Source organism: Platalea leucorodia (genome assembly GCF_965183815.1).
Source record: "Platalea leucorodia genome assembly, chromosome: 4".
Classification (NCBI taxonomy): domain Eukaryota; kingdom Metazoa; phylum Chordata; class Aves; order Pelecaniformes; family Threskiornithidae; genus Platalea; species Platalea leucorodia.
The window spans coordinates 64,713,760-64,835,655 of NC_138826.1; the positions used below are offsets into that span (position 1 = coordinate 64,713,760).

Genomic DNA, 121,896 nt, shown 5'->3' on the forward strand with positions numbered 1-121,896 from the left:
AACCGTAGAAAAATGGTTAATATTTTCCAGGATGATCAGCATATGCTGCCACAGAGTGAATATGAAATCATTACATTTTAATATGGTAAACTGATGAAGTCTAGAGCATAAATAATACAAGTTATGCAAGCATATCTCTGCATGCATATAAGAGACTGTTTTTTTTTCAGTGTATGGAAGGTGCTGTACATCCTGAAGAATACTTACTTTGCTGGAATCACTGCTTTGCATAGACTTCAGTAAAAGTGACCTTTCATTTCAGACACTATGTCCAGCTCTCTTTAGAAAGAGCTAAGGAATTGCAACCAAGGAACACGCACATCTCTGATAAAGACAGACCCACTGCCACAACTTTGACAAGCTCAAAGTTTAACACAGAACAAAGGGTCATTGCTCTCTGGTCTGGAAAGCGTTAGCAAATGGGCAATATTGCACATAAGCACAGGCAGGCTTAATAACAGCCAGTTTCAAGGTGCTTCCCAATCACTGCTAGAACGAGATGCATGAAATATGACTCTGTTCTTTTTAAGAGTATAATAAAGTTATTGACACAGAGAATACACTATTGAAGGATTAACCACCAAGGAGAAACAGTCCCTCTTCGGCATAAAGCTTATGCTAGTAAAGGGAGTGCCTTATGGCAATTTAGTCTGATGGCCAATTGCAATCAGGAATGTTTTAATTTAGTCCTTAAATTAACATTGTGCCTTCTGCCCATGGCTTCTAGGGGGCTTTTGGCAGCTGGGGATTTCTGCACAGAAGCTGTCCCTGAGACATCCCTAGGACGGGAGCTGTGAAAGGTGATGGCAAAGGATTTGGCACTGCGCTGGCTGTAACACCTCTGGGGATGTGCTGGAGAGAAGTCCTTGGCCAGGGAGAAGTGGTGAGTTACTGCTGCCCCTTTCCTCTATTTGAGTGAAGGGAGGCAAGCTTGGGACCAGGGCTGGAGGCTAACAAATGCTGAGCCTGCAGGAAATTACAGCATTAAGACTAAGGCTCTGCTATTAAGGAATATGTTTATGCTTAAATGAGATCTCCAAGTATAGGACGCCTGTCATAAGTACACGTACTTGGCAAAATTTAGTGGTGTGTTTTCCAACCATAACTCCAGCAGTTGTCACAGGCTTATTTGCAGACACTGTCAGACATGACTTTGGAGTCTTTGTTTTTGTGGCCATATTTTTCTCTCCATTAAATGATTACAGGTGCAATTCCTGATAAAGCCAGTGGAAATCATACCCAAATGTTTGGCAACAGAAGCTTAGCCTGTTGTTCACTTGAAGCCAATGTAGCATTTTTCAAAGTCTTTTAATTGAAATCTAACCAGAAAGTTGCTGCTTATGTTTTTAATAAGTTGACGGTAAACAGTGTTATTTTTAAGAAAATACTGTTTTTTTCCCTCAGTAAGGTACAAAACTTCTAATAATGACTGAAGCAATGCGTAAGTGAGGTAAATCATGGTGAGGTTTTGTTTGAAGAGCTTTGCCACTGTCCTTCCTATCCTAACCGCTACCTTATTTAAGTGTTCAACCTCCCCTGCATTAGACAAACTATTGCAGTGATTTTTTCATACAAGCATGCGCTGTAGGCTAATTTAGATCATCAGAATAATTTCTTATTTTTCCTACATTTAAAGATATTTTGTATCTTACTTTCTGTCCTGTTGCTAATTATTTTAAAAGGGGCTTTGTAATAGAAAAGGAGATCTGTCACCAAACCAGTCATTTTTCTGGCATGCTGCACTGCGAGTAATGCAATTGCTTAAATAAAATGGTGCAGCTTTAACATCATAATCTAATCACTCATTTCTTTGCCTTTCATTCTAATAATGTAAGACATAATGAACTCTTGGTAGATATAGTAATACCCTATAAGTATTTCTATAGGATTTATGTTGTCATTTAATATTGCTTCAAAGAAAGCAGGACAAAATATAATTCTTGCCATTTTTCTCAGTTACTCATTTTGTGATTTTTATGTTCTCCCACTATCACTGAAAAGAAATGATCAAATTAACCATTTTAACAAGCATTTGCTAGTTGTGCATAAGTACCATTCATTTAAATGACTTGTGAAATCAGAGACTCTCAAATAATGGGGCCTAGTCTCCTTTCCCTGAATAATGACTTCAAGGAAGATCCACCTCCCTCTCAGGGAAAGAATGGATAGCTGGGAATGCTCAGGGGAATAAAAGGGTTTAAAGCACGGCACATAAAAGGCTGAGTAGAGGAGTCTTTGAAAATAAATGCAGGCTTCAACAAAAGATGAGAAAGAAAAGGGTACAGAGGGAGTGGACTTCCCATAGATACGGGCAGCGCATACAGAAGAGGTTGCTGAAGCAATGCATAATACCCCAATCGAAGGGTGAATGAGTTGTAGGTGTGGGGCTCTAGGCAGAAAAAATGCATTTTGATGAGGGGCATGGGATGTGCAGAGCCTGGCTGTGGCTAATGGGGGAATGAAGAGATCTGAAAAGGAAGCCAGTCTAGAAAATGACACCACTTATCTCAAAATGAAGTGTTTATATTTCTAGTAGTGTACGATGAGCTATTCTTCATAATCACAAAATGATGACGGTGAGAAAAAGAGAGCTGAGTCCCACATAAATATTCTTAAAATGACAGAAATTACAACAACTCTCTTCCCTTTTCCCATATCTCAGATTTAGATCTAACTGAAAATAAAAGGCACCTGATTTCTCATCAATCTGGAGTGAAACAAAAATCGCAATATTGCCTCACAGTTAAACGTCTTCTGTCTGGGTTGTTTGCATTTGTAGCAAAGTCACACTGGAAGGCTGTCTTAGAGCAGGACTGGAGTAGGCTGCAGCATTTCCAGTGAGTGTTTACCTCCGCTTCTTCAGACAACAAGCAAACATAGACGTGATCAAAGAAGATGGTAGGTAAGCTGCTGGCTGCTATCTTCTTAAGCTAGCATCCTCTGAGTTCAAAAGAAAAAAAAAAAATTTAGCCATTTTCTGTTTTTCTTACCAGTAAGCTGTTGATAGGTTAAACATATAATTAAAAAGGAAAACAGCAGGACTTCAGTGTAGTAGTAGACTGGAGCTGTTGTAGCGGAAAGAATGATTTGATGTAACACTGTTAACATTTTTAATTGTGTCAGAGCTAACAACTTTATGGAGATATGCTAAAAGATCATCACCCCCTGACAAATTTCCAATAATGTATATTCAGCCACCTCCAATTGTCCAAGTAGCAGCTGAGTCACAAGACTTACTGATGGATATTTGGTATTACTCTTATCTGAGATTACCTATTGGACTAGATCAGTCAGGGGGCTGGTCCAGTATTGTAATGGTAATGTTTTAAGCTCTTTTCCTAGGAGAGTTTGCAATGCACTGAGAAGATCTTGTTTGAGCAGTTGGATATCCTTGGTCTGGTAGAGTATAAAAATGCTGCTGTCCTTCCATAATGCATTGTTGAGGCTCAAATATTGCAGTGTTTTCTGAATATAGGATAGGAATATTAAACTAAAATTAGTGAATGGGACTATGTTGACTGTGGCAGGTAGATAGGATAACCAGTGGCAGGTCCAAGACTTCTGGATGCTGAAGGGCATCATCAGGGCCCTCTTCTGTGAGTTGGTGGCATATTTTCACCATCCTCATATGAGATTTCAGAGCCCATAGCCATGCCCGAGTGAGTGGCTGCCATGCTGTAGTGTCTCACAGCCTCTGACCCTTACTCCTTGGTCACTAATCCTTTTGCGGTGGGGCAGGCAGGTCCATTACGGGCAAACAGGTGATGGAGATTTCATCCTCCAAATCTTCTTTATTCCAGAAGTGCTGTGGGTGACATCTGTGAAACTCTCCAAGCCTTTGGTCTCCATGACTTCCTAAATTGAGGGAGGGCCTTTGACAAGATTCATATTCTCCTCCCGTTCTCAGCCTACTGCAGCTACAACTACATGCATTGTAAGGCTTTGATCAACCTCTAAAGGAGTTTTAGGGACTTCTCAGCAGATTTCAGTGCAGGGACTCATGATGTGGTATTTTCTACAACTCCAGCCTCAGACTCAGTGGGGATATGGCTACGTCCTTTCCAAAAGGGAAAGGTTCATGGTGTTTAGGTTTTGTGGGAAATACCATATACCCTATGTTGTTTGATCATAAGGCCATACCCTGCCAGCAGGAGTGCATCTTCAAGGTTTAACTGTTCCTTTTCTGCACACAGGCTGGAAGCAGGGCAAGCTTCTGGTCATCTCACTACCAGATGATGAACTTTGTGCAGCAAACAGACTTGGTGCCAGCACTCCCAACAACCTCCACTCATGTTTTTTTTCTGAGCCCTGCACAAACTCCATGGGGATGCAGGTGAGCCCTTCCATCTGGGTTGACCAGTGGAGACCAGTTCCCATGGTGGCTGCATGCATGGCCCCCTCCTCCTCTCTGTAGGCACAGGGGGACCAGGAAAGCACTCTCTGCACTGTACATAGGGGAACACAGAGCAGAACAAACAGGGGGGTGATTAAGCAGCAGCAGTTTACCTGCTAACAGATCTGCAAGAAGCAGTGGGGAGAAAAAGCGGCAGGGGTGGGGAAGCTCAATAAAGGCTGTGAAGGCAGCAGCTATGCTTGATAAGGAAACAGGGAGCTGGGCTGATCAGGTCCTGGAGGAAGGGAAAGGAGTCCTTAAGCAAGGTAACCTTCCTTCCCACCCTCTGCCTAGTGGGGGGCAAGAGCTTTTCCCCTGCTTCCCCCTGTAATGGGCCATCGGTGCCCGTGGGCCCTGCTCTTGCCATGCCCCTGCTCAAGCGGGACGTGCAAAGCAGACACTAGGCAAGGCTTGAAGGAAAGGCCCAGGATAGGTATGAGAAGAAGAGATGCAGCTAACAGAAACAGGCTGGCAAAAGCATTCAAATGACAAAACGTGTGACTGTCACAAGCCTACAGCTGGCTCTGCTTGGTGAGGAGGAGGAGCCAGGCAGGGGTTCACTGTCTGGCCTCAGATAACTGCATTATCATGACACGCCCCCATATGCAGCTCACCCAGGCCCTGGCAATGAGCCAGGCACTTGTACGGGACAGGGCTGGGTCATGAGGTTTCTGATGCATGCAGTTCCTCTGCAGGAGACTTTTCCTACAGCTTATGGCTCCAGTGCATTTCAAAACACAATAGTCCCCATGGGCAGCCTGGCAAAATCCATCCCTTCTCCACAGCTTTGAGACCAGTGCTGTAATCCCACAGGAAATCTTACAGCTCCCCCTTCCCCATCCTTCCACTTCAGAGACGTTGTAGAAACAGGGTACACACCTGCTGGGGTCAGAACTGGGGCTGACAACAGAGGAGGTGGCTGGCATCCGCTCTGTAGGGGAGGGAGTTGAAGAGGTGTCCCTGGATGCGCCCTCCCAGGAGTCTGCTGTGGGACTTGGATCCAGGGTGCCAAGACTGATGTCCAAGGGTTCACATTCCTCCAGACTCTCCTACATGGGGACACTGAGATTCACGGTGTGGAAATCCAAGCAGATGCTGGCTCAGTGGCATGCTTCCTCCCAAAGACTTTCTCTGCCCCTGTACTGGGCACAGGCCTGACTGCTGATTATAGTCACTGGTCTGCAAGAAGATTGCCTTCATCTTTGACTTTTTAAGGCAGCCTTGTTCACCATTTGCAGGTGACAGCTGGTGGGAGTTTCTCAACCCTCTGAGATTGCCACTGGCTTATCTTGCCCCTTGAGAAACTCCTCTTTGTCTCACAGCACAGGTTCATGGGAAATGTCGTATCTTTGGGGCTACAGGCTGCAGTTATCTGAAGTTTTCGGCAAGTGGAAGAGGGAGCTTCCAGTGTGGTAGAAGAGAGTAGAAGTGTGGAGAAGAGATAAGACAAAAAGGAGGATAATGAAAGATGAGTTCAGCAAGGGGGTTTCAACAACAGAAGGCAGGAAAAATGAGAAGTAAAACGTTTCAGATCTGAAGTCTGGATGAATAAGGATAACGCAGCAGATGATAGGCAGACAACACTAAAGCAGTTGAGAACTGGCAGTTGACAGCAAATAGGAAGATATATGCAGTGCTTCGCCCTGCAACCTCTTTCAGGCTTTGAGGCTACTCTTCAGCGTCTGAGAGCCCTCTGGGAATGCATGTACTTTAGCTACATCCTGGAGGTCCCTGTACTGGAAAGTCCACACGAGAATTTAGGACCCACTACTCCCTTGAGTATTGGAGTGCTGTGGAGCAGAGCTCCTGGTTTGGTTTCATCCAACAGGAATCTCTTTTGTGCACACCAGCACCACTTTGAGAAACCAACTAACGTGTGACAACTAGGGACAGCCTGGGGATTTGCTTCAAAGCTACCCTGTTGCTATGAACCAAATTACTAAGGTAGACAGAATAGTTGTAACTTAAAAATACATGAATATGTCTGTTCATGGCCATGATCAAGTATTTTTATCAGATGCTATATTATTATCATTTTTAACTTAAGGGTTCTATTTAAAGGTGTGTGTTTAAAAAGAAATAATATGATTACTGCTTATTGTTTCTGGCTTTCTGCAAAATGGAGAAAACTAAAAAGAATATTTTCTGAACAGGACAACTTTGTGATAACACAAAGAACTCCAGTCATACTTTGCTTTTCTGCCATGTTGTAAATATTTCAAACCCAAATAAGTTTGTGTAGTAGCTGACAGATATATTGATTTTGCAAGTATAAATCTTTGAACAATGTCACCTGTATGTTTTTTAAAAAGACCAAACAAATTGAAAGATCTGCAGCCCTAAGGGAGGAAATAGCAACTGTCTGTGAAACATGATTTCTGTATTTGCACCACAGTAGTGAATTATTTGCATGTCTATTGCCTGAAGGTTAATTTCTGTTGGTTTCCTAAATCCCAAAGAATAGAGTCTGAGCCTTCAACTTTGCAGATGTCTGAAGCTCTGCAGAACTGACATTGATAAGCTCTACCATCTTGAAAATAAGCCCTTTTTTAGCCTTCATAAAAGTGATTTTCTTTCATGTTCTGGTTTTGCTAAGTTTAGCTTGTGGTGGAGTATCTCAAACCATGGCCACATGGGCAGCTCTGGCTAGAACCAAACTTCTCCGCCCTTGCTCTGCACCTGCGTCCTGTGCACCAGCTGTGCTCTGGAAGTCGTGTGACTGTTTTGGATGAGGGTCAGGGGTTATCAGCAGTGGTGGAGAGCCACTCTTGTGCCTCTCTAGCTCCCAGGCTGGCCTGAATCCCAGCATCCCTGAGCACACACAGTTGAGTTTGTTTCCGTTGGGCCCCTATCCATGTAGTTGTGCCTTTGTGAATGAAACTCCATCTTCATGAAGGCTTCAGACATCTTCTACAGTAGAAGATGTCCTTTTACTTATCAGGCATCTTCACTCTTAGTCATGACGGAGAAATAAGCAGGGCAGACTTGGTTTAGTTCAATCTGTGATGCAGTATTCAGGAAATCTCAGAATCCTCTGTTGACAATAATCAGGAAGTCAGTCTTTAAATTCAGCATTTGGATTGCCTATTGATGATTGCACCTATTTGCTAGCTCATTCATGGAAATGAGACATGAGAAGGAGCAAAAGACATTAATACATCTCTCGGTGCATAAACGTTCTCTCTATTTGAATCTTAGCCTAGCCTAGTTTTCAGTGCTTTTCAAGATGTTCATAAGAAAATAGCACCAATCTCGAGGTTTCACTGTTAACAAATATTCTTTGTTGCAGTATTTCACTACAACCATATCCTGGGCTGCATCAAAAGCAGCGTGGCCAGCAGGTTGAGGGAGGTGATTCTGCCCCTCTACTTTGCTTTGGTGAGACCCCACCTGGAGCCCTGCATCCAGCTTTGGGGTCCTCAGCACAGGAAAGACATGGACCTGTTGGAGCGGGTCCAGAGGAGGGCCACAAAGATGATCAGAGGGATGGAACACCTCTGCTATGAGGAAAGGCTGAAAGAGCTGGGGCTGTTCAGCCTGGAGAAGAGAAGGCTGCGGGGAGACCTTATTGTGGCCTTTCAATACTTAAAGGGGGCCTACAAGAAAGATGGGGATAGTCTTTTTAGCAAGGCCTGCTGTGACAGGACAAGGGGTAATGGTTTTAAACTAAAGCAGGTTAGATTTAGACTGAACACAAGGAAAAAAAAATTCACAATGAGGGTGGTGAAATACTGGAACGGGTTGCCCAGAGAGGTGGTAGATGCCCCATCCTTGGAAACGTTCAGGGACAGGCTGAATGGGGCTCTGAGCAAGCTGATCTAGTTGTAGACGTCCCTGCCCATTGCAGGGGGGTTGGTCTAGATGACCTTTAAAGGTCCCTTCCATCCCAAAATATTCTATGATTCTATGATTTTTATGAGCGAATCTATAGCTTGTAAAATCATTGGGCTAATAATCAGGCTGACTAAGACTGAGGACAGGGAAAAAAGTGAATATGCAAGCCTGTACGCTTCAGTTTTAACTCTGTTGCCCTATACTGTTCCACAGCTGAGCCCTTTTGAAAGGCTTCTGAGGCTTCTCAATTATAGTGTAGTGTTTGTGATGTAGAATCTTATCCAGCAGGGAAAGAGATAAGACCACCACATTTATTTCACTTATTACTTTGTAATGGGTCAACAGACTACAAGAAGGTAGATCTTTCAAGCTAGACAGGATCCCAGAAGTCCATTCCTCTGCTGATTGTGACAGCTGGAAAAAGAGAGAGAAATATGCCCTGGAAAAATGACTGTAATGTAGATGAAAAAAGAAAAACAATCTATGCTGTTGTGGGTTTGGATCTCTGTATATGAAACACGGAATATAGAGTGATAGAAAACACTGGCATCTGTAAAATGTCCAAGGCACAGTCACCAAAGTCTAGACCAGTGTTGAATAAAAGCTATTAAGTAACTTATTTGCAAAGGAAATTATAGCCATGTAACATGCTTTTGTGTGGTTACTTTAAGCTATAAGATCTACAGTCTGCTAGGTCTTCTCAAAGAGTTCAGTGTGAACTAATATCTGGTCACATTTTTTTTTCCTAGTGAAGATAGGTTATAAGGTCATATCTGGCAAAAGTGGTTTTCCTATAGCTTCTTCCTTTTGTGGTATGATGGTTCTCTGCACCTTTTTCTGAGAACTCAGAGCTGCACAAGACTAACCAGTAAACATAACTGTAGCAGAGACCTGGACTGCAGAGCAATGCCCTTATTATAAGAATCAATAGGAGCAGAAGTTTTGTTAGGAAGCTCCCTATTACAATAAGATGAGGTGTGTTTTGGGGAACCTTTGAACCTTAGCTATGTTTCTCCTACAGCTGTCACCAACATGGCCGTGCTGTGAAAAAGTGTTATCCGCAGTTGATAGAGCTGTGCTGCTAGAAATCTTCAGTGTAATAGCACTGCATCAGCAAAACTTCAAGAAGGATGTATATAGATATTGACTGGCAGAAAGAAGCTCCTTATTGGTACAGTTTGATGCCTCTCTTCCTCCGTGAGTCAACGCCTTTCTCTGTTCATGCTTCAGTGATTCTCTCCCCCACTAGGCTTAAATTCTGCATCTCAGCAGCCAAGAGGTACGGGTAATAAATCCTGAATTCAGACAAGGGGTGCTTAAGATCAGGAATCTCAGCCTGCAGGATGAACCGAGAAGCCGAAGATGGAGACGATGGCTGAAGTCTGCCAAGATTCAGAGGAGCGCAGCAGCGTGCCAGATCCTCGCTGGTTTTGAGCATATCAGCCTGGTAAGTGTCCAGTAAGGGGGCCCAGCTGGATCTGCAGTGCTGGCTTTGTGGTACAGTATCAGTGGCACTACTAAAGTGGTTTTACTACAGAACTCGTCTCAAAAACAGACCAGTTTTCCAAGCTAATGAAGGGCAAGGCCTTGAAGACAAATAACAATGTATTTATATAGTGCATTTCTTTTTACCAGCAAACATGAAAAAAAGCACATTGATTCCAGATTACGATGTTAGAGATACATGAAGAACATCCGTCACTATGACAGAATCATAAATCATCGTGCTGAAATCCTGACATGCCTTTTTTTCATTGGCATAGTAGTTCTTTAAAATGGGATATAATTAAGTTGCTTAGAGCCACATATTATCAATTTTAAACCTGTAACTTTTCTCATGTGAAAAATGTCAGATGGAACATAAGAGTTTTGTTTCGTGAAGATAGTTAAAAAAAATGACCACTACATACCACAGCAATTCAGGGTGCTGCTAGAAATTGTCCCATGTGAAGAAATTATAAGGAAAATAAACCTGTGAGAAAATGAAGCAGTGCTGTAGGTGCACCAGCAAACCATCCTGATATGGAAGACAGATAAGTAGTAAGAGACCAGTATAGCTGCATCAGGAATTCTCCAGTGACCTGAATATCAAAAAGGAAATCCTACAAAGAGTGAAAGCAAGGGCATATAAGTGAGATGAGTAATAAAGCAGTAGCATAAACATCTAGGGATAAAACTAGGAAGACTAAGTCATAAAATGAGTTACAACTTTCTTGGAGCATAAAATGGAAGAAAAAGAGGTTCTATAAATACCAAGAAGTTAGAGGAAGAGAAGGGCAGAGGCACAAGTAACAGATACCCAGAGTAGAGTGAAATGTTTTATTATTTATTTTGCTACATTCTTCACGTGCATGTAAACATTAATGATAGGTACTTAACAACACTATTTTTTAACAAGGGGAAGGACATATGCCAGAATAGGGGAAAAAACGAGTAAAAGAATGTTTGAATAAATTAGACATATGCAAGTCTCTAGAGCTTGCCGAAATTCACTTCATACATACCAGGCTCTCAATTTATCTGTTAGAGTTCCTGGAAGCGTGGATAAGTCACTGGGGCCTGCAGCAACTCTGTAGCCTAAGATGGAAATACAGTCAGGATCACACTTCTGATTTTTGGTAATGATCAGAGATCTGACATTACAATATACATTTTGCAAATTATTTTAAACAAACCACCCACTCCGTTAAAGACATGCTCTTCCTTAATTCTTGCCATCATGGCACATGGTTGAAAAGAAAAGAGAAAAATATAATAAGGTTTCTTAACTGTGGCATTCACAGCAGGCTCAGATTTGGGCACTATCAAGAAGTTGTTGGCTGCAGCCCTGGTTTGCAGCATTATAACCATTTCTGCTTTTAAAAATGGGAAATGAAGAACCTAGGGAATTACAGAGTGCTCTGCCTAACTTCAATACTAAGAAAGATAGTGGGACAAATTATTGAGAAGTAAATGCATACACACCATAAGAATAATAAGGTGATAAGAAACAGCCAACGTGAATTTGTCAAACTAATCTAATTTCCTTCTTGCACAAGACAACTGGTCCAATAGATAAGGAAAAGCAGTAGAAATGACTGTATGTTGACCCAAGTAAAGCTTTTGACACTTTCCTGTATGCTCATAAATGAACTGGGGAAATCCATCCCGTTTGAAATCACTCCAAAGTCAATCCAGTGTTAAATGTAAACCTAACACGATTGTTGGTGGTTGCACTAAGAGGATGTTGAAGAGGTGTCTTGCATAGCTCCTAACGGATAGGCTTCTGTTCACCGTTTCAATAAAGACTTAGTGACAATTAGAAATAATTATATACTTATAAGCTTGGTAGATGACACCATGTAAAGATTTGCAAAATGTGCTCAAGGACAGAATTAGAATTCAAGAGTATCTCTATAGGTTCTGAAAGATTCTGAAATCCAACATGAAAAATTTGAGCAAAGACAATTGCAGAGGACTACATTTGGGAGGACGAAATCAAAAGCACAACCACGTAATGCCACTGCAGATAAAGATCTAGTGATTAACGAGGGCCATGAATGAGTCAACAGTGTGATGCTGTTGAGGTAGAGAGATAAATGCAATTCTAGATTCTCTTGAATTGTCTGCTTGTGACAGTATATGTAAGATGAGATAATTAGTGTGCTCTTCTTGGCACTGGTGAGGCCTCAGCTAAAATACTGTATTTTACTATGAAGCACCATAATTTAAGAAAGTTGTAGATAAGCTGGAAACAATCCAGAGAAGATCAACAAGGACAAGAAGTTTGGAAAATTGGATCCATAAAGCAAGGTTGCAAGTTCCGCTTTTGTTTTAATCTAGAAAATATAAGGCTATATGGGGTTCAAAAGTCTTCAAGTACGTAAAAGTTTATTATAAAGAGGGTAGTGATATGGTTTTTTGTGCCCACTAAAGATATGGGCAGAATGTGAAGGAAACTTTTTTAGCTATACTATAATAGTATTACAGCAACACATTGTAACTAGAAGATTATCACTGGAATATATTACCCAAGAACATTGTATAATCCCTGTCATTAATGTTTTTAGGTACAAATCAGAGGGACTGTCATCTACAATTATCAAGACAATAGTGGTCTTTCTTCAAAGTTAGGAGTTGGACCAGATGAATGTTTTCTAGTAGGTGGCTGAGATCCATGGAACCATGACAGAGAACACAAGTTATTACAAGGTAATCCATAACAAGTTTTCGCTAAGAAAGCACCTGAAAATTCCATATGTGGTCCTGGGCATATTCATTAGCCATTACGGAAGATTGCACAGGTTGTTCTCTGGACTTTTTAAAAAAAACCCCTTGTTTTCCTTTGATTTTGTGTTGGGGGCGGGGGGGGGGTTGTTTGTTTTTATTTCACCTCAGGAAGGTTAGGTACAGCTTGGATTAAAAATATTGAGGAATAACAGACTACATAACCCCTTGAGATCCCATCCAAGTCTACATTTCTATGATTCATGTGCAATCGACAGTATTTTTTCTGAGACGTTACAGAGCTCTGCAAGCACAAGTTAATTATTAAACTAGTTCTTTTCCCAGGGCAGTAATGACCTAATCATTTATGATAGCGCTCAAATGAGGAATTAAACAAACATATCCAAAATAAACACAGATCAAATCATCTTTGCCAATGGAAAAGGACAAAATCTTGTTTTCATGCCAGTAGGTCTGCAAAACAACAGCACAGATACAGACCTCAGTAAAACTATCAAGTAAGGACTTCTCAATCTGTGAGAAATTCTGAATTTTAGTAATTGTTTTTATTCAAAATTCTACGATTTTTTTCTAATTTGGAAAATTGAAAAATGGGAATGGGAGATGGGAATGAGAAAAAATGTGTTTTGGAAAGGTTGGAAAGTTTTGGGGGTTTGAATTACAACTGAACATTTCAACATTCAAAAACCAAAATGTTGCAGTCATGGTGTACCACATATATATCTTAGGTAAGGGAGCACAGTGAACATTATAGCAGCCACAGTCCTTCAGGGACCCTGGTATACACAAGAAAATGCCAACCAGAATTACAGTACAAATAAAGTAGCATTCTGCAAGATGACATTTTTTGTGTTAGCTCAGAATAAATCTTTTAAAAATCATACACCCAAAGGAAAACTGAGCAAAACTAAGTTTTTCAGAAAATATGCTCTTTGTTAGAAATTCAAACCGGTGTAAAACTCTGACAAACTCCAGCCACTACTTAATATAAAAAAACCTGTCTCAAAAACGTTTTCTAGAGAAATCTGTGCTCATCACAGTGCCCTGTGGTGTTGAGCCAAATATATAATTGTGAATACTGGAAGTGTTTGCAGTCACCATTGTTATTTAATCTAGTAGAAGATGGTCATAAGCCTCAAAGATAAGATCAGGGTCTGGACCAAATATGACTTTCCAGAAATTCAGAAATATTTTGGTTTGGTGTTTATTGATTAGGCCATACTTCAGAGAACGTCTGTTGGTCCTTTTGTTCTTTTAAAAATATACATGACTTTTAGACACTAAAATAATGATTTCATATTGCACCAGAACATTCTTTCTTATAAACCAACACCGGAGCTTGTGAATTTTACTGTGCAAATGGATGAAAACTGACCTAATGAATCTGGCTAGCTTCAGGTCTACCATTAGACATCCTACCCTTGTTGAACAACAGTAAAAAACTACAGAAGTTCAAAGATCCCAGGACAAACCTGGCAGGTGTTAAGGACAGCCTTAATCCCAAAGGACAACTAGACCCAAGTGAACAAATCTCAGCTCAGCTGAGCTTGCTTAGGGCAGCCCTGGTGAGGCGTTTTCGTTGCTGGCACCCGTATACCCGAAGGTGGACTGTTTGGTTTGTAGGCCAGGATGTTGTGTACAGCCCCATGGCGCACGCCAACAGCCTAAAGTGTCTTAAGCAGCTTAAATAGCTTTAAGCAGCTTTAAATACTTAGACACTTTAAGCTTATAAAGCAGTTTAAGCTGCTTAAACTGCTCTAGGACTTTAACAAGGGCCCCACGATGCTGCTCCTCGCCAGGCGAGTGAAAAGAAGCTGGCTGCGTGCTGTGGCTTCCTTGCCACCGGCTGGAAGGAAGGAGCTACAGGGTTGCGACAGATCCAGCCAGGAGCCCACACAAATGCAAACAACCGATATTGACATATTTTGGTAACGATGATGTACAAAATAATGAAAAGTATACTCTCTCCCCTTGATTAACTCATGTTTCTTCCTCTTTTGTAGCTACTTCCCTTCCCCAGCCTCCTCCTTCTCTTTTTCTATTTTCACCCATTTTGCTCAGGCTCTTTCAGTATCTATTTCCTCTCTAATTAATTCTTCATAGAGATGCTCTTACTGCAGTAATATACTCTCATGAAGAAAACGTGTCTCGATTCAGCCCATTCAGTCCACAAAACTGTGCTGAGAGCAACCGTTCCTTTGTAGCATTATGGTTTAACCTAAATCTAGAACTTTTTTTTCTCAAGAGAAGGGCGTGAGGAGACAGAAAAACCCAACTGCGTAATCCCAGAAAGTACCAGTGGCAGCCATTAGAGTATCACCTACAAAAGCAGGGTAACCAGATGGGCTAGCAATGTTCAGAAGGAACACAGTGCACTGAATCTGCATCGCATTTCCTGGCATTTTGGAGGTTTGAGAAAGGACGTAGGAGGAGGAAGTTTGGGGACAGTTGTCCAGGAAAAGGGGTAAATGTGTCTTCCTACATTGGTAATCTCTTAGGGCTGAGAGGACTTTGTTTTCAGTTTTCGCTCCACCTCTCTGAATTTGGGGCGTGCTGTGCAAACCACAAATCGTTCTGTTCTTACCAAAGGATGTAACACCTCCTCTACCTTACATACAAGTCAGCAGCATGAACTGCGTGGCTGCTCAATTTAGTGGCAATTGCCACCATTTAGTGACAAGTCACTTTGAACTGCCATGTTAATAACTAGTGCTGTGGTGATGTTGTACTAGAGCGCCTGTGCTGGATGCAATGTCCTTGCTGCTGAGGATCTGCTCAGGCCTGCATCGTCTTGTTTTTTTCATGTTGGAATTCCTTTCCCAGCTCCTTTAGTAGGAACATTCTGCTCTTCTCTTTCATATTGTTCACTCACTTCCTGGGTTCATATCCTAACTTCTCAGGTGTTCTCTCTCCACAGTCCTCAATTTAACTGCCCCCATATTTTTCACAGGCTTATGAAGTCCCATCACATGCGACTTTGTATATATCACACACTCTAATCACAATTTGGCTGCAAAATGTAACTGTAAAACTTATCACACTCAAACAATGTGTTCTAAAGACTTGCGGGTGTAAGCAGGAAGAGGGATCATGGTCAGCCTTACTCACTGCTCCGTTTTTTTCTGATTATCTATGTTATGCATTCCGAAATGATGTTGCATATCACCATGGCGTGTATTGCATGCACAGCATGTCCGATGTGCCATATTTATACAAGCATCACTTAACACTTTCATTGAGGCTTGATTTATACCAAATGTTATTTTTTTTTCCAGCAGCCTGAAAGTATGTTTGTCTCCATTTTTACTGAAGAAAACATTTTCTAGCATGATCTATTTTTTTCAAGTAATCAATGCATTTTAATCCCTTTTCCCATTTATCCAGCTATCAATTATTGCTTCCTTCAAAATGTGTTCTAAAACTCTATATATGATGCCAGTAGGATTCACTAGCTTGTAAGTGATGGAATTATTTCTGCTTCTTTAATATAGATTTGATATACTCCCATCAGGTGACACCACTGGCAGTTAATAGATTCATTCTTAGTGGAGTATTGGAACCATTGGAGTATGGTTTCCTTGGGTTCATGCCCTGTGTCTACGATATCCTCCTGGTAGCCCTAGCTCCTTCTCAAGCTCCAGCCAGTTTGGCAGGAGAAAGGGCAGGTTGTCTGGGCTGCCAGTGGGACGGTGTTAGCTGCTTGGTGTCCAGGCAGCTCTCAGACTGGAGAAGAAGATGAGCTGCACCCACCATTCCCGCAGCTCCGACAGTGATTTGGGTCTCACTCTCCTCTAGGCAGCTGCTCATTTGCATGAATGATTAATGATGGGAATTAATCAGGTTAATTAAGGTTAGTGATGAGCATGGAAAAGTCATCTTTTTTGAATTCTGAAAAGATATATGTAGTCACCTGTTCATAACTCATGCATTTTCTTTCAAATATTTTTCTTTACATCTGAGAAGAAGCATGTCCCATTCATGTTAAGAGAGAGTTTGGGTAGTTTCAGATTTGAAGGAATTTTTTAACATTTGTAAACCAGAAAACATATAACACCAGGCATCAGGTCATGTATACAGGCCGCAATTTGGCAGACATTTACATGTATGCCTAATTTTCAATTGCAACTCGATTTCCTTTGGCTTCCAGGAAACTTTAGTGTATGTTAAAATTAACTCCGCTGATTTGAGGTGATAGTGTCACTGCATGTTTGCATGCCTTGATAAATAACTGTGCATGTGCCAAAAAAATGTTGTTCTCTGCTTTGAGCCTAGTGAGGCCACACATCTGTACTGATCCATCAATGGAAAAAGAAATTTTTCAGAGCTGCTGTTGGACTACATCGCCAAGTGCTGGCAAGCTGCCGAGGTCCTGTTGCTGGGCAGATCACCAGGTGTTGGTCCGTCATTGAGGGTTATTGCTCCAACTACCAGCTGCTCACACAGCAAAAATGTCCCGGACAGCAGACTCACCCTTCCTTCCTTCCCCAAACTCAAGACAACTGTCTCCTTGATGAGTCTGTAGGATTACAGCTGACCTTGCCACAGGAGAGTATGAGGCTTCATAAGCCAAACTGCCACTTTTTCTTATCTCTCCATCTTCTTCAGCATCTTCTCCCAAACCTTGACATTCCCACCAATGTTTAATATTTTTTTTAATAATCTTTTTTATCTGAAATAAACTGATAGTTTATTTCAACTCCAAAAAATAACTTTACTTTACATTTGTTCCTAGTTTTTGGGGTTGGTTTTTTTTTTTTTTTTTCCATTTTTTTCGGCTTCTGTGGCTAGCTTCTTTGGCTAATGGATGATAGAGTGAATTGCCTGAATTTATTACCTGTCTGTGAATACTATTTCCCTAGATTGCAACACCAGCCCAATTCTTTGGCTCTGCTGGAAGCTATCCTAAGTGGTGGGTAGTTTTTAAGATTTTAGGAAGAAAGCCAGCTTTTGCACTCTACCAATATTAATTTCACGCATTCCATCTTGCATTCTTGATTCTGTAATTGGGCTGCGCTTCCATCTCCACCCATATCCTGCCTTGACACACATCCATGCGGGGATGACGGGGGGAGTGATGGGTGAGCCAGCCAGCCTGCAGGCTGAGTCACCCCAGGAAGGCAGACCGTCATCTGGCAATTAGGATGGAGAAGAAGGAAGTGTGCCAGCAAAACAGGTGATCTGAGCAATGCATTGCACTCCACATGCCAAAATGGATATTGCACAATGCTGTGTTATGACAGAGAAATGAGGAGAAGAGCACAATATGCATTTCCAAAATGGCCTTCAAAGTAGGAATTAAAGAAATATCAAAACTCAGCCTATTTCTTTTCATGGAACACTTTAATACCAAAGGTGAATATAACAATTGAGAAATGGATAGAGCAGTGGTATAGTATAATGCTCTCAGCATTTTTGGTCACTTCTATTGGGGTGTCTTTTCCTGTGCATGGAGGCTCGAAAGCAGGATCACAAACACAATTTATGAGTATGCAACAATTATGCTATTTGTTGGATTGTACACACAATAAATGGCTGGGACTAACATGCTATTATCCTAAGCACGAATGTCCTCATCACCTCTGATGCAGGTACCCACTGGGTTTCTGCTGGTCAGGCAGATGGTAATCACATGGGGAAGTGCCAGCCTGCATTGCTCCTTGCAATAGGCTGATCCTCAGTTTTGCTGAGTTGCTATCTTCTATTTTGATTTTTTTTCTCAGGGTTTTAGAGCTTTTTCAGTTAATATTTTTTCCTTCAGTCCTTCCGTGACTACTACTGACTCAACAATTTCACTTCTGTCCTCGTTTCTGCCTTTTTTATATATCTTCCTTGGCTTAAGTTTATATGCTGTCACTCATAGCTTAGCAAACTTTTTTTTTTTTTAGTAAAGCAGAGCTGGGGTCACACGGCCGACCTAGGCCTTGTGTTAAAATAGTAAGAGTGTGTGAAAGGTCTACCAAAATGGTGAGAGAGAGAGAGACTGATCTGCGCTTGTTGTCTGACATATTTCTAAGCGCCTTGCTGGCTTAAAAATGTGGACCTTGCCAGACGGCAAAAAGGCTCCAAGAAATAGATACTGACACGAATGCCACTTGGGGTCAGATGTGCCATATAACTGGTGGTATCAGTGATGGTCTTTGTAATGCCAAGCAGAAAAGTCTGGGAAGGATGGTCTTCAAAGGGAAAATGACTGAGAAATCAGTGACATGAAGCTGAAAACGAAACAGTGCTGCATGATATTCTGACTTTGACCATACATGGATTTATAAGGAAAAAAAAAATTCACTGTGAGGATAATTAATCACTGGCACAAGTTGCCTGGAGAAGTTTGGCAGTCTCCATCCTTGGAGGTTTTCCAGTTGTGACTGGATAAACCACTGAGCAGCCTGGTTTGAGCTCAGCATTGACCCTGCTTTGAGTGGGGTGGATGGACTATGGACCTCCTGAGTCCCCTTCCAGCTTGGATCATTTGGTGATTCTGTGATTTAAGTTGCTGTTGGAGCCAAGGGTAGGTGAGGTGGAGGAATAGTGTTACAAAGGGAGAATGCTTAGTGTGCCATTTCCCAGTATGTGCTGGTTTTGGTTGGGATAGAGTTAATTTTCCTCATAGTAGCTAGTATGGGGCTATGTGTTGGATTTGTGCTGAAAACAGTGTGGATAACACAGAGATGTTTTAGCTGTTGCTGAGCAGGACTTACACAGAGTCAAGGCCTTTTCTGCTCCTCCCACCACCCCACCAGCGAGTGGGCTGGGGGTGCATGAGAAGCTGGGAGGGGACACAGCTGGGACAGCTGACCCCAACTCACCAGAGGGCTATTCCATACCGTATGATGTCATGCTCAGCATATAAAGCTGGGGGAAGAAGAAGGAAAGGGGGGACGTTCGGAGTGATGGCGTTTTGTCTTCCCAAGTAACTGTTACGCGTGATGGAGCCCTGCTTTCCTGGAGATGGCTGAACACCTGCCTGCCGATGGGAAGTAGTGAATGAATTTGTTGTTTTGCTTTGCTTTCATGTGCGGCTTTTGCTTTACCTATTAAGCTGTCTTTATCTCAACCTACGAGTTTTCTCACTTTTACTCTTCGAATTCTCTCCCCCATCCCACCGGGGGGGAGTGAGCGAGCAGCTGTGTGGTGCTTAGTTGCCAGCTGGGGTTAAACCACGACACAGTGTGACTGAGACTCTGCGAGACTTAGCTGCTGCCATCTGTGTAAGGTGATCCCGTCTCTCTCCAGGTCCTGTCCTGGTACTCCTAGTCTCTCTCTTGAGCTAGTGCTGGCCCTTGTTCAACATCTCTGTGAGCTGTTTCAGCTCACCGACCTGGCAGAAGATGATTATTTTTTTTTAAACTGGTTGGCTTTCTGCTGATTTAGTTAGCTCAACTATTTCACTAAGAGACAGATGAGCACCACAGCACGAGGAGGAGGTGGGAACATGTGGTTAAGATTGGAAGGAGTTAAGGTTGGGCAGGGCCCTCTCAGTGGGAGTGAGCCATTAAATCTGCCTTGCTGCCTCATGAAACAGTGTGATATATCTGCAGCAGCTTCAATATGGGCATAACAACGAATTGGGTAAGGCCAAAAAGGATGCATCATAAAGAAAATAAAAACTCAGAAATAAAAATTCTTTAATGCTAAGACTGATGAAAAGTGTGGAATTACAAAAAGGAACATGAAAGCAGACAAATCAGTGAAAAATAATGTTCAAGGAAAGTTGAACAGAAATATGTTAAAGACCTAACACTTGAAACTGAAGCTCCTGCCATGGTAGGAAACCACAGATCTTGTTTACTGAGTTACAAAAATCCTGTGTGGCTAGTTTAAACAGGAAATGGGTTGATGAGAAGCAAAGATAGGGAAACGCATACAACAGTGATAAAAGAGATGGGCAAAGCATTTTAAAGAAGTCAGCAGCAAAAACTCAGCCCTACCTTGACAGGAGATTCTGTGACATGAGATGATGTGACTTTAAACAACAGGGCATTGCCACTGACTCAGTAGTGATATCAGAAAAGCAAGCTGTAGTCCAGTAGGTAGCAGCAACAACGCAAAGAAAGATGATTTGATTGTAACAGAAATGCTAAGACACCGTAATGTCACTGCAGAAGTAAAATTTAAAAAGTTGTTGAATAAAATCTGTGAAAAAAACCCAACTTTTCATGAGGGAGAACATGGAGTTGTTAAAATATTTAAAAATGAGACTGGGAAAGTGTCTCTCTGCCTTACGCTATAAGGGAGGTCATTTTCAGTGGAATGCCACACAAGATGACACAGATGATGGATGCAGAATTGGAGGAGAACAGCCTCTGGACTCAGGCCCAGAAAACTGGATATTCACACAAAAGAGCATCCTGAAAGAACACATGCAATGACAGGCTTTGCTCATCACCAGTTTCACCGATTTTTTTTAAGGTTACTTGACAGTGGCCTCAGGAACGCCTTGTGGAACTACAGCATTCAGCTTGTCCTCCATCATCACAGCTTTGCAGACAAGGATGGATGGCTGCATCTGAGAGTGCATCTAAGTAATAGACTGGTTCACTTTGAACACTGGTGTAAAACAAGGGTATGCTTGCTTTCTGTTGCTGTTTTGCATCATCATACATAGCTACTGTGTAGGCAGCACAAGTAGCAGGATACCATGGGGTGGATTACACATATCTTGGAAGTGTAAATTGTGCTAGTAGCATTGTGTTACTGAGCCAGAGACCTGAAAAAAGCTGTGAAGATACGTAACCTAGCAAAAAAAGTAAGCCAAACAGGATTCAAAATCAGCTATCAAAGCAAACATCCCTGAAAGCTTAATCCAAGCATCAAAGTCATGTTAGAAAACACAAATTCTGGGAAAGTAGAACAGCTTGCCTGTCCTGTCCATGTCCCACTCTTGAGTAATTAGGAAGGAACTGACAGCAAGGATAGGAGAGTCTTCCACCATTCACACTCATTTCAACATATGGAAATCGAAGATATTCAGTCCCAGAATGAAAACATGATTTTTAAAAATTATTATTTACATGTAATTACAATGCTAAAATAGACTCTGGAAAGTAGAGACATCAAAGGTGCTAGAAAACTAGATGGCTTAAAAGAAAAAGTGCCTATGAAAAAGTCTGAACATTGGGCTCTATCCTCAGCATAGAGTTGAATGGCCCACCAGCTCAACTTTGACCAGAGTCAGCAGCGAGCACAGGATGTATTTGGTGTGCATTCTCTAAATGGCAGAGCCCAAGAATCCTCCACAAAATGGAGACTCTCAAGTGGAGACCAGCGTGTCTGAAGAAGAGGACGCTCACCAGCAATCTTAGGAAGACCCACCTCACAGAAATGACAGTGATCAATCTCAACTGCGTCCACTAGAAACACCAACAAATAACAGAGAGGAATGGAAGACACTAGCTTCCACTGCACATCCCAGTCTTGCTATAGGAAGAAGACAGTAAACATAACCTAAGGGCTACTAGAAAATCAAATATATTCCCTATAATTGCTTTGTTTTCTCTGTGAAGCAAAACTTGCGTTAGCTAGCTTGTTTTATTAGCTGCCACTGGAGGTAATAGTTGCAAACCTTACGGAAAGGGAGAAAAATAATGCTCTTGCTCCAGAGATGCACAGAACAGCTGATGTCCAGACTAAAGCACTCTGCCAAATGCTTCAAGGAGCCGGAGGCCTGTTGCCAAGGCACTGCCGCGTGATGGCTGCAGTCATGATAGACTGGGCAGATAGTCCATGCCAAGAACAGTTGGCTCGTATGGGACTCAGGTAGTCATGCCTCAGTGGAAATTACATGATCCCTGATTAAAGGGCTTTTGCCTTTCTGATCTGAATCTGAATTCTCTCAGCGCCAGGAGGCACACAAGGCGCGAACATCGTTCTTCCACTTCGATCGGTCTGCGGCTGCGTGCTCTGGAGTCACCCAAGGGCCACAGCACAGTCTTCTGTTGTTTTTTTCCTCAGGACATGACTGATCCAGTTCCATCTCCTCCTCCTCACTTCATTACTGATTTTCTCCATCTCCGCCATTTCGGTTTTTTTTGAAAGTTGATGCTCGTCATTTCTGCAACTTTTTTTTTTTTTTTTCCGGGAGGAGGTAGTTGGCCTCCTGCCCAACCCCCATGACTTGGAGGGCCAGTGGTTTTTCTGTCAGGGTGGCCTTCCCTTAGGCTGCGTTGGTTCGCGGCACCTTCTTCAATTTTATCCGGTGCACCCTCCAGAGAGGGATCCCCTATCCACCACCCAGGGGACGCGCCTTCTAGCCGTGCAGCCCCAGCCGAAGGTTTTGCCTTTCATGTGTCTTCAAAAGTATTTGGAGCCTACTGGCATCATAAGCAATGATGGTTTATTTTTTATTACCTAGACTGAATGAGAGATCTTTAATCAAACTGTGTTGCATTAGAGACAGTTCTGATGTTTAAACGTAAATATTTGGGTGTGCAATCTGGTGTTGATCTGCAAGGTTACTAGTATCTATAAAATAAGTAGTCCTTTTTTATTTGAGTGATCTACCAAGTTGTTTCGGCTTCAGCTTAAGTGCGAGCTTAGATCTGAGCGTGCTTCTTGAGGTGATGGTGTTAATGTAAGAGGGCACACAGACTCCTGTTGCCCTGAATACAGAGACATTCAGGATATATTGTCTCTGCTACAATACCCAGCCATTTTCTAGCCAAATTTTAACACAAAACCACTATTTCTATGCTTGCTTTTTTTTTTTTTTTTTTTTAAAGCTAAACTCTGCAGTCTGTTCTCAGCTTTCTTCTACTTTTCTCATAAAATCAGACCCACACATAGCCTAGATTCCTCAATGGTATCTGTTGAAAATTTTCCACCTTCTTGTGCTATATATATTCCTATATCCTGAGCAGCAGCATGTGTCTGTGTTTTCGGTACAGACTGCTGTTATTTTAGACATCTGCCTCCATAAAGGAGCATCAGTGTTTCTTACATGTATTCATAATGAGAATGTATTCACTATTTTCACAGAGGTTTAACCTCATTTCCAAAATGAGGTTGTTCTTGTTCTCCAAGTTAAACAACTAAATATATATATTTTTTTTTTTAATTTGGGAGTCTGACCCCCCAAGCCTATATGTATTTATATGTATATGGCAGTTGAAGTAAAGAGCCTTATTCAAGAGAGGGTCTTAAATGTGTGCCTTCTTTTCAAGCACCTACTGAAGGTAAGTTTAGTGTGCGTTCACTCTTTTCTGAATGGGGGTGCACTGAACAGGCTTGTTTTCTGGAATCAAGACCTTCACTGAAACGTCACTGCCTGGATCAATTGCTGCTTGCAAGGCTGACAGCAGAGAGGAGATATAAACCCTAGCTCACGCTTGCCTCACCAGTAACAGAAGTGCACATTCTACACATTGCATTTCACCATACAACAGTTCCTCAGATGAGATCATGCTGTAAAGTATCCTGTCTTTATGCAGTGGAAGAATCAAGATGAAGGCCACGGGTCCCAGAACACGGCTGTGACGAAGGAATATCTACTTTATGACATTCAATTTTGCTATATAATTAGAGCATTCAATTATAGACTGGAAGACATACTTATACAGTATTAGAATATTCTCTGCTGTAAATGAGGTTGGGTTAATTCCCTAACAGGCCGGGCAGCGATAAGAGGTGGAGATAAGCTCCCAGCACTGACTGTGGACAAAATTAAACAAGTGGCGTGCTTGCCTGCCCTGCCCTGCCAGCTCCTGCACCCTGGTCCCATGGCCACAACAGCCGGCTCCACACCAAGAGCCCCCGCGGCAGAGAACAACAGGGCAACTTGTGCTTTTAGTTATTATCTGCTAAAAAAGGATTTCTCCTTCGGATTCCCGCCGCAGCTCTGCTCTTGGGCAGGCTGCCGGTTGGGTGGAGCAGCCAGAAGCCTTAGGAACAGCTAAGACTCTTCAACAATTTCAGTAATTTTCTTGGATTAATATTGGATTAATTTCATCTGTGTGAAAACAATGACTTTTGATACGAGACGTTGTCTCTCTAGGCTGATCTGGCACATTCAGCCATAGCTCACATAAGCTGGAACATTAAGGCTTGTTTCAAAGAGAGAGTGTGAGCCAAGACACAAACATGGCCCCCTATTTTCCTTTGAAAAATATGATTAGCTTTTCATTTTCCTCTTAGGCAGCATTGGGCTACTCCCCTGCGTGAGCAAAAGCTCCTTTATATTTTGTAGATATTTGGGGAAATTACCTTGGTATTATTGTTCCACAAGTCACTTTCAAAATGTTCTAGATACCACACAGAGATGGAAAGACAGTCTGTGACCAGAGCGCACAGCCTAGAAACAACCGAGATTAAATGCGAGGGCAGCAAGCACAATGTACAAAACAGATAAATCAAGGACGACTGCATAGTTGCATTCTTGTTTTTCCACTGTACTAACTCACAGAGAGCATGAAACAAGCCTGTGTAGCGCAGATATATGAAAAAAGACATACTGGAAGAAGTATTTATGTTGCATTAACATATTCTCTGCTGTAAATGAGTTTGGGCTAATTACTTATCAGGCCACACAGGGATAAGAGGGGGAGATAAGCTCCTAATATCGCATTAGAAAAAATTAATTAAACAGAATAAACGTAATTTATTTGATTCTGCTATTTCCTATTTCAATTGCTTGACTTAGCAAGCTCAGTAATGTTCTTTAACAAATTCTTTATTTATTTTCTTAAACAGAAAAGAGAGAGAAAAATGAAAACAAGCTGGAAAGAGATGAATTCCATCACAATACTTCATTTTCCTCAGTAGAATGAGAACTGCAGAATTAGGACAGATTTCTGCTACTTGAGCTAATGGAGTGCCACTACCAGTCACGGGTTGTCATCCTCTGCGTAAAGGACTCCCAGAAGATCACTGATAGGTACTGGTGAGAAACATGAACTGAGGATTTGCTTCTCGGCTGGGGTGACAAGTAATGTATAGATGTATATTCCAGATGTAAGCTAACCCACTGCATCTCCTCCGGTCTCCCACCATCCTTGTCCTTTGCCTTCCCCGCTTCATCGTCGACCCCATCTCCTCATACAGCAAGTCACAGTGGATCCCAGCTCCTGATCTCCCAGTCTGATTAGCTCTTTGCTTTCTCCCAGTTTGACATTCTTTGCTCCCAGTCTACTTGGCTGGACCACCCTAACTCCCCAATCCCTCCTCTGGACCCCGTTCCTCATCTAGCACAGCTCTGGGATCCAGTATATCCGTCTGAGATTTTCTCTGTGGTACATTTGAACAACTCGGTCCTCTGTACTCTTGATTTGAACAACAGAGCTTCTGGGACCAGCGGAAGGCAGACCCCCATTTTCCATTTGGGTGCCTGGACTTCTTATGGCTCACGGTAGCAGATGCCTATCCATAGCAAATGGGACGTTTAGGAAAGTTTGCTGTTAAAATCAGAGTCATCTTTGTTAAACATGCACCATGACTTTTTGTACACTTATTTCATGAAGGTAAAACCAGGACATCCCTGACACAAATCTTCTATCAGATTTTAAGTCCTTGCACCAAACTTGCGAGATGTAAGCCTTGTCACAGAAGACACTGGAATTTTTAAGCGCAGCACATTTTCCCCTACAGCCTGTCAGACATGTCAGACATGTCTGAATTGTTTTACACTAGCTCCCCTTGAGAATGTATGTCAAGTAAAAAGTCTTGAATTATACAATTTCATATTGTTTAGATAGGACAACGGACTTGATACATTTAATCTTATAAAAAGCATTCTAATATCTTTAATGACCACTATAGGGACCTTCCTTCCTTAGAGAAGATAAGAAATGTCCTTGCAAACAAGAAAAATTAGATCCTGCTGTGCCAAGGCCTACGCTCTAAATAGTTCAAGGTGACCAGTGTACAGCTCAGTCTGTTACATAAAATAATTTGCAAAGGTCAGTAAAAATTAAAGACAAAATGACAGTCTTTTCAAGAAAAAAAGACCCAGTGATAAGCCCCAAGGACTATGCTGAAAAAGCCACTAAAGAAGAAAAGTGTGAGACTAGATTTAGTGGGACAAAATTGATGTACTGTAGAGTAAGAATAGCTGATGAGCAAAATCATGAGTGGATGGGCTGTTCTGCCTCTCTGGTGCCCCTAACCTGGTGAGTCAGCTGCAAGGATGCTTAATTTGACCCAAACTGCAGGAAAACAGATAAACAGTGGGAGAACAGCCCAGCATAGTTGCAGTCATTTGTCCCATCCCCTGCAGCCAGTCCACCACAGCTCCTTTGCACTGGGCATTTATTATCAAGGTGAAAGGTGTACAGACAGGATTGGGCCAGAAAGAGGAATCCAGGTGGCTTCAGACCTCCACTTGCATTGGCTAAATCCTGAACAACACCTGGAATGAGACTATCATAGCCCCCTGGTTTGTGCTTTTCCTTCCCTCCCTTGTTCTTTCCTTTTTCACGTGTGTTTCCCTTTGTTTTCTGTTTAAGAAGAGTCTGCTTGAGATGTTAAAGCTTTGTCTTTTGGAGAGCTGCCGCGATGCTGTTAACAGCCAACTTCCAAAAAGCTGTGTTAGAGACAGCAGGGCACTGCTGCAATTTCCATGTTTCCGTGTGACCAACAGACAATATGCTGTGCTGGAGTTTTTCTAGCAATGAACTTGCTATTCAGAGCCAACACCAGAGTGAGAGGCTGAGTTCCCTTTCCCTGCAGCTCTTGCGCCTTCTTTGTCCCTTATTCGTATTGCCTGCCTCTCCAGGGAAGCACTGGGCTCTGACAACAGCTCCTGTAGCAGTTCCAGCCCATCTCAGTGAACTGAATAACTCTTTTTTTCTAAAATAAAAACAACAATAAATTGTCTTTCTTACTATCTCTTTAAGCCTGTTAAACAATGGTGTTTTCCTCATACAGATTCTTAACAGTGAATGGAAATTGGGGATTTTTTAAATGAATGCCTTACTTTTCTGCATTCCAAATATTTTTATTCTTTTTTCCCCTTATTTTTTCTATCTTTAATAAAGGGTTTAAAACATTTGGTGTGGTTCATGTTGCCACGGGAATAAACAAGCTAAGATTTATGCATTTGAAACCTCAAACCCTACCCCAAAACATGTTTAGCAATATAGTTTTGTTACAGTGACACAGTACCTTTAATATATTTGACCCTCTGGGTCTATTTATTTTACTGAAATTTGACTCAGCAAAGTTAAATCCCCTTATATCATTCTGCAAGACAACTCATTTTATGTCTGGATACAAACCAATTCACCTCCTAAGCTGCATAATCAACTCCCACCCTAACATGCAAGTTAGCACTAGTGCAGCTGAATGGAAAAATAAATTGTGATGGCTTTATAGAAATGCACTTAATTTCTATGGGATGCTCAGTGAGTATCAGAACAATAGACAGCACATTAACTACTATGTCTATCGACATTCTTTTTCCTTGGCTTAGGTAATATTATATAATATATTTGAGAAACTGTTCTGTAATGACAAACTCTGGAACAAAATCTAAAAGACAGGGTATTTTCTGTGTCCGAAAGGTTTCTCCACATGATTGCAAATAAGGAAAATTATGGAAGCATCTTATTCTCCAATTATTCCATATTCTCCAATCAACCTGGTTTACTCTTCCCTCTTGCTATATACTTTTGTGTGCAGATTTTGGTTGTCTTTGTTTTATTTTTTACATTTATGTATATTTCTTAACAAGCAAAACAGAGAAATCAGCTGTTTAAGGATGTGCTGGAATGAACAACTATAGGAAAATGATATTTATCTCCATGTTCAGGCTATGGAAGGCTAGCTGAGGGATACCTCTTTCCACCTAAACACTGTAAGTCCATTGGAAAAGAATTAACGGTTGGTCAAATAAGGCTTTTCATTTTTTTTTCCTTTCTTCGCTATTTTGTGTTAAACATTAGAATCTGGGCAAGACAGCCCATTACCTTAAGCCATAAACCAGTTCTTCCCCTGTTTCAGCGAAATCTGCTTGATATGTATCCAGCCCTTTTGATCTCCAGGCTCCTGGTCTGGCCAAGCATACTGAGATGTTTCTGCCTGGCCCATTATTTTCTTTTCCTCTTCTCCCATTGATCTAAACCATGCTCCCAGTGCAACCTGAGAGGAAGGTCTTGTAACCCGACATACAGCAATGTCCTTGGCGGAGCAGGTTGCAGAGAGCCCAAAAGCTCTCAGCGTTCTCAGGTTCCAGCACACCAGCTCTTATGGCACCAGCTCTTATGGCACCCAAAGCACCTGCCTCGTTTCCCTCACACTGCCTGACTACAGCATTTCCAGGCTCCACCAAGCTGGTGATGGCCACAGGACTGCAGCCTGAATTGGAGAGGGAAAGATTGAAATACTGCTTTCATCAAGACCGATGTATGAGAGGTAATTGTTGGTTGCTTGTAAGTCTGAATCACTCAATTTTTAGTGGCTTGCAATATCACTAACAGAGTTTCTTCTTTCCTCTACCTTGTTGAAGTGGAAGACGCCCTTCCCTTTTATTTGAAACACTGTTTTTCTTCAGCTCCCTATATTTGCTCTGACAGTCCTTAGGCATTTTTCTTAATATAATCCTGTGCCTTGGCTACAGCACGTTATAGGTAATCGTGTAAGAAGAGTGCAATATATCTGATATGACTGCTGCATGACTCTCACCTGACACGATCTCGTGGTAACGCTGTTGGGATGTGCGTGCTATATTGCAGTCAGCACGGAGCTGGCACAGCGCTGGCGGGAAAGCGCAAAGGCTGCAACAGACGTGCAGCAAAATCGGGAAGAAGGCAGTCAAGTGTGGCAAAATGTGAGCAAAGGAATGGAAAGACTGAAATGGAAGGAAATATTAACTGTACATACAATCAGGAAAACATATTGGACGGTGAAGGCTCCTACTGTCTGCAGATACTGGAAATGCAGATATTCACAATGAGAAGAGAATTATTTTTTCTTTTTTTTTTTTTTTTTTTGATGATAGAGAAGAATGTGCATAGGAAAATGCAGTAGGAAAATGAAAGAAAAACATCAACAAATGCATCCAAAACGGTGAAAGATGTTGGACTGTGACATCACATTCCAGTGGCAAGAGTGGGAATCGTTAACTTGAGCTATTTAGCATTCATATCTGGGCAAATCTGTAGAAAATTGCAGAATGGAAAAATTCTGCACTGGCCTATTGGATAACCATAAATAATTTAAAGCAACTTCTATCTTGTCTTCTACAATTCAGTGGACAACTGACAATGCTGTTATGTAGTTTTATCATAGCTATCTCCTTTTAGCAGAAAATGGTGTTTCTTCTAAGCTAATGTAATTTTTTTTTAACCACTCCTCTTTTGGTTGTTTAATTTTCTCAAGGGAAAAAGAGTTGTAATGTTCATCGCTTGATACTGATACTCTTCAGGTCCATTTTTACATTAAACCTTCTCAGTTTGTCACTCACCTGTGATTAATCAGGTAGAAGCTAAGAAATAAAATCATCTGTTTTGTAAAGGTGAACTAACATTTCAGTCACTGCAAAACTGTGAGTAGGGACACCAGGATAGATTGCCAGGAAGTCCATCTTGGTCTAGTTCTAGCTACTCTGTAGTGGAGTTATGCTGAACCGTATTTGCTGATAATCTGAATCTTGGGCATTCTTGTTATGTTCTTTTTAATACAGTATAATCTCAGTAAGAGTAATAACCTGGAATAACTTTGGTTTTTTCCATATCGGAAATGAAAATTATGTCATTAGCTGTCAGTTGTGTCCCAAGATGGAGCAAAATGCACCCAGTCATTACTTGAGACCAAGAAAAAATTTGCAATACTCTTATTTTAATCTTTTAGTGAATGGCAATAATGGCAAATTAGAAATTACTTCTGAGTTCCAACTTCATTTTAACATTTAGGATATCTGCCTGCCGCACATTTTATATGACTTCCAATTACAGCAATATGTAAGACATCTCAGTCTTTGAGGTCCCTCACAACATGCCTGTGGGACAGGAAAATGCTATTTTTGTGCAAATGCAAACAGAGCTATAGACTCACTAATTTGCCCAGGGAAGTATGTGATATATATAAAAAAAGTCAATCCAGTTGTCTTTAATCCCAGAGTATGTCTCTAGTGGATGAACCATCACCCTTGATCCTGGCTGAGAAGTCAAATGATACCTTCAAAAAATACATTAAAATTCACGATTCTGTAGATTACTAAAATATTCCTTTGGGGTGTGGCTTGATTGAAAAGAAGTAAAAGAAATAAATTAAGCATTTAGTCAGTTACATATTGCCCACAGTTCTACAGAGCTGTGAAGAAAACAAATCTGGAGTGTTGCATTGCACAACTACATAATGCTGCGGTTAGATTTTCCCTTGTATTTACAGACTGGTTTATTTTAAAATCTATTCAAGCATTGGAAATTCATAAATATGCAGCTCCACAGATCTGGAGGTCAGACTTCTGTGACTGTAATACATAGCTTCTGCTTACGAAGCTCTCCAATTTAGGGTCAAACTCTGCTTGCTTTACTCACATTTGATTTAGGATGGAAAACCACATGTGAGTGAAGGAGCGGGATTTGTCACAGTATTATATGGCTGCACAGTGCAGACACTGCTCCAAATATAAACAAAAATATGTACTAAGGTACTAATCTAAGAGGGGCAGATTACGACAGAGTTTGGTAGGAACATTTCTAAGAGATGTAACAGCGCTTGCACGGTTTCATAGGAAATATAACTGAATCCTGATATACAGATGTTTTTCTCTCCTTACCAGTACTTCTGAAGGTTCATACCAATGCAGTTGAAGCCTCATCTTGACTCCTTTATTAATATTACAAATTTTAAATAAAGCAAGTCAACAGATACAAGAGCTAGTATCAGTCTCAAGCTCTTCAATTTTGTCTGTACGCGAGCACGCAGTATTTCGGATTATGCAGACCACAAGTCCTACTCTTCGCTACACCGGTGTAAAGGAGCAGAAAATAAAAATTTTAGCATGTAAACCTTCCTTTCAAATCTGCCAGAGGGACATAGAGAACAGCCTGCCCCAAAGTCACATAACACCCTAAATCAATAGTCATCCATTGGTCCATGGGAACCACAGGCCTCTCATCTTGTGGTGAATCTTTCTTTAGCCTGTTGGCACTGAAGGTGTTGGCCGGGGTGCCGCAGGGTCCCCCCAGCAATGGCCACCCTGCTGGGGTATTTAATGAGAGAGAGACTGGATGGAACCAACAACCACAGGTGTGCATCTCAGCTCGTAATAATTAGAGGAATACTTCTGTCACCTTACGTATTCTTTTTTCGTTTGTAAAATAGTTTCTGACCATAAATGTAATTAAGAATCACCCCTTTATTTTAAAGCAAGAGGTGAGTATGTCTGGGAAGCTGAAACATAGGCATCAGGGTATCATCAACACTCTATAACTCTGCTGTGATGGGACAGTAGAGTTGCCACTGGCATAGCCATTGACTTTTAAAGATTTTCTTTCCAGCAGTCAACAGAAGGATGATAACGCCCTGCCCCACCAAAAAACTGGAACATAAAAATGTCTTATTTGTCATTTAGCAATGCTATGTTCTTGTAGGCTTGAACATTTGAGCAGCTAAGGTGGCACCACTTTATCGCTGGCACTATTGCCAAAAGAGTGGTACGTCAAATTGTAACCCCAAGAAGGAATTTCTCTATAGCTGGAAATCGCATGTGGAAAAGCAAAGGCAAAATGAACTTTGCCTATCGTCTCCCACTCTTCTCCCCCAGATGCTAACTAAACACAAAGACTTTGAGAAGGATATGCTCTTAGATGTTCAGTATTTGCCTAGATCCTTAAATGTTTTGTGCTAACTGAGAGTAAAATGTGTGGACTTTAGATATCGTCTATCTAAAGTTCCTATATATATAATCTATTGCCTTTAATTTCATTATCATATAATCCCCTAAGAATTAATACCATAAATAGTGATGACAGAATGAAAAAATTGGAGAGAGGCTTGGGATATCTCAGCCCTTAAGTCTTGGGACTTAAACAAGTCAGAGTGCTGTGTCTCCGATCACAAAGGTGGCTTTCAGAGCCAAGAGGCCAGGTGAGAGCCTTGAACTTTGTGTGCAAGTCTTGACATCTGTCCAGACACAGACGGCCAGAGGGCTCGGAAGGTGTTATTCCAGGTAACGCAGTCCTGTGTCTACCCACTGTGGCTTTTAGCCAGGACTGTGACTTGTTTACCCTCTATTTCTTTGTCCCACCCTCTATTCAGGGCTGTTCAGAGAAGCCGCATGATAAAACAGAGGAGTTGGTTTGGCTCCATCTGGTCCTGATGCCTGTTGTCCACTGTGGGTTCGGTTTAGTTGTGTGGATGAGACTTGGGACACAATGAGAGGGAAACTCTAAATAGCTCAGAGGATTTTTTAAGAGGTGAACATTTTACTTACTAGCTAATTGCTACTGCAAATAAAATTTTCAGTACCCAAGACAAGGTTAGTTATATATTTCTGCTAGGAAATATGTAGCATGCTCCTTTAGCTTAAATTGATGGATTCTGAATTTTCTAATAAGCTTTGCTTCATTGAAAACCAACTCTTCTTATTTTCCCTGTGTGTGTATTCAGAATCCTATCTCCAAACAACCTTAGAGAAAGTTTTCGTTGCTATTTTTTTTCTTGTTAGTTCAGCATAGCCAACAGTAAAGGCCTTGTTTACATTAAGCAAATGTGCAATGATGCAGCAAAATCAATTTAGTCACACTGATGCAAATCCCTCATACAGATGTAACGCGTCTGTGCAAAGTAGGGCATTTCTGAATCTACACAATATTTACAATGAAGTGAAAGAGAGAGCTTCTATTCTTCCCAGCTGATTCCTTAATGTGATTCATATAGATGATCCTGAAAGCCTAAGTTGAAAGAAAGAGACTTTCTGGTCAAAAATAAGGGTTCATTAGGAGTACCATTGACCGTGAAGGAATATCATGACCTTTAGAGTGCAAGCTGCAGTAGCTTAACAGATAGATTAATACTTTAAAAAACACCCTTTTCATTTAAACTGAGCAACATTTGACCTTAAAATCATTGGGAAAATAAATATGTGATTGCGTAACTCCATTTTATGGTTACTTTTCAGAAAACAAGTGAAAATGAATGTATTTTTGGTCCTGGGCTGTTCTTAGTAATTTAATGTGATCTGTTGTCAACAAGAGGGAAAACAACCTCTGACACTCAATAAGAATAAGAAGAGAACAAAATGTACTTTACTGTGGATATTCAGCCAAAGATCTATGGGCAAAAAATGGCACAGCCTGTGAAGGAGTTACTGAAACCAGGTGGGGTCAGCAAGCGAGGTGACAGTAGGAATACCTGTAATGAGATAATGACCATTTTCCTTTGCAGTCTGCAGAGGTTTGGGGATTTTTTTAATTATTATTCAGTTTTTAGTTGTTTTTTTTTAATAAAAATGCTTCAGAAAATTGTGAAGTGGGAGTAAAAGTTCTGGTAATTTGGTAAATGTCTTTTAGATGGTTTTTTGGGAAAAAAAAGATTCCAAACACTTTATGTTGCAGTGTATCGTTTATTTAATATAGTAATAAATGAAAGAGCAAAATCCAAACAAAATATTTTTATTGAAAACATAGTTTTTAATCAAGTCCAGACTACGTCTCAAGAGCTTTTCTTTACAAAGCATTTTAAAATTGGGGAAACTTTTTCCTAATCTGAATGGAAGCACATTCTGAAACGTACGTATCTTTTGTTAGATGAAATTTTGATTCTCCTTACAGCTAAAGACTCACACTAGGGAAATGAAAAAAGAAGTCATACAGGTCTTCCTTTCCATGTGCATTCACTTACTACCATCACTACTGATGCTGAAAGTGGCTGTTAAAGCAACATTTTTTTTGCTCCCCCACCCTCTCTAAAAAAGAAAAAGAAGTTTAGGAAGTCCCTTTTCAGGAATGAAGTCAGGGCAGAATCTCATCCTGGTGGGTTACAGTCTCCCAGTGGAGCCAGATGACTTGACACACACTGTTCTGTTGGTCCAAATTCTCTTTGGACCTTCCCAGAAACGTACATTAACAGGAGTTTGCAATGCTTCATTTTTTCTAACAACAGCGCTAATGCTAACAAGAACCCAAGTAGGAAACCCTCATCAAAGAAGGAGACAGGGGCAAGGGAAGTGCTTAGGCAGGTAGGGAGCTAAGCACTCAATTATTACCAAATTTCAAATCCACAGGCGCTACAGCTATACCCCCTACCTTGTAATTCCTGAGATTACTGAGATTTATCAACAGAAGCTGTGGCCTCCACTGGATAATTCCCGAGTTTCTTGAAATGAGTCTAATACCCAACAGGGTTACTTGTGCTGCTGCAGAAAGCTATTTCTGGCCTTTTACGTGTCAGAAAAGAAACTGGATGTGATGGATTTGGAGCTGCCCTGTGATAATTTAGGAATACGGTCTGTTGGCCTGATTATTTGGATGAATGTCTGAGTTTAACTCACCAGGGCTTGGCTTGCCACTGCACTCTCAAATTATCGCTGGGCCGGTCTGTACTTGCAACCCTGGGATGCCCCACTTCCATTGAGCTGCACAGCCAGGGAGCACGGGGACTTGGAAGGGGGAAGAGATTCCGTTTTGAACCACAGCATCTTTGCACAGGCAGTCCTAGCATCCTGCTCATCCCTAGGAGAGACGTAGGTCTCCAAGGGCCCATTGGGGATTAGAGATGGGACCTATAACTGTTTGATAAAACAACTGGATAGAGCATTATTAGGGGACATTACCTGGGCTGCGTTCATGCTTAGCCTTGCTAATTCCATGTGTTCGTGGAATTTTCTATGGAAGTGAAGGTTAACCCTAAAAAATACATCTTTGAAGTAAAAGGGTTTGTGAATACCACGCTCATTTTCAGCAGTTTTTATCTAATACCAGGCGTTCAGAATCAGCATGTTGCCTTTCCTCTTAGGCAAGCTCCTTTTCCATGAAAGGGGACTTAACAGGTTGACCCCAGGGTTAATTTACAAAAGCACAGTGACTTCTCTGAACATGAAACTAATGGGAAGTTGTGCAGTGGTGGTGTTATTCCATAGTTTACCGTGAAGGCGTTGGGTGTTGGGTGGAGCACTGGAAATATTACAGGGTGGCTGGCCTACTCCAGGGTGTTGGACCCAGCCTTATCTGTGGTGAGCTTCCAGCTGAGACCAAGCTGGTCAAGTGAATCTCTTCTTGATTGTGAAAGAAAAGTGCCAGTGGTCATTTGCCAGGTGCTGAAGAAATATTTGACTTGGGTAAATAGCATATCTAATAGGACACAAAGAAGGTTTCCAAGAAACCATCCCTCAGTTTGGAAGAAAGGATTTTTGTGTGTGTGTATAAGTTGGGGGAATGAAGTATAGAAAACAGAAAGCTGAAAATCCTAAGAAAATTACCCAAACCAGGTTTCTCTCACTCTCTCCTGGCAGAGAGGACAAGTAGGTGGTTTACTATAGCTTTACGGGTTCTTGGTTGTGGAGTTCAAAAACACAGTCTACAGGCCTAAGCCATATTCTAGATTAATTCCTAATTCAGCCATCATAGCTAGGGAGGCACTATTTTCATTCACTGCTTATTCCAGCTGTTGCGGTATGTAAAGTTCTCCTTCTTCACTGTTGCTGGAAAGGTTAATATATTACATCTTCTTAACTGTGAATTTCTAATGCATTCATCTTGCCCCCAGTGAAAACCGTTTCTATTTTATGGATTTCACTCAACAGCAAAACCAACCATATATTAAGACATCCATTTTCTCAAGAGAAGCCAGACTAGAAAATGCTGTATATTCTGGGGCAGATCCTCCCAGTGACTGCTTCATGTTGCTGGTAGTGGAGTACAGCCAAAGAGCTGCTATATCCACCTCCTGGATGACCACAGTGGCAAAAGCATTTTTTAATGATACAGGCGAGTGCTGAGTCTCCTCGGCCACTTCCTTCACTGTTGCCACATAAAGGATAAAACTAAGCTGTTTGGATCACACTGCAAGCCCCATGGCTTTATTTTGGTCTACGAAAAAACTTGGGAAAGAGACTAGTGTCACATGGCTGTTTTAGGAGGAGGAAACACACATGCCGATGTTTAGGGGTAATCTGGGAAGGGTTGCATTTTGTAAGGCCAAGTGACTGACTACTGGAAAATCTAGAAAAATAAGGAGGAGACAAACTGAACCAGAGACAAAAGGAAGAAATCAGAGCCAGCAAGTGAATTCTGAGTGCAAGGAACTCCTCGCTACGAGCCCTCCAGCGAGAAGTTCTGCTGGGCAGTTGGCAGCCATTTCCTTCTGCAGCTTCTGAATGACAAGTTTCTGAATGACAATCTCTGGAATTTGCTTTTATTGGGATGTCCAGAAGAAGCAGAGGATTTAATAAAACTCACATATTGTGAACAGAAGTAACAAGTAGCACAGCAAGCTCTTAAGCTCTTCTGTGAGCATGGAAGAGGGAAGGAGAGAGGAAGTAATCTCAGCTTCTCGTTGTTTCCTGCAGCTAGTCAACCCGATTTCCATGCTTTCTAAGCTGACTCTTCATCAGCTTTCCACCACCTTCATTCTTTCTCCATTGGTTTGTCTCATCCCAGCGAAACACTGGAGAACCCAACAAGTCGTCTTCTGACAGAAACTGGACAAAACCAGCAGCTGTTTTCTGACTGAAAAGAGTACAGCAGGTATTGCCCCATGGTGGGTTTGTCTACATCGCCTTTCACAAGCAGTCCCAAGCCAGCTCTGCCTGGGGTCCCTGTTGGTAAGATGCAGTGTAGCGGTGGCCCAAAAGCAGTGCACCCAAGTGAGTATAACGGGGTGCGGCATCTTTCATTGGTTGTTTCCACATTTTGTCTGAGCAATGCAGTTACACTTAAAATCATTTTCCTTTACTCTCTTGTCTTCATGTACTGAATGGCTGGTTATCTCAGGATGGTTATTTCTGTTTCTCCCTAATGCTTTTTGCTCCTGTCCTGAGTGCTCGTAATATGATGCCACCACTAACAGGGAGGAGAGCAGGGCTCTACATTCAAATTCAAATTATGCAATGTCAAACATTTATTTTAAATCAGATGATGTTCAGATGCCATGCGACTACAGATTTTACGGCACAGTTTGAGTGAGCCTTGCAAACACCCCAAGCAAACAAACTTTGCAGGAAACATAATCGTATCATTTTACTAATCTCTGGGATACTGGCTTATGGGGATCATCATTTCCATCAAAGTGTCTGCTCAGATTCTTTGCAGGGTGATCTTCATACTGTTAGATAATATCTCTATTTTCCTGTTTTGACACCTATTGGAGAAACAGCTTATACTAGTTACAGGAACCATCTAGTTTGATGATCTTATGACTTGCTATCATCCCTCACAAATATATTATTCACTGACTTCCTGATCATGTTTGCTGTTAAAACTAATCACAGATACTTCAATTATCGCCTGTTCCCTGACAGACCCATTCTAAGGGCATTTTTTATACTTTGTCACCTTACAGAACCTGTACCATCCTCCTTAGCTTTAATTCCTGAACCCGTTTCATCACTAACACTTACGTGCTCTCAGCATGTTAGCTCCCGACAAGGAATTGTTAGAACATCATCGTAGGGTGTTGGACAGCCAAGCCAGTGTGTGTGTGTGTGTGATCAGAGAAAGAGGACGACGGGGCTCTACCCGACCACTTGGTGAGTCTCAGCAAAGGAGAGAGGCAGCTGGACTGGAAGGCAGAAGCTGTGCTTCAGGAAACTGCTTCTGGTGATATTTTTTCCCTACGCATTGGCAGGTCAAGAGTTGAGAAGGTATGGCTTGTCCCCTCTGTTGATATTCTTAAGCGGGGAATGACATTTATCTCTTAACAGTTCCTCATTGTAAAGCCAAATCTACTTCCCGCCCACGCCATGAAACAACCTGTAGTATTGTTCTCCTGTTATCATGGTAAATTATGGATGTGAGACATGCTGCATCATGACAACGCAGTTGTCCTACGCGCTGAAGAAACTCATCTTTTGTCATGTATGACATTCTTATGCTCCTATTTATTATGTGTCCAATGTTAGGGTCTTGAATCCCATGCAAGGAAGCGGGAAGCGCATTGGTCGGTCTGGGATTTTAAGCGCAGACATCTGGAATATTCTGAGGAGCTTGGGTCGGCTTACAATTGACCTGTGACCAACGCGTCTTCATTGTGCTTCACATCTGCACGCGTACTTAAAGCATGTGATTCAATAAAATGTTGAGTCCAAACCAGAATTGTACTCTTCCACTGTACTTTTTTAATTTTACCGATTGCCAGTTAGCTTCGGTCAGGTACCGCCCCTGCGCACAGCAGCTAGACGTGATCCGCCAACCGAACGCGGGCCAAAATTTACAGAGACACCTGCACATGAAGCGGGGGAGAAGGACGACCTCCTGAACGGCCCGTCAAAGGGATGACGGGCTCTCACCCCGCCAGTGCCGGGCTGCCCACAGGCTGCCGGCCGCGGGCCGGGCCTTCTGCCCAGACGAGAGGGCGGCCATTTGGGCAGGGGCTGAGAGCACCATGGGCTCCGGCGGGAGGCCTGTACCGCAGTGGGGGGGGCTGGTGGGGCGCAGGGCCGCGGGAGGTGGCGGGTGTACGCCGGTGGCGGCCCGGCGCCACGGGCAGCGGCGACCCGGCCGCCCCGCAGCAGCCCCGGGGCCGCCGAGGGCCAGGGCCCCGCCAACCGCCCGGGGAGAGGGCGGGGCAGGGGCGGGGCGTCCGGGGGGCGGGGCGTCCGGGGGGCGGGGCCGGCCGGCCTGGTTCCTGTGGGGACGGGGCGGGAGACGCGCTCGCCGCACGTAGGCGCCGGGGGGGCGTGGCCCCGAAGGGGGAGGGGCGCGGCGAGGAGGGGCGGGGCACCGGGGCCGGGACGGCGGGCGGGGCGGGGCGGGCGGCGCGGCGGGGGGAGGGGCGTGGCGCAGCGTGGCGAGGGGCGGGGCGCGGGCGGCCGTTGGCCGTGTCGCGCGGCGGGGCAGGCTCCTCCCGGGGCAGGCACACAAACACCGCGGGCCGCGCGGGCGGGGGTCGGCGCGGCGGCGGCGCGGGCGGGAAGCGGCGGGGGCACCGGGGCCGCCCCGCCTCCCTTCGGCGCTCCGGCGGCGGCCGGCGCAGGACAATGGAAGAGGCGGCAGCGGCGGCGGTGGCAGCGGCGGCGGCGGCGGGGGGGCCCTGCCCGGCGGATCGAACGGGGGCGGCGGCGCTGAGCGGGGAGAACGAGGCCGAGAGCCGGCAGGGCCCGGCGGAGCGCGGCGGGGAGGTGGCCCCGCTCAACCTGTTGGACACTTGCGGCGTGTGCGGGCAGCCCATCCAGAGCCGGCGGCCCAAGCTGCTGCCCTGCCTGCACTCGGTCTGCCTCCGCTGCCTGCCGCAGCCCGACCGCTACCTCATGCTGCCCCCCGCCATCCCCCCCTCGGGCGCCGGCACCCCCAAGGAGTCGCAGCCGCCGGCGCCCCCCTCCTCGCCCGTCTCTTCGCCGGCCTCACCCCGGCACTGCACGCCCGGTAAGTGGCCCTTCGGAGGCCCACCCCTTCCCTTCGCCTGGCCCGCGGCCCCCGGGGCTGGGGGTGCTGCCGCCTCCACCCCGTGCCCCCCGCCCTTTCCCCGGAGGCCTGTGTATCGCGACAGACGTGGGGGAGGCGGGGAGCTGTCGCGACGGGGAACTTGGGAAGCGGCGGGTGCCGTGGGCGGGGTGCAGGTGCCCGGCCGCGGGGCTGCCGGGGGCGCCGACCTGTCAGGGCGGGCTGGGGGCGGCTGCGCTCGCTGCTCGCCAGCGCCAAGGCTGGCGGGGGGATCGTGGCGGGTTTTTTTTCCTAATTTTTATTATTATTTTTTTAAATTTCCCACCTCGGAAGGGAAGGCAGCAGTTTACTTTCGCAGGACCTCTCGGTGTGGATAGAGAGGAGCGGCGGGAGCCCCCCTCCTCCTCCTCCTCCTCCTCCCCGCGCCGGGCCGTGGGTGCGGGGCCGGGCCCGGCCTGGGCAGCTCCCCGCGGCGGGCGGCGGGGCGGCGGGAGGGCTTTGCGCCCAGAAGGGCTTGCTTTTGCCTCTCGCCGGCGGAAAACCTGCGTACGGGGTGATAGGAAGGCAGGAAAACGCAGCGAGGAAAGAGACTTATTCTGAGTGGTGTTTGTAGGCTGGCGGTTTGGAGCTCACCTGGAGGGAAGCCCTGCAGGTGTCGTCCCGCTGCCACGGCCGTCAGCCGGGGAGGGTCCCAGCGCCCGGCCGGTAACCGGCGCGGACAAGCAATAACGCTTGTCCCCGTGATAGGCAGCCGGGATGGATCTGGTAATGCAGTAATGTAAAACTCACTCGTTTAATAGTCGTGCTGAGGGGAGGATGCCGCCAGGAAGTGTCAGTAAGCTCGTGTGCTGACATGGTAGCTTATGTCAATGCTGTAGAAGATGTGCAATAAACTCCTACCATCTGAAAGTACTTTCCTAATGTTTTTCTTTTTTCCTAGCCCTCGTAGGTCTCTTGGGTCACTTAATTTTGTTAAAGGCAACTTCATCTTAGAAAAAGGTGCAAACAAGCATCCTCTAGTGGAAACAGGTGAAGATCCTGCAGAATCTTGAATAGAAAAGAGGAAGTGTGATTGAAATTGAGCTGCTTTGTAGGTATTAGTGGAGGTTGTGCTTATTGGTATGTGTAATGGGAGCTCAAGTGAAAAATTCTACATGAAGAAAAAAGTAGTAACTCCAGATAATGGCCATTCTTCAGCAAATATTGGCCATTGTCCTTTAAATGCATTTAGGAAACCTTTACTGTCCTGCCAGCAGTTCTGACCAGAAAGATGACAACTTGAATATGCAAAATCTTTGCAGCAATTCATAAAAGAACACCCTCTTGAGAGAAAGGAATATTTGGGACAAGTGGAGAGACAGCCTTGCTTCAGAATATCTGAGACAGTCCTGAGTGTGTTATTAACAGGATATGCTGAGCCTCTTCATCTTCATGGATGTCTGTATTAGTGTATTCATTCAGTCTTTAATTTTAGCATGTAATTTATGTAGTAGTCAGACTGCCTAGTCAGAAGTTCCGGAATGGGAAAATCTGTGAGACCCAAAGCCAGTATATTTAAGATTGATTGATCCAGGAGGTGTTATTGCTCATAGGTCTACGAGTAGAACTGTGAAGTTCTGCATGGGAGGAACAGAAAAAGCACAAACCTTGGTGCATGATGAGATGTTTCAAGATGAGATACTTGGGAATGAGAAAGGGGGCAGAGATGCAGCAGCTAGCTCAGGGTTTGCGACATAGGCTGAGAGACAGTATAATCATTATCTTGTGAGTTTTGAGGTCGTGAACAGTATAGCTCAATTCTCAGATGTTCTATTAGCAGAAAATAGAGAAGAAAGAAGTAAAGGTCTGTAGTTGAGTAAGAAATGAGATGCATCATAAGAATGAAAAGGTTAGTGCTAGTCAAACATCTGCTTGAGAGGACAAACGATAGATGAAATAATGAATCATAGCAACAGTAAACCTGTAGCTCTGTTCCCTCCTTTTGATTATGTGAGTTGGTTCTGTATGAATGAATTACACAGCATGTATTCCTCCTCGTTCTACAAATTTACAGACATAATATTTTTTGGTGACATTACTTTTACCCTGTTGACTTGTCTTTCAGGTTATTTTCATACTTCCACACTACCGTTCATTGTCCAGTAGGAAGAAGAAACTTGTATAGATCTCTCGCTCCCCTTGACGCATTCTTTGTGTCTTTTCTTGTCGTGGTTTTGGCCCAGTTAAAATGACAATGGCCATATACCAGCTTGCTAAGGCCCAACTTGATGACGTGCATTGGCTGCTCTCTGTTTTCTAACTGATAAAAAAAAAAAGTTGTAAACTTAAGTTAGGATTGCAAAAAAAAAAAGTGTCAGTGTCTAAAGCTGATTATATTGAGGAAAAATGTTATGGTTGGAGGAGTTCTTAAATTCTCAGAAGATGGAAGGAAGGACAAAACAGTGTAAATCTGTCGCCTCTTCTGGTAGTATGTTGTGCAAAATTTTTATGAGGAGTGACCTGAAGAACTAAACTGAAGAGTATAAGCTTAGAAAATTGGATGGTAAATGCCTCTCATGATGTAAATTATTAAATTACTGTGACTAAACTGAAGAAATAAACAGCAAGGAAGCTATTTGTGCTGGAAGGAATGTGCTAGGTAAGGAACACAATAGAATTACAAACTATGAAAAGCTTCTGAAAGATAAGCAGACAGACTGCTTATGCACATGTGCTGAGCAGTAACATGTTGCACAAAAACAAGCCTGAAGAAAGATTGGTAGAAGGGAGTCTGTTTTGAACAAAGGAGAGGATGTGATTTGAAAAGGGCTTCACTGAGCCAGCCTTGAGATGGAGTGTTATGCTAATATCCAAATTAGTTGAGAAACAGGTAGCTAAAGAGGAACTGAGTTTCAGGCATAATCTGGATATGCTTTTTGTCTTCAGTAAACTGTTTCCAAGCAGAAACAGTCCTTCGCTTTACTAGAATAACATGTGCCTTCAACTTCCAACATATAGACAAGTTTATTTGGGAGAATGTTGGCTCTCTTTCTGTAAAAGATACAAACAACTAGTAAAGGAGTGCTGTGAAAAAATTTTTCAAACTGAAGGATCTAGAGTGAATTAAGAATTCTAGTGTTGCTCACTTGAATACAAGGTTCAGCATGGGTAATGGCAAAGACAAGCGTCAAGACACGCAAAGGGGTTTCCTGTGGTGGACGTTAATCAGTATTCCTCCTGCAAAGGTAGGCTGGTGGCGAGGCCATTGGGTGTGGATATACTCTGTAATCCCACATGCATTCAGTTTTCAAATAAAATAATTTCTACAGAAAAGAAAACTTGGGCTTTCTGATCTCTGTACCGTTCCTGAAATTTAAGGTGTTGCAGAATCAGCTGTGTGTCAGACTTCAATGATCTTTGCACTGGAGAACTCACTGCTTGTTTTCTGAATGTCCAATGGCAACTTATTTGATGTAGGTGATATTTTTATTGTTGCATTGCCAAAAAATGGGTTGCTAGGCACAGAACGTTACAAACTGTGGGGAATGCTGCAAGAGTGGGTCTGTAAATGTGATACTAGCTTTTGAGCAAGTGTCTACAGGCATTGCCACTAAATATCTTGGGTAACTTCATGTGTGTGTGTTTTTTGTTTCTCAAGTGGCCATTCTTTACTATTTGATTGTGCGAGTTATAACTGGTGCATACAAGAAGGCTGTTACTAGAAATCCGCCATTTGCCCAAATTTTGTGCTGGGTGGTGCGTCAACGACTAGTTGAATAGTAGTCTTATGCTTAATGAAAGGGCAGCGTTCGTAATGTGGGGAGTATCTGGACATCACGGTACTCTTGTTGAATTTTTAAATGTGACAGAGGCACCTGAAAACTGCAAAGTTATAGATTGAGATTCTGTTCTTCTTCAAAACTATTTGAGTTGCAAACATCCGTGTTTGTTCTTTATCATCTATCTGTACATGAAGTAGATTGGGAACTGGTGTGGGGAAAAACTTGTGAATGGAAATGCGTAGCAAAGTTCTATGCAGGTGTCATGATTAAATCTTACTAGTGTCAATACCAAAAATAGTAGAGGGAATTTTTTTTGTTTTATCTGTAGACAAACCTACTAGCAAACAAATCTGCATGAAGCTGTTAAAAGCGTGTAATGTTTGGACACTCCTAGTATATGAATTCTTGGGGAGTGTCCAGACCAACAACTTAAATGTGTTCGATACTTGCTGTTAATTAAGGAATAAATACTTCAGAGTTACTAAACAAGGATTTCAGTGGTGTTCATGTTTCATACTTCAGCTTATTAATGCCCAGAAATATTTGCTTACCAATACAATTTGGAGGTCTATAAGGCATGGAATGAGGACCTAACCCTTGATACCCCCGCATATATGTGGATGGCAGCTGTTGTTCTATTATGTCCCACAGTCAGTCCTTCTCCAGATAGCTTTAAACTCTTTCAGACTCTCATCAGATCTTGATATCTGGATTTTGTGATGTCATCACTTCATTTGACCTTGAAAATACAGCTTTTGAAATTAACTTTTCTTATTTCTCTGTATGTAACATGTTCTTTCCCTCTTTCAGTTTGATAATGATTAGGATCCTTATTAGTTAGTTTGAAGGATATAATAGCTTAATTTGAGCTTTCTTATGGTGAAGATCAGTTTTTCTTCCAGGTCTTGGTAGTCTAAGAAGACTTAAGATTTTTTTTTTTTTTTTTTAATCTGCCTGCTACATATGATTATTTCCATTTCATCTTTCATATTGCCACTTGCTTAAAGTGAATTCTCTCCATCTTCGCCATTTACAAAGAGTCCATATTTTGTTTGTGTGGGTATACACTCACACTTGCAAATATGATTGCATCTATGCATCCTTTCACACGTACTATTTTTGCTGTGGTACCATCAAGAACTGAACCTGTAACAAACTTAAGGAGATTTGAGAGTGCTGATATTTGAAAAGAATATATCTTATAGGAATATGTATAGGAAAGATATACTTAGTTTTCATGCTGTTTGAGTTGTGCTTAATTTGAATTGAAAACTCGCAGAGCCCCAGAGATTGCATATATGAAAAGCATTTAGCATTGTTATAGGTGACATATATTACTGTTTTGATAGCCTGTAATGGACAAACCTCTTGGCTAAAAAGTCATGAAACTAGTAAAAACTTAAAATATTAATCAGTAACCTATCTAGAGAAAGTTCTTATTTTTCTAATTATAATGCCCTTCTTTTAGGAAAAGGTAGGCTCTCAAGATATATATGATGGGATATGATACTAATCACTGACTTGTACTAATTGTACAAGTGTAATTTGAAGTGGAGGATATATTTTTAAAAAATTCCTGCATTTTCTTCTACCAGGAATTCCACAAAAGCAGTAGATATACCTATGCAGTCTTTATTAAGGTGGACAACTACATGATGCTGAAAGAAGCTTTAATCATGTTTGCTCCAATATATGATTAATATAAGCATATATTATATTACTTATTATCTTATGTATGTCTACAGAATAGTATTTTGAGGGTAGGTTAGATGCATTTACATTTTTGCTTCTTTCACCAATAGAAAGTGGGAGATTGAAAAGCTGAAGCCATCAGAAACATCAGATGAGTGTTAAAACAACTGCAGTGATGTTCACTTGAATTAGAAGCCTTTTAGAAGTTAGGCTGTAGAAGTTATCAAGATAGCTGAACTGTTGTGTGAAACTTTTTTTTTTTTAAGCGAAGATTTAAATCCTCAGAGGCCAGCCTAGCTCTGTTCCAATACAAAATCAGCTTATAATGTCTCCGGTAAGCAATTAGTACTTTTAAAAATGGAAAGGAATCCTAGATCATAAGGTAACAGGAAAGGAAATATATACTAATGTATTAAAAATTCTCAGATGTGTATCTAGTTGAAAGTATATTGGGTTGTTTTATTGCATATGATAGAGATATCTCTTAAGAAAATGACTTGTCTGAAGAGCAAGGGAAAAATAATGGTGCATGTGTTCATTAAGAGGCAAATGGAGGAAGGAGTGTGCTCTTTGTGGGCTAGCTCGTTCGTTGGAGAAATGTACTGAAGAGCTAGTAGGCCATGCAGCAGGCTTTTCAGTTGGCCTGCTGACTTACGTGAGTACTACAAAGTGTCCGTGTTCACTCAACTTTTCTTAAATTTAACAAACTCTGTGAGGAGGTTTGTTGAAACTCTTGATTCTGAATGTAGTGTTGTTAAAGAAGCTTGTCTTTTGTAGAGGAAAAGCTTTATGCCAGGGTTGTGCAAGTTTGTGTTAAGATGCCGTAGGTGGAATTTCCATGTTATTTAGTGGAATTTCCCAGTAACAGTAAACTTGTGAAGCTGGTATTTTGCCCATTATATCTAATCTAAAAACAAGATAGGGGAAAACCAAAAAGAATTTAAAGTGAATTTTAATGTGACTGTATTTCAGTATGAATAACTGACTGATTATGAAAAATGTTATTTCTGAAATTGGAAATTTAGACTTTTAAAAGATTTTTACAATAAGATTAAATACTTTAATACAGTAGTTTTCACTGACTTCCTAAAAATAATATGCTGGTCAGGCAGGGTTTTTCAGGTGAATATGGCCCTGTAGATTGCATTGTGGACCTATGCAGATTGTCTAGCTGAATTCTGAATAGTAGCAAAATCTCCTACTGGACTTACTATCTCTTATTTAACTTTTCGCTGCTGTAACAGTTTAATGATGCATTCTTTTTTTCTTTGGCTAATTTAAAGGTCACAGAAAAATTGTTTTCATAGAAAAATTCCAGTGATGTTAAAATTTACCTCTGCAATTAGGTAGCTATGGAGTCATTTACTGTTTAAACTATGTACTTGCAGCTCAAACGTGCTTTGAAGACATCACTGACATAGTTGAACTGACTAAATATCTACTTTTTTTTTTCCTAGTGGCCAAAGAGAATATATAAAACCATAAATATTTACTATCAAAGAAAGTATGAAAGTTGTGTGAAGTAACTAAGGAAATTACACCATTCTTAACAAGAAACAGTCTTGTAAAGTCAGGTATGAAACCGAAGGCTGAGATAAAGAAGGTTTCTAATTACTTGATACCGTCTCTCCAGTGCTTCAAGTAAATGCTTATTTGAAGCTTTTATATGGGAGAAAATTGTGTATTACCTTGCATACATTACTAACTTATGACTGAGGACTGGTATTCAACAAGCTTTCTAGTTATTTTTTTAAGTTTAGCAGTGGGCTATGGAAAAAAGGAAGAGAGTACACAAGGCTCAGCTGTTTAAACTGCACTCATGGGTTTTGAGGGCCCTTGTTTCTAAAGTGGATTTGGGTCACGGGCACATCCTCATTTCAAAAAAGAAATCTGCAGCTCCAGTGCTGAACCCTCCATAGGTGGGAGGACATGGACAAGAGAACTGAACCATTTGCTTTTTGACTGTAGAAAGATGCCTGCTTCTGATTAATAAGTAAGTTGCCACAGGCAACTTTTTTAAAGTGGCGAGTTCCTCTTTCTGCTATAGTCCCTCAAGTGGGTATAGTGCAATTTGAATAAAACAAGACTGTAGCTGAAATACCCTTTGAACTAAAATGATTACCTAATTTTAAAAGTGACTGTATATTTTCCCAGTGAGCTGACAGATCAATCTGTGTTGTACACAGTAAAAAAGAAACAGGACTGTTTTTACATAAATGTTGACTTGGAAAAACCCCATGTATTTTCTAGGAGGTCTACTTGAGTTCAGAAACCATGTAATAAACTTAAAAGTCCACTTAATCGGCTTCATTCATTTCTAGGCATCAGCTATAGAGTCACAACATGGTTAAGGATGTGCAGAGTTGAAGTTTGTTGAACTAACACTACAAGCCAGCCCAACAGAAGTTCATGTTACACTTAGGCTGCTGCTGAACTTACTATGTCAGGATACTTGTAACACTGATGATGCTGGTTGGGGAAGGGAACGCTGGCAGTTGTGCAGGGAATGAGTAGGTGGGAAGCATGGTGGAGAGCTGCAGCACTCTGCTGGGGCTGGAGAATAAGACATTTTAAAGTGTCTGAGAATAAGAATAATTTAAATTTTAAATGCAAGGTACAGTACCTTGGTAAAACAGCCCAGCACGAACAGGCCTGTTACTAGAAATGAGTAGTATGCAAGATTGGCCTGAACAGCAAAAGTGTGAGTTGAAATATACTTTTTTTCCAACCTGAACTCTGCTTTAAAATGAGTAAACTACTTGCTAAAGTAATGTAGGAGTGTAAATCACCTGCCTTCCTAGTCAGTTGGTTTAAAAAGAAGTGGAAGTGGTTTTGAATTATCTTTGCCTTTTGGAAAAGTTCTGTGACTTGTAACCATTGTTTCAATAGTTTTCAAGTAAAAGTTAAGATTCACAGCATTCCCTAGCCCAAAGTGATAAATTAGGGTAGTGGGCAACTGATCAGTCAGAAGCTGAGATCAAGACAGTCTATTTAGCAGACAAGCTTTGTTGAATGAATATAGAGCTGTGTAATGACATGTAGTGTCCGATAGCAGGACCTCGGTAATGGCTAAATGCCCTGGGAATGTTGAAATCTTGAAGGTAGCATACTTCAGTGTTAGATTTAGCTCTTTTGAGTGTTTACAGCTTCCCGGTTCCAGTAGTACCTTTGCTTGCTTGAGCAGTTGGTTCTCAGCCCTCAGTAGTTCTGTTCCTTACTTGCTTTAATCTTGTTTGGGGAGTCTTTCACCACGCATTAGCAGCTATTATTGTCAGTTATTTTAGCCTATGAGTTGTTGAGCTTACCAACTACAGACTACTTGGCCTTCAATAGTTCTGTTTTCTCTTACCATTGCTGGTAGGGAGCAGGGACTATAACCTGCTGGCTAGCAAATCTTTCTTTGAAACCTCCAACATAATTTAATTTGATTGTTTGGTTTAATCAAATGTTTAAGGAACTTTATCTCCTTTGAGAAGCTCTACTTAACTTTTCCTCAGTCCCTTCTCTATGCAAGAAACTCAAATGTGGATTCAGAGCTCATGCTTTAAATCTTGCCTGTAAGTATTATCTCAAAATATAGATACACAGAATTCTTTCCTAGGATAAACATAGGTGTATGTTGCCTCCTATAATCTACCTGAATGTGAGTCCAGAGATGCTAGCAGCCGTTTCTTCAAATATTACACTCCAAGCTGTAAAATAGAGTGGTTATTCCCTGCTTCATAGCAAAGGCAGAGTCCAGTATTGTGAAAGAGCATTCAGAAGAGCCTGGGATGGAATGTATGGGAGGGCCTGTGGTCTTCCCACATCTTCTGGCAGTGAAAGTTAAACAAAAGAACTCTAGCAATAGGGTCTTATTTTACATCTGTCTTAACTCTTATCTGTATCATAAGAATGGCCTGCAAGAATTGCTACCACTCAATAAATATGTATTTGTTGTATAAACTGTTGGGACTGGCACCATCAGTAAAATTCTGTGTATCTTGATGGACTGAGCAGGTTCAACTGCAGATGGGAGACAGTCCTCTGTTGCCTTTTTCTTCTTAGGAATGGCCTTATAACTGGGACCAGATACCACTTAGAAGGAAAGCCACAGTTTATGGTAGCTCTTATGTCTTCCAGATTATCACTGGTGTTTAAACTCAACGGGGCCAAAGATCTTTTCTCAAAATAATTATTCTAGAAGCTATTTTGGCAAAATGAAGGAGACTTTGTATATGGGCATTCCAAATGGATTGAACTGACAGTCCTCTTCCCTCTGTTCCATCCTTTGTGCAAGAGCTGAATGTAGTCTGAGTTCTTTAAGAAGCTGAATGCTAATCTTGCATCCTTTTAAAGTCCATTTAGCAACAGTATTATTGTATTGTGTTCCAATCGAATTGTATTTATTGTGTGGGGTTTTTTTCTTTTTCCCAGTTCCATGGCGATGAGATCAGATTTAATAAGGTTTTCTTTGGCTGCCTTTTGACTGATTTAAATTACTGAGAATATAGTATAGGTGCTATGAGCTACAGGATGTCTGACTTCAAACTTTTGCCAGAATAGCTGTTGTTCTGCCTTAAAGTTGGTGGTTGGTTGTTTTTTCTTTTTCATTTTTCATTATGCCAGCCAAGTAGGTAAAGAACCACAATGCCATGGTTGAACCCTTGTGAATATTCCTTAAAAATAAAGTAGGAATAGAAGTGTAATCCTAGTTATTCCCAGACTGGTATTGGAGGCAAAGTGTAACGTTTCCAGAAGTCTGTTACCTGCACTAATATATGATCGATCCTTTCAGGCAGTATGGCACAAGAAGGTGGAAATACATCAAGTACATCTAAAGGACAGGTAAATGGCATTTATGAAGACCGGTTTTGGAAGACAATTCATTTTCCTAAGCTTTATTCTTAGTACAGAGAGTGTCATGCTGGGAAAGCACCTTTGAAGGACCTCTTCTCTGGTTTTGGGAAAATGGAGGAAACCATAGGAAGACTAGATTTATTCAGTGGATGTGGATGTTCACATCAGCGAACAGGGTCTAGCTCATGGTTCAGTTATCTGCTGCAGATTACAGCAAGAGAGAACATCAGATGTGCAATGGGAACACAAGTAGTATCACTGCTGCCTTTGTAACCTGCTGTTTTCTGAGAGATGTAGGGCAGCTGTTTGAAATCACTGTCAGTCTTACTTGATCAATTAGTGCATCTCTTCAACCCAGAAGGAATACATTTTATTAGTTACATTCAGTAATTTTCATAGTAATGCATTGTCAGGAACAATGCTGCTTCTTAATGCTGGTTCTTGGAGGCTGTATAGTCGTGTGTGGATCTCACAAAGCATATATTCCTCCAGCTTTGTAGTTGTAAAGTTATGTGGGAACTGGAAAAAGCTGGTCGCCTTGCTTTTTGAACCCTTACAGCAGTGCTGTGGGATACTGGACACATAGAGGAATATAAAGTGAGTTGGCTTTTTATTCCTGTTTATCTACACCCAAAAGTGCAACGCTTGTAAGTTGCCGATAACTTGGAGGATATTCTCCTCTTGAATTACTGGGTTTAGAATGTTGGAGGGATTCTTGCAATTGAACTGGGTGTCCAATAGTGGGTAAGAGTATTAGTCTGTCCAAGTGTAGACATCTGCTTTAAGAATGAGACGACTCATGACCTAACTATATTACCTAGGCCTGCATTAACTATGAAGGGAACTTCATGTGACTCAATGCTTAGATGAATCCCACCCAAGGTATTAAAATTTGGCAATGCTGCAAAGAAACTTTATCCGTCTCTCAAGTGCAAAGTTTAACTTTATGGAGTCATTTTGGCATAGTAAATCAGTATTATTTCTGTGCTGCCATTAAGAATTACTTTTTCAGAGATGCACACATTCTGCATGTGACAAGCTTTGGTATTAAACACCTTTTGAATATAATAGGTAGTCAGAATATACTGGATTTGGGACTCTTGGGGTTGTTTTGCTCAAATAAATTAAATAGCTTGAGTCTTTAGGTTTTTATTCCAATAATAATGTCTTGCAGAACACTCAGGCCTATCTGATGGAAACTGCAGGAAATAAGAAGTATCTTTATTTTTTTTGTCTTATTGACTATATTTACCAGAGGGGGAATTTTCAACAAATATTGTTTGTGCCTTTCATTGTCTCTGTTCCTTCTAACAGCAAGTTTCAAAAAAAAAAAAAAAAAATCTAGAAATCCTTAAAATATCAGCAGGTTAATAATGAAAGTGTTTGTTATATAACAGATTTAATTTCAGCACAGCTTAAAGTGTACCTTTATAAATATTCAGAATTTATTGATAAATACATATTAAATTTCTCTTTCTCACTGTTGGGGATCTAAGTCCTGGGCATTGTACTTGTGTGTTGAATATGCTGTTATCATATAGTCATTGAAAAATATATTGAAGAGATACTAAGAAGAGCAACGTCCAGCAACGAAGCTGGTGAAGGGTCTAGAGAACAAGTCTTACGAGGAGCGGCTGAGGGAGCTGGGGTTGTTTAGCCTGGAGAAAAGGAGGCTGAGGGGAGACCTTATCGCTCTCTACAGCTACCTGAAAGGATGAAAGGAGGTTGTGGTGAGGTGGGGGTCAGTCTCTTTTCCCAAATAACAAACAATAGTACAAGAGGAAACGGCCTCAAGTTGTGCCAGGGGAGGTTTAGATTGGATATTAGGAGAAATTTCTTCACCGAAAGGGTAGTCAGGCACTGGCACGGGCTGCCCAGGGAAGTGGTTGAGTCCCCATCCCTGGAGGTATTGAAAAGATGGGTAGACGTGGTGCTTAGGAACATGGTTTAGTGGTGCACTTGGCAGTGCTCGGCTAAGAGTTGGACTTGATGATCTTAAGGGTCTTTTCCAACCTAAACGATTCTATGATTCTAACTAGCAAAAAGTCTACTTTTTTTTTTTAGTGGCAGCTTGCCCTTTCTTTTTCTTATCGCCACCCCCTCACCAAACAAACTAAGGTAAACAAAGGCAGAATCTATTATTCTAAATTAGCATATTATTTCTATGTACTTTTGAACATCCATTCCCTGCATATAGAATTTATGGATAAAGTTGATGACGTCTTCCATATTTGTTACATCACTGTAATTTATATTTTGAGATTGTTTGAAACATAACAGAGATATTGGTGACTTCTGAACCGTAAGTCTGTCCTCGAGGAAAACTTCAAAATAGATATCTATATAGCAGAATACAGACGGATGCAGCAAACACTGCAGTTAACAAGTTGATGGCTCTGAATATTGACACTTGCTTTTAACCAAGATTTCCTTTGTAGCTACGGACTACATTTTGTTTGGGTACCATGTAAGAGATCTTCTGTGTGCCTCTCAACTGTATTTTCCACCAGGAATTTGAAATCACCATAGCAAAGATATGTGGAATAGAGTAGACAGGTAAATTAAGATTCACTATCCAAAATGGAATATCTTCTCCCACTTCTGAATTTGTGGGATGCCTGTGATATTCAAAAAAGGTCTGGCAGATGTACTACGCAATCCACAGGAGACCTATTTCCTTCTGGAATAGTAGCTGGAAGCCAGGCAGGATATCCTCCTCAAATTATGTACGTCTGTTTAGGCACCTGAATTGCTCCCCTGAGGCTAGTGGCTTGAAAAATGAGGGCCAAGAGGCTGGTTTCCCAAGTCCTGATAGGTAGTTTCCAGTTATTGAGCAGATATAATTATGAGAATGGAAGGAGACTTGTGAAAGAACAGGTGGGTGCATCTGAGCACTCGAAGAAGAGAGGGAGTAACGTGAGCTAGCCAAAGGCCTTGAATTGCATTAGTGTTCCTGTTTTTGATGACATTTTTCCTGAAATACTGTGACTAAAGCCTGTTACCTACTGTTGTTCCCACTACTGCTTCCAACTTCGTGCCCTCAATATGGTCCAGATTCTTGGAAGTTGTTTTTTGAGGCTTTTTTTTACCTTCACATCTGCTCAGTGTTGATGGGGACATGATGGTATCTGGGGCTCAATGAAGGAAGTGGGTGAAGCGGTGAAGAGTGTCATATGTTGGAGTATAGTTTTCATCTTTTCAACAAAGGGTTAAAAAGAACCAACTCCTTCAGTGTCTTCCAGAAAGGCTTGGTTCTTTGGCTTGTGACTGGCTCCAACTGCCCAAATGATAATCTGCTTACCTACTTTTTTATAACTATCATTTCTGGTAACAGATGCCTTGTACTGCAACTACTGAACTGTCAGCCTGTAGTAGATGAGAACTCTCAAAAATGAAGACCAGACTATGGAATTTCTTGCTACAAAGAAATGACTACTAGCTGTGTCGTTCTCACAACTCTAAGGCGGGGTCCATCTCCATACCAGAGTTTCTGGCAAAAGAAATTTTTTACCCCAGTGATCTTTTTTTAAATAGTAATAACAACATGCTGACGTGCTGCTATTCAGGGAGAAAGGTATTAATTTCCTTGTTCTAGAAGCACATGGATACAATGGACTTGAGCACTGTTGACAGGAACCTAGAGTGTCTGCAAAATGGTATTTCAGTAGAATGTATGAATCTAGACAGCATTAAACACACTTTCAAAATGTTAGCAACTTGAAAAATTAAATACTAGGCTGCTCAGAGAAAACGATGCAAGAATGTCACCGAATCTTAAAAATCCTTGCATCTTGTATGCTTGAATTCATTACATGTAAGTTGGAAACACTTGACAATTTCAGGACTTGAAAGAATGTATTTTAATTTTGATGAAAGAAATGCTCATCACAGTCAGCAGTGACAATTGGCATAATTGTTGGCAGCTTCTGCATCATCGTTTAAGTACGTTCATTGCAAGGCAGTGAGTTTTTTTTATTCATCATCTTGTACTTAAATATCGTCTATCCCACAACAGCAGTATTTCCTTTTGTTACCATTATGACACTTCTTATAATTGTGTTGTTGAAGGAAATGCACTGGACAGCCTTGGATGTGAACATAAACTCTCTCTTCAGAATTTCTTAAGGTATTCAGAAGTGGCTGAAGAGTCAGCCCTTGCAAAATTTACAATTTATGAAGCCTAATATTTCAAATGTTTGAAGATTGGGCATGTATAGCAGAAACAATGAACCATTTCACAGAGCAGCTGAAATATTTTAATTCAGCTCTGCAGTGCTTTCCAAGAAAGTCAATGCACTGCAGCATAAAACCTGGCCTGTAACACTCTTCCAGAGGGGGGGATTACAGCTAGTAGTCTTTGTCTGGTTTTCATCTATTTACATTTTAAAGGGTGGTAAAGAAAGCATTCTGATTTTAATAAACTTATCTGCTAGATTCGTGGTTGCTTTGAATGTTTGTATTTTGGCAGTAGGTGCCAGTTTCCCCTTGAGATGTGCTTGCTTGTTGGTTTAACCTGTCTCCCCTCCACTAGCAGCAGCAGGCTGTCAGAACTAGATAGGAGCAGCTTTTTCTGGAACAAACCGGTTTGAAGAAGTTGCCAAATTTGCAGCACCAGTATTGGCTTAATGAGAAACAAGAGGAAAGCAGTAATTATTTTAAAAATTGATTCAGATGTTATTGCACATAATATCGTCTCTCAAATTAAGTTTTCTAAGTGTTTGTTTTTAACAGAAAAACATGACCTGTGTAAATATAACCAGTTTACCCTCAACCCCATGCATTTTAATGAAAAACCTTGCAAATATTAATGGTGTCTATTTACACAGCGAGAGGAGAAAAGATTCTGTAGGTCATGATTGAAATGCCCTGATGTTCTGTGTAGTTATGCTAAAAATCTTACAGCTGGCACTGTCTTCAGTCTCTAACATACCTTCTATTAATGATAACTAGTCTACCCATTTTTTAAAAATTTTAACTGTATGTGCGACTTGCTGTTAGTATTTTCTGTTCTGAAATCTGTATAGTTAAAATTTCAAACAAGGTTCCTGTAAAACTGGGAAAAATTGCCTTATGCAAGCCTAATTAATTTATTCTGTAATGACTATGTCGTTTTAGGGAAAATTAGTTACCAGTTGCTTCCAAGCACTGTAACAGAGAGCTCCCTTTTACAACGCTAGTATTTTTTTGACTGATCTGTACTGAAGAAAGGGAACCCTTAAGCGCTCCTTTTTTAGTAAAACACTTTGCATCTGCAAACAAAAATACCCTTTTGGATCTACAAATGATCATCCAGTGGCTTTATTAAATTGGCTCTGAATTGTGGCTGTTCGCTACAGCAAAGACGCAAATGAGCCGAAACTGGGACAGACCAGAGCAGTCTCCTCCTATTGTCTCAGGATGCTTCAGTAGTCTGGAATGTACTCCCAGGAAATTGAGAACTGAGCTGGAAATAATACAGCTCAATAATATGCCGTAAATCCGTTCTTCTGAACGGCTTGAGATGGCATTGCCGTGGATGCAGTGTGTAACTTGTGAAGAAGAGTGAGAATGTGGTGTGGTTTCCCCTGCATGTCTAAAATGCAGGATAGCATTCCTTGAAGAGGCATATGCATTGTGAGCCTGTAACCAGTGAGAACTGTTATGGCGGAAACCAACTCTTGTCTCCTGGCACAACCCCATTTAATCTGTGTCGTATTCCCTAATCTGGCTCATTGTGCGGCAGCATAAATCTTTGTGTTGGCATGGGATAGAAATGAATGGGCCCAAGAGCTGGCTTTGTTACTTTTGTTACCAATGTGATGTCTGGGCCTGGTTCAAGTGAAGTCTGAACGTAAGGTTCCACAGCTGCTTGATTTTTATATGAATGGATGCTGCTGCTAAAAAGGGTGGAGGTCTTCCCCTCTACTCCTCCTACTCAAGAGCCACATGCTCTTGATCCAGCTCACTATACAGCTGCACGAACAACTATCCTGGCACAAAGGAGTAGATGAAAATGTGGGATCTTATCACTTGCCATCCTCAGGATAATCATGATGGTGATTATGGAACTCCTCCCCAGTTAAGTAATATGTTTTTATCTGCCCACTGGAGTACTCTGGAAATGCTTGTTCCATTTAAAAAAAAAAACCCAAACAAAAAACAAAACAAAACAAACAAACAAACAAAAAAACCCAAAAAAACCCCCACAACACACAACACAAAAAAACCCCCAACCAAAACAAAACAAAAAAAACCCAAACACAAAACCAAAAACAAAACAAACATCCCCTCCCCCCCCCAACAAACAATTTATAGGATTATTTTGACAAAAATAAACCCTGACACTTAAGAACTTCATTCTTCTGAGCAAGAACAAACAGGTGAGCATGCTTTTAAAATCTTACTTCCTGTAGTGGTTTCATGTTAGAAACTAACAGTTACAAGTCAACCCATTGGAAATACTTACCTATTCTCAAAGCTCAGTGGACTGCCTACCTAGACTTAGGTTCTCCCTCAGCTTGCATCAGTGCGCAGACAGGAGGACAAACGGTTTCAAGCCTCTCTTCCTTCTTGATAGACAATGGATTTCTTTGTTTTATACCTTTGAATGAAGGTACTGATGTAATAATTGGTTATTAAAGGAGAGCAAGCTATACAGTTCTTGTTAGGATTGTTAAATTTGAAAACTTAAACCTATGTAAAATGGGACTGTTTTCAGTGAAAGGCATTCTAATGTGTGTTATCTTATCCCTTGCAGTGTTGCCCTTTTGAAGATTCAGTAGGTGCTAAGACTACAGAGGAACCTTACCTATTTCTAACAATACATGGGGGTTTTTTTGTGCTCTCTACTTCTCAGATGTTTTTTCTTTTTTGGTTCGTATCCACTAAACCTTGCAGTGCTTCAGGCCCAAACACACTGAAATTTTCAATTATTTTACAGATGAATCCTGTGGGGTTTTCATGGTTCTCTTCCCCCCGGCATTTGCCCCATTGTAATGGGCACTACAGGACTGGAAGCAGTAGATTGCGTTTGATGTGAATAATATGGATGATGGTTAGAGCCAGAAAAAAGGTTTCTTGTTACCGCTAGAGAAAACGAGGTTCTGTAGGAGTGAATATTCTAAATTGGAAGGAAGGATAGCAAGTCAGCTGGCAACTGACTGAAGCTTGACAAAAGGTTGAGACAGAAACGTAGGGTTTGAAACAAACTGGCAATCGGGGAAGGGTAAGTCCAATCAAAAATGGAACAACTGGCCGAAAGTCCCTGGTTAACTACTCCTGTAGCTGTTCTGGTGTGCTGGAGTCACTGCTGGATCATCTTTGGTGTTTGTTTCTTTTAAACTGCAGGATGTAGATGATAATAGGTGATGCTGCTTCAGGCAATTTTAGGAAAATGTAAGGTCACCCTTGCCCAATTCCCCATCCCCCCACACTCTAAGGAGGAATAGGAAAGGCAGCTTGATCTGAACTTGTTTCCTCTTTTAAGTAATACTAGATCTGGTTTTCTCAGATATTCCCTGTGTCTCTAGAGTGTAGTGCAACATCAGACATTCTGAAAGGAAATGACATTAAAAATACCAAGTGTCAACTCTTTTATTTCTGGCAATTTGCTATCATAGCAAGTCTTCTTTTAGAGAATCTTCAGGAAGGAAAATTACTTTGTTCACTAAAAAAATAACATAGTCTCAGAAGCCTCCTAACTATATTGTTCAATTCACACACAAATATCTCAAAGCTCGTTAGAGTTGATGAGGTCAAGAATTAGTTGAGCATCAGAACATTAATGTGGAGTTAGAGGTTCCCCTTACCCCCAATTTGATCAGGATAAACAGTAGAGCCTCATCGTCCAGGAATGTGCCTTACCTGAACAGTGTTAGCCAAAATGCTAACCTGAATCTGATGCTGTTTCTGATGCTGCCGCATTATAATTGCTCTGACAATGTTTATTTAAAGCTACTGTTTTTTTGTCTTTTGTGAAAATACTAGATTTAGGCTGGCTTAGTAATATACTTGAATATATACTTGGTGTAGCAAATATCAATTGCAGAAATGATTTTTGGGTTAGTGAAATTTCATTATATTATCCCACAGTGTGTGGGTTAATAATGGTCTGTACTGCAGCTTTCTGGATTTTTCTTCTCTTTTGCCTTCATTCCTTTTATCAAAACTGTGGCTGTTTGGGAGGAGGGAAGGAATGAAGAGCAAAATAGTCTGGAGATTTTTTCCTTTAAAGCAATAATGTAGTTCTTGTTTTGATGACATAGTATACTTTTCCTATAGTTTCATTAGAGTAGGAATTACTTTCCTTACCAATTTATGTAAGGAAATCAACTAAATGGTTTTTAATACCTTGCTACTCAGAATTTGAACCTTCTTGAGCAGACCATGGTGTAATAGCTGGGGTTCCCAGCCTTGAAAGCACTGAAGTAAATTGCGGTACAATTCAGGCAGCAGGTGTCTTGAAACAAGAGGAAGGAAGTGTTGGCCATAAGATTAAGCACGGTTAGGAAGCTATTGCACTATTGCTTCCAAACCTTAATACTACAAAAAAAAAAAAAAAGCTTGATTCATTGTAGCACTAAGAAAGTGTCTTGCAGAGCGACTTGGTGGAAGAAATGTTAATTCAGAGGTTAATTGCATTCTATGCATGCTTAACGAACAGTTTAAAATGTAATTAAATGTTTATGAGGAAAAAAGGTGTAACACGAACATTAAAAACAAATACATACGTGGAATGTAGTAAGAAAATGCTGGAGCTACGTTAACTTGCCTTTGTATTGCATTCTTTCTTCCTGTATATTATTGTAACTCTTTGAAATACAGAAAAGCAGAAATGTCTTTGGAAAATATCATTGTCCTTTTGGTTGTTCAGAAAAGTTAGAGTTAATTGCTTGCTACAGCACCTGTTGGCTTGTTAGCAAAAAGCTTCTATGTGTGCTCCTGTGTTTGCTTCAGCCATCTGTCTTGATACTATTTGCCACTTTTGACTTTAAACCAACCTGACTCTATGCACCAAAAGAAGTCAAAGTCCTCTATCAGGTCTATTAGTAGGCTGGGGAGAGAAGTAATCCTTAGTGTGCAGTGTTGTGTTTTGTTACTACTGCAGGACCTAGGAAGGGATACTTCTCTGTGGTCCGAGTTAAGCCTTTGTGCTAGAAAACTGGATGAGGAAAAAAAGGTTTCAAACCATGTCTGTGATTCCTTTATCAAATCATCACTGTACATACAAAATATATCTATAATATGATTTGGGATAGTAGAAATAATCTATTCAAATTGTCATGTCATTAATATGCTGATATTTATTGTACACTGTTTCCATTTTTATTGTTGATACCAAAAGACTCTAATCCTCTTATCTTTTAAATAAAATTTCTCTTAAGCTACTGTAGTATATGGTGACATCTAGTAGACTAGTTTGAGGACAATGACACTGTCTCAGTACTCTTCTGAGTCCTTCTTACTTGGGAAAAGGAAGAAGCAGAAGATCTCTATGGTTAGCAATATTCTAAATGGGATGAGACCTCCAAAGTGGTACGGATATTGTAATTGGCATGAGGTTATGTATTCTCCTCATCTCTCTAAGGTTGCATCATAGAATCCTAGAATATCTCAAGTTGGAAGGGACCCATAGGGATCATCAAGTCCAACTCCCTGCTGTTCGTGGGACTACCTAACACCAAAACATATGACTAAGAGTGCTGTCCAGACACTCGAACTGACAGGCGTGACAGAGCACTGTCTTCTCCATATAAAACCTCCAAAGTTACATACAAACCAGCATCTCTTTCAGATCCACCTCAGTTCTCTTATTAACTGAGGTAGAATTCTAGTTTAAAACATTTAGCTTTAAAAAAACAAACAAAACAAAACCTCAAAACCAAACAAAGAACCCAAACCAAACAAAACCCCTGAGAACCATTAAGGTCTGTCTCTAAAACTTATGTGTGGTGGGTTAACCTTGGCTGGCTGCCAGACAGCCACCAAGTGGCTCTTTCTCTCTCCTCCCCCTCAACAAGACAGATAAAGACTGTTTTATCAATTACCATCATGGGCAAAACAGATTCAAGCTGAGGAAGATTAATTTATTGCCAATTAAATAATTTGGATGGTGAGAAACACAGACAAAAAAAAAACCCCAAACCAACCACCTTCCCTCTCATACCCCTCTTCAACTTCACTCATTCATTCCTGACTTTACCTCCTCCCCTCCTGGAGCAGTGGAGGAAGGATGGGGAATGGGGGTTGTGGCCAGTTCATAACCATTCCTCTCTGCTGCTCCATCCTCCACCCACTTTTTCCCTGCTCCAGTGTGGGGTCCCTCCCATGGGCTTCAGTCCTTCAAGACCTGCTCCAGTGTGGGTCCCCCACAGGCTGCAGTTCCTGCCAGAAAACCTGCTCCTGCATGGGCATCTCTCCATGGAATGCAGCTTCTGCCAGGAACCTGATCTGGCATGGGCTTTCCACAGACTGCAGCTTCCTTCAGGGCACATCCACCTGCTGCAGCGGTGTGGATATCTGCTCTAATGTGGTCTTCCACAGGCTGCAGGGGGACAATATTTCACCATGGCCTTCTCCATGGGCTGCAGGGGAATCTCTGCTCCAGCGCCTGGAGCATCTCCACCCCTTCCGTCTTCACTGACCTGGGTGTCTGCGGGGCTGTTTCACATTTTTCTTACTCTCTCTCAGCTGCTGTTGCACAGCATTTTTTACCCTTTCTTAAACACATACAGAAGAGGCACCACCAGTATTGCTGATTGGTTCACCTTTGGCCAGCAGTGGGTCCGTCTTGGAGCTGGCTGGAATTGGCTCTGTCTGACATGGGGGCAGCCCCTGGTGTCTTCTCACAGAGGACACACCTCTGCAGCTCCCCCTTGCCCCCCCTATACCAAAACCTGGGCATGTAAACCCAATGCATCACATTACTAGACCAAATCTTATTCTAAAAGAGGACTCTGCACATGAAAAAATTTAAATGTTATGTGTCATCTTCAGAAACAGATACTGAACAAATCCAGTAACTTTCCTGCTCCTGTTCCCAATATTTCTTGTTTATAACTCTCCAGCCTGGCCTTTACAGGTGTGTGTTCTTAGGCTTATGCTGATGTGTTTTGGGCTGTAAGCAACATAAATAACATGAACTGACTTAAATCCCGTCAGATCTGTGATAGCTGACAACTGTACAATTTGTGTGGGACGAATGGCTGAAAACTTTGCTTGGCCTATGTGTAGTTTTATCATTTTATACAAAAAGCTGCATTCTGTAACTACTATTGCAAAGTAAGACTTCACTTGAAAATTACTATTTCCAGATAAAACTTTAGTACTTAATTATGATAGGTAACCCTGATAACGTCAGTAGAAATGCTGATGTTGAAACAGAGATATGTTTGTCCATGAGCTTTGCTAAATTAGAGTGTGTGTCTTTACTTGAATATAGTCAGTGTTCGTTTTTTAACTGTGAATACATTGGTTTTGTATTTACCCGTGTTTTCCATTTAATTCTAAAATAGTCATTGTCTTTCCTCTTCTGCCTCTGTTTTCCTATAGGAAGCTCTGAATTCTGGGTTCATTGTAAACCATGTTTTTCCTTCCCAGTAACTTAGTGTCTCTCTTAGTTATGTGGGTTCTGGTGGACTGCCAGCTCCTCAGTCTGTTCTGCAGGACTGTATGGTGATTATACGATGCACTCCACTGTAATATTTGTTTACTGATAAGAAGCGCGGGTAGAAATTCCAGTGCTGATGTGCAGCATATCTGTGTGAGAGTGTCTCTTTGAGGTGGCTAGATTCAAGTTCTGAAATGAACCTGCATGAATTCGTTAGGTACTGTTATTTGCCATGACTGGTCTCCTTCTATGACAAGGTGACCCACTTAGTGGATGAGGGGAAGGCTGTGGATGTTGTCTACGTGGACTTTAGTAAGGCCTTTGACACTGTCTCCCACAGCATTCTCCTGGAGAAGCTGGCTGCTCACAGCTTCGATAAGTGCACTCTGCGCTGGGTTGAAAACTGGCTGGACGGCCGAGCCCAGGGAGTGGTGGTGAATGGAGTCAAATCCAGTTGGCGGCCGGTCACGAGTGGTGTTCCCCAGGGCTCAGTGCTGGGGCCGGTCCTGTTCAATATCTTCATTGATGATCTGGATGAGGGGATTGAGTGCAGCCTCAGTAAGTTTGCAGATGACACCAAGTTGGGTGGAAGTGTCGATCTGCTGGAGGGCAGGAAGGCCCTACAGAGGGACCTGGACAGGCTGGATCGTTGGGCCAGGGCCAACTGCATGAGATTCAACAAGGCTCACTGCCGGGTCCTGCACTTGGGTCACAACAACCCCATGCAACGCTACAGGCTTGGGGAGGAGTGGCTGGAGAGCTGCCTGGTGGAAAAGGACCTGGGGGTGTTGGTTGACAGCCAGCTGAACATGAGCCAGCAGTGTGCTCAGGTGGCCAAGAGGGCCAATGGCATCCTGGCTTGTATCAGGAATAGTGTGGCCAGCAGGACCAGGGAGGTGGTAGTGCCCCTGTACTCGGCACTGGTGAGGCCGCACCTCGAGTACTGTGTTCAGTTTTGGGCCCCTCACTAGAAGAAGGACATTGAGGTGCTGGAGCGTGTCCAGAGGAGGGCAACGAAGCTGGTGAAGGGTCTGGAGCACAAGTCTTATGAGGAGCGGCTGAGGGAGCTGGGGTTGTTTAGTCTGGAGAAAAGGAGGCTGAGGGGAGACCTTCTTGCTCTCTACAACTACCTGGAAGGAGGTTGTAGTGGGGTGGGGGTCGGTCTCTTCTCCCTAGTAACAAGTGATAGGACGAGAGGAAATGGCCTCAAGCTGTGCCAGGGGAGGTTTAGGTTGGATATTAGGAAAAATTTCTTCACCGAAAGGGTTGTCAAGCATTGGAACAGGCTGCCCAGGGAAGTGGTTGAGCCTCCATCCCTGGAGGTATTTAAAGAACGGGTAGATGTGGTGCTCGAGGACATGGTATAGATGGACTTGGCAGTGATAGGTTAATGGTTGGACTCGATGATCTTAAGGGTCTTTTCCAACCTTGACGATTCTATGATTCTATGACCCTTTTGTTTCAAAGGCAAGACGCATGAAAAAACATGCAGACAGCACTCAGCTTGCACCTTCCATTTCCCACTTGGAGAGTGGAGAGGAAAAGACCGCACATGGTTTATATTGTGCAGTACATTACTGAAAGAGCCTTGGATACATTGAGAATAGTAGATAAGGACCCGAAAGTAATGCTGCCTGGCTAATTTGTGTTTTACATTTTGTCCCAAAAAGGCCTATGTGTGTAATAGAGTAACAGCTGTGTGTGTAACAGTGTAACCTGGCTATACCAGTTACATTGAGATCAAGATATTAGGTGTTTTCACTTAAATCGATGGTCCTGAAGTTGATTAAACCTGGGTTAAAACTGATTTGTGTAGCAGTCATCAATCCAAGATTATAACAAAAGCAAATTTACCCACACACAGTTGCAGAAGAAAACCTCGACTTAAGGCTGGATGGCATAAGGAATTCTAGAAAAAGTTTCAAAAGGATTTTGAGAGGTTTGGGCAGTTTTCCTTTTCTCCTTCTCCCACCTCGGGCTAGAATTTTGAAGTGCTCTCTTGAACAGGTAGTTGGCAGTATTCTGTTGGTGAAAAGGCAAATGAAATGCTTGGTTTACGTTAGTATATTTCCTAACTTGTCCCTTGCCCCTTCCTGGCCTGCCATGTTTTCAATTCTAGCTAATTTATAAACTCAGCTTAATGCAACTGATCTGTTTCAGTGGTTCCATGTTTAATCTTCAGTGGCAGTGTTGGCCCCTTCCCATCCTCGTGCTGCTTCTCATGTTGCTTCAGCGTAAGCAGTAGTGCATTGGGTCAGTGAAGCAGATTCGGGGCTGAAGGTGAAGCTTGGGAGAGCAGGAGAAATACATCCATGGCTGAATCAGTTTGCCAGTCTCATTCTCTGTCTATACCCTGCTCCCAAACACATGCAAAGACCAACTCAGTCACTTGTGCCCGCTCAGAGCACTGTGTTTTGTCGGGGTTAAGAATGAGCGGCGAGGGAACAGAGGGCAGTTTGTAATCAGCACTGTTGAAAAATATGAAAAATAGTCTTTTTAAGCAAGTATGTAGCTTGAGAATTAGGAGATTTGTTCACTCTTGACTGTGGTAAATTGATTTGCTTAATAAAAGGAGAAATTCAGTACTTGGAGTTCTGTTAACTACCTGACATACCAGAATTAGGTTTCTTAATTATCCTTCATGATATGGCATAAAAAAGGTTACAAAAGTTTTAGCCGAAATGTACGATTTGTATGTCAAAAGACGCTGCACAAATACGTATTGAAATGCAGACCAGCAAAATGGCAATTATAATAAAACCAGGCTTAACACCATAGCCTTTCAGATGAAGGTGAAATGCCTTGCACAGATGTGGAAAACTGCTGGCTAAATTTCCAGAATGAAGAGCTAATTTAGTAAAACTGGTAGACTTTTATTAGAGAACTGCTTTATAGTGGGTTGACCAGTTAAATCCCTAGCATGTATTGGACGAATGTTATGAAAAAGTTACCTAAATCTTGTATGAAGCACTTACAGTAAGGAATGAAGTTCTTCTGTAGAAATTGAAATATTTAATAGTTTCTGTACTTCTACATTTTATTGTAAAAGTGAAACAGGAACAGAATTAAGCCCATGCTGGTTTAGTTAAATATGCAAGTGCCTAGTTATACACTGGTGTCAAATTCATTGGGTTAAACAATGCCTCTGGTCTTCTTTGAGGCCCTAAAGTCATGCCTCCTCTCAAATGGCAGCTGTAGGTCTAGAATCCATCTCAGTGGGGACTCACATGACTATTCTAGTGTAGGCTTTGCATGATGATTTCCACATCCCAAGTCATTATTTCAACCTAACTTAGTTTCAATTCCTTCCTTTTTTTGGTGGTAATGACTGATAATTTTCTTAAAACAAGATGTTAATGCCTAGCATTTTAGAGATTTTTCTTGGATGATAAACAAGCCTCAATGCTAATAAGACATTCTATTTTCTGCACCTAGGAAAGGTGTCTACTTTAAAATGCTTTTATAGATCTTTTCCATTTCAGACTGGTCTACTCACTGTCGAACCCCAAGTTTTGAACTTGACTTTGTCCTTTTTATTCTCTTGAGAAAACTATTAATTGTTTAATCCTTTGAGTTATTGGTTCTCAGCTCTTTCTTCAACCAGGAGTCTAAGTACATTACTGTCTTAGAACTGTTCCCCAGTGTGTCTTGCAGAGGAGAGGAGGGAGAGGACCTTGCTTATTTATTCCTATGTTTTGCTTGCTTGCTTTCCCTTGCTTAGTGTGAAGGTAGTCACAATATTAATACAGGTCCGTTTTTCCTGTATACAACTTGCCTCATTAATTTTGAATGTATTACATTTCAGTTTCTTGCATTACATAGTTGGAAGTCAGTCATGTCACACTGCTGACGTCTGTGTCTGTGTACGTAATATGTAATAAATGTTTTCTTGAATCCATTCTATAACAACAAATTGCTAACGGGAATACATTCCCTTTAGAGAAAATGAGTTAATTTTCTATAAGATTAAGACAAACTCTTTATAGGATTGAAACAAAAAGGTGCTTGACCTTGGTTGAAAGAATACATCATCAGGGAATAACAAGTGAAGGTTACTTCAGTGGTAAATGAGAATTAGCTTCTTTTTCATCACACCTTATTGCCAGGAAAGTATTAAAACATCCTTTCAAAGTATTTATCCTTACAAGCTGTCTCTGAAGTTGTTTGATATACCTTAAGTTGTGTGAGCATAATCAGATATTTTTTTTTCCCCCCAGTCGGTGTTATCCGCTGTCCAATTTGTGGTCAGGAATGTGCAGAGAGACACATCATAGATAACTTTTTTGTGAAGGATACCACAGAGGTTCCCAGTAGCACAGTAGAGAAATCAAATCAGGTAAGTGCATTAACATGTAATCAAGTTAACACCTTTTGGATGTGTATGCATATCCTTGGCTTCTTGCTGTGTGGCCTTTTTGCTGTTCATATGTGGAAAAAGTCCAAGTACTTAGTCATGGGGTAGCTACTCTAGAAAATAAGTTAAAATCGATGAAAATGCATGTGAAGAAGGTGGTTGTCTTATTCTAAACTATTTTTAATTGTTGATATAAAATTTCATTGTGATAGCAAAAGATAAAAGTAAGGAATAGGCATTAGAATGGGAATTTCTGTGCTTTGGTCAGGGCACTTGAAGCACTCTTTGAAGCAGGGACCTGAACAACACTACATCAAGAGATCTCAATGTAAAATGGTACCCTCTAGTTAAATTGACTTTATTTTTCCTATCTCAGCAATGACAAAACATGGCACTACGTAGCTGCAATACAGTTACGGAGCAAGAGGCTCAAACTTCTAATTGGGGAAGGTGGTATGTTGTAGGGGTTTCTTGTTTGTTTTTCTTATGTAGGCTGCCTCTTCTTCCTTTTGCAATCAAATAATAGCCATGTCATAAAACCAAAACCTGCTTATCTGGAAGGTTAGTAATACTGGGTTTTTTTCCTCATGATGGTTTTTCAGGAGGAAAGTACTAGTGTGGAAGCAGTTCCAAATGAATAATCACATCTGTGTAGGACCACAGTTTAGCAATCTCTGCTATCAAAATATTGCATGTCTTCATTTTTAGCTAGTAAGAGAGTATCTCGAGTATCTCTCTACTCATAAACTTTTTATTAAACTCCAGGAACTTACTGTAAGTAATTCAGCCTCTTTATATGTTGCTGCGTTGTTCATAGTAACAGTACAAAAAGGTTACTACGTCAATGTGACTTGCATTTTAACTCATCCTGTAACATTTGGATGGTGGTCTCCTTTTATTTTGAAAATGCTTCTTTTTTGCTTTCCTGTTTTAGGGACCTGTATCATTGGCTCTTGATACATTTGTTTTGGGGGCAACTTCTTAGAGGTCCTTTATTGTGTAGTCTGCTTGTTTCAAATCTTAGCTGAGTTTTTTGCTTATGTATATGAATGGGTATGTCTCTCAGGAACAGAGGAAAGTACCCAGTCAGGTTTGTGATACCAGCTCGCTGACTATTAAAGGCATAAATGTTGTCATCATCTCTCAGGAAGAGGAATTAAATTATGTTTGAAAAACCATTAAACTGTGTTCAGCTTATAAGGAATTTTGCAATTGGATTTCTGAGAAATGATAGACCTGACCAGAAACTGAAATTTAGTTGGGAGTCTCTGGAAGTATAAGCAGTGTTCTCTTAATGAAGGACAGTTTGAAGTTTGCTTTTTTTGTGTTTGTGTGGGGGGGTTGGTTGGTTTGTTTGTTTTCCCCCTGGGTGTTGCAGGGAAACATCAGAGTTTTGGAGATGGTTGTGAGATTTACACAAAGTCTCTCAATACTCTACCAGCAAGATTGAGAAAATGAATAGTCCCTGTTGCATTGAAAATTTGATCATAATTTTTTTAGTGACTTTAAAATTAGGAGGAGAATCAAGATAACAAATAATTTTGTTATGCAGAAGCAGTCTGGAATTTTTTTTTGGACCTATGCCATAACCTCTGCTTAGTTACATAAGAAGTCCTCTAAGATATTGCTTTGGGGAGTGGTGATAGAAGAAGAACTATTTTTTCTGGGTTTAGTGACGAAGTTTGTTTTTTGTGTTGGTTGTGGTGTTTTTTTTTTTTTTTGTCTTTCCTTCCCTTTCCCCCCCAAATATTTTCTGCTTTCTGTGAAAGTTAAGTGAGGAATTGAGGCATTTGAGACTTGGATAAGGAATTGAAAATTCAAGAAGGGTTCTTTATATTCTTGAGGTTGGTCATAATCATGTAAAATCAGGTGTACTTTGATGGATCATAGGGTATCAAAAGTTGAAGAATCCACCAAACTTGGTGATGTCAGGATAAGTCAGGCACTTCCTTGGAATTGAGGGAGATGTCTTTTTTGTTTACCTTCTGATCTTGAGCTGCTGGAGAGAGATACAGAGAAATTCCACGTATTTCAGCAGCTGGTTTGGAATCATCCGTTATTGAGTGGTGTGAGCAGATTTCAGGGAGGTTCTTCAAAGCATTTGTGTTTCCTTAAGTTCCTTTCTCAGACATCTGTCTTACTCTTCCATTCCATATTTATTTCTCTCTCTCTCTAACAAAAACAAGCAGGCTTGCAGTTCAGAAAGCATGTCTGTTCTTCAGCTAAGTTCCCTGGCTGAACTCAGCATACTTTCTGCAGCAGTTGAAGGCAAACCAGCAGACTTTGCTGAACCAGCAGAGTAGTACATTCATGTGCTTTTCTGCTGACTTTTTTTTTTTTTTTTAAATGGAGCTAGATGTTTTGTTAGATGCCTGCTAAGTGAGCATGTACCTTACCTCTTGGAAATGAGTGATGTGCAGTTCTGTTTTGTTTGAACAGATTTATTTTGATATGATAATGAAGGTTGTTGGACATTCCTTTGTACTTTGACATTGGAACCATAAAAAAAAAAAAAGCTACACCATTCTACAAAGCTGTCTGTTGTGGAACAGCAAAGTTAGCTCAATAATAGTTAAACAGATCAGTGTCCTGTTGGGGAATATTATGAGGTTTAAGGATGATACATCCTTCTAATCTGCCTGTCTTGTTTTGCCTTTGAAGGAGCAAAGAGAAAAGAAAGAAAAATTGCCAGTAGCAAGATGGGCAGCAGATCAGAGGAATTAAAGTGGAAAAGATACCGAAACTTGTAGGAAATATTGGATCAGAGATCATCCAAATTCTGTTGAAAACTTTGGCTATTTTATAGAAATTTTCTACTGAGATGATTAGTTTGGCTTTGATAGTTCGGCAGCTTTAGCAGGATGTTTAAGAAATTAGAATTAAAGGCAAGCCATGGGTTCTGTGCAAGTGATGTTGTGGCTTAGAACCACTGGTCCATACTAACCTGTATATGTGTGTTGTCAGGAAGGACTGGTTTATTTCAATTCAAGAGACACTGCAAAAAAACCTATTCAAATTCAATGTTTGTTTTTTTCAGATTTAAAATAGTTTTTAGCATATTGAATTAAAACTGTAGGAGTGAACGGCATATCATGGAGCCTGGCATTGCGGGGTGAGAAAAATAACTGGAACTCATTAAAGTGCCAGCCATCTATCTAAAATCATGTTTACCTTATCTGAGCCTGATTTTGGCAGTTCAGTACTTACATAGCTGTGCTTTCTAGCAATTACTACTGAAAACTTCAGGAGCAAAAGAAGTAAGCATAAAGAAAGTGTAAAACTCCCTAGTATATGTTCCACAAGGGCTTTCCTGGCTAGCATTAAAGAGAACATTAAGGATTTTGTGCTGGCTATTAGCATAGGAAGCTTTCCAGAAGAAAAGAGACTAATGGGAAACGCAGTTGTGATCTTCCTGGAAGTAATCATTCCAGGTTGTGGGCAACTAGGGCATAAATACTTCAAAAGAGCCGATCCTTTATAATTTTTTTCACATTATGATTTATTGAAAGACTTGGCAAAATTATTGGATGCTGAAGAGAAGTTTGGAAATAAAAATTAATTATACTTGGTTCATAAGAGTGAGCAGAAAGGAGCTTCAAACCCAAGAGATGTTATGAAGCAAATGCTGAATTTGAGTAAGACTAAAGGGTAGACAAGTGAGGGAAATTTAGGAACTTAACAGAAGAAAATTGTTTAACATGTGTGCAAAGCCATGAAAGTAAAAATGAGAAGTGTGACGTTGATGCAGAAGAGCAGATCATAATGATAACATTGATGTTGCTGCAGCATATTGAGCCTATACCGCATTTTAGTCTAGGTCCTAATTCTCATAGCTTCTGTGTTCAAAAGAGAACATGTGTAAAAATATTTTTTGATAGTAAAAACACTTTCTGTATCTTTACCAGTTACTGACCTGAGAGTTTGAAATGTTGTGGTAGGAACAAAGAACAGTTGGACTTTATGTGAGATATTTGGAATGGAGTAACAAAACAAGGTACGAGTTTAGATCTGATACTAGATCTGGATACTAAGACAGCAAGTCTGACTGGCATAATAGAGCGATTAATTAGGACAATTTAGAACAAAAGGTTTCTCTCGTTTTGTATGGTGTCAGACTAGCCACTATGTATTCTTCCAAAGAACAACTAGTATGCTAAATAGCTTATCAAAGCTGTAGCTGTGGCCAAAATGTCTTTGGAAGGCACTGATTTAGGGAAGTGGGTAACAGACCGATGAAGAGTCGCAATATGGTTTTGTTGTGCTTGGAAGAGAGGCAGCTGTTGATGGGATGTTGGGGAAGGGAGGATATGTTGATGAGGGTTTATGCATTTTGAGGTATCGGCATGCGGTTCATATTTAGAATTACATATAGGCAAGAACGTCCCAAAAGACAGGTGCTGTCTTTGGTAATTTTGTACATGCCAAGAGATCAATGGTTTTTAGATCCAATAGGAGAAACCATTGCATCTACACTGGTGAAGTTTGGAACGTTAGTTCGCTGGATATTCCTCTGGACTACTTTGCTCTCTTCCTTTGAAACTCGGAAACCTTTCCTTGCTTATTTAATCTCAGTATATTTGATTGGAAGAGTGGTTGGTTACTACAGTAGCTGAGAAGACAGCTCTCTTACCACAACTCTTGCATGTAAATCTGTTTTTAAGTAAATAAAGCTTTTACAGCAGAAAAAATAGTACTTACCTGCAACATGCTGAGTAATTTCAGCTTTCATTAAATTTGAATGAAGGCTGAATTAACACTTCCTGGGGTTATAAATTCTAAAACTAGTAACTGAATTAAATATAATTACAAGGAAAACTCAATTAAAAAAAATATCTGTCTAACCAGAGTAAAGACTTACAGGAAGACTTTTCTTTGAAATCACTGAAGCACTGCTTGTATGAGTCACAAAAATAAGAGTGAAATAAGTTTTAGGTTTTGTAAGAGTATAGCAAACATTTTAAGTAATTGTACTTCCATGTACTTTAGCTGTACAACTTTAATAACTGGGAGTTCTAGCAAAATCCAAGCTGTATCTGAAAATGCATATTTCAAGTAAGAATTGGGCAGAAGCAAATCTAGTTTCTACCTAGAAGGCATAGCTATTTTGACAGCATGAGTTATGAAGTCTATGAAAAATTTTAGAAATTTGTCTCTCTTCCACTTGGTGGCTTTGAAGAGTATAAAGTCGGTATATATATTTTTGGACTACAAAGGAGGAGTTTCAGTTCATTTGGCAGCACCTGATTATTGGTTATTGAATCAAAATCTTCATCTCATTCCAACTATAGCAAGTCAAACCAGTTGAGAAAACCTAAAGCATATTGAAAAAAGCAAATAGACAACGATCTTGGAATCTAGGAGGAATGAATAACTTCTGAAATCCTTTGAACTTACTTAAAAGCCCTGGCACGTAGCAAGTTTATCTGCCTAAGTTTGCTAAAGGTGACCTGGAAAGGCTGTTGTGGGTTTTTTGTTGTTGTTCCTTTTTTTTTTAAATTCAGTTCCTGCCTTTTTCTATTTTTTGTCTTTGTTTTTCTTCTTTGGCTTAAAGAATGCCTGAAACACTTTTTTGTTGTTTTTTCCTTTCCTTATTTTGTTTTCACCGTTGGGTTTTTTACACTACAAAAATAAATATCCAATCTCTTATTCTTTATTCTAATTTGCAAAAACACCTATGGGTATCTGGGAGCATAGCATGATGATACCTCTCTGGCAACAAGACTGATTCGAAAACTTCTTTCTCATCCTGCGGTAGTCCACCGCCCAGTCAGCAGTGCTGATGTAAACTGATCCTTGGGCTACAATGATGTAATCAATCCGGTTTTACACCACGGTCTTGCAGAGGGTTGCATTGGCACACCTGAGGAGGCAAAGGAGAAGGGAGGGAATTTCTTTCATGGGAGTTCCTGCCAGAGAAAATGTAACATTGAAGTGCCTCAGTGACACTTGCTTGTTCTAAATTTTTTTCAAGAAGCTGTGCTGATTCCGTAAGAATACTTCTTTTTTTGCAAAATGTCATTGAAATTAAGGCTTAAGAGCAAGTAAAAATTGTCAATTTCCTGATTACAATTCACTTCCTTTAATTGCTTTACTTCCATTTTCTTGGCTTTTTTAATTATATTCTGACTTTGATATTTCTCCCTAGTCAACTAGTCTGGATAGGACTAGAATTTTTATTGTTAAGAAAAGAAGGGGAAGAAAAAGAAAAAACCAAGCAGAAGATAAAAAAAATTAAGAAGATTTTTAAAACTTAGACTTTCAGGCCTCCTTTTTGAAAAGAATTGGAAAAAGGGGCACAAGCCCAATTTTTTCTCCTTTGCAGGTCACCTTTAATGAAAAGGAACTGCTTCAGACTCCAAGTGACAACAAGAGGGGTCAACAACCCTTGCGTTGTAACTTCATTTCTCAGAAGATATTTGCTTTGAGAGGCAAGATGATCCAGAAGAATAAGCACAGCATTGGGAATCTGGAACTCCTATGTTCAAATTCCAGTTCTGTCAGTAACTTGCTTTGTGGCCTAAGGCAAGTTTTGTGCTAATTTTCCTCTTTTTCTTGAAGGGGAAACTGGGACATAGTTCTACATATATATTATCCATCTACATAGGATATAAATATTTGCTTCCTGTTTAACTTAATCTATATTTGTCTTGTGAGGGTGCAGAAGTTGATTTTTTTTTTTTTTTTAATCAAACTGAAAACTAAACTAAAATATAAAATTTTCTCCTTGTTGCTCCTGCTAGCAGAATTCTATCAGTGGGATCTGTAGGATGTAGCAATCTTCAGATATCTTGAGGCTTTTGTTTGCAGCAGCGCTAGACGTTGATAGAAACGGATGGTAGTTACCTAAACAAATATCTGCATAAGCATGTTCATTATTTTTACCATGAAAAACTCCTTGAAGTTATGACTACAGAGGTATTGTAAAAGAGGAGTTAAAAATTAAATACTGTTATGAAATTGTGAAGTGGTGGTGTCCATCATTCATAGTTTCCAACCTGTTGTTCAAATTGTGAGTCCATAGGAATTTTTTCTTGTGTATATATTGACTCTATGCAGAGAGGTTTTGGGCTGCTATTAGGTTTGTTTTCCTTAATTAATTTTTTTTCTAGATCTCTTGGATGTAGTCCAAAGAGCCCCAGGAATTAACAGGCCACAGTTTGAAAATTATTATGCACTGGTTGCAAATCTGGTCTTGGGTAGCTTTACTGATAAGCTTAACTGGAATGCTATCTTTAAGTGGTGATGCAGAGATTCCTGAGAAGAACCGTGCTGTTCAATACTGTGTGTACTTCCTGAAACTCTAAACAGGTGAACAGAAACTAAGATTAAAGCTTCTGTGTCATCTGGAGGCTTCTCAAATCAGAGCCGTTCTCAAATCAGATGGTGGTGTCTTCAGTAAATATTTCACAAGAGCATATTGTATATAGTAAACATTATATGGCTTCTAAGCGTGCAGTGTCAGGCAGAAAGTAATCATTTGACTTGTATCATGTCAGGTAAAGGTTTTAGAGATACACTGATAAAACGACCACTTTCTTTGAAAAGTCACATTCAGTTACTTCTACGCAGTTATTTACAGTGTTCCTGTACGTCACGGTTTAACCCCAGTTGGCAACCAAGCACCACGCAGCCGCTCACTCACCCTCCCCCCCCCCACCGGTGGGAACGGGGAGAGAATCAGAAGGACGAAACTAAGAAAACTCATGGGTTGAGATAAGAACAGTTTAATAATTGAAATGAAATATTGTAATAATAATAATGATGATGATGATGATGATGATGTAATGAAAAGAAAAACAACAAAAAGTGGGAGAGAAACAAAACCCAGGAAAAACAAGTGATGCAACTGCTCATCACCTTCCAACCGACGCCCAGCCGGTCCCCAAGCAGCGATAACTGTGCCCCGACCAACTCCCCTCAGTTTATATACTAAGCATTACATCATATGGTATGGAATAGCCCTTTGGCCAGCTTGAGTCACCTGTCCTGGCTATGCTCCCTCCCACCTCCTCGCTGGCAGAGCATGGGAAACTGAAAAGTCCTTGACTTAGTATAAGCACTACTTAGCAACAACTAAAACATCAGTGTGTTATCACATTATTCTCATGCTAAATCCAAAACACAGGAAAATTAACTCTATCCCAGCTGAAACCAGGACACTGTACGTCAGGCAGTTTTCTCATTTCACAGTTTTTGGAAAACTGTAAAAGTGCACTGATTGTATATGAACAATAGCTTGTTCCATATTTATTTTAACAGCTACCTTTTCTTCCTCACATCAGGTCTGCACAAGCTGTGAAGACAATGCAGAAGCTAATGGTTTTTGTGTGGAATGTGTAGAATGGTTGTGCAAGACCTGCATCAGAGCTCACCAGAGGGTTAAGTTCACAAAGGATCATACAGTAAGACAGAAAGAGGAAGTATCTCCAGGTAACACACTTGATTTATAATTTCACAAAGAATGTGTGTCTGCACTGGAAAACTGTATTAGACTACCACGTTTCTTTTTAAAGTGATAAATTTCAAAAATTGTATTCCTTAATCCTAGTAAATGTAAAAGGACAGATTTATTATGATATAACCCTTTGGGCGCATATGAATTAGCGGAACTATGTTATTTTTCTGCTTGGTAATGCGTATGTTTTAATAGTTTCCTGCCTCCCAGTCGCTTATTTCAGTTTCACTGCTGAAGGCTGCAACCATTTGAACCAATTCTGGTGTTTCCTTGGCTGCCCTCCATCTAGGTGGATCTCTTAAATGATCCAGATAACAAAAGAGAAAACTTTATTTTAATTATTAGATGCATTAGAATGTAGCTACTGAAAAGGGAGACTTTGTCATGGCTGGGGCTATGATAGCCGTTTTTCTGTCAAGTTTTTCTGTCAGATATGCTGCATAGTGGTAAGAAACCCTACAGATTGGTATTTCATATGATTTTTATGCGAAGTGTTTTAAACCAATAAATACATATAGATTTTATCTTTCACCTGGAATGATTGCAAATTATTGTCTAGACTTCAGAGATCAGCTGCAGAAAATACTTCTTTATGCATTTGTCTCCTCTAGTTTTTCTAGAGGTCTACCAAATGGTTTATATGAACTTTATTGTTGTATACTGCAGCAAAAAGAGCGCTAATAGATTATATTTTTTCAGCACTCTGATAATAAAGCATGCTCTGTTAGCAATAAAGCGTGCCAGAATTCACATTCTAGCTAAGTATATTTTAAGTTTGAAATGTTTTGCCTTAGAAATTAAAGGGAAGTACGTTATGAATTGGAGGGATTTTCCTCAGTAGGATCTATGATAATTCAGGTTGGAAGGGACCTCAGGAGATCATCTAGTCCAGCTTCCTGCTTAAAGCAGTCAGCTGTGAGATCAGATCAAGTTGCTCAGGGTTTTATCCATTTGGGCCTTGAGAACAAACAACGATGGACGTGGTGTACAGTACAGCCTCTCTGAAAAATCTTGACTATTCTCATGGTAAAAAAGGTTGTACTTTTATTCATTGAAAACCTCTTTTGTTTCAGTTTATGCCCATTGTGTCTGGTCTTTTAGTGACATTGTAGGACAATTATAAACATAATAGGATGCTGACAAACATTCTACTGGTTCTAATAACTCCATTCGACTTGCATGATTTATCTTGTAAAGATATAAATGATATATATTATTATAAATATATATATTATATATTTATTTTCATTCCACCATATCTAGTACTGTGAATTTTATATATAATGCAGGCTTTTACTTCTGTAATCTTTATTGCTCAAAGGGTAGCTTCCAGTATGATACTTTGGAGATATACACTATATTCTGTATCCCACCTTCAGATGTGGTTAATGAGAAGTGAGTACTGAGTGTACTTTCAGGGGAGGACAAAAGTAGTAGGTAAAAGTGTCTGACCGTTATGCTGAACATGATTTGGTGGTAGGAATGCTCTCTGTGCATTCAGGTCTTCTCTGAGTCTGATGGTCAAAGAATTTTGACTGAAGGATACAGATCTGAAAATAACTTCTTCCAGGTTTCATGAAAATAAGTAAACGAATGGGTATGGAAAAGAGACCTTATTGATCTGCAGTGAAGGATGGGCTGCAGTGTGAAGCCAGTTTTCACTACAGGCCATATAATGCTCATGAACTCAGCGTCCAGCCTAACTCATAAGAAATTAGGCTTTGTCAGTTAAGTTGTTTAAAGAACAGATTTCATTTCTATCATCTGGTGGTGTTTCCTATGCCCTTTGGTATTTGCTCACTAGAAACTGAAGTGAAACCTCTCACCCATTTAGAATGGGGTCCTGAAGGGACGTTAGTAACTTCTGGTTATTATATTCTGTATGTTTTACATTTTTGAATGCCTGTGTCTTGATATCTTCAAACCCCTTTTCACCCATTTGACTGAGAAAGAAGACAGAGCAACGAATTAAGTCAGCAATCTCCTCATTTCCATTTGAGAAAGGAACTTGCTGGTTGTGCAATGTCTTTTGCAACTGCAACAGTACTGGCTACTCCTTTTGCAGATAGTTTTGTGTGGCCTTAATAAGTTATGGTAAAACAGGTTCTAGACATTTTCTGTGAGGGAGGGTGTTAGCTCCGTGCTTGATCAAGAGTGAGACATTGCAGTTTGAGCTTACAGCTGTTACATTCTTGATTAGGTACACAATTCTAGGATCTAGGTGAGGAATATGGTAAGGAAAAACAGGAGAATGCAAACCTTTAATCATTTCAAGAGGCTGGACTGACATCTCCCTTTCTTCAACAGAGGCGGTTGGTGTGACCAGTCAGCGACCTGTGTTTTGCCCTTACCACAAAAAGGAGCAGTTGAAATTGTATTGTGAAACCTGTGACAAGTTGACCTGCCGAGACTGTCAGTTATTAGAACACAAAGAGCACAGGTATCAAAACAAAGTACACGTTTTATACTACTCACTTACAGGAAGATAGCTTGAAGTTGATTGTAGCTCTAGCTGTATGGAGTACAGTGAGGTGAAAAAAGCACAAAATAAAATTTTCTGCTCAGAAATGAAGCCAACAAATAAACAGAGATTGTATCCAAAAGAGCGTGGCTGATAAGTGTGTGATAGTTTAGAATAAAACCTAATTCTTCCAGTTTTTAATCTGGTGATTTAAGCACGAGACCTTTCTTTACTGTCAAGTTATTTGGAAAGAATTTGTTGCTATGCAGCTCTTCAGAGAGTTCTTAGAAAGCACAGGGGCTGTGTTATGCAACTGTACACTTATGTGTAATTTCTCCATTTGTCCTTCAACAAGATGATTATATAATGGAACATTACCAAACAATTTCATAACAGAGCAAATGGGCATTTTTCTGTGAAGAGCCCTTTAAAAGGAAGAGTAAACCTAAAGTTTGGCTATGCTGTACTTTGAAAATACTATTTATAACACTCAGATCTTTGGGTTACTGTACTGTCGTTATCTCTTACTGGCCACAGAAACTGAAAAGCAGGATTACGTACAGCTTCTGAGTACAAGGCAATGATCTTGCTGGCTAACGCATACAGTAATGGTCTGGGACAGATGTACTCTTAGGTTAAATATTAATATGCTCACTATACCTGATGCAACCACTCAAAGAACTCACTTGCCTGACCAGGTGAACATCAGTAGGTGGAGAAGTGTTGGCCACTGTTGCTCCTTGGACAGGCGAAACCTTGCTGTTGCAGAGCTGCAGTCTTCCTCTTCAATTCTTCTTTTCTAAGGATTCGTATCCCTTTCAGAATGAGCCACCTCTTTTTTGTCCTCAAATTGTTGATGATTTCGGTTCCTTGATTTAAAATGTTGCTGACTTCTAATGACTCAGAAATCTCTCTTCTTTCTTCTGTTTCTACATCCTTATCTTGCATGAAGCTTACATGCACTTTTACTTACAAAATGATGGCTACAACACAACATTAATTTTTCTTTTGCTAAAATTGGTCTATGGTCATGCAGTATCCCTTCATATTTATAAAAATCATAATTCTCAAAACATAATATAAAAATTAAAGGAAATATACTGTAAATTCAAGTATACTATAAATAAAATATATCAGCATTTGCTGATGTATACTTCCATGAGGACAGTTAAATTCTGAACTTGAGCAGCAGTTTAATTAAAGAAGTCTTTTGGAAGGCACTCTGCTTTTTATCAAGTGTCTCATACCTTTTGTGTGTGTAAATACTCACTGTTATTTACTACAGGTACCAGTTTATAGAAGAAGCTTTTCAAAACCAGAAAGTGATCATTGAGACACTAATCACCAAATTGATGGAGAAGACTAAGTACATAAAATATACAGGGAAGCAGATCCAAAACAGGTATGTATCAGATTTTGAGGTTAAAACTGACACAGTTTTAAGAAGGCAACTTTATATACACTGTAATTTCTTGAAATGTTTAGTGCATTTTGTACCTCTCTCCTTTTATCCTTCCAGAAAGAGAAATTCTAAAATCATCAGTTTGCCGTAGTGACTGTTGCCAGTTAAATGTGCTTGGTTGTGTTAGGTAACTCTTCTGCTCAGCCTGTCGACTTAATGGGCAGCAATAGCTTGGGTGCAACAAAACAGCTTATGCAATAAAGGCTGTAGAAGGCAGTCTTATATTCTTCCCCACCATCAGCACACTTATTTTCTTAGTGTAGATCCCTCTTAGAAAGTGAAAGGTTATGACTCATGTTTTCATAATGCTTGTGACACATATTTGAAGATTTATGTAATACTTTTATGCTTGGAGCTTTGTTCACTCGGTACTACAAACCTAGGAGAAAAATAGATCTGTAAAATGCATGCTGCAGCAGGCCTTTGTAACTGCTCCTTCAGCAGAGTTCAAAGGCAGTACCCAGGAAGGTTCAACACGGTACCGGATGCTGAGTGCAACTTGAACTCTTCCTCTCTCTTTGCCTGTCTCTGAGGATGGTGGAGATGGAAGAAACCAGCAGACACCCTTCTCTTTTGCTGCATCTGAGTGGTTATTCTCCCTTGCATCTTAGAAGTAGTGGTTTTCATGATATAAGATTATTCTTTGCTGGTACGAGTTTGAACACTATTGTTGAAATAGGTAAATTAGAAAATCTATTTATTGTTTTTGTTTCTGGAGTGCCGTTCTACCTTAGATGGAAATTAGACTTAAATAGTTTTGATTGCCAGGGCGTGTTGCAGAAATGTGCCAGACAATTAGAAATCAAGAATTGCAATTACAATGAGCATTTGATTTTTATCAGTGGCAGATGTCAGTGATTTTACAGACTTATGGCATCAGAATTTGCCACCAGTTAATTAATTTTATCATAGGTCACTAGTACCTGCTCTTTCTATTTCTCCCAGTAATTTTCCTGACTATAAGTATCTGATGGTATATGTATTAATTGCTGCATGTGATCAAGAAATATTGTAGTCTCAGCAACAGAGTAGAGGGGGGTTTTTTTATACTGTTTGGACTGTGGGTTTGTGAGCTAAAGAACATGATTTTCTATACTGTCTACTTACAGAATTCTTGAAGTGAATCAGAATCAAAAGCAGGTGGAACAGGATATTAAAGTTGCCATATTTACACTGATGGTAGAAATAAACAAAAAAGGAAAAGCTCTGCTGCATCAATTGGAGGTAATTTCATTTCTATCGTAAGAAACAAAAATGTCAGTCTTAGTACTTTTTTGGTGTGGATTCACATTAAAATAAAACCATTTCTAGCATTAGCCACCTGTGTGTGTCCTATTGCAATTCCAAAGTGGAAAGCTGTCCCACACAAGCCGTTTGAGCAAGTGGGTTTGGGGCGGGGAGGGGAGGAGGGTTTGGTTTTTGGGGGGGTTGTTGTTGTTGTTTTGTTTCTAATTATTATCTGTGTTCCCTGCTTTGTGAATCGGGCCTGTCTCTGAGCCCAGTTTCTTTCTCCATGCTTTTGCAAGTCATAATTCTACGCGTCATGCATGAAAAGTCTTTCCATCAGAGTTTTTCATAAATTCAGCAATCTAATAGGAAATCAAAGGAGAGATTTGCCTGGAATGTATACCTGGAAAAATATTACCTCCAATTGTATTTTAAAAAGTGTGTGTGTGTGTATAGAGAGGCACACATAAATATGAAAATGTGTCATAAGAGAAAATGGGAATCTGCACAGAAAGTCCTGATACCTTGAATAAATGTATACTGACTTTTCTGTTTGATAGCTGCAGTCAGGGGGCAGGGGTGCTTTTTAGAAGAGCTAAGTGAAACCACTTGATCATTGTGAATTACAAATCTGAAAGCTAATGCCCGTTAACTGTAAATTGAAGCCTTTGACTGGAACTGCTTTTCTACTTGCAGACTCTGGCAAAAGAGCATCGGATGAAACTTCTGCAGCAACAACAGGAAGTGGCAGGTCTCTCGAAACAGCTGGAACATGTCATGAATTTTTCCAAATGGGCAGTTTCCAGTGGGAGCAGCACAGCACTACTGTACAGCAAACGCTTGGTAAGGTTAGGAAGATAGCTCCCTCCATTTACTTGGAGACTATAGTTAAGGCGGATACGCACGCACACACTTGTCAATAATACTAGGGAATTAGACTTTTTAATGACTTTCTACTAAATGGAATATTTGTATTTAATTTTTCATGGTTTTTTCTTAAACATAAATACAGAATGTTTCTAATAATTTAGCTCTCTGGTCATGATTCTCTCCTGTTACACTACCATAGAATTGTTGCAGATCTGCAGAAGTGGGAATGACTCCTTTTCTCTGGAGTGAAAACCATAAAGCCATGAAACACTGGGAAGATTGTTGTGTGTCATACATCATCACTGAGGTTCTTTTCAGTACTTGTTACAGCTTATGAGTTCAGAGAAAGATATCATAGTGCCTGATGCCCAGCATTTTAATGTAAAAATTAATGTATTGCTTTGTTCTGTCAGACTCATCTTCCATTAAAAGTCCTCAAAAATTGATAAAAATGAAACTAAGGCTTTTGCTTGTCCATGCGAACATTTATGAAGCTAAATATTTCAATCCTATAATGGCACTTAAGATCAGAGTGCATGTGGTCTCACTAAGCTGACTGCTCATGATGAACAGAAATCCTAAAAAACTTTAAATAACAAACAAACAAAAAGCTTACCATGATTTGTCCAGAGGTTACTACATTGTACTAGCATGATGACAGAAATCTATGACAATGTTGAGGAAAGATGGCTAGATGCTAGATCCGTTTTTTCCAGTTCCTATAATTGGATCACGAAGTTTTTTCTTTATTTCCTCATTACTTAGTTGAGAACCTACTGGGGGGTTTTGGCGGGGGGGCGCGGTGTTTGGTTTTGGGTTTGGTTTTGGTTTTTGGTGGTGTTGGGTTTTTGGGTTTTTGCTACCCATTAAAATGCTGCAGGCTATAGCAGATAGTGGAATATTAAGGGGTTTTATCAACTTACTTCAAGTAGTTAAATTCATTTGGCCTGCCTTATACTGCCTCAGCAAGTAATATTTTTTAATTGAGTAGAGAAAAAGGGCATAAAACTGAGTCATGTTGTTTATAATTGCTTAGTGTTGCCACAAAGACTTCTGCTATATGAGTAAAAAACCAAGTTATGTTGCAGGTGTCTTAATCTTATAAACATTATGCAGTTGAAGAAAAAGACCATCTAGCCCATAAAGCCTCAGGAAATGAGAAATATTTTTCAAAAGAACAGATGAGCTTTAGGCTCCTGATTTTTTGCTGAAAGTTGGTGTTATTTGGGAGTTGTAGCTAACCTGTCTGTGGACATCTGGAAAATCTGTTCCTGAACAGTGATGGAGCATGGGAGACTTCTGCTTCACCATATCCAACCACTTGAAACTAGGAGGGAGAAATGCCCAGCGGACTTAAATGCAGAGGTACAGCTGGGAGGCAATGTCTGTACTTCAGGGAAATAGCACACTAAACAGTTTGCAGGAAGACATCAGTTTCCCAGCCTAGTCATCTAGCATGAACAAAACACTGGTAGCTACCACTGTTACTGACTGGAGGTAACTAGTCTAGTCATGAGTTTATCTACAATATATGTGCGTGCACAGTAAGAAATATATGGAGCAAGCTATGACAAGAACTGTGTGCAACCAGTATTGGTGACAGGACAAAAGACTAGAATTTCTGTAGTGTAGTATACTTGATTCTGGTAGCGTACACAGAAATCCTAGGAAATCTATATTCAAAATAGTAGTGCACTTAAAATTTTCCATGGTCATTAAAAAAATTAAGTCTTGCTAAATGTTTTTTGTCTCTGACAAAAACTGACCTGCCTAAAATTGAAAGAAAAAAACTCGTAAACTGGAAGCTTTTATAAAATTCCTATGTAAAAGATAACTAGTATAATTTTAAACAGGTAAGATGATTTTGCCAAGTATGTCTCTTGAACTTTTCCAGGAAATAATTTATTATTCAAGAAAAATAAGTGTTGAACTCAAGTTTTTTCTGTTTTCTGCTGCGTGTTATTCTAACATTAGTGCCTGTGTTAGATATTTCTAGTGAAACAACCGCAAGACAATATTTTCTTTCTAGGAACTAGATAAATACTGAGCATTTGATAGAGTATTCTGCTTGTGTACTGTAATCGTAGTCCAGTTCTTTGGAACCAAGGACTTTTCAAAGACAAAGTTTATAAAATCTGTTCTTTGGCTCTCTGAAGAAAACTTAAATTTATTACAAAGGAAAATTCCCTGTGATGATACTTAATGCCAAAAGGATGTGCTAGTTTTCTTTGAAAGAACAATGAATGGGGTAACATAGGTTTGGGGAAAAAAAAACCCAACAGTGGTTATGTGAATCTGTACTTTGCTTGCAAGTAGTTCAAGTCATTGAATGTAATGACCAAGTTTGTGGAAGGATATGTATTTTGAAAGGGGAGAAGAATTAATTTTTTTTAGGCTGTAGTTGATTGCTTTTTAAAACTACTTTAGGAATAAGGGAAAGATATTAAGAATACCTCTTTTATTTGTACCTTGGACAAATTCTCTGTCTTTCGCCTCAATTCTCTAGGGGCTTGTTCAGGGTTGATTTGTTGTTGTTGTTTTTGGGGGGGACTTGGGGGTTTGGGGGTTTTCTTTTTGTTTTTTTGAAGACTTTTTTATGCTGTTCAGATACATTGCTCTGGCCTCAGAGAAAAAAATCTTGTTTTGTTCCATTCTAGATTACATATCGACTACGATATCTTCTCCGAGCAAGGTGTGATGCTTCACCAGTGACTAACAATACCATCCAGTTTCACTGTGATCCTAGCTTCTGGGCTCAAAATATTTTCAATCTAGGTATGATAAAGTTTTATTAGCCCTTTGGCATCTTGTTCCCATTTTGAAAACAGCTTTCGTTTTGTGAAGATAAATAGCCTCTTCACTATTAATATATTGATTTGATTTGTTAGATTTACTTCCTTACCTGTAGAAGACATTTGAAGTGCGTTGTATGGGAAAAAGTATTATTTATGAATACTTATGGTAAGGTATTAAAACAAACTTACCTTGCTTTAATGGTGTATGTGATGGTGAAAATAGCAGCTTTCAGTTTCCTGGGCAATACACATGCCTTCTGGCTTCTGAAACAAGAAACGCAATCTATAACCCTGCTTCACATCCTAAGAAAGGATTCCAGAAGTCAGTCTCATTCTGCATCTTCCAGACCTTTCTTCTGCTTCAGTCCCATCTTCCCAAGCTGAAACTTGTAGCAGCAGCATAATATGTTCAAAAACCCCCATTTTGCTGCCTTGTCGTGCTGAACAATAAGCCTTGGAGAGCTGAGATGAAGAGAAAGGGAGAATGCCAAAGAAAAACAGAACAACAGGCAAGAGAACACTACTTTTTGACAGTTGTCTGTCTTTTAGATTGTCTTCCCTGAAGTTGTGGGGTGGAATTCAGGAGAAAGCATGCTTTTAACAGAGTTGTAAATGTACTTCATCTTCATTAACCCAATAGATTTTGATCTAGTTTCCATTTCCCCTGCCAGCCCCTGCCTGCCGGCGGCATTTCCCCTGCCGGCCCCTGCCTGCCGGCGGCATTTCCCCTGCTGGCCCCTGCCTGCCGGCAGTATTTCCCTTGCCAGCCTCTGCCTGCCGGCAGCATTTCCCCAGCCTGCGCCTGCCTGCTGGTGGCATTCCCTTGCCTGCTGGTGGCATTTCCCCAGCCAGAGCCTGCCTGCCAGTGGCATTTTCCCTGCCAGTCCCTGCCTGCCAGTGGCATTTCCCCTGCATACCGGCGGCATTTCCCCTATCAGCCCCTGCCTGCTGGCGGCATTTCCCATGCCTGCCAACGGCATTTCCCCAGCCGAAGCCTGCCTGCCAGTGGCATTTCCCCAGCCAGAGCCTGCCTGCCAGCATCATTTTCCCTGCTGGTGCCTGCTGGCTGGCGGCATTTCCCCAGTGGGAGCCTGCCTGCTGGCGGCATTTCCCTAGCCGGCACCTGCCTGCCAGTGGCATTTCCCCTGTCTGCTGGTGGCATTTCCCCAGCCGAAGCCTGGCTGCTGGTGGCATTTCCCCTGCCGGCCCTTCCTGCCGGTGGCATTGCCCCTGCATACTGGCGACATTTCCCCTGCCGGAGCCTGCCTGCCGGCGGCATTTCCCCAGCTGGACCCTGCCTGCCGATGGCATTTCTTCTGCCAGCCCCTGCCTGCCAGTGGCATTTCCCCTGCATACCGGCAGCATTTCCCCTGCCTGTCCCTGCCTGCCAGCAGCATTTCCCCTGCATAATGGCGGCATTTCCCCTGCTAGCCCCTGCCTGCTGGCAGTGTTTCCCTTGCCTTTATGTTTGGTCTGGTACATTTTTTGTCTCAGCCTTACATTTTTTCTTACATCTATATGTTGCTAGGGTTTTATGATACTGGTGAATCCCAGAACCTGGAAGCTTTGCGGGTAGGCTGCTTGTGTGGTTGCCTGAAAGCCTGAGTTTAATGATGATAAGCATCCTAGTAACTCATCATCTTAGGAGCAGGAATTAAAGCTTAGAGGTCTTTTTAGGATTTTGACTGCTGACATGCTTCCTTCCTCTCTCTGCTGTTAGCTTGATGGGCATTTTTTTTCTTTCTGTCATGTGCTGAATGTTTTGCAAGATACCTGTGGGACCTTTTCTGCCTTTTATCAAAAAGTGCAGAGCGCTCTAAAAATGTACAGAGAGGTGCAAATATATGTTTCTCTACAAAGGCAGAGAAAGAAAGTGGTATGGCAGTGCTTTAAGGCGAACAAGCTCCTTTCCCCACACACCAGGACACTGGATGGTAGCAGGGAAATTCTCCAAGTTCCTTCTTTGTAAATAATTTTCTTTGGGAAAGGAATCAAAAGTGAATCTCTTGTTTCCAGAAACGAACTGTCAAGCTGTGTGATAACTCTGAACTGCTGCTAAACTGAGATGACGCTTGTCAAGAGAGGCTTTTTCTTGTGTTTGGTTTTGGGGCTCTTTTTTGTTGTTTGTTCATTTAATGAGCTGCTGAAACATGTTCCTTTAAATTCTGAAAAGTGCTACAATAGAAATGGCACCTGTATAGATCAGCATAGGAGTCCTTGTAACAGTTTATCTATTTAAGTGATAGATAAAACCAGATCACGTTTATCTACCTGGTTTCAGAAATCACAACCTTTGGGCTGTTACATTCATGATCACACATGTTCGTTTTTTTAGATAAACCAGATTTAAGAACTACTGAAGGAAAAATGAAATAAAGTCTGAGTAAAGAAACAAGTTACTTTGGGAATGGCTTGAATTCTAGACAGGTTGCATGTTGCTGATCAGTGTGATAGCATCTGTACACTAATAGGATAGCTCTCTTATGGATTTCAGAATGTATTTAAGAAAAAAAAAATACAACGTTTAAAGTGTTTTAATTGCACAAATTGTATGATAACCCATGGTTTTCTAGAATAATGGAAGGGAATCATTCTCTGTAGTACCTTTGGATAAGTAGCTTTGTACCACAGATGTTAAGTCTGGAAAGACTTTTGAAGATGTAATTAGACTTGGAGAGAACAGAATGAAAATGCGGTATGGGTTTGACAGTTGATTGTAGCATAGTCAATACCATTCTTTGTCAAGGTAATTCCTTTTCTAGAGAAAGAAAATAAAACAGATCTATTTTGACTGTAGTGAAATATTTCATACAGCTGTATATGGGAAACTATTATTAATTTGCATTTTTCTCTGCTCACTTTATGGGAAACATTGACTAGACCTGTTACAGGCTTAATTAAGGGTATTAGGCAATAGATTGGTAGGTTTTTTTCCATATTGTTTAGCATATTTAATATTTTTGTTAATGGCTGATGTGGTAGAATCATAATTAAAATGTATGCAACACCAAAATTACCAAGTGTCAATATGAAAATGGTATTGTTGATGTTAGCTTTTTGCCCTGCTCTGCACTACAGTATGTTGGCTGGCCTAGACTCCCTCTGTGCCTGTGTCTAGGTAGGAGATTAGAATGATGCTACTTGCATAGCTTCTCAGCTCTTGGGATGAAAAACAGGAATATAAAATGCAAGAAGTTTCCTCCTCCTTCAGATAATCTCCTGCAAAATGATCCAGGCTAGACTGCACAGAATCCACAGAGACTGATGGATATGAGGAGAGAAGTAGCACAGGGTGATTTCAAGTTGCTGTAACAGGGATTGTCAAACTGTCATGTGGTGTACCCACCTCATGAGGTGAACTCTCCTGGGAAGCAGCCCTAAATCTCTGGGAGAGAAGGGAGAATGAGGTGTCTACCTCCCACTTGTATTGAAAACCTGTTGTGCAACCCTCTGCAGATCACTGGAATTTTTTAACTCTCGGTCTTGGACCATAACTTTCCCTTCTTCACTGTATTTTAAACAAAGGAAGTGTCTTTGTCTTTTCCTGGTCAGTGTGTGCTATTCCCTTGAATCAAATCAAAATCTGTTCTAGTTGGAATTCATGTTTCTTGGATGAGGTAGCCAGAATTTTACATGAGAGTTTCCTGTAATCACACTATGTATCTCTTCAGATAAAATCTCTCACCCAGCATTAATCTCTAAATGTTACCTGTCTAGTCAAATTTCCTTCTAAGTCAGTGGAGAAAGATAAAACATCTCCTGGAGGTGCCCATCACATCCTAGAATTGGTGGTGTGTAGCAACTGAGGGTATCATTTGAGTTTTCCGTGATGTTGACTCAGAGGCCAGAAAGGATCACAATACCTTAAAGTTCAATGATACAGTTAAATCTTTTTTTCAGATGATTGGATCAGGATCCTCTTTCCTATTGAAACTTTGCTCGCTTGGTCTTCTGGAGAGGCCAGGACACCTGCCTAGGAGAACCCACCATATAGAGGAGGCTGCAGCACAAGACAGTTTGCTATAAAATGCAACCTTTTTCTTTCCAGGGAAACAAACAAAATAAACAGAGTCCTTTATCTCACCTTTATCTGCTCTTTATATTACAATCATGAACAATGACTGCATGGTATAAAAGGAAAAATAGCATTTCTGCTAACTGCAGTATTTTGGTATTAATTTTATTTATTTTGTTTAAACTAGGTTCTTTGGTAATTGAAGATAAAGAAACCCCACCACATATGCCCAAGAGCCCTGTGATGGAAACAAACTTACAGCCACCAGGCAGCTTACCTTCAAACCAGCTGTCTAAGTTCCCAACGCAGATTAGCTTAGCTCAGCTCCGACTCCAGCACATGCAGCAACAGGTCATGGCTCAGAGACAGCAAGCTCAACGCAGAGCAGGTCCAGTAGGTGTACCAAATCCAAGAATGCCAGGAGCCATGCAGCAACCTCCTGCTTCTCATCAGGTAAGTTATGACTGTTTCCAGAGAAGACTCTCTTTTTCCATGGCACTGAAGGAGAAAGTAAAGAAAGATAAAAGAAAGAAATTATGTCTAGATACGTAACTTCAGATAGCTTCATCTTTAGGACATGGCTATGTAAATGGGTTAGGGAACATTTTCTTTACTGAGAATTGAATGGGCATTTTAAACTTGTCTGGCAAAATGTGTGGTAGCACTCAGCCTATTTTTGTTCATTAAAAAAGAAATCATATGGTATCCAACCATATATAGTGCTAAGCTACATATTTTGTATTTTTGCCAAATGATTAAAAAGTGAAATCTGTCATTAATTTTTTCCAAGGCTTTTTTGTGTAAAACTCTGTGATTCTTCCATATAACTTTCAAAGTTGGAACGCTCACTGGCTTTGTGATGTATGTGCGTTTATTATATCAGAATAATTCAAAACCGTCTACTAGGTTTTGTTTTTAACATTGAAAATCAATATGTGTTGTGTGATCATTCAGATAAATGGTGTGGTACTATTTGCATCTAATTTTTTAAGAGTTTCAGAAGTTTAAAAGGGCCACTTGGTAAAAATTTCTGGAACATTGAATAGATGTCACCTAACTTGCAGAGTTGTTTGTTTGTTTGTTTGTTTTCATGCAGGCACCTCCACGCTTGATCCATTTTCAGAATCATAGCCCCAAGACCAATGGTTCAGCTCTTCCTGCACAACAGATGAGATTTCCCCAAAATCAGAACCTACCAAGGCAAGCAATAAAGCCCAACCCGTTGCAAATGGCATTCTTGGCACAGCAAGCTATAAAACAGGTAGAGTTTCTTTCTGTTTTCACTCGCCGTGTAGAAATAAAACATCAAATGTGCTTTATATCATCTTACTTTTATATTATGTTTCTAGAGTGCTTTTCAATTAGAACAGAGACTGCATTTTTCTCTATGACAAGATACCCACAGTTTTCTTAATGAGATAACTGTCAAGTTTCTTTCATTTTGACACTTCTAAGCAGCTGAAGCATTACGGAAGTGAGCCACTGTGTGTGCTATGTAGGTGTTTCATTCTCTCGTTTCCTATTACTGTGATTTCTGGCCACTTATGCAAAACTTAACATGGCCATGGTCTGCACGCTGAAATCAGTGAAGAGACACAATAGAAAATCCCACTATTTAGCTTGATGTTAGTGACTTCACTAGGAACCACGTACAAGCTTGACTAAAAAGCTATAGCTGCCACCATTCTCCAAAGTATGCCAAATCTGAACTTTTACAGATGAGTAAGACTGATCAATACCCAGCTAATCAGCAGTTGAACTGGGGCAGAAGCGAACACTGCAGATGTTTTCTGAATGTTCACGAAGGCAAATAATCTTTATTGAAAAGCTTATTAACACATGAGTTGTTAGGTATGTGCAAGGAGAAAGAAAATCATGTCACTAGAGGTAAGCAGGAAAGAATCAAATTAATCTGACCTGTGACCTGAGAAGTAGTGTAATATCATTCATGTTTGCAATGCTTGCAACATCAGAGGAATAGTTCCAACTAAATTGAAGAAAGCTGTACAGTATCTAAGAGACCCCATAGTAACAAAAACTAAGTCATTTCTATTCTGCGCCTCTGAAAAGAAGATTAGCCTGTCTGCAAGCCCGCCTTTCAAGTATTTTTATTGTCTAGTAATGTCTTTCTGAAACTAGAAGCCAGTAAATAGAATGACTGACTAAAAAGGAATTGAGCAGGGTCAAATTTTGCCTACAGTTGCCATGAAATTCTACTAAAGTCATTGAAAACTGCATATATCTAACTGAGAAGGAAATTTAGTCTGACTTTACTGTGTACTTCATATCATGGTGTTAAACATATATGTGGGTGGAGATCCAGTCAGCATTTCAAATTCTTAATCACTTTAAGTTGTTAAGGGAAGCACAACTTCAAGTACTTGATGGCGTCCAAGTGACACTATAGCTATTTACTTAATAAAGCAATGGAGCAGTTGTGCATTCGGCCTATTATCTGTAATGCTTTTATTTCACTAAAACTGTTACATTCCTCCCACAACACTGTCAATGCAGCATGAAATATTAATAGATACTTAACAATGAGATATAGCTTTGAATTTAAGAATTCACATTCATTTCTTCTATTCATAGTTTTCAACTACTTGTCATCTTCCCTTGTCTTGTAAGATTGGTTCTTGAAATTAGATAACTTCAGAGTAAATCAGGATTTTATGTTTGAATTCAGCTTACTGAACTAAGCTGCTTGTTTAACTGATGAGTTAGAACCGGTATATGCAGTAGATGTGATCTGTTGAAAAAAATAATGCTGAATTATGGATTATTGTCTTTTCGTTTTAGTGGCAGATCAGTAGTGGACAAACTTCAACTGCCCTTTCAACTGCAAGCAACACAACATCTACACCATCCAGCCCCACAGTCACTAGTGCTGTAGGATGTGATGGGAAGACATACGGTCCCCCTGTGATAGATTTGAGTTCTCCAGTGGGTAGCTCTTACAATCTACCATCTCTTCCTGATGTAAGTGTAACATAAGAGCAATGTTTTATGGAAGTAAGTCTTAATGTTTGTGAAAAGTAGAAACCTTTTAGACTGGAATTCTTCCTCTGTTTGTCAAAATGAGACAGTTCCAGAAAACAACAATGCAGGATTGCCTACATGTTGCTGGCAATATTCAGAACTGTTCTGGGAGAGAGCTGTTAAGACAACTAAGAAAAATAACATTGCAGGTTGTAATTGTAATTGGACTTGTTTATTTGGAAAAATTTGCATATTTTTCCCTCATCCCCCATAATGATACTAACAAAAATGAGTTAACTTAGCTTTTGTTTACCAGTGCCCATAGATAGCACTGGTTTGCTGATGGTATTTCTGGTAAACTTTTATCATTTTTTAATGTATTTTGAACTCATTGAAAGGGCTATCTTAGGTAGGTATTAATTGTTGGCATACCAGCTATGTTCCTTATATGTTTTCCTTTTGGTACTTCTTTTATTCTTATATCCTCTAACATGCCTGTGAGCAGGTGACAGAAGGAGCATAAGATCATCTTTTCTGAAGTTTCTAAACTTCTCTTTCATAGTGTTGTGGTTTAACCCCAGCTGGCATCTAAGCACCACACAGCCACTTGCTCACTCCCCCCCCCCGCCCCCAGCAGGATGGGGGAGAGAATCAGAAGAGTACAAGTGAGAAAACTCATGGGTTGAGATAAAGACAGTTTAATAGGTAAAGCAAAAGCCACGCACACAAGCAAAGCAAAACAAGGAATTTGTTCACTACTTCCCATCGGCAGGCAGGTGTTCAGCCATCTGTAGGAAAGCAGGGCTCCATCACGTGTAATGGTTACTTGGGAAGACAATCCTGCCAACTACGCCCACGAAGATGGTGAAGGGTTTAGAGGGGAAGCCATATGAGGAGCAGCTGAAGTCACTTGGTCTGTTCAGCCTGGAGAAGAGGAGACTGAGGGGAGACCTCATCGTGGTCTACAGCTTCCACACAAGGGGGAGGAGGAGGGGCAGGCACTGATCTCTTCTCCCTGGTGACCAATGATAGAACCTGAGGGAACAGCAGGAAGATATGCCAGGGGAGGTTTATGTTAGGACATTAGGAAAAAGGTTCTTCACCCAGAGGATGTGGAGCACTGGAACAGGCTCCCCAGGGAGGTTGTCATGGTGCCAAGCCTGACAATATTCAAGAAGCATTTGGACAATGCCCTCAGACATATGGTGTGAATTTTGGGGTTGTCCTGTGCAGGGACAGGAGTTGGACTTGATGATCCTTGTGGGTGCCTTCCAACTCAGGACATTCTATGATTCTATGAAATGCCATCACTCCGAACGTCCCCCCCTTCCTTCTTCCAGCTTTATATGCTGAACATGACATCATATGGTATGGAATAGCCCTTTGGCCAGTCTGGGTCAGCTGTCCCAGCTGTGTCCCCTCCCAGCTTCTTGTGCACCCCCAGCCCACTCGCTGGTGGGGTGGTGTGAGGAGCAGAAAAGGCCTTGACTCTGTGTAAGCACTGCTCAGCAATAACTAAAACATCCCTGTGCTATCAACACTGTTTTCAGCACAAATCCAAAACATAGCCTCACACTAGCCACTATAAAGAAAATTAACTCTATCTCAGCCAAAACCAGCACACATAGTTTCTTCTGATTGGTACGTGTTTGTCAGAGCTGTTGAGCTTTAGTCAATTGACTTTATTCTTTCAAATAACTGCCGAGCCTTTTTGTCTAAGGTTTGTAGATATCTGAAGTGTCGTGGTTTTCTAGTCATAACTTGCTGTTACTCCCTGTTTCTCCCACCTGTCTTTTGTTCTCACCAATAAACTCCCAGATAAAAGTGTTCTATTTTTTAAATGGAGTACATAGACTACAGAATCACAGTGTCTGTAAGGCTTAAAAGGTGAACTACACAACATGATCATAAAACTACCGAGTCTGCGAGATGTTTTAGCATACTGATTTTTGTTCACAGTATTATTAGGAACTCTTCTACGTGTATATGGTTAAGTTATGCTATTAAGACACATGGCCCAAATCACCATAAATATGCTGACTTAAGAGAGGCTTCTGCATCCACTTCAAATAAGTCTAGCTTACAAACAGAAATTTCAGTGCTCAATGTGTTTGATACCAGTGGATTTGTGAGGTGTCTGGATAATTGAGAAAACTGATACCAAGGTGACCTATTTTCTTATCAAACATGATCTTTTGTATTGCAAAAAACCTATCATTTCAAAAGGTCATTTCTCTTTATCAAACCAGAATGTGTAATTTTTACAGAAACTTAGAATGGTAAGTTGGGGGCCCCTAAAACAGAGTTCAGTTGTCTGGCCTGGGCTGTGTGTGGAAAGAACAAGTGTTGGTTTGCTGTTTGCATTTTGAGTCAAAAAACCCCTGCCCAGAAGGTATGCGGGAGAGATGGAATTGAGCGTCCATTGAGGTTCTTCCAGTCCTATTAAATGCTAGTGGATTAATGGGTAGTTTGTGTATTGCTTATTATCTTTTTTTAGAGTATATAACGTGAGCATGTCAAAAGAAGGTGTGGAGATAAAAATTCATCTCTTACTTTAATGTGTGAAAGCTACCTGTCTTGACGTAAGCCTTCTCTGTAGCTGGCGGAGAAAAATTGGCACTTACAGAATCATCTGATCTTAAAATGAAGCACTGTCTGGATTTGGCCATTTCTTTTCTTTTTAGAGAAAGCAAGATGACCTGTTTTAAAGTAACCACCTCAGTTTTTGGATGGCTAAAGTTAGGTGAAATGCATTTTGGTCTTCACCTTCAAAATAACAGTATGGCAGAGGCATGGGGTGGTTTTTTGTTGTTGTTTTTGGGGAGGGGGTTGTTGCGGTTTTTTTTCCCCTCCCAACACTAACTGCTTCCCCTCTTTTCCCCACCTTTTAGATTGATTGTTCAGGAAACATCACACTGGATAATGTTGTAAGGAAGGATGGCGCTGCAGAGCAGAATCAGCCAAAACCCCCTTCGAACAGAACTGTGCAGTCACCAAATTCATCGGTACCATCACCAGGCCTCTCAGGTAATTGCAATGTGGTGCAGTTTTCTGTTAAAGTTGTGTAATGGAAAAATCTAACGTCACACTGTTAACACTGATATGGGAATTAGTTAATTCTATTTTATATCGAAGATGAGAAATATGAAAATGAAGGCAAAGTTGCAGAAACCCTAGTAGGAGGTAAAGTTGAGACAGTATTTTAGCATTGTCAACAAAAGTAAGTGGCCAGATCTTAAAAACATGGAGGGAAAAACATGATATATTTTAGCAAATTGCATAGAAAGACATAGAAAAATGTCACTGTTGGGGGTACACCAAATTAAAACCTAGAAGCTGTGGTAGGAGACAAGTATTTGAAAAAGCAAGATAGGATGTAACAGGAGAAGTGGCTACAAATGGTGACTTGGGAAGTTCAATTTGGATATCAGAAAATCTTTTTCACTAGAAAGGTAGTGCAGCACTGACACAGGTTGACCAGAGAGGTTATTGTTATGGGTAGCCAAATGTGGTGGACTTGAAGGACCGAGGGGATTCCTGTCGCCATGCCTGGTGGCAATCAGCAGCTGCTCCTTACTCCCATTTCCCAGTCTGGCCTGTGGTGAGGCTATGTGAGTGTGAATTCCCAAGGAGCACTTGTGCAACATTCGTGCACTCACATGGCGTTGATGAGCTTGGGCAGATGAGCTGAGACAGGTGGATAATGCATTCACAGACAGCACAAGCAGCCCACTCTGGTTTCTCAGGACCAACGCTCAGCAAAAATGTCCTTCACAAGTCTTTTGGCTATCTGGTCCCCAGACCTTTGGTCTCTCTCATATCTGGCCCCCAGACTTTTTCCTAGTCGCCAGCTCGTCTGGCTTAAAATTTCCTAGTAGATCTCTAGAGAGATCTGCTAGAATTTAATAAGGTAAGGCAAAACAAACTGCGGTGATCAGGTGGAGGGGTCAGCCAGGCGAAGGTACTGACCCATCAGCCTGCTTAAATGCAATGGGACCCCTTTTTAGTCCTCTCATTCCCTGTATTATCCAATGCTTCTCATCCTCTTGTGAATTTGTATTAAATGAGATATGGGTTAACTAAATGATACTGCAGGAGGAATTTTCCCCCAAACCTGTGTACTTCTCTGAGTCACATCTCAGACTTGGCGCAGACCTGTGTTTTGTTCTAATCTGATTTTTCTGTCCTAGGAGGAGTCAGTGTGACAAACATACACCCTCCAATTCGTTCACCCAGTGCCTCCAGTGTTGGGAGCAGAGAGAGGTAAGGAAAGAGTGGGAGAGAAGGTGTAACTTCCACCTCCATAGAACATGCCCTAGTCTCTTCTCTCATTAATGCATATAGAAGTCAATTTGCCTCACCTTCTCTGTTAACAGGCCAGGCCTGATGGATATTACAGCACTCTTTGCATTCTAAAAGTAGTAACTTCATTTGTAATGTATTAATAGCACATCTAAAAATGTATTAACTCTGTAAATGATGGCTAGGTTGGTGTTCTTAAAAGAATGCCAATTCTAAGTTAGGATTTAAATTCAGAAAAATCAGCTAAAGGACAAAGTTGCATATTGAAAGTCCTCGTGGAACTATAAATGACTTCAGATCTAAGGAACTGATGTTACAAAGAGGATTATTAAGAATTTTCTGCCATCATACAGTTCGTTAAGTGAGCACTAGATATCTACTGAGAGTCTACACAAATGTTTTTATCCCTTAGTGATGGAATATTAATGAACAAATACATTTTACGCAATGTTATTTGCAGAGCACAGATCCATTAATGTGTTCCAATAAATTAGAGCATACATCTGACATGAGATTAATTTTTCATGCAGAGAAAAATCAGATGACATTCATCCAACTTGAATTGGAAATGCAGATGCTTTTTAATATAGAATACCTTTTGCTCTATTCCATTAACGTGGTAAATTCTCTGAAAGACTCTTATGAACTGTTTAAATGTTTGCCTGAAGAGTCTTTTACTTGCATGTAAAAAATGTGATTCTATCTGCTTCTGCTTGAATTCATTTTGTTAGATGTAAAATTCTTCATTATTATTAAAAAAATAATCATAAGCTGGTATTTTTGAGTGTGTTGTCCATTCTCATCATATTATGACTAAACACATGAAAAAAGGCAGATCTAGTTCTAAAAGTAGGGCCCCAGTTTTGGTAGAGCTGCAAGGCTGTAAGAAACTCTTCCAAGATAATGTAAATATGTGTTTTATCTGGCTTACTTGTTTGTGTGGTTTACAATGATCAGTTCAGCTCTGGAGAAACACTGGCCTTCCCCAAAATACAGCTGCATCTCCTCCAAAGTGGGATGATGTTCAGTGGAAGTGCTTTTTTGTATATGACCTAAAAGAAACAGAGATTATTTGCAAATCTTGCACTAATGGGGAGTAAAACCATGAGTAATTCTCTAGTTCTGGAACTGCACCATTAAAATTTTCCCTTTTTGTAATGCCTTTTCAATATACATGAAAGGGAAATAAACTTGCATGTTGTTTCCTATAAAAGTAATACTGCAGTGCTCCGGGTTCAAAGAAACAAAATGGATTAGCATCCTGAAGTCTCGGAAAGCATCAGTGTACAGAAGGCAGCCAGTTCTGACTCTTTCCTTTTTTTCCTGCCTCTTTCTGTCATTACAGTTCTGGCTCCTCCAGCAGGCCACCAGGAGCTGATTCTACACACAAAGTCCCGGTTGTTATGTTGGAGCCCATCAGAATTAAACAGGAGACAAGTGCACCAAATGAGAACTTTGATTTCCCAGTTGTTATAGTGAAGCAAGAAACGGATGAGGAATCCCGGCCTCGGAATGTAATATTAAGTTATAAGGATCTCCTTTCTCTTTGGTGGAGGGTATTTTGCATTTATGGGGAACAAAATAATTTACTAATATTCTGTTGGGGACTTTTTCAGGGGAAAACTAAAAAGCTAAATAAAAGGAAGAGGTGAAATTCAAAATAAAACTAGCTCTACTGCCAATTCAATTAATTAACTGGTGCAATCAGACTGCTTTTATCCATTGAAAACCTGGGAAGGCAGAAAATAGTTTGCAAACATCAAATTTTCATGTAATGCTAGGAAGTGTTTCTAATCGTAGTGCAGTAATATACATAAGTAAGGTTGCTAGACTTTCAGGGCATCAAAGATTAGTTTTATTTTTTATTAGTGGAGCAGTAAATAGCCTTTCATAACTGATTTCTTGTGTTTAGTTGCCTGATGCTGTAGTACGATAGTACTTTTTGCATGCGTGTTGCAAGGTGTATGGCTGCCTGCATATAAGTTCGTTGTTCTGGTCAGGTTGCTTGTTAGGGTCATGTAAATTCACATCAATATTATAATCTGGCTTCCTTTATTTCTTCTTACAGGCCACCTTTTCAAGAAGCATACTTACTTCATTGCTGTTAGATAGCAATCATAATTCCACTTCTGATGAAGCTGTCTTAAGAACAGATGCACCTGACAGCACAGATGATCAGCCAGGGATACTGCAGGAGAACACGTCCAGTGGGAAGACAGGATGGATAGGCCCCCCCCACATTGGGGAGGGCAGAAAAGAGGATGATCCCAATGAAGACTGGTGTGCAGTATGTCAAAATGGAGGGGAGCTCCTTTGCTGTGAGAAGTGTCCCAAAGTATTCCATCTTTCTTGTCATGTCCCTACACTGATGAGCTTTCCAAGGTAATTATGTTCCCTTCAATTCCATCTAAACTTGCATTAAAAGACACAAGCTTTGTATTGTGAAACCCAGTACAAGAAGTTTTCGCCTCAAAGGAACAGTATCCTCTTTGAAGTCTTGAAGTTTTATTAATTGGTGAAAATTGGAATTTGCATTGAAACTCCAGTTCAACTTTGCAGATTTGCAGCCACAATAATACAACTCTTCACTTATTTGGCAGTTAAGCAAGATCACTTACATCTAGGGCATCTATTATTAAGATTGGGTCACAGAATTACCAATCTGTCATAAAATGTTTTAAGGATGACATAAAAGATTTACATTTTAATGCTACTACTACTACTACTAATAATAATAACAACAACAATAATAATAATAATAATAAACTTAAAGAAAAATCTAAGCTAATATAGTATTAAAGTTACTATTTACTATAGTACTAAACATGGCTACACTCCAAGCACGGAATGTAGTAACTGACATCTTCTAATATCTCTCGTTCAATGTTGCAACAAGCAGTAGGGTTTCTTGATTGGCTGTTACAAAACAGTAAGTTTGAGTTTCAAAATACAGTCTTAAACAGGTTTTTGTTATAAGCATTACTGGCATTTGCTTCTGGAATTAGTGTCTTTGATTAAGATAAATGGCATTTTGCAATGTTCCAACTTGGAAATGCCATGCAATAAGCTTATTAGTATTAAAGGATAAAAACATCTGCCGTAACATGTTCATTGTTTAATGCTTTTATAAATATTAGGTTTTCTTATTAAATATCAGCATAGTTTGCTGGTGTAAAACATTTGGATAGCAACTTAGTTTAGTACAGTGATTATCTCTGTGCTACTCTGAACAAGCATACTTCTGCAAGCATATCTACTCTTTTAAATGTCACTAGAAATGGCACATAAAAATGTTTCTTTTACTTTTTGAAACTTCAAATTACAGTTGTTTTTTTTTTAAATAAAATGATGCTATGTTACAGCTTTGCTATAAGCAAAACCCAGTAAAGTTACAGTAAGCACTTAAACTAATAAACATTTGTGCCTTTCTGACAAGAAAAAAAAAATCTTTAAGCAGGTAGATAACTATGTATTTACAAGGCTTTGCTTCTATTAAAGCTTCAAGAATAAGTCTTTAAAATGTCTCTCTTTTACTGGATCATTCTGTGGAAACTGAGATGATGATGTCTGGGGGCAAGGGAGCCGAAAACAACTTTTCTGACAAGTGTTCAGATCTGTAAAGGTGCATATTAATACAAGTGCACTGTGTTCCTGGACTTCAGAACCCCGGTTAGCTTGATTTTCCTCCTGGCATCAGATGCATCAGGTTTTTGTTCTCATCTTTGTGGTTCGTTTTTTGGGTTTTTTTGGTGGTTTTTTTTTTTTTTTTTTTTGCAGGTGTTAACAGTCTGCTTAACAAACTTTGGTCTCTTAGCGTTAGTTCCCTCAAACACACAAAATAATTCCTTTATTAGTATGTCAGGAGTGTCAGTCTACTTCTTTCATGATTGCTTCTTGTTCTTGCTTCAGGTGGATAGAACAATTTCCCCTATAGATTCATGAGGTCACTGCATCTTTTTTCCTGCACTCTAACCCACCACACTCTTCCTGATTCTTGGATATTTAAATGCATCATTCCTCCATCTTTCATGTGTTTCCTGTTTTCTTGTATCATGAGATCTTTATATCATGGCCTTTATCTATTTTTGTTTATCTGCCACATCATTTCTCTGATGCTAGTCCAGGCACAGAGGTGACACTGTCGTATAAATAACTCCGTCAAGTTAAGACAGTAGAAGGTAAAAGTCTCTTTGAAGGAAAATGCCGATTATTCACTACTGTATGCTACAACTAGCAGATGGTGGAAATCTTTGGATTACTTTAAATAAAAAACAGTAAGATTTTTTTTTTTTTAACTTGGAAAGTCGTCTGCCTTACTATTGAAATGAATTAAAAGGCACTGCAGAAACTATTTCCCTTTTACAAAGATCTTATTATTATAGCATACCTCTGAGTAAATACACGCAGTTAGATCTCATAACTCCTTATTGCCAAATTCTGTCTACTACGTAAGAAGTACAATTCAGCCCTCTTGTGGTTATCTGCAAGCATGCAAGTTTCTTCATTTGTGTTTCTTCATTTATATTAAAAACGTAGACTCTTCATAGGTTTTTCAAAACTTTGAGGTTCACAAATTGTATTAGAGAATCAGTGAACACAGCTTGCAAAACTAATTTTGTCTCATAATCTTACGCTGTCATGTCAATCCATAGGGTTTTCCTAGACTAACCGATAAAATCAGGAACATCTGAAAGTTTTAGGGAGTGAAGAATTTCCAGTTTTCCAAAAAGCCTTGCCTAGGGTAATCTATATAGAGTAGTAGTGTGTTGTAGATCAAGCTTGTAGAGAGAATATATAGTTCTCACCATATAACACTAACGCTTTTCCTTCTGTTCGGCCTATACAATTCCTTCAGTCTCTCTGTAGTTAGGAAACAGAACTCTTAATAATGCTTTGGTTGAATCCTATGAGCTCAAGTGAAAAATTTCAGTACAAACAAAGGTAGACACCATTTGTCTATTATGACAAACCATTTTTCTGTTAGGACACCGTAAGTGACACCAGTGTCATTAAGAGGAAACAAAGTTCTAATACAGCATTTTTACCAGCAGTCTCTGCCTTTTGCAGTGTTTAAAAAACCACCAACCGCAAAGCAACACGCAATGCAGAAACAAACACCCCACAAATGAGGAAGTTATCCAGAAATATGTGGAAAGCCTTTTGTCAAGAGTGTGCTACATCACTGAGGTCAATGTGTCTGTTTGTCTTCTTTAGTGGAGAGTGGATTTGTACATTCTGTCGGGATTTGTCCAAGCCAGAAGTTGAATATGACTGTGATAAACCCGCTCACAGCTCTGAAAAAAGAAAATTGGAAGACACTGTGGGTTTGGCGCCAATAGACCGTAGGGTAAGGATAAAATGAGTACTGTCTTGCTGCTTCTTGTATTCTGAAATTTATGTATCTTTTAAAAAGTGATGGTAAAAAAGGAGAACTAACTTTTAAAATAAGCTCTGAGATCATAGCAGCCTTCATGTAAACATGCTGAACAACACATTCTGAATGAAGAAGTGGTGGTGATCTGGTGCTCTGAACTGGGACTGTGTTCTGGGAATTACCAAGTGCTGTTTCTACCAGAGCTCTCATACACAGTGACCTTGCATTGAGCATTTTTTTTTTCTTTGTTTGTGCTCTCCAAATTTGGCATAGGTTGACGTTATCAACTAATGGTTTTAGTCTTTAAAGCACTTTGTCAACATCCTTTTAAAAAATTAAAGTGGGTTCTTTCACAATGAAGATATAGAGAGATGCAATACTGATCCTGCAGAGATTAACACAAGGCTCTGGAAATAACTGCTATCCTTTTGCAGGTTTGAACATTCTGGTGGAAAAGCTACAAAGCAAGCAGTGGGTCTCCAACTTCTGTTTTTTCCCTTAAACCTCACAGTTAAAGAAAATTGTGCCGTTCAACTGCAGATAGTTGAACTGCTTGACAGAATCTTTTGGATTCTTGGGGTTTTGGGGGGGTGTTTGATTTTTCTCATTTCTTTGTAGTTGTTTTATAATTATTTAAAACTTTTTTTTAAGCAATTTTGAGCTGTATTGGAAACTTTCAGCAGTGTTTTACTTGGTTTCAACTGGCAACTTGTGTAAATACACTGAAATTAGTATTTTATTTGGGGTCTTAGTCTACCTGTAGAACCATTATTTACATGTGCTGCTATCTAAAAGGAAAAAAGCTAGCTGTGTTTATATTTTGCTTTAAATGTAAGTTATAAAAATGTGATTTGTAAAAGTCCTATAAATAGTCTGATAAAGGATCAGCAAGCATAAAATCACACAAAACTCTCTTTAGAATCTCTTTCAAGGCTCAAGATCTAGTTTAATATATTTGGATACACAAAGAAGAGAGATTCCTTCCTGCTGCTAACAAAAAGCACTATAGGCTTTGCAGTTACAGAGCAGTTATACCCAGCTCAGGAAAAATATTACTGCTATCTCTGAATATTTGTAAAGCACTAAGAGCCACACATGCTTTTTAATTCCCTGGAATGTCTGCTGGGCTCAGCAAATGCTGAATAACGCTGTTAGTAACTGTGTGAGGTTACATAGCATGCATTTGAGAGTTGATAATGATATATCTTGGAGAGAAGGAATACTGTAGGCCACTAGTTATGACAGTTAATCTTGCTTCCAAATACATTTTCTGTGCTCACTTTTCTGCTTAGGGGCTGAGGGAGTGCTGAGCATCTGTCTGGTATTTTCTGTAGTTTGTTATTTTAGAACAAATCATGTAGGATTCTCTAATTACTTGGGTATCTATTTTTCTTGACACAGAAGTGTGAAAGGCTGCTGCTATACCTCTACTGTCACGAAATGAGTCTTGCTTTTCAAGATCCAGTTCCTCCCACAGTATGTACCTCACTTCTTTCTATTTTATGTTAGTAGCATAATTGGCGTGTTTCTAATGGCATTTTTATGTCCCATCACAGTCCATTATCAGAAGTCAAGTTTCCCAGATGTTGAGTGTATTAAATGTGTTTAATTTTATTAAAACTGTCTGAAGGGGAGTTAAAAGTTGAAGCATTAGGTTGGAAGGGGATTTGCTAGTAAAATTCCCCAAGAACTGATTTTACTTAATACTTCAAAAATAGACACAAAAAGTAAGTTCTAACACTGTCTGCTGATTTCACAATGCTGGGTGATATCACTAAAAAGTTGAATTGAGATATGTTTGGGTTTTTTTGAAATTACCTGATTTTGAGAATTAGAGTACTCCATAGTACTAATATGAGATTGAATTTCTTATTATTAGTTTGAAATTTATTAGTTTAAAATGGTAAACAATACCTGGGTGTATTAGAAGTCCAAGGACACACAGAAGAGTTACCAGCGTGATCAGATGAAAAGTACCTCTTTTATGTTCCTCAAGACAAGTCAATGGGAAAAGAATTCATCAATAAGTAATATGCTCCATTGCACCCTTTTTATTCCATTTGAATAAGATTTCTTCTTTTGAAGAACATTCCACAGAGTTTAATAATAAGAAGGGGCACAAGAGATTAATTGATTAATCATTTGATCATCATGTATTACTAAATTCAGGTATTATAGCATCTCTCTTAAAATGTGAATCTAGTTAGGAAAAAAGTATAAACATATTATCATTGGATTTCATATCTTATTTTCTAATTTCTAAGTCTTTCTAAAGAAAGAATACATCTTAATCCTACAACCACAGTTTGAGATGCCAAAATCATTGATATCTCTGAATCATTTTTTGGATGTATTTCATGACCAAAATTCATTTTGAGCAACCCATGTACTGTCTCTGTTGGAGTGGGTTGTCAAAGTTATCATATGGTAGTCTTGAGAGTGAAGCTTAATAGATGGCTCATTTGACTGCATCCAAAAATAATGCCCAAATCGTTTCCTCTATCATATGTAGTCAATGTAGGTGGGATTTTTATTTGTTTTTCTTTTATTTTAAAATAGGCATTGGGAGGAGTATATTTTAGCCAGCAAAACTAGCATACGTCACTGTTATTCCAGAAACTGTCTGCGTATATGTTAAAAGTATAATTCTTATGTCTTAGAATTGTACTTTGAAGGTGGGACTAAATCTTGCCATCTCCCTCAGAGCTAAAGGTTTATAAAACAGTAAGTAATGAACATAACTGCATTTGGTAAAAGATTTTATTCTCCATTTAGGTTCCCGATTACTACAAAATAATCAAAAAGCCTATGGACTTGTCAACCATCAAGAAAAGACTTGAAGTGACCAATTCATTCTACACAAAGCCAGAAGATTTTGTGGCTGATTTCAGACTGATTTTCCAAAACTGTGCTGAATTTAATGAGGTTAGAAAAGTAGATATACTTTATCTGGTTCTGTAGGCTTAATTGCTTTCAGGAAAACTGTAGTGGGGGTAGAACTTGCAACACAAGAATTTAGTTTATTAATTGTTAAACTTATTTTGATGATGAGACTGCAGTGAAAACATAGATGACATTTGAAACTACTGTGGTGGTAGATGACTATGCAGTGTAGATCCTTCCATAGAAGGAAAGAGGATTGTAATAAACATGCTAGCTGAATGGCAGGGCAGCAGGTAAAGAACAGGACAATTGTTTATCGCAGAGGTTAATGGTGGGCATTTGATTTAAAAATTGGTTTAATCCTCCTTGCCTCAAATCTTAAATTCAGTGGGATTTTCATTCTGGGAGGTCTGTACTCACCCTTGTGATTTCTAGTTGCATGTTGAGTGATTGTTATTATCCTTCACTGCACATAAGGGAACACATGGTGAAAAAGGGATGCAGGTACTGAGTGGACCACAAAATGCAAGAGAATTACACTGGGAATAAAGGCTTCTCTAAGTGGCCTCAATGGTGTCCTCGCCCAGTCCCCCTGGATAGCTGGGAATACTTCCTGCCATGGCGACCTCCGCTTCAGGAAACTGATCAGCCATGGTGGCTATGAATGACTTTAGGACTGCCTAGTCTTCCCTGTTACAATCATCATCTATCCTAGTAATATTTTCACCGTAAATAAAAAAGGTCTATAAGCTAGAGAAATTCCAGCATTTCAAGCAGTTGTTCCAAAACGCTTTAACACCCTGAAGGCATACCTATATATTTCACAGCATAACCCAACTTCTTTTTTTTTTCTTTTTTTAGTCAAGATTTAAGAGTTTTTAGAATCTCTTTATATAGCTTTCAGAACCCAGGCAGTATGGCTTTTGCAATTGGCTTCTGTGATAATCCATCAGAGAAAAAAGTCATTGGAGGTGTTGGCCAAAAGATCTACCCTCGCCCTCTGTTTTGCAGGCGTGTGTCTTTGGGACCATGTGTTCTACAGGTGCCATTCTTAATGCTGACTGATTTTTTTTGTCATTTGTAAGAGCACCTAAAAGACCTAATGTGATCTAAGTATAGCGTTATTTTGTGATGCATTGATGTTATTAATTCTCCCAACAGCCTGAATCAGAAGTGGCTGATGCCGGTATGAAACTTGAAGCGTACTTTGAAGAACTTCTAAGGAACCTTTATCCTGAGAGAAAGTTCCCTGTACAACCCAACTGCCAGAGTGAAAAAGATAATCCAGAACTTACTGATGATTCGGATGATGACTTTGTACAGCCCCGGAAAAAACGCCTCAAAGGAGAAGACCGTCAGTTGCTTAAATGAGCCGCATGTGTTACTACGGAACGTTTTTTTTTTAAAAACTAAGAATATTTATCAATCACTGTTAATTGTGAAAAGGGGAAAAAAATCATGACTGACTGCTTTGACTTGTAGGTTTGTGGATATTTACTCGACTTTCTACCCCTTGTCTGAAATACAAAGCTAATGGAGATCAAGGCATGTGGAGAGCTTCTCTGAAGTTCCAAACTTTTCATCGTACTTCTGGAGCAGCACAGAAGTTGCCATTTGCGTGGGGTGACAGCTGTTTAACTTTGAGGAACAAAAGAAGTTTGTATAGAATTGAACTTTAAAACATTACGTGGGTTCAACATGTGGCTTTCTGAGTTTGAAGAAAACGTGATCTCACCAGATTTTTAATTTTACCAAAGGCATGTGGCTGGCCATAATTTGATTTCTTTGTACTGTATTTAACACAAGCCATGAAAACAGATGGTGTAATATTATTGTCCTGCAATACTGACTGGTACAATGAAAGTGTAGTTGCCCCCAAAGAAGTTAATGGTAATTTTAAAATGTAAGGGAGAGTGTATTAAAAATAACTTAAAAAAAAAAAAAATATTGTTTGAAGCTTTTTGATGGAGGAAGTAAAGGACAGAATACTTTGTTTTGTGCCGTTTTTCTCACCGCCAGCAAAAAACAATGGTATTCCTGTGCTATTTTGTTTAACAGATGTCGCAAGTTTGATGTACCTTTGTTTAATGGAGTTGATGGCAAAGTCTCGAGGGGAAAAATGTTTGCTTGCAGCTATCAGTCAGTCTTTGTGTATGTTTAGAGAGGGGAAAAAAGCATCCTTTCTGTCCACAAGCTCTTGTTGTTTTTCCAAATTTCTAAATATGTTGTTGTCAGAATGCAACCAGCGTTGTTATTCACTTGGAAGTACACAAGTTTGAAGAGGCGTAGAAAAAAGAAAGATACTGCTCTTCAGCCCTTCATCTGTCCTTGTTAAAATCACCAGAAGGTGAGGACAAATTAGCTTTTTTTGTTCTGTCCACTTTCCAGAAGCACTAACAACAATATAGATGGTTATTTCTGCCCTCAGAGATTGCAGAGTTAGAGAAGTACTTGTCTATGGTTGCTCCAGCTATTGGTTTATACTCCTCATTTATGTCGCCTTAAATGAAAACTGAGTTTTTTGGAGAGCAGGCAGTCTTTTGGATTAATTGAGCTCTGATTATGCCAGAATTTTGCAGATGGAATTGCGAAGGCATCGGAGTGTACGCAAGCCTGCTTTTGACTTGCTGTGTAGCACTGATGTGGTGGTATGGATGGCTCATTGAAGAGAGTACATACAAGCGCTGCTGCTTCTTCCTCCCTGCTGTGTACATATGCAGTCAGAAAAAGGCCCTTTTTTTCCTCTCACCAGCTGAGATACTACCCACCTGCCTTTGTCATAGGGGGGCACTGCACACTTCAGTGTAGTGGACACTTCAAAAGAACATCAGTTGTGTTTGCAGCAGGCCTTTGCCATAGCTTTTGAAATGCCATGATCACGTGGTTGATTTTTAAGCTGCCCAGAGTAACCATTTATTGTCCCTTTTTCCTCCCCCCCCCCCCCCCCCCTTTTGTTTTGGGGTGGGGTTTTTTTGTGGAAAGTTGTTATTACCTGGAGCGAGTTGCTTGTAGCAGGAGTTTTACGATCCCAGAGTACCAGAAAAAAAGGAAGAGAGGTAACGGAGCAGAAGAGGATGGTGAGGGAGACCATTCTAACAAAACAGGTGTGATTAGTGCACAGACATAAGAAATAAGAGGCACTGGCATTGCAACAGTGAAGTCTTGAAAGATCTAGCAATGCCTGGAAGTCCTAGATACCCTGTCACCAGGTTTAACAGTGCTTCCAGAGGAAGGTGCTGTGTGTTTCTCTGGACCATAAGCTGCAAGCACAGATTTATTAGGAGGCTTAGTGCATTTAGAGGTGAAGTTAGACACCTGTACAGCCTCACACTCAAGTTGTTCTCCCAATGGAAAATGCTGGGCAGAGGAGCGTAGACGTACTCCTGCAGTCCAGTGACTTACCTGTCTGCTGTAAAGTGTTTGAAAATGTCTCTGTTTAAATAATCCACTGGAAAAATCTGACTCAGCTTTCATTTTGTGGTCTTGAATGTCACCCTGAGAATCTTCAGAAATTGTTACTGGAATGAGGTTTGAATGTTAAAATTTAACTACTGCAGTGCAGATAGATGGTATATGCACAAATTGTTGAGGAATGCTATTTTGTTTTTACGGGAAAGTATTATATACTTTCAAGCTGCTATGGCAAAGCTTTTTTTTTTTTTTTGGTGTGTGTGTGGAATGTCACTACTAATAGCACTAGTAGTAAAGAATCCTCATTTCACTTCATGGGACAGGTAGAAAGCATCTATTTATTGAATCATAAGAAAGGGAACGTCCTTGAGAAATTTGCCATTAGTCTATACGAATCATAGCTCTTTCTTACACTGTTCAGTTACAATTTTTAATAATGGAGATGGTATGAAGAAACAATCAACATCAAATGCAGCTCACAGGAAACGACAGATTCCAAAGGTTTATTTTTCTTTCCCACCCAATCCAACATCAAACGCTTGCTTTCATTTTACTTGCTAAAAAGGGGAAAGAAAATACATTAAATTAACAAAAGGCATATGAAGACCAACAGAAAATGGGTACAGGGGAAAACAATATCCATTTGGATATGTCCAAAAGGTCTCGCCTCTGACAGGCAATCCCTGTGACTGCTTTGAGAGTGGACTGATGCTGTCCTAATAAACTGAAACAAGATTAGATATGTTTTTTAAATGTCATTGTCTAGATTTCACAAAAAGTTAATTATATATTTTTTATTTAGTTGGTTCATTTAGACCTAGCTTTAAGGAGCACATCTATTGTGTGGAGCCTTAGGACTAAAAACTGCCACGTTAAAAGAGCTTTTACATCATGTATTTAAATTCTTGTATGGATTGGATTACTGTACTTGTGAGGCCCTTGGACAACACGGTCAACAGTCATGATTCAGCAGTCCCCGAATGACTACGTACACAAACGTAATCTCTGAAATGACCACAAGATAAAGAGGTGGCAAGTTGAATTTAAGATCTAATGGTGCCTTCTCTGAGTACACAACTAGTTCTGCAGATTTTTATTTTTCCATCCTTTTGACTTGTGCATATAAAAGCCAGCAGCTGGACCTTATAACTCTTATTTGTAGCTAGGAGGATAATAATGCTATTAAGACCCTAGGAAAAGGGGGGATCCCATTAAGGAATCATTACGCTCTCATTTATCTCCACCACTGTTTGTTAGCTAAAGTTAATCCAACTGTAGCTGAATCAAAGCTTTCCCTTTAGGTCTAAAGCAGTTTTAATGAAGTGTTTTGCTTAGTAATTACTGTAAATCCAGCCATTTGAAGACCTAAGTGGCTCTCTGGCCTCTGTGCACAGGGTTTAACTTCACCCACAAGGGAAGAGTAAGTTGCTTTGTCCGCTTCCTTACTTATTTTCCCCAGTCTTTTACAGAATATGATATAGATATTTTAAATGGCATCAAAACATAAAAGACAAGCATTTCTAAAAGACAGGCATTTAAAGAAGCAGGCAATGATTAATATGTTGCTTTTCTGAAAAGCCTAAGGTTAACTGTCCCGTGCACCTTGGGGAAAACTTAGAAGATGTCACCCAAGAAGTTGTGTGTTAAGAGTGTGTGTATATATGTAATATGTGTGTGTTTGTATATATGGTTTTTTAAAAGTCTGGTTCTGAAGCCCATATAAAACAGTTTGATCAAACATCTGTCTTGCTCTAGGCTGCTAAAGAAAGTGGATTATTTAGCCCATGGTCTTCTGGTTTATACAGGTAAGACTGCAGAGTAACGGGCAGTGTGATGTGGGCATGCTCCGTGCACGATGTGGAAATTTCCATGCTGGTGGAGCTGATTTCGACGAGAGTGACAGAACTGCTCACCACCTCCTGTAATTAAACTAGTGCGACTTGTGCATGAGAGGCTGTCTGGATTTAAACCTTCCCCTTAATCTTTGTGCTTAGCATTTTGGCTGATTGCTTTTTAGGAAACGCTAGCCACAAGGGCTTAGCTAACGGGCTGATGCAGTTGGGGCTTTTGACTTGAATCTGAGGAAGAAATGGCTTTAGCAGTTTAAGGCATTACTTGTATCTGCTGTCCTCGCTTCAGAACAGGACCGAAGATGCTAGCAGAGAGGCTTGCACTAGCTGAAGCTAACGCGCTTGCATGAGGTTGCTGGGGCTAGGGCAGGCCTTCTGGTTCGTTCTTTTATGAGAAACGAGCTTTAGGCAACTGGGGTGACAGTGCTTTAAGCTGCCGCAACAGCACATTCCTGTGCTTGCCTGCCAGGCCTTATTTTGGCTTATGATCCCTCCGGAGAGTTTGGTTTGGATTCTGGCTGAATCATAATCTACTAGTTTCAAAATAGCATTTAGATAGAGAGGAGCTCCTGGCGCGGTAATACAAACCTGCAGTGCCCTGCCCTTGGTCTCGATGGGCAGCGTGAAGGCAGAGATTGCACACACGACGCACACAGCGGAGAAAAGACACAGGGCCCCAATGAAAGACGCACTCATAAGAACCTGCAGGTAAAGCAACAGTTCCAACATCAGCTCAGGGGCGGGGGGGGGCTGGCCATTAATTAGTAATTAAAGAGTGGACAAAGGGTCACAAGCACCTGAGAGACTCGGCAACAGAAAAACAGTCTTGTGAATCCAAGAGCTTTCAGAAAGTACCAAATACTAGCAAGCTTAGCTCAGGAGGAGATTTTTGCAGATCTGCATCTAGCAAAGACCACAAAAGTACTCTGTGTTAATGTCAGATAAAGAACTAATAAGTTGGAGGAATGAAGATTTTTTTTTTTTTTTTTTTTTGTGAACTTCAGGGGCATCTCTCTATTTCATAGCAACGATGATAGGCACAATGTCTACCAACATGATCAAGCATGCTCTTACTTGTGATATAAATGGGGCCACCATGGCTCCAACACGGCACAATGACCCACTTGTTCCCATCCCCAGGGCTCGCATTGTGGTGGGATAAACCTACAACAGGCCAGAAAGAAACCAGATTAGTGCAACAATGATCTGTGATACGTGTCCTTATCTTTCCCCCTTTTTTTTTTTTCCCTTCCTTCAGAGAGACTCATTACGTTATCAAGGGCAGCTAGTGGGATAAGATACGAAAAGAAATAAAGGCTCCTTTAGGTCTTTTTTGTGCCATTACAGATTTGCCATTCTTTGCCTCAAGTAAAGTTTTAGGGCAACTCAGTCAAAGCTGGATGTGATTCCCCTGCTCTTTGCTTACCACCACCACCACCACCTTTCTCCCAGCTGTGCTGGGCAGCTCACATCAAAGTCGCAGAGGATCAGCTGGGTGCTAAAGGAAGAATTCAATGTATATTGGCAGGCCCTGTATCTGGAAGGCAGGACGAAAGGATATTGTCTGCAGCCTTCAAGACTGCCTATTTACAGATCCCAATAAGAAACGTCCAGGCTTAGAAGACTGTGCTTTGCGTATTTTCTTTTTCACATCTCCCAAGCACCTGTGCCAAAAAAACCCACTTAAGCATGTATTTTGCTTAACTTCTTTTTAATTAAAAGTTCTGTTAATATCAATAGATTTTAGCACGTGTATTCATGGAAGCCTTTGTTTAAATACTTTACTGGGCCAAGCCAATGGAGGTGAGGTAAGGTAATTCAAGAAGAGTCCAGGCATGTGGCCAGAAAGGGGATTTCCAAGTTTGGTTTTGATCATTCATTGATTAAATTGTGAGTAGCATTGGTTTATGATAGGGCCGTTGCAGCAACAGTCTGTCCATCAACAGCATCCAATTCCGGACTATTAAAACATTGGTATTTATTCAAGCCTGGTGCATGCTTAAATAATGGAGTGTGCTATTAAAAGAAGTATATCAGGCCAACACAGGGAGCTACTTCTGTTTGCTTTTTTATCACTTTACTCAATCTGCAAGGCAATACATTTAACTTCACACAATTGTTTGTTTAAAAAAGAACAACCAAAAACCCCAACAACGCACAGAATTCATGGCTCCAAAGTTGTATGAAGGACAAGCTCTCTGAAGGATTAAAACTATTTGCAGACAGAACACAGCAATTTCCACTAAGTAAAAAAAAATCTTGTATATAACCTCACACTACTACATCAGCCTCTTAAGAAAGTGCTGGGAAATGTTCCTTTCAGTGGTAGCCTATTTTCTAACTAACTTTGCAGGGGTTGGGAGGGGAAAGACTGTGGGTTTTGGAAGATGGTGGTGCACAACATCCTCAAAAATAACGTTTTGTAGTAGCTGACCAAGAGGTGGCTCAGCAGGGCCTTCCTCTTCCTCCTGCTCGTCTCATCTCCAGCTAGTTTTCTGATTCCTTCTCTGATCTTGCATATGAAAACAGTGTGGCCAGGAAGCCAGAGAGACTTTGTTCAAGGAAGGTGACTTCAACTGGTCAATAGATATGGCAGCATTCCTGGGTATAGGCAAACGGTCTTTCATGCCCCAGAGCAGCTTAACGTACTTTCAGGAGGACCCACCTCTGCTGTGTAAATGTAGATGGTGTTGAAGTTTGCTGAAACCAAGGCACGCAGCATGAAGAGAAACCCAATCGTGCCTGTGCTAGAGAGAGAGCCAGCCATGTGGAGCAAAGCATTAGTATCACTGAACGCTGAGCAGCAGAGATGCATCCTAATATCTGCACTGTGCTAAGGCTTTTACCGGCTTAATATAAGGGAAAGCATAAAGAAAAGCTGATTGCTGACAAGTATAATCTTTCTTTAGTCCATTGGCAAGGCATGTTCGACAATGGGCTATTTCATGTTAGATTTCCTTTAGGCCAGTGTTAGAGGCTGGAGGGAACGATCTGAACAGGACTGCCGTGGCTCAGCTGGTGCCTTCAGCGTTACGGTCGAGTCTGACTTCCAGCCTAGCCCCTGCTTTCGGTTCCTGTATAAAACTATTGCAAGCAAATATGATGGCCAGGCTCAGTTTTAGGGAAATCTGAAAATAATAATAGCAGTACGGAGGCCAATGCCTTACAGAATGACTGTAAGCTTCCTGACAGGGGCTTATTTAGCTTAACAACTATTTACAGCCTCCCATTCCAGCTTCCAAGTATTTCAGCCAGCCTCCAGGGCCAGTGGCCCATGGGGCAAGCAGCAGGGGTGTACACGGCTGGTGAGCAGCTGTCAGGCTACCAGCCAGTTTAGAGGAAACTTCAGCTTGAAGCCATCCTGATTTGTAGCAACCATGACACTGCCAGCTCAAGAAGGGTCTTTCTTACACATCCTGACAAATCAACCTGATGATAATAATTATAGCACTAACAGCAGCCTTTCCCTTGATGTTTTGAGCTCCTCTTAAAGTGCCTGACTCTACAAGTTAGAGGAGACTTAGGTAGCATTGCCAAAAATGAAAGAAGGCGGGGGGAAGTGACTGAAAGAAAAATATGACTTCTTTCTGGTGGATGTTTTTCACATCATTTTTAATTTTCCAGACTGCACTAGAAAGCAGCTAGTTGTATGCTTAGGGGAAGCCATGTGGGCTCAGTAATACAAGTGAGTTGCTCTGCATGCCCCTGCACCCCAGCATCTGCAGCCGCAGCTTTCCCGGGAAGTGCAGGAAACCAGTCAGAGGTGTTTTTCAGGCGTACAAGAATTACTGGCCTGACTGACTGGTGACCTGAGAATACCACAGGTTCTGCCCACAGCATTGCCAACCCCCCCAGCAACACCCGCATGCTGAGCAAGACTACCTCGAGGTGCAGATATTAAGGAGAAGAAAGAATAGCGCCGTACATCCCATGGTGATACACAGGCTCAGGCGTCTTCCAAGGAAGTTGATGACAAGAATGTTCAAAGGATTTACTGGAGATAAAAAGGAAAACCGTAAAATGTTCAATGACCTAACTGCAATGATTGTCTGTCTTGATAGAACTTACGCCTCAAAAATACTTCTCTGCATCCTCATTGCCTGCCAAATGCACTACAAAATGCACAAACCCTATAATTCCCTTCCTGTACCCAAACTCTGTAGGTTTCCCCCGTGCTTCTTGTTTGTTGTTTTACCTTCCTCTCAGAGGATGGAGCCTGTCCTCTGAAACTGCCCTGCTGTACTACGGCAGGACACCAGCACTTGCCCTGAGCCATGAGTAGCACAGGCAAGGGAAGGCACCCGCTGGGTGACCACCGCTGGCCTGGGTGGTTTTGCTCCCTCTGGCCATGGCCCAGCCAAACACGGGGGCCCAGACCGTGCCCCGTTGAGTCGCCCCCATGAGCCGGCGCTCCCTGGCAGGCTGCACCAGGAAGCATTTTGGTTTGCTGCAGATTCCCTGGGCACTTAGCCATCCTTTACTGTAGCACTCAGCAGAGGACCTGCTCCTCAGGCCACCATCTCCTAAGTAGGGCACTTGTGTGGTGCATTCAGTTACATCATGCAACTATTTGCAATCCTTGCTTATTTATGACTTTCCAAAAACTATGTCTGAGAATTTGGGAAGCCAGGCTTGATTCTGATAAGTTAGGAGCCATTTCCCCTGGAATCTAACCAAGGCTGCCAGTACGTACTAACTGCAAAGGAGATCTTTGGCTCTGCTGGTGGGAGGACCCGTGCTGAAGTTGAATTATTCACCTGGGGAGCAATGCCCTCCCTTGCCCCTTGCCACCAGCTCATGACCTGTGTCACAGACCTTCATCTGAAGAGCCAGCAATGCTGAGGATATTTCGACCTCCGGCATGTCACCAAATGCATGCAAAGCTAAAAGCTTTGCAGCGGGTATTGGCTGGTAAAGAGGGACTGACAGGGCAGGGAGGGGAGAAGAGGTTACGTGCGATCTCTCCGACTGTGCTGATGATCATGGTCTGGTAGGCAGTGGGCCCGAACAAGTGGCAGTGGCAGGGGCTGCGGCTCTCCTCGGAGTCATCGCCAGGGTCCTGCACCAGTGGTGCCGCAGAGCCACAGACGAGGTCCCGCTCCAGTAACTCAGCGCTGGCCAAGATGACCCCATAATAAGCGAAAGCTATGCCAAGCCTGGCAGGGGAAACACTGCAGTGAGCGGCAGCAACGATGGGGAAGGTGAGGAAACAGAAATGCAGCAGGTTTTGGGTGCCCTGGGACCCCTGCTGCATGCACCAGCTCTACATGATGGACCCCCTTAGCCTGAGCCTAGCAGTGACTTGGGCACCCACCAGGTCACCGACCTCCCCACCCACAGCACACCACTACCACCTGTGTCCATGCACCTCTCTTCCTTGGAGGACCCTACCCCAGCTCATAGATCATCGTTTTGCTTGCCCCTTTTAGTGCTGTTTCTTGCAGCAGGTGACCTGCTGCAGTCACGCTGGGGAGACCATGCCCCTTCGGTCCCTTTCCTCACACAGGGCTGTAAGTGGGTGGAGACATTTCCAAACCACCCCTTTCCAGGGGACCAGGGAGTCTCAACATGAGGCACCAATGCTGGCAGCTCATGTGAAGCAACCGTTCAGGTTTTTTTTTCTAGTTCTTATCCTTTCTGCCCAGGGATTTTCAAAAAGAGTTTTCATTAGCTGGCTGGGGAGGCTCACATCGCACCCTGGCTGACTATCAAGAACACAGCATTGGTGATGGCAGCCTGGCTGTGTCGTTATAGTAATTCAGCATATGCCTAGTCATAAGCAGGCCGAGAAGTAATTTTCACTTTTTTGTCCCCCCTGGCAGTTTCAGAAACAAGCAGCAGAATCTGAGCTAGGAAACGAGCTGCCTGGCGAGGCGGGGGATGCTCGGGGCGTGGGGGGCAGGAATGCAAACCCGAGAACATGCCAGTGACTCCTGGGGGACTAGGAGAGAAAGGAGAATTAAAAAAACAAAAAGAAAGATATTTTGTAACACTCATACAAGTTGAGGGGAAAAAAAAACATAAAAAATTCAAGGCCTGACTTAGAAACATTTTGGGTCAATGAGTTCCCACGGACCCATTATTTATACATTTCCATTCCAGGCAGCAAAGTCAATGAAACATATATTATCCTTGCATACAGCTACCGGGAACATTGCATATGAAACGCATCTCTCTTCAATCTTAATTTTCCCCAGCCAGTGGCACTGGTAACAGTTAATGAGTTTCTGTTGGAGCCCTGTTTCACTGATACATTGCCTGGCCTGCAAAGGTGCTGCATTTCTCCTCCTCTCGGGAAGAACAAGTTTGCACCCAGAAGGGAAGCAGAGCTGCGGGCACGTTGCTGGGGCACGCTGCAGGCAGACGTGGGCTCTCTCCTGCGGCTCTCGTCTGGCTCCTACCCCACCTCCCCTGAGCTGCCCTGTCCTGAGGAGGGACTCATGGCGCCCTGCACCGTCCTGGATGTCCAGCCTTTTTCTGCCTATCTTAACACTGACTGACACAAGGTGTCTGAGGCATGGTCTGAGATCAGGACATGCCTACGGTGACCCGTGATGGCAGAGTCAACGGGAGACTTCTGCTCCCTGCGCACATTCAACTGAGAGAATGAGCTGATAAACAAGAGAAGAAAAAAAAGAAGAAGAAAAAAAAAAAGACTTTTTTTTTTACCATATGATCCATATCTGCAACGTGGTTCTGAGGTATTTGGGGTGGATGAGGTCCTTGAATCTTCCTCTCCTTTCCTGCAAATTGTTTGATAGAAATAGAAGTTTTTTAAAAGGCATCTTTTACACAGGGGCGAGTGTTCTGTGGCAGCAGCTGGCACCCCAGGCCCCCCCGCCTTCGCTCCAGGCTGCTGACGGCACGACAATGACAGATGGTGCAACACAGCACCCATCAGCCCTCCAGAGAGGAAAGCCCCTCTTCCCAAAGGATGCCCACAGGAGGACGCGCTGCGAAGGATGGAGGGGAGGAGAAGGGAACACTCCTGGCCCCCACAGGAGCCCCCAGCTCCTGGCAGTCTGGCCCCAGCATGACCGTCACAGTGCCAGAGGGAGACCTGGTTGCTGCTGAGGGGCCAGCGCTGCCGGGGCTGCTGGCACCTCCCATTGCCCCATGTTTTGGGGACAGGGGCCAAGCGTCCGCTGGTCTGCATGTGGAGCAAGTTTGTGGCCACGCACATCTTGCAGGGAGGCCTGAAATGCCAGTGAGCAGAGAGACAAGCAGGCAGTGGGGGGCCTTGCCCGCTCTGCTGCTCCCCAAGAGCCGGCAGCTGCCCCAGCATCCCACCACCGAGGGGAGACAAGTTCACAGGGACAGTTTGGGTTGCCTTTATTTTTATTTTCCTCATCATTGGCTAAGCCTGAGAGGGTGCATAACTAACAAAAACCCTTCTCACAGCCAATGTGGGTCCATTACATGAATTCAATTAAACTACAGGGAAGCTTTAATCCTAATTAATTCCAATACAATAGCACCATCTTGCATGAATTGCTAAGGACAATGCTTGGTGCCTGTGGGATGGAATAAGCAGCAAAGAGGTCCAGGAAAGGGACTTACAAGAGCTGGATAATAATTTTGAGGCCCTGGACAATAGCTTTGTCCAATCTTCCTCTCTTGAGGGTCAAAGGACGGAATAAGCCCTCCCACCCTGCAGTCAGTAAGGCCCAGACTGGGGATAAGGGGGAGCAGCCTCGGGGGGGCCCTGGCCCCCAGCTCCTCTCCTGCCCCACCTGCAACACCCACACGTGCTTTTGGGCATTTTGGTCCAGTAGTGATCAACTCCTGAGCTGCTCAGATGCTTACAGGTGCAAATGGCGGTAGCTCTGAAATGGCCTCTCCTGCTTTGACCCTCTTCTGCTGGTCCGTGGCTCCACACTCAGGGACCTGAGGTGCTGGGACCCAGCAGACGAGCCCAGCCAGGGGCTGGGAGAAGCCTCTGGGAGCAGTGGGTTGACCTCATGGCAGGGATCCTTGCAGCCTGACCAGCCACAGCCCTGACAGGGAGCCCGAGGGGCAGGCCCCCGGTCTCACGGCACAGGGGACGCCTCTGGGGGATGGATGGGCAATAAGGAAGAACGCGCTTTGCCAGGAGCCCTTTTGGTGGTAAAGGAAGCAAATCTTTTCTCAGCATGATATTTTTCTGAGCAAATACAAAGAACGCAAAAAAAAGCAGAAAACTCAATTCCATTTTGAGGGCCAAGATTATTGTCTCTCCAAAAGAAAAATGATATCTTCATCATCACACCCAATAGTTGTTTGGAAAGAAACCAGGTGAAGGGAGGGAGAGAGGCAGAGCGAGACATGCTTGGTGCTCCCACTCCCTCCCCAAACCCCACATGCCGGCAGCCCTGCCCGGGACGGAGGGGCCGGGCAGCGCCGCGGGCTCGGCCTACCTTGGTGGGCTCCCTCAGCACCCCTTCGGGCATCGCCGCCCCGTTCATCTTGGCTATCCTGCGCAGCGTGGCCAGGGCAGCCGCCGTGTTTCCCGTGGACACGTTGTACCGCGCCGACTCCGGGATGAACTGAAAGCGAAGCAGCGTCAGAAAGCCTTTCTGCACCTCTCTGTCCACGCAGCTCTACTCACAGCTTCCCGTCATGCCCAGGAGCCCAGCCAGGTTATCACGGGGCACTGCCGGGGCTGGAACAGCCTTTGCCTGTCCTCCTCAGAGCCATGGCCTGGGGCACCCTTGCATGTCCCAGCTCCCCATACCCCATGTTGGGGGGCTCACCTTGCCCAGCGAACCCATTTCTTGGTCCAGCTCCCAGGGGTCTGCTACTGAGCTGTCTGTGGCAAGCACTCAAGAGAGGTGGAAGCCAAAGACACAGGTTTAACAAACACAGCCCTTAATTAATTGAAATTCTAAAGCAGGATGAGGCAGGTGTCACTTAAGCAAAAGTCTTGGAAGACTCAACAAGGCCATTAAAAAAAAAAGGAAGACATGGATTAAATTTAGGAACAAACTCACTCATCACTAGCATTTGCAACATTCACCCACACCTGGTGCTCTTTCCAAAATAAAATACCTTTTTATTAAATGATAACTCTATTAACCTATAAACAATTACATTTGTGTCACTGAAATATGAATTAAAGACTCCTTTTCTAAAGGTATGTATGCTGACTGTGTCTTTTTTCCTTCTGGACTAAAAACTTTTGCTACCCATCTTTTTCTGGCAAAAACAATCAGGGAAACCAAACATCAAAGTTATATGAGTGGACGTTCACAGCGACCTTGCATTTGACTGCCCAGGTAGCACCCCAGGTGGGCTTGTGCATTCGTTCAGCTGCAGGAAGAGCTTTCACATCTGCACAGCTTGCACCAGCCACAGCTTAGCACTGCAGCGCCCACGAGCACTGTAAGTAGGGATTTTCCACATCACTCCCCACAAATAAGACGGTCCTCATGTCCGAGGCTGATATTTCTGAAGCATGAGTAAACCTGGGGAAGCTGTGGTTGACCCTGACACCGATTTGCTCTGTGAACACTTTACTGAGGCTTCATTCGTCAGCCCTAGCAAATGTAAAGACTGAAGAGGGTGTGCTGTGGTCAGCACTAGACTGAAGATGTTACTTGTGATTTTTTGCATATCCTGCCCAGCCTGTCTTCCTCTCGATGCCTGGCCCATCACCGTGGTCCCTGGCTACCACTGGCAGCCTGGACACTGGAACCTGTGGTGCTGGAGGGCTACAGCAGGGCAGCAAAGCCAGAGGCTTTGCAAAGCAAAGCCAAGCCATCTTCCGCAGGGTGACATCTCCTCAGCAGCTGGTCTGCAGCCCCCCCCAGGCCATCAGGACCTTCCCAAGCCCCCTGGGTGAGAGGGCTGCAGTGGTAAAAGGAGGACACAAGGACAGTCCCAGGCATGTGGGAGGTGGAGGGTGATGCCTCTTGGTGCCTGGGGAGATGCCAGGTCGGTGGTGGTGTGTCAGGGAGTGGGGAGAAGAACTCTTCCTACCTTGAACACAAGGATGAGAAGGATGCCTGGGATGGAGGCGATTCTGATCAGCCACCGCCAGCCAATTGTTGGGTTCACCACCGATGCCAGGCCAATGATTAACAAGGATCCTGCCAACCAAAACACCTTTCCAAGGGAAAGGAAGGGGTTAACACATGAACACATGGCAACGATTGGTTTATTTTCTTCCCTTCTGGTCTGGTTCCACGGATAGGTGGGAATCGGTGCTGGGGAGGGCTGCGGTTCCAACTGAGCCATCCGACAGCTGTCTGAGAAGCTGAGCTTGGGTTGAAGGAAAGAGGGAAAGACAGACAAGGATTTGGGGAGGGATGGCTGAAGATAGTCTTAATTAGCTCCAGATGAAAACAGATAACTTGCTGTGGCTACCATTGTACTCAAAGCCACTTCTTTTGTCCTTCCAGTCGCTTCTCTGCTAATGCTCACACCCATGAATTTTCCTCTTGTCTAAATGTCTGCAGGGGAGCAGCAGAGTTACAAGCACCGAAGTCAAAACCAGGCCAGATTTCCACTGCTGGAAGTTGGTGTGTCTCCAGTAGTCTCAATGCCAAGTTATAGCAACAGAGAATCTGGCCCCTCCGATCTGCAAGTACATTCCTCCCCAAAGTTCACTTGTTGCCATTAGGAAGCGCGTCCCTTTCCAGGGGACCACCCAAGGGAGCTCAGCCAACACAAAGCACAAACAAATATATGAAAGCCACAGCAAGTTCATGAGTAATCTGTGGGCAGAATTAACATGTTTCTGGGGAGAAATACAAGATTATTCTTTTTTATAAACCTTTGTGTTTCTGATGACACTTTGGTAATGAAGCCCTGGGATCAAACAGGCAGTAATGAAAAGCAAATTATCCCTGCCACCAAGACTGTATACAAACACTTTTGGCTCAGTTGTCAGATGAATTCATCTGCTTAGTGAGGCCTCTGCAGATCACTTGCACATGCAGCAAGTGCCCACTGCAGAAGTGGAGTAAGCAACAACCCCAGTCATGCTTGCTGTAGTCTTCACCCAGCAAGCGGTCACAACCTTCCCAGCACGTCTCAGGCTGAATCTGGGACTAACTATGCCAGCCCTATCCTGCGGAAAGCCCCGTGCCGTCCCTGAACAGGGACAGGGAGAGGCACAGATTAGGACCTCATCTGGGAATCACCTCGTTAATCACTTGTTATTAAACAAGTCCAAAGAGAGGAGAGGATAAGCCCAGGCTCAGAGGGGGCCAGTGGTGCCGCTAGCCCCAGGCTTGCTGGAACGCCCACCGGCACCGGCCCCATTCGAGCAGGTAGCACCGTTATCCATAGGGCCGCTGAGAGGCTGGGTGTCAGCCACCACTAAAAGCCCCCATGCAATGTTTGGGGCATCCAATTATTTGAGAAGAAATTGCCTCTTTTCTGCAGGCAGCTGCCTGTGTACACCTTAATAACACAGACGCCACGCTCCAGGGCGCAGGAGGCAGCAAGCACTCGCTCGGACCAAGATAAATGCAAATAGTCTGGGAGAAAGGCTGATGTGGTGGAGGCCCAGCTTCCAAACAGCAGCAGGACAAATCTCCCGGGACTCAGGGCTAGAAGAAACAGTAACGTGCTCACTCTTACCTGAGATAAGGGTAACATGTATCCTCGGTATTTGGTGGGCAAAAATTCCGTTTTTATGATAAGCCTAGTGAAAAGGGAAAAAAAGTGCAGAAATACAGCAACAATGAGAATTTCTATACTAATCAAGCAGCAGTTCAGCTCAGCTCAGTTAGTGCTGGACGTTGCTGCCCGTAGGCAGGGTGACCATCCCTCTTCTACCACTGAGCACCCAGAGAGGGGGTCCGTGCTCGATATGCCTCCCACTCGGGCAGGCACCAAACTACACGCAAGGGAGACGCATGGCGTGAATCCTCTCCAGGCCGGGGCTGCAGGATACAGGCAGGTGTTCCTGTGCTCCAGGAAACCTACGGGAAGGCCCCGTGGGGCAACTGAGGTGTCAGCACAGGTGCAGAGTACATTTGTAGGAGTGGACAATTTTTAGTGCATCATTTTTTTCATTAAATAAAGAAAACAGTCCATTCCACTTTTTATCACATGGTTGGATAACCCTTGGGGGAGGGCCTGGCACTGGCACCTATCAAGCTCACAGGTGTGAATTGTGCTACCTTGACTGAAAAGAGAGAGAGGGAGGAAGACGCATGTTGGCTCCTTCTATCTCAGCTACTGAAGCATTTTATAAAATGTGCAATTTCCCTCCATCCTCATTAGGCTCATTAGCAGCCTCCCTGGCAAGGGAATGGGGGCCCTCCTGCAAAGGAAGCATCCCCGGGAGCTTGGCGGATGCGCAACCTGGGCGCACGGTGCCTTCTCCACCCAACACCACCTATCTCCCTCCCATACTTTGCTTCAGCAAAGGGGTCTTGGGTCAGCGTGACCAGCTTTGGGCTTTCCTGCGTGGGCAACACGGAGGTTCAAGGAACCACGGAAGATGCTGAAACGTTGCATTTATTTCCCTGAGAGAATCGAAAGAGATAATTTATTTTGCCAGTGCTAGTGAAGTGGTTGTTAATATTCTGAATTTCTCCTCTCCCCCTCCATATCCCCCTTTCCGCCTGAACAGGGCAAAAAGTTTCATTTAAGTGGGAGCGTTTTACATCAGTTCAAGAAGAATTTGCTACTTAAGCAGAATTGTTCTGACTTTTTTACGAGGAAGCAGCCTTTGCTCATCTGTTACCTGTCTAATTGTTTTTATAATATATGTGCTTAATAATCCCTCTGTCACTGGCTTAACATAAACCAGCTGCCCCCTCTATTCCTGGGCTCGGGAGTCCTTGGGAACTGCAATTTAGGTTGATTGACTGGGATTCAGTGAAATTACAGAATGGCACTTTGTTTTAAGGTGATGTGGGAATTTGCTCCCCTTTCCACTTCCAGCCCCCGTGGAGGCCCCTTCCCTGCCATCTCCTCCAGGTCACAGTGCAGCCACGGCTTAGCAGGCTCAGCGCAAGGAAAACCAGGCGCTCCTCCAGGGTCAACCAAAACGAGCTTGAAGGGCCTTTCTTGCTGTAAACCCGGGAACTCAGCCCCTCCAGGTCTGGGGGTGCCTCTGCTAACCTCTCCGTGAAGGCTGGCTTGTCACTGCCCACGTCACGATGCACGAGGCACAACCTTACCCTTGCGCGTGGCCTGACACGCCACCTCCTACCATGGCCCGCAGGAACACAAACCAGATGTAGGATGGGGCAAATGAGGTCAGCAGGGAGAAATAGGCTGCCCAGAGGAATGAAAGCAGCAGAATCTGCAAAAGGGGCAAAATTAGGGTCATCAAACCACAGGCTCAGCCAGGTGCATGGCACCCACAGGGCTTGGGAAAAGAACATGCAGTCCCTGGTGCTCACTCACCTTCCAGCGGCCATACCTGTCGGCCAGGAGCCCAAGCACTATGCTGAAGACCATGTAGCCAAAAAACACCATCTAAGGGGAATTGAAACACAGCTGTGGAGGGCCCACTCCTGGTGGCACCAGGCAGCTCTGCTCTTTGAACTGTGGGTGAGTTGAATGCTTTCCAAGCAGCAGGATGAACTACGGTGCCCAGAGCCATGAGCGAGGTGGCTTTCAGGGGTTGACTTCCTCTTTGTAGGCACTCACTGCTTCAACCTTCAAAGCTGAGGGTTGGATGGCAAGGACTTCAAAATAAGAATATGGAA

At 41.4% G+C, this 121,896-nt stretch overlaps 2 protein-coding genes across 2 annotated transcripts; one reads left to right on the forward strand and one right to left on the reverse strand.

Annotated features, from left to right (window-relative positions):
- The first annotated feature begins 39,504 nt into the window (after positions 1-39,504).
- On the forward strand, positions 39,505-105,751 carry TRIM24 (tripartite motif containing 24). Its single transcript, XM_082310402.1, has 19 exons — positions 39,505-39,909; positions 66,024-66,142; positions 74,443-74,590; positions 76,923-77,055; positions 78,362-78,478; positions 79,648-79,762; positions 80,462-80,608; positions 83,293-83,410; positions 87,633-87,898; positions 88,542-88,706; positions 90,245-90,424; positions 93,316-93,451; positions 94,615-94,687; positions 96,072-96,240; positions 96,795-97,108; positions 99,941-100,073; positions 101,502-101,576; positions 102,876-103,025; positions 104,145-105,751. Exons 1-19 carry the CDS (start codon positions 39,525-39,527, stop codon positions 104,352-104,354), a joined length of 3,153 nt encoding a protein of 1,050 aa, XP_082166528.1. The 5' UTR covers positions 39,505-39,524; the 3' UTR covers positions 104,355-105,751.
- Positions 105,752-106,939: 1,188 nt separating this feature from the next.
- On the reverse strand, positions 106,940-121,663 carry SVOPL (SVOP like; the record flags this gene model as incomplete). Its single annotated transcript, XM_082310198.1, has 12 exons — positions 106,940-106,951; positions 108,833-108,946; positions 109,319-109,408; positions 110,910-110,991; positions 112,127-112,238; positions 113,198-113,400; positions 114,914-114,987; positions 116,641-116,769; positions 118,202-118,327; positions 119,810-119,873; positions 121,363-121,487; positions 121,592-121,663. The coding sequence occupies 12 exons, from the start codon at positions 121,661-121,663 to the stop codon at positions 106,940-106,942; spliced, it is 1,203 nt and encodes a 400-aa protein (XP_082166324.1).
- Positions 121,664-121,896: the final 233 nt, after the last annotated feature.

Bases quoted from the DNA above. Each gene is read 5' to 3' on its own strand.
- TRIM24 (XM_082310402.1), top strand. From the start codon at position 39,525: ATGGAAGAGGCGGCAGCGGCGGCGGTGGCAGCGGCGGCGGCGGCGGGG. The intron at 80,609-83,292 runs GTAAGGTTAGGA...GTTCCATTCTAG, and splicing joins TACTGTACAGCAAACGCTTG to ATTACATATCGACTACGATA. The intron at 88,707-90,244 runs GTAGAGTTTCTT...TTTTCGTTTTAG, and splicing joins CACAGCAAGCTATAAAACAG to TGGCAGATCAGTAGTGGACA.